Source organism: Ranitomeya imitator, chromosome 6 (genome assembly GCF_032444005.1).
Source record: "Ranitomeya imitator isolate aRanImi1 chromosome 6, aRanImi1.pri, whole genome shotgun sequence".
NCBI lineage: Eukaryota > Metazoa > Chordata > Amphibia > Anura > Dendrobatidae > Ranitomeya > Ranitomeya imitator.
In genome coordinates, this window is record NC_091287.1 from 87284361 (window position 1) to 87428539 (window position 144179).

A 144179-nucleotide genomic window follows, 5' to 3' on the forward strand; every position below is an offset into this window, starting at 1 on the left:
GTGGGATCCCCCATTTTTGACAACCAGCCAAAAAAAAGCAGACAGCTGGGGCTGGTATTCCCAGGTTGGGAAGGGATCATGGATATTGGCCACCCCAGCCTAAAAATAGCAGCCCACAGCCAACCCAGAAAAGGCGCATATATTAGATGTGCCAATTCTGGTGCTTTGCCCGGCTTTTCCCACTTGCCATGTGGTGGTGGCAAGTGGGGTTCATATTTGTGGGGTTGATGTTACTTTTGTATTGTCCAGTGATATCAAGCCCACAGGTTAGTAATGGAGAGGCATCTTTGAGACATCTATCCATTACTATTCCTATAGTTATAGTGTAAATAAACACACAACCAGAATAAAGTCATTTAATTGAAAGAATGACACAGACTCCTTTAATGAATCTAAATTAACGCATACTCACGTCATCTCCCTGTCCCTGTCCAGGTGCTGGAATTGTCTAGCTATAACGTCCTGCTAGTTGGGAGCAACTCTTGTCAGAAGTGGAGAGACAAGTCAGGAGCAATCTGTTTTATAAGAAAAGAAGAGTGAGGGAAACAATGGAGGGCAGACTTACCCTCCCCCACACCTCACTGAAAGTATTGTATACTGCACAGTGTATGGACATTGTGCATGGAGTTATTCTGTGTGATGGAAAGAAGCTCGATTAAAGTCTTCTAATCAACCTCTGCCTGGAACAATGTTATAGGTGTGTGCCTGGAAGATGTTACCTCACAAAACTAAAGGATTCTGGTTAACGGTTGCCCTGAATAGATTTCAAAGACCTCATGTTACCTTGCCCTGCCTCCCTATACTGAGTGGCAGACATACAACGCAGGTCCTACCTAGGGGAACAACACCTTTTAGGGGGCGTCCATTCTCTGATTCCTGGCTGATAAAACAGGGGGAACGGCTACATTCACATACAGTGCCTTGCGAAAGTATTCGGCTCCCTGGAACTTTTCAACCTTTTTCCCTATATCATGCTTCAAACATAAAGATACCAAATGTAAATTTTTGGTGAAGAATCAACAACAAGTGGAACACAATTGTGAAGTTGAACGAAATTTAGCTGAATACTTTCACAAGGCACTGCATGTGAGTTTTACCATCTGGGATGACATTCCAGTTGGATCCTCGTGTCATTCCTATCCCTTTTTCTTCACTGAAGTAGGTAGACTGACTGAACTTTGTCTATCTATTAACAATGTATTAGATAAAAAAAGATGAAACTTGGAAAGAGCATTGAAGTACAATGGATGCCTTACTAGTTTCATTCATGTCTCATGGATCTCCATTTTTTAGACTAATGTATGTATGTGTCAATTAAAATCTATGGGCTCAAGTACTTATCAAGAAAAAAACGGACAGAACTTGATCGCATCACAGAGCTGTGTGAATGTAACCTCAGACAGATTTCAGAGTCTCGAATTCCATTGTGATCTACTTTCAGTTCACAGTGGAACCTTTTGGGGTTCAAGCCATAAAATGTAAGCCAAAATGCAGACGCATTATGTCTGTTTAAAACCCGGATTGTGCTAAAATAATGTAATTTCAGCTAGCTTCAATGAAACGGTATTTATCCTAAATTGAAATGGAACTAATTTCCAAGACAACTCGTATAATAAGTAGAATAATTTGTTCTAGAGTAGTCTGCACTTGACTTATACAAAGCATGCTTAATGAGTTATTATATTAAAATTATGAAAATCAAATTAAGATACAGTCCAAGCATTTAATTATTCAGTTCAATAGATTTCAATTGGCAATAACTTGGCGAGTCGTTTGTTATGTATCAAAATTTTTTACAAATTAATTTAAGTTTTTAGAAGGCAAAGAACAGTAAACTTCAGGCATTGGTCCATTTTCATTTTAAAGGGAATCTGTTACATGGTTTTTGCTACCCCATCTGAGAGCAGCATAATGTAGGGGAGTACAGCAATGCATTGTATCCCTTATTGGGCTGCTTGCCGCAGACATGATAAAATCTCTTCAGATCTACCAACTCTATGAATGTTGAGCCCTGTATCACCCCGCACACACCACTAATTGGCAGCTTTCTTTGTACAATGTGCATAGGGAGAGAGCTGCCAGTCAGCGGTGTGGGAAGGGTTATACAGAGCTCATTATTATGGAAGACTACATGGCAGCAGGTTTTCTAGTCCTCTAGAGCTAATCTCCAACTGCTAATATTGAGATGCTATCAAAACTACAGCAAGCAGCCCAGTAAGTGACATATCACAGGAATCATAGTGTCTCTGTCTCTACTTTATGGTCATTATGCTCTTAGATTATGTGGAAAAATTTGGTGACAGGTAGAGGTGGGCGAATACGAGAAGTAAAGTTTGGCGTCAGTCAGTACCGAACACCTACTTTTCGGGCACAGGCACCGAACATGAACTTCACCAGGAAGTCCGTGTTATTGTTCAGGTTCGGCCCACTGAACATTGGGTATTTGTCACACTGTTATGTGCATGACAGTGCTGCAAAACACAGCTTCTGATCGGCAATAAAAACATCACCACTGGTCAGACATCCGCGGTTCCCACGCTGTCAAGTGACAGCATGAGACCGCAGAAGAGCTCTGGTCACTGTGATCTGGTCACTGGTGTCGGCTGAAGGGACTACTGCTCCCATCAGCTGACGCCTTCTGCCGCTAATAATAGCGAGAGCAGGATGGCTGATAGGAGTATTCATCAGCCAACTCCTGCGTTCTAAATAAATAATTTAAAAAATACAACGTGGGTTCACTTGTATATTTGAAAAACAGCTATCCCTCAGCTGTTAGCTTCAGCAAGTTTGGTTATCGAGAATAGAGGGGTCCCACCTCCTTTTTTAAATTATTTAAATAAATATTTAAATAAAACGGCATTGGACTCCCCCTATTTTTGAAAACTAGCCTTGCTAAAGCAGACAGCTGGGGGCTGGTATTCTCAGCCTAGCAAGGGGCCATGGATATTGGCCCACCAGCCTAAAAATAACAGCCCGTAACCACCAAGAAAAGGCGCATCTATTAGATGCGACAATTCTGGCATTTCCCCTGGCTCTTCCTACTTGCCCTATAGCGGTGGCAAGTGGGGTTAATATTTGTGGGGTTGATGTCACCTTTGTATTTTCCAGTGACATCAAGCCCACGGAGTAGTAATGCAGAACCGTCTATTAGACACCTATCCATTACTAATCCTAAAGTTATATTGTAAATAAACACACAGCCAGCATAAAGTCCTTTATATGAAATAAAACAAAACACACTTTTCCATTTTTATTTAAGAATCACAAACACAGTTATACTCACCAAATGCCCATTTCACAGAAGCCCTCGTCTTCTGTAATAAAACAAAAATAAAAAACAACAGTATCCCTCACCTGTCCTTCGTTCTGTCCAACGCCGTAATCCATGTCTAGGGATAAACACTTTTCACTCTGCAAGTGTGATTTCCCCCACGTCCTTTCTGCGTTGGCCCAGGCTATGCAAGAGGACATACTGCACCAGAGTTCAACACTGCTGTCACAGTCACTGCAACATGTGCAGAGGGGAATTCAACCATGTCACAACATCACAAATCAAATAGTTATTCGATAAGCCGAAAGACCTCAGTAGTGATGCAAGTTGATGACTTGTGGAGCAGCTCCTTCACCGCCTGCTCCCACAACAACCAGAATCACCCACTGCCTAATTAGTGAGATGTAACGTACATGCCCATGATTGCTCATCCAGGTAACAGTGGTGAAATGCACCCTGGCAGACATAGATTTTTTCAGGGAATAGGTGATATTGTCTGTGACTTGCTGGTGTAGCGTAGGCTCAGTTTTCTTAAAGAAGTAATGGTGACTGGGAAACTGGTACTGCAACAGCCATCAACTTTATCAAAACCAAATGTATCCACCAGGCAAAAAAGCAGCATTTTCGTGGCCAATACATTGGAGATGGTGGAGTTCAAGCTCTTAACTTTGGAGTGTGTAGGAGGAAGCAATCTTTTACATGACCACTCCTGCGGGACCGAGGGCTGGCTGTAGTGCTGAGAGAGGGTGGAGTATGGAGAACCTGACAAACTGCTGGATTGTGAGTGAGGTGCAGTCAGAGATGTTACAATGGATTGAGAAAGTGGTGTGCTAGTTCTCTGAGACCAGTCAAAAACAGCTGACATGTCTGCTTCCATTACAGCTGATGGCGGGCTCTCACTCAGCCTGACTGGAGCTGGCAAAGAAACAGAGGCTCTGCGGCTGGAGAGCTGCGTGACATTACTTGGCACAGTAACAGAGGAGGAGGAAGAAGCAGCAGATGTGATTGGTGGGGAAGCTGATGGTTGTTGAGGTCTGCTGGTTTGCATTTTAGTGCAGTGGGATGTTTCCTCTGCCCTGACTGGCTAGCAGCAATGTGCACACATAAAGTTAGAAAAAAAAATTATAAACACCGCTCCTCTGAGCTCTACCCATCCCCTACCCACATCAAGCACGTGTTAGAACTGGCGGAACGCACCAAGACAGATGGTATAGATGCGTTCGCAGTCCGGGGTCCACCGTGCAGGTGAAAACCTGCTGCTAGCAATTAGCAGACTATATGGCGGTACACTAGAGTATACACGCGTGGGTTAACCTCACCCAGCGTGAAAGAAGCAATCCTGTTAAGGCACAGGACCGCGGTACCACACCTAAAGCGCGAGCAAGTAGTCAGCAAACTCAACCCCAACTGGGATTGAAGTCCGATTAGACCCTTGCTGGCGCAACACCGCAACTGGGTGTGAAATGAAACAGAAGAGCATGCAGTGCCGCACTGACGAACGCCACTAACCATCCAGGCTTGGGTAAGGAAAGCACAGAGGAAGTGCACGGCGCCGTACTGGCGGTCACAGCAACTGGACGCTATAATGTGTGACTAGTGCTGTAGGATAAGTCGGGCGCTAGGTAGCAGCCATACACCTTCCGCGAACAGTCATACTATAGGGTAGGGGTATCCAAGGACGACTTGCACTCACAACATACACACATTAACAATTGTTTGACAATACTAGCACATGGCCGTGCGGTCATGCGCAGTTTATATAGCAGCAGCACAGGAAGTGGCCACAGCACTTTTGCCCTTCTAGGACCTGCCAAGAGGACCAATGGAATGTGCTGCAGAGCCTGAGCACATGACCCTCGATCTCCAACGGGAGACCTTACGCTGGGCATGCTCAGTACGTGCAGACAAGGACTTAGTCCCAGAGAAGTCCGCTCGCTGCTGACCAGCACAGACTTTAATAGCAGAGACTGGAGAAGCAGCAGTAACTCTCAGAACAGAGTGAGAATGAGCAAGACGCTGGGACCGACGTCCTTGCTGAGCAGACTCCACTGCGGCTGGACAAGAATGGGAGACCGCAGCGGAGGTGGCTCGAGATTCCCCCTGTGCAGAAGCGGGAACTCGACCCCTAACATTACCCCCCCTCCTTGGGCCTCGCTACGTTCGAAGGCAGCAATGAGCTGTGGAGCCCGAATGTGCTCAACAGGCTCCCAGGACCTGTCCTCGGGGCCATAACCCTTCCAGTCCACCAAATAAAATTTTTTACCACGCACCACCTTGCACCCCAAAATAGCGTTCACCTCATAATCATCCGAAGACGAACCCGATGTCCTAGCAGATGACTCGGAGAACCGGGACATATACACGGGTTTCAAGAGGGACACATGAAAGGTGTCGGTGATACCCAGGCGTGGCGGAAGGGCCAAACGATAGACCACAGGATTAACCTGCTCGAGGACCTTGAAAGGACCCAAGTAGCGAGGAGCAAATTTAGTGGACTCAACTCGCAGCCTGATGTTACGGGCGGAGAGCCACACCAAGTCGCCAGGAGCAAAGGTCGGAGCGGGGCGCCGATGAGCATCGGCGGAGGACCTCATTCTCTCCTTAGAGGCCCGAATGGCATCCTGAGTGCGGTCCCAAATATCCCGTGCCTCCACAGCCCAGTCTGCCACCCTGGAGTCGGCGGAAGACACGGGCATAGGCACAGGTACCCGTGGATGCTGACCATAGTTGAGGAGGAATGGGGTTTGTCCAGTGGAGTCGGCTACGGCGTTGTTCAGTGCAAACTCTGCCCATAATAGCAAGGATGCCCAGTCATCCTGCCTGGCTGAAACAAAATGTCGCAGGTATGTGACCAAGGTCTGGTTGGCCCTCTCTACCAACCCATTCGTCTCGGGATGATAAGCGGAAGAGAGATTCAACTCAATACTGAGAAGACATTTCAAAAACCTGACCTGCACATCCAAACATAGACTGAGTGTGAACAGGTGCTGAACCCAGAGTCGCCAACTCGTATATAGTTAAATAAATAGGGCAGCACACTGCAGCGCCAAAACATGCAAACTTGAAAAAACGAAATTTGAACTGCATTACTGCACTAGAAATATGAAAAATGAGAGCTTTTAGCGCACAAAAATGGCCAATTTTATGTGTACCTCGTAGCCACGTTAAGGCATCTCTCTTATACGAGGTCCTACGTTTGACCTACCTCACTGAGAATAAACGTCTCCATCTGAATGGGTACATGTAGAAACCTCTTCTTGGACTCAAATTCTCTCTCTATGTGGAGGGGTATTGGACCTACTATAATTAAAACACCTGAAGCTAGGAGGCGGGGAGTGCACGATCAGAAGGCTAGAGAATACATTTCAAAAACCTGACCTGCACATCCAAACATAGACTGAGTGTGAACAGGTGCTGAACCCAGAGTCGCCAACTCGTATATAGTTAAATAAATAGGGCAGCACACTGCAGCGCCAAAACATGCAAACTTGAAAAAACGAAATTTGAACTGCATTACTGCACTAGAAATATGAAAAATGAGAGCTTTTAGCGCACAAAAATGGCCAATTTTATGTGTACCTCGTAGCCACGTTAAGGCATCTCTCTTATACGAGGTCCTACGTTTGACCTACCTCACTGAGAATAAACGTCTCCATCTGAATGGGTACATGTAGAAACCTCTTCTTGGACTCAAATTCTCTCTCTATGTGGAGGGGTATTGGACCTACTATAATTAAAACACCTGAAGCTAGGAGGCGGGGAGTGCACGATCAGAAGGCTAGAGAATACATTTCAAAAACCTGACCTGCACATCCAAACATAGACTGAGTGTGAACAGGTGCTGAACCCAGAGTCGCCAACTCGTATATAGTTAAATAAATAGGGCAGCACACTGCAGCGCCAAAACATGCAAACTTGAAAAAACGAAATTTGAACTGCATTACTGCACTAGAAATATGAAAAATGAGAGCTTTTAGCGCACAAAAATGGCCAATTTTATGTGTACCTCGTAGCCACGTTAAGGCATCTCTCTTATACGAGGTCCTACGTTTGACCTACCTCACTGAGAATAAACGTCTCCATCTGAATGGGTACATGTAGAAACCTCTTCTTGGACTCAAATTCTCTCTCTATGTGGAGGGGTATTGGACCTACTATAATTAAAACACCTGAAGCTAGGAGGCGGGGAGTGCACGATCAGAAGGCTAGAGAATACATTTCAAAAACCTGACCTGCACATCCAAACATAGACTGAGTGTGAACAGGTGCTGAACCCAGAGTCGCCAACTCGTATATAGTTAAATAAATAGGGCAGCACACTGCAGCGCCAAAACATGCAAACTTGAAAAAACGAAATTTGAACTGCATTACTGCACTAGAAATATGAAAAATGAGAGCTTTTAGCGCACAAAAATGGCCAATTTTATGTGTACCTCGTAGCCACGTTAAGGCATCTCTCTTATACGAGGTCCTACGTTTGACCTACCTCACTGAGAATAAACGTCTCCATCTGAATGGGTACATGTAGAAACCTCTTCTTGGACTCAAATTCTCTCTCTATGTGGAGGGGTATTGGACCTACTATAATTAAAACACCTGAAGCTAGGAGGCGGGGAGTGCACGATCAGAAGGCTAGAGAATACATTTCAAAAACCTGACCTGCACATCCAAACATAGACTGAGTGTGAACAGGTGCTGAACCCAGAGTCGCCAACTCGTATATAGTTAAATAAATAGGGCAGCACACTGCAGCGCCAAAACATGCAAACTTGAAAAAACGAAATTTGAACTGCATTACTGCACTAGAAATATGAAAAATGAGAGCTTTTAGCGCACAAAAATGGCCAATTTTATGTGTACCTCGTAGCCACGTTAAGGCATCTCTCTTATACGAGGTCCTACGTTTGACCTACCTCACTGAGAATAAACGTCTCCATCTGAATGGGTACATGTAGAAACCTCTTCTTGGACTCAAATTCTCTCTCTATGTGGAGGGGTATTGGACCTACTATAATTAAAACACCTGAAGCTAGGAGGCGGGGAGTGCACGATCAGAAGGCTAGAGAATACATTTCAAAAACCTGACCTGCACATCCAAACATAGACTGAGTGTGAACAGGTGCTGAACCCAGAGTCGCCAACTCGTATATAGTTAAATAAATAGGGCAGCCGTGGATGCTGACCATAGTTGAGGAGGAATGGGGTTTGTCCAGTGGAGTCGGCTACGGCGTTGTTCAGTGCAAACTCTGCCCATAATAGCAAGGATGCCCAGTCATCCTGCCTGGCTGAAACAAAATGTCGCAGGTATGTGACCAAGGTCTGGTTGGCCCTCTCTACCAACCCATTCGTCTCGGGATGATAAGCGGAAGAGAGATTCAACTCAATACTGAGAAGACGACACAGCTCTCTCCAGAACCGAGACGCAAACTGGGGACCCCGGTCACTGACAATTTTGTCAGGCATACCATGTAGGCGGAAGATGTGCTTAATGAACAACGCAGCCAAGGCCCGTGCAGAAGGTAACCGTGGTAGTGGCACCAAATGCACCATTTTCGAGAAATGATCGGTGATGACCCAAATGATGGTACAGCCGCGAGACTTGGGCAAACCCACGACAAAGTCCATCCCGACCATCTCCCAGGGCCTATCTGCCACCGGCAAGGGATAGAGCAACCCAGCTGGCCTTTGACGCGGAGATTTATTTTTGGCGCAGGAGACACACGCCAGAATATAATCCCTGACATTCCGGACCATATGCGCCACCAGTACGTCCTCGCCAGTAGCTCAGATGTCCTCTTTGTCCCAAAGTGTCCACCCACTCTGGACGAATGAGCCCAAGAGAGAACCTCCGGTCGCAAATTAATGGGCACAAAAGTCTTGCCCGGAGGCACAGACTCAAGCGAAACCGGTGCTACGGTTCTCAGGCTCTCAGAGGGAACAATAAGCCGAGGCTCCTCTTCCTCCTCTTCAGTTGACATAAGGGAGCGAGAGAGAGCATCAGCACGAATATTCTTCTCCCCGGCGAGAAAATGAAGAGAAAAGTGGAACCGGGAAAAGAACAAGGACCATCTGGCTTGGCGAGAATTTAGCCGCTGGGCTGTCTGTAAGTAGACCAAATTTTTGTGGTCAGTGTAAACCTGGAAGGGAAACCGCGCACCTTCCAGAAGATGTCTCCACTCTGAAAAGGCCAACTTCATTGCTAGCAGCTCCCTATCCCCGATGGAGTAGTTTCTCTCTGCTGGCGAGAAAGTCTTAGAGAAGAAGAAGCATAGATGCTTCCGACCTTGAGCATCCTTCTGGTAGAGGACTGCTCCAGCACCAATGGACGAGGCATCCACCTCCATTAGGAATGGCTTATCCACATCGGGACGATGTAAGATGGGAGCGCTAGCAAAGTGGGACTTAATAGAAGTGAAGGCCTTGGAGACCTCTTCCGACCACAATTTAGGATTCGCTCCCTTCTTGGTGAGGGCTACCAAGGGAGCTACCAGAGTTGAGAAGTGGGGAATGAACTGGCGGTAATAGTTAATGAACCCCATAAAGCGCTGCACCGCTTTAAGAGAATGGGGCTCTTGCCAGTCCATCACAGCCTGTAGTTTGGCAGGATCCATAGCCAATCCCTGGGCGGAGATGATATAGCCCAGGAACGGCAAAGACTCCTGCTCAAACATACACTTCTCCAACTTAGTGTAAAGAGAGTTTGCCCGTAGGAGGTCGAAGACTCTGCCAACATCTCTCCGGTGGGAGTCAATATCTGGAGAAAAGATGAGAATATCATCCAGATAGACTACAACTGAGGTGGAAAGCATATCCCGGAAGATGTCGTTGACAAAGTCTTGAAAAACGGCTGGGGCATTACAGAGCCCGAAGGGCATCACCAGATACTCATAGTGCCCATCTCTGGTGTTAAACGCCGTTTTCCATTCGTCCCCCTCACGGATGCGAATCAGGTTGTAAGCACCCCGCAGATCTAATTTAGTAAATACCCTTGCTCCCCGAAGCCTATCGAAGAGCTCAGATATCAAGGGCAAAGGATACTTGTTCTTAACGGTGATAGCGTTAAGACCCCTGTAGTCTATGCATGGACGTAGCTCCCCATTCTTCTTCTGCACGAAGAAGAACCCTGCCCCAGCAGGTGACACTGACTTCCTGATAAACCCTCTTGCCAGATTCTCTTGAATGTACTGAGACATGGCCTCCGTCTCCGGGAGAGATAATGGATAAACTCGACCCCGGGGAGGCTCCGCACCAGGCAAGAGATCGATAGGACAGTCATAGGGGCGATGGGGCGGAAGAGTCTCCGCCGCCTTCTTGGAGAACACGTCTGCGTAAGACCAATATTGCTTGGGGAGAGAGGATAGATCTGCGGGTACCTCAGTAATAGCAACCTGAACGCACTCTCGGTGACACCTACCCCCACATGATTCACCCCATCCCAGAATTCTGCCTGAGGACCACTCGATGTGAGGAGAGTGGTACCGTAGCCAAGGTATCCCCAACAGGACCTCATCAATACCCTCAGGAATGACGAGCAGAGAAATAATCTCCTAATGGGATGGCGACAGGGACAGAGTAACAGGGATGGTCTGATGTGTTATCTGTGCGGGGAGTGTCGACCCATTCACCACTCGTACCGTTACTGGTTGAGATAGCATAACCAGGGGTATTGCGTGACGTTGGGCGAAGGCAGAAGACATAAAATTGCCCTCCGCCCCAGAATCCACGCAGAGGTCTACCGAGTGGGAGGATGAGCCAAAGGTAATTGTCCCCTTAAAGGACAATTTGGAGGCAAACGTCGCAGTGTCTAGTGCACCTCCACCTACTACCACTAGACGCTGACGTTTCCTTGACCGCTGATGACATCTGGTGGCAAGATGTCCTGACTGTTGGCAAACATGGCAACCCTGGAGTGCACGAGCGGTCTGGGACTTAGATTCCGCTCGTGACACCACCTTAGGTTCCTGGAACTCAGGAGCCTGGACTGGAGATTCCAAAGGTTTGGCGAAGGTGGGAGCCAGCCGAAACCTCTGCCTACACTGGGCTCGCTCTAACCTCTGCTCGTGAAAACGGAGGTCAATGCGAGTAGATACTGCTATTAACTCCTTCAGTGTGGCGGGAATCTCCCTAGTGGCCAGAGCATCCTTAACGTGGTCAGCCAGCCCCCTCCAAAATATAGGGATAAGGGCTTTATCCGACCACTCCAGCTCAGATGCCAGAGTGCGGAAATGGACGGCAAAAAGGCTGACCAAGGACGAGCCCTGAGTCAGTGCCAACAGTTGGAGCGCCGTGTCATGGGTGACACGAGGTCCTAGAAAGACCTGTTTCAGAGTGCTCAGGAATAACGGAGCACTCTGCACCACATGATCGCCACGCTCCCACAGCGGCGTAGCCCACTGCAACGCCCTGTCCGACAATAAGGAAATTATAAAGCCCACCTTAGCCCGCTCTGTAGGGAAACGAGAGGCCAGAAGCTCGAGATGTATTGAGCACTGACTCACGAAACCCCTACAGGACTTACTGTCACCAGAAAATTTCTCTGGTAGCGGGAGGCAAGATAGCATCGGTACAGGAGCGGCAGTGGACAAGGTAGCTGCAGCCACACTTGCAGCCTGAACAGCGACAGCAGTAACATCCACAGCTGAGGTTGAACGCTCAAGAGCCGCCAACCTTCCCTCCAGCTGATGGATGTACCGCTGTAAACGCTGGTCGTCCGCCATTTTACTAGCCAGACCCTGGCGCTAGTATTCTGTTAGGACTGGCGGAACGCACCAAGACAGATGGTATAGATGCGTTCGCAGTCCGGGGTCCACCGTGCAGGTGAAAACCTGCTGCTAGCAATTAGCAGACTATATGGCGGTACACTAGAGTATACACGCGTGGGTTAACCTCACCCAGCGTGAAAGAAGCAATCCTGTTAAGGCACAGGACCGCGGTACCGCACCTAAAGCGCGAGCAAGTAGTCAGCGAACTCAACCCCAACTGGGATTGAAGTCCGATTAGACCCTTGCTGGCGCAACACCGCAACTGGGTGTGAAATGAAACAGAAGAGCATGCAGTGCCGCACTGACGAACGCCACTAACCACCCAGGCTTGGGTAAGGAAAGCACAGAGGAAGTGCACGGCGCCGTACTGGCGGTCACAGCAACTGGACGCTATAATGTGTGACTAGTGCTGTAGGATAAGTCGGGCGCTAGGTAGCAGCCATACACCTTCCGCGAACAGTCATACTATAGGGTAGGGGTATCCAAGGACGACTTGCACTCACAACATACACACATTAGCAATTGTTTGACAATACTAGCGCATGGCCGTGCGGTCATGCGCAGTTTATATAGCAGCAGCACAGGAAGTGGCCACAGCACTTTTGCCCTTCTAGGACCTGCCAAGAGGACCAATGGAATGTGCTGCAGAGCCTGAGCACATGACCCTCGATCTCCAACGGGAGACCTTACGCTGGGCATGCTCAGTACGTGCAGACAAGGACTTAGTCCCAGAGAAGTCCGCTCGCTGCTGACCAGCACAGACTTTAATAGCAGAGACTGGAGAAGCAGCAGTAACTCTCAGAACAGAGTGAGAATGAGCAAGACGCTGGGACCGACGTCCTTGCTGAGCAGACTCCACTGCGGCTGGACAAGAATGGGAGACCGCAGCGGAGGTGGCTCGAGATTCCCCCTGTGCAGAAGCGGGAACTCGACCCCTAACAGCACGTGACCTACGTTCATCATACACCACTATCCTAGCCAAAGTGCTCAAAATACTTTAGTGGCAACGCAAATATTTTCCCTCACTTTTTACTGAATGTTACCAATTTTTACCGATTTTATGAGAATTTGCTCCTGTTTCCGATCACAAATCCAAATGTGCCATATTTTTTAACATATTCGCTCATCTCTAGTTAACATCGTCATGTACAACCACATTCTCTGGTATCCAGTGCTGTTCTGCTCCTCTTCTGAGCGATGTTTCACTCTTCAAACTATCCAGTACACTGTATGCTCTACAGGTCCTTCTCAAAAAATTAGCATATAGTGTTAAATTTCATTATTTACCATAATGTAATGATTACAATTAAACTTTCATATATTATAGATTCATTATCCACCAACTGAAATTTGTCAGGTCTTTTATTGTTTTAATACTGATGATTTTGGCATACAACTCCTGATAACCCCAAAAACCTGTCTCAATAAATTAGCATATTTCACCCATCCAATCAAATAAAAGTGTTTTTTAATAACAAACAAAAAAACCATCAAATAATAATGTTCAGTTATGCACTCAATACTTGGTCGGGAATCCTTTGGCAGAAATGACTGCTTCAATGCGGCGTGGCATGGAGGCAATCAGCCTGTGACACTGCTGAGATGTTATGGAGGCCCAGGATGCTTCAATAGCAGCCTTAAGCTCATCCAGAGTGTTGGGCCTGTATAGCCTTGTTCTGACACTTCATAGGCTTACTTAGTAAAAGTCACTTCCAGATCACACTGCGCTCTGAGTCAGTCTGCAGAGCAGTGATGTCACTGAGAAGAGAAGCAGAACGGTGCTGGATACTGGTGAAGACGTAGGTTAGTGGATATATCACCACGTGAACTACATACACATGTACACAGATTTAGTGAGAAAAAATCTTTAATAATGAAATTAGAAAAGTTGTGGAATTATGGAAGTTACAAGATCGATAGATATTTTTATGGTATACAAATAATGACAAAATGGAAACAACATTTTCAAAACATTTTGATTTATTCCGCATCTAGTATGAGTGTCACATGCAAAAATCCCTGTACATACGCACGCTGGCTCTTATCAAAGAGATTATTAATGGTGGTTCGAGGAATGTTCTGGCTAATGAATGCACTTGGGCCGCAAATCTTAAAGCTGTTTTTCCACATGAAAACACCAGGTTGCATGTTGCTCATTTTACTGAAAGCAACCTGCGTGACCTAAACGTGTTAGCAGGGCCTACAGCAACTCTGGACGTGTCTCACTTCTAACACATGTGGGACATCATTGGTCAGCAATTGTAATAGGAGCTGCCTACAGTGGATCTTAATGATGTGCCCAAGTGCATTCAGTCTGGCAGAATATTCCTCAGATAAACATTTATAACCTCATGCATTTCAGTATGTGGTGCTAACACTTGATACTGAATAAATCAAAATATTGGAACATTTTATTTTCTGAGCAGCATGGTGGGTCAGTGGTTAACACTATTGCTTCCTGGCGATGAGGTCCTGGGTTCACATCCCACCAAGGACAACATATGCAAGAAAGTTTGCATATTCTCCCCGTGTTTGCATTGGTTTCATGTGGGTTCTCCGGTTTTCTCCCACACTCCAAAGACATATTGATAAGGAATCTAGATTGTGAGCCCCTTTGGGGATATTGATGATAATGCATGTGAAGCGCTGCACTATATAAGCAATGGTTAATAATAATAATCATTTGTGTGTCAGTAACTGTTGCACAAAGCAGGCTCACAAGGTGAGGTGGATCCTCTAAGCCCAAGTTCCGGGTGGGCAAATGGGTAACTGCCGTCAGCGCAGCAGCTAGGTGGAGTATGCAGGACACGGGCAGCTGAGTGACTGGAATCTGCAGGCAGACACATAGAAGAGATCCTAGAAGACCAGGGACAGTTGTGAGATAAAAATCGCAGCATGTATCAAAAGACACTCGCCAATGCAAGTCAATTGGTGCGAGAAAAAAATGGACGGCACACGGACCATCGGTATGGAGTCCGATTTATACACAAAGATCTCAAAGAAACCAGGAAATTCCATTAGCCAAGTACAGTAAATTCACAACCAGAACCCATCTTGCAACTATGAAAAAAAATTATCCAAAGATATAGATAGATGATAAATTTTTTTTTGAATATATAATAGATAGAAATTAAACATATAGATAGTGTTATGGATCTGCAACCCAGGACTAAGGTAGAAGGAGGAAAACTGTCCCTGCACTATGACTAGGCTAAAACCCTACGATGGAGATGGAACCCATCTTGCAACTATGAAAAAAAAATTATCCAAAGATATAGATAGATGATAAAAAATTTTTTGAATATATAATAGAAAATAAACATATAGATAGTGTTATGGATCTGCAACCCAGGACTAAGGTAGAAGGGGGAAAACTGTCCCTGCACTATGACTAGGCTGAAACCCTACGATGGAGTGGGCGACCCATTCCTTGCGAATAGGCCCACCGACGATCCTAGGTTAATCTCAAGTGAAGACCTATAGATAAGTGGAAGGGGGTCCCTAAAAGAACTAAGGACTGGATACGTAAACGGGTCACCTCCTAGTAGCAAACACAGAAAAGGCTGCAGAAACTGAGGCAAGCAGAACCAGAAGTACCAGCACTGCACAAATATCACACACAGAAGACAAAGAAAAGCACCAAGCTAGTGCTCAAGCAGATTAACACTGTTGTCAGCAAGGAATGGGAGGCAGGTGCTGGTTAATAAAGAATGATACAAACACCTGACCCAAGACAAACCCAGCACCAGAGGAAAAAGACCAGCAGTCAGAACTCCACAAGAAAATGGCAGATAGTCACAAACTAAATAGATTCTAAAAGTACTTCCCCTTTAACGAGGACCCCCTGGATTCTCTAGGCCAGGCCTTATTCTGAAATCTCCTGTGAAAAGCCTTAATTAACCTTGAGGCTGAGAAGTCCACAGCTTTCACCCAGGAATTGTCCTCGGGACCGAAACCCTTTCAGGACACAAGATACTGTAACCCCGTTCTATGCCACCTGGGATCAAAAATGCGTGAAATCTCAAACTCGAAGTCCTGATCAATTGGAAGACCAGATGGCATAGCCACTTTATCTTGCATGTCAACTTTCTTCAGCAAAGATACATGAAAAACTGAATTAATTTTCCAGGACGAAGGAATGTCTAATCTCACCGCTGCCGAGTTCACAATGTGAACCATTTTGAAAGGTCCTACAAACTCCGGCCCCAACTTTTTAGAAGGGATCTTCAAACGCAGATTCCTAGCGGACAACCAAACCATATCCCCAACAGCAAACCTCGCCTCCATTCTTCTCTTGTCAAAAAATTTCTTAGACCTCCTATTAGCCTGTTCATAATAATAATAACAATAATAATAATAATAATAATTTTATTTATATAGCACCAACATATTCCGCAGTGCTTTACAAATTATTGAGGGGACTTGTACAGACAATAGACATTACAGCATAACAGAAATCACAGTTCAAAATAGATAAGAAGAGGAATGAGGGCCCTGCTCGCAAGCTTACAAACTATGAGGAAAAGGGGAGACACGAGAGGTGGATGATAACAATTGCTTTAGTTATTCGGACTAGCCATAGTGTAAAGGTACCGTCACACTTTAGCGATGCTGCAGCGATACCGACAACGATCCGGATCGCTGCAGCGTCGCTGTGTGGTCGCTGGGGAGCTGTCATACAGACCGCTCTCCAGCGACCAACGATCAGGGGAAAGACTTCGGCATCGTTGAAACTGTCTTCAACGATGCCGAAGTCCCCGGGTAACCAGGGTAAACATCGGGTTACTAAGCGCAGGGCCGCGCTTAGTAACCCGATGTTTACCCTGGTTACCATCGTTAAAGTAAAAAAAACAAATGCTACATACTTACCTACCGCTGTCTGTCCCCGGCGCTGTGCTTCTCTGCTCTGGCTGTGAGCACAGCGGCCGGAAAGCAGAGCGGTGACGTCACCGCTCTGCTTTCCGGCTGCCCGCCGCTCACAGCCAGAGCAGAGAAGCACAGCGCCGGGGACAGACAGCAGTAGGTAAGTATGTAGCGTTTGTTTTTTTTACTTTAACAATGGTAACCAGGGTAAACATCGGGTTACTAAGCGCGGCCCTGCGCTTAGTAACCCGATGTTTACCCTGGTTACCAGCGAAGACATCGCTGAATCGGTGTCACACACGCCGATTCAGCGATGTCAGCGGGACCTCAACGATCAAAAAATGGCCCAGGCCATTCCGACACGAGCAGCGATCTCACAGTAGGGGCCTGATCGCTGCTACGTGTCACACATAGCGAGATCGCTACTGAGATCGCTGTTGCGTCACAAAACTTGTGACTCAGCAGCGATCTCGCTAGCGATCTCGCTATGTGTGATGGGGCCTTAAGGCTCGGGTGTTCATGTAAAGCTGCATGAACCAGTTCACTGCCTAAGTATGTTGCAGTACAGACACAGAGGCTATTAACTGAATAAAGTGTATGAGAACATGATGCGAGGAACCTGATTATGGTTTAAGCTTTTTTTTATTTTGTTTTTTTGAATGGGCCACACAGGGATAGTTAGGTTAATGCGTCGAGGCGGTAGGCCAATCTGAACAAATAAGTTTTTAGGGCACACTTAAAACTGTGGGGATTGGGGATTAATCATACAAGATTGTTCAAGATTATGGTGCACACTGGTCCAAACCCTTTCCAAATTTCCAGAAAAACTCTCCTCCTCAGGCACCGCTGCCCCAATCCTAGGAAAAGGACCAAAAGATGGATTCTTCCCAGTCCAACAAAAGAAAGGAGAACACCCAGTCGAAGAAGACGTATGATTATTGAGAGCAAACTCAGCTAATGGTAGATATTCCGACCACATCTCCTGATTGTCCGCTACAAAACTTCTCAAAAACCGCTCAACGTCCTGGTTCTTCCTCTCGGTCTGTCCATTGGACTGCGAATGATAGCCCGACGAAAATAACAAATGAACCTTAAGTCTGTCACAAAAGGCACGCCAAAAGCGAGCCACAAACTGTGGTCCCCTATTGGAGACAATGTCCGTGGGAACACCATGGAGTCTGACAATCTCCTTCACAAATGTCCTGGCAAGTGTCTTAGTGCAGGGTAATTTATTGAACGGGACCAGATAACACATCATACTAAACCGGTCCGCAATGACCCACATAACAGAAGAACCCTCAGAGACCAGCAGGTCTGTGATAAAATCCATTGCAAATGAGTCTATGGAGAACTAAGAACCTCTAATGGGCAAAGCAACCCCGCCGCCGGAGCATGAGAAGCCTCGACCTAGCGCACATGGTACACTGACGCATCCACTTGACAATTTCTCTTAGCCACCCCGGCCACCAGAAACTCCGAGTGATCAACTTTCTTGCTGCGGCAATCCCTGTATGACCCGCCAAACAAGACTCATGACATTCCGTAAACAAAGCTCTCCTCAGGGCTTTAGGCACAAATAATTTCCCATATGGAGTGTTAGTTGTGCCGCATCCTGGGCATTAAGAATGCTATTTTCCAACTCAGAACCTAATGCTGCCACCACCACCCCTCTCTGCAGAATAGATTCTTCCTTTTCAGTATTAACCAGCAAAATGGCTGACAATGGCTGAACCCTGAGTAAATGCCAGCAGTTGGAGCGCCATATCATGGGTGACTCGAGGTCCTAAAAAGACCTGTTTCAGAGTGCTCAAAAACCAAGGAGCACTCTGCACCACATGATCATCGCGCTCCCACAGCGGCATAGCCCACTCCAACGCCCTGTCTGACAGAAGAGAAATAATGAATCCCACCTTTGCCCGCTCTGTGGGAAAACGTGCAACCAGGAGCTCGAGATGTATACCACACTGGCTCATGAAACCCCTACATGATTTACTGTCACCAGAGTATTTCTCTGGCAACAGAAGGTGGGATAAGGTTGGAAGAGGGGTGGCAGTGGTTGAAGTTGCTGCAGCCACGCTAGCAGCCTGAACAGCTATTGCGGTAACATCCACAGCTGAGGTTGCACACTCGAGAGCTGCCAACCAGCCCTCCAGCTGCTGGATGTACCCTTGCAATCGCTGTTTGTCCGCCATTACTTATCCAGACTCTGGCGCTAGTATTCTGTTAGGGCTAGCGGAACGCACCGAGTATAGATAGGTAGCTACAAGGTGTGTTCGCAGCCCGGGGTCCACCGTGCAGAGATATCTGCTGCAAAGTAACGGCGGATAACCTCTGAGCTCACACGTGGGTTAAGCTTCACCTCTTGTGAACTGGAAGTGATCTCTGTTGACTCAGAGTCACACTGTACACAAAACTATTACCCTAGCTAAGGGTTGTGCTTGCTCTGGAACTCTTCTGTGCTAACCGCACACATGAAGGAACCAGATGCTAAGCCAAGGCTAATTGCCCTCACGGACGCTAGCTGCCTGCCTGAGTGTACAGTCCCAAAGCTACAGCCTCAAACCAAATATGTAAAGATCCATACATCAAAATAGAGCAACAACAATAAATTTTATTGATAATATAATTAAAATGTAGTACAATATATACTAAAATCCAATAGAGGGGGACAACAGTGCAAAAAGAGCAACCATACAAGAGACTATAGTACCACAATGCAATACCGTATTACCACAATGGGAAAACAAAAAAAGATGTTTTTATGAAAATTAAATAAACAGGCATATTATATGAGGATTATCAATGGGCAGAAACTAGCTTTCATTAGCAATCATATTATGCCTGCAAAGTAATAAGTAACTAATGCAATGCCCAGTTCAAGGGAAAGTGCAAGCGTTCATATGTCCAAGTGGAGGATTAAAATGCTCAATCTGCCTATCCTTAAACGTAAAAGGAGTAAATCAGGAGCCAATTGCAGCAGTAAGGGTTAAGTAAAACAACAAGTCATTGGTAGTCCGTGCGTACTATACCTGAAGATGGTTCTGACACCCCGACGCGCGTTTTGTGTTAGCTTTATCGAGGGGAGTGTGTGTCAATGTGCCCATGGGTTGTAGTTATATAGGCCTGCAAAATTGGTGACAGTGGCTATGTGTGGCGCATTCCAGCGGCGTCCCCGCATGACGTCACCAAAGACCGGCATCACATGACATCCGCACCATGCCCTGCTCGGCGCGTCAGAGCGAGGGGAGGCGTGGATGACAGCGGCGACGCGTCGCCAAGGCAACGAAAAGAGGCGGGGAGCCAGGAGGAAGCGCTCACCGCAGAAAGATGTGAGGATGAGTAAAAGAATACTACGGGGCGGGGGAAGGTGCCAGTCAGGCAAGTAAGGGAGAGGAGTGCCGTTCAAGTGCAGTGATAGTGATGTGAGAAGTGAAGCTGAAAGCTAAAGAGGACACTATGAGGAGGGTTCTAAATATATATTGTAGTGAAAATGTTTAAAGGGTAAGGACAATGGGTGAGTTGTGCAGATAAGCATACATGTTGAAGGTGTAAGGATAAACCATAACACTAAAGTGAAAAACAAACATATAAGCGTATGTATATACAGTGGGGCAAAAAAGTATTTAGTCAGTCAGCAATAGTGCAAGTTCCATCACTTAAAAAGATGAGAGGCGTCTGTAATTTACATCATAGGTAGACCTCAACTATGGGAGACAAACTGAGAAAAAAAAATCCAGAAAATCACATTGTCTGTTTTTTTAACATTTTATTTGCATATTATGGTGGAAAATAAGTATTTGGTCAGAAACAAAATTTCATCTCAATACTTTGTAATATATCCTTTGTTGGCAATGACAGAGGTCAAACGTTTTCTGTAAGTCTTCACAAGGTTGCCACACACTGTTGTTGGTATGTTGGCCCATTCCTCCATGCAGATCTCCTCTAGAGCAGTGATGTTTTTGGCTTTTCGCTTGGCAACACGGACTTTCAACTCCCTCCAAAGGTTTTCTGTAGGGTTGAGATCTGGAGACTGGCTAGGCCACTCCAGGACCTTGAAATGCTTCTTACGAAGCCACTCCTTCGTTGCCCTGGCGGTGTGCTTTGGATCATTGTCATGTTGAAAGACCCAGCCACGTTTCATCTTCAATGCCCTTGCTGATGGAAGGAGGTTTGCACTCAAAATCTCACGATACATGGCCCCATTCATTCTTTCATGTACCCGGATCAGTCGTCCTGGCCCCTTTGCAGAGAAACAGTCCCAAAGCATGATGTTTCCACCACCATGCTTTACAGTAGGTATGGTGTTTGATGGATGAAACTCAGTATTCTTTTTCCTCCAAACACGACAAGTTGTGTTTCTACCAAACAGTTCCAGTTTGGTTTCATCAGACCATAGGACATTCTCCCAAAACTCCTCTGGATCATCCAAATGCTCTCTAGCAAACTTCAGACGGACCCGGACATGTACTGGCTTAAGCAGTGGGACACGTCTGGCACTGCAGGATCTGAGTCCATGGTGGCGTAGTGTGTTACTTATGGTAGGCCTTGTTACATTGGTCCCAGCTCTCTGCAGTTCATTCACTAGGTTCCCCCGCGTGGTTCTGGGATTTTTGCTCACCGTTCTTGTGATCATTCTGACCCCACGGGGTGGGATTTTGCGTGGAGCCCCAGATCGAGGGAGATTATCAGTGGTCTTGTATGTCTTCCATTTTCTAATTATTGCTCCCACTGTTGATTTCTTCACTCCAAGCTGGTTGGCTATTGCAGATTCAGTCTTCCCAGCCTGGTGCAGGGCTACAATTTTGTTTCTGGTGTCCTTTGACAGCTCTTTGGTCTTCACCTTAGTGGAGTTTGGAGTCAGACTGTTTGAGGGTGTGCACAGGTGTCTTTTTATACTGATAACAAGTTTAAACAGGTGCCATTACTACAGGTAATGAATGGAGGAAAGAAGAGACTCTTAAAGAAGAAGTTACAGGTCTGTGAGAGCCAGAAATCTTGATTGTTTGTTTCTGACCAAATACTTATTTTCCACCATAATATGCAAATAAATTGTTAAAAAAACAGACAATGTGATTTTCTGGATTTTTTTTTTCTCAGTTTGTCTCCCATAGTTGAGGTCTACCTGTGATGTAAATTACAGACGCCTCTCATCTTTTTAAGTGGTGGAACTTGCACTATTGCTGACTGACTAAATACTTTTTTGCCCCACTGTATATGCAAAAAATAAACAAAAAATATACAGTATGTTGCATAAAAGGAACAGCACCAATATTTCTTCTAAACAATAATATAGAGTTCCTCGCAGATTGTAAGTGTGCCCTTGAGTTGGCTCATCTTCATTAGAAGACATAGATGAGAAGGAAGATGATCTATGGATGTTCCCCAGCACCGATTGCCATTTGTATACCGTCCCATTTTGAAAATCCTGCAGATCTCTTTGAAATTTTAAATTTTTAATTTCCTCGCACTTACAATCTGCGAGGAAATAATTTCAAAAGGAAATACAAAACCCCAAGAAGGCAAGAAAGGCGCACTGCTAATCCATCTTCCTCAAAATTACAGGTGATTAACCTTTCTGATATCCAGTTCACTACACCTCAATTAGAGGTATTAAGTCTAGATCTGTCTTTTTTACCTACCTTCCATTTTGATTCTTTCACAGCGATAAAGGATCTCCAACTTTTTGCTCGTAAACTAGTTTTTTTTAAAAAAAACTGCATGGAAAAACAAATACTGGGGAAATTTAGACGGAGAATGAATTGCAGGCTATTGCCACCTTCGAGGAATTAAGGGATGAGCAAGAGGAAAATACCGTCGCAGGTAATAAATTCCTTCCACCTATCCCCAAGAAGTTTCCACCGTTGCAACTATACCCCAATATTGACATGTTTGTGAAATTGGTGTCTCAGGATTTTGAATCCATACCTAATAATATAACTAGGGATAATCTGACTGCAGCCCAAAGAACAGCTTTGAGCAGGGGTGTCAAACTGCAATCCTCAAGGGCTGCAAACAGGTCATGTTTTCAGGATTTCCTTGTACTGCACAGGTGATAATTTAATCACCTACACACATAATGATTACAGCACCTTGTGCAAAGCTAAGGAGATTTTGAAAACACGCATGGTTTGTGGCCCTCGAGGAATGCAGTTTGACACCCCTGGCTTTGAGGGTATTAAAACAGTTTAAAGAAATTGTAATAAAACTGGCAGACAAAGGGGGGAATGTAGTTATATGGCCCACCAAAATGTATGAGAAAGAAGCTTTGAGGCAGCTCAGGGATGCAACTTGCTACAAAAAAACTCACATACAATCACACAGCTAAATTTCAGGACCAATTGCAAGGATTTCTGGATGAGGCCTTCGATGAGGGCATCATCAATAAGAATTTAAAAGAATTTAAGAATTTAAAAGACCAAAATGGCCTGCATTTACTTCATCCCTAAGATACACAAAGATGCTACCCAGCCCTCTGGCCGCCCCATTGTATCGGGCAACGGCAATCTGTGTGAGACCGTAGGCAAATACCTAGATTCTCAATTCAAACCATTTGTTCAGGAACTTCCCTCTTATGTGAAAGATACAGGCGATTTATTAAAGAAAATTGACGGTATACCTTTAGAGGATGACATGTGGTTAGTTACCATGGACGTGGAATCGTTATATACATCCATCCAACATCAGCATGCATACAAGCAGTAAAAACTGCTTTACACATGTCGGACTATAGTAGGGAATTTAGTCAATTCTTGGTGGACCTCTTGCAGTTTGCTCTAGAACACAACTTATTTACCTTACATCAATAACATGTTGCAAACCAATGTTTATAGGAAGAAAACTGCGGTAAATTCATTACTTCACGCTAGATCATTCCATCCGAAACCACTCATCAATGGCATACCCACGGGAAAATTCCTAAGGATCAAGAGGATTTGCTCTAATGAGCAGTGTTTTTTGCAACAAGCCAATGCTCTCTCTGAAAGATTTGAAGAATGCGGGTATTTGAAAAGGAGTATTAAGGCTAAAAAAGCTGCTAGGCTAGGACTGATTTATTGAAACCAAGAGACAAGCCTAAGAATGAAAATAAAGTGAGGTTCATCTCTAACTACAGTAACAAATGGCTTGAAATGAAAAATGCCTTAAGTAAATACTGGCCAATACTCCAAAATGGATCATGAGTTACCTCGATACATCCCGAGTCATCCTTCGGCCACCTATAGACGGGCCCCCAATTTGAAGGATCAACTAGTTCACAGCTACTACCCAGGCCTACAACCCAAAAAGGCCTTTGGATCCAAAGGACCCAAGTGGGGATTTTATCCCTGTGAGAATTGCATTGCCTGCCCCAATATGCATCGAGCCACTACCTTCAATTCAAGTGACGGTAAGAGGACTTTCTCTATTACCCAGCATATTAGCTGTGATACTATAGGAGTAGTTTACTATGCTATATGCCTGTGTCCTAAAATATATGTGGGGCTCACATCCAGACCCTTAAAGATAAGGGTAAGGGAACACTTCTGGGATATCCTTAATGCTGAGAGTAACGATGATCTAACATCTTTGAAACCTTTACCTAAGCACTTCAAAGAGTTTCACAACTGCGATGCCAAACTCCTCAAAGTCACTGGTATTGACAAGGTACACATTGACTTTAGAGGAGGTAATTGGAGAAACAGTCTCGCCCAATTGGAGGCCCGCTGGATCTCCAGAATTGGGTCTCTCCAACCAGCGGGACTTAATGATATGTTAAGTTTTGCCCCTTTTTTGTAAATACTGTGTGCTTTTATTGTTTTTTAATATATTTTTTATCCTGATCTCTCTTCTACATAGTGCCCTGTTTGTTCTGTAACCTTTGCTTGGGGTGGTGAATGTCTCCCGCGGCAGGATCCCGGACCTTGCGCAGTCTTCATGTCTACTGTTATCCTGTATTGGAGCATGCAAGATTTAAAGATACAATTTCCTTTTATGTTAAGGACACTTTCTTTCACTTCCATTTTTTTGAACATGTATATAATTGAACTCTATATTAATGTTTAGAAGAAATATTGGTGCTGTTCCTTTTCTGCAACATACTATATATTGTTTGTTTATTTTGTTTATATATATACACTTATATGTTTGTTTTTCACTTTAGTGTTATGGTTTATCTTTACACCTTCAACATGTATGCTTATCTGTACACCTCACTCATTGTCCTTACCCTTTAAACATTTTCACTACAATATATATTTAGAACCCTCCTCATTGTGTCCTCTTTATTTCACATTCGTTCACACTTAGGATACTTTCACACTAGAGTCGGTACGGGGCCATCGCCATGCGTCGGCCCAACGTACCGACGCAAACTGCGGAAAAAAAGAGCAACGTGGGCAGTGGATGCAGTTTTACAACGCATCCGCTGCCCCATTGTAAGGTCCGGGGAGGAGGGGGTGGAGTTCCGGCCACGCATGCGCGGTCGGAAATGGCAGACTCGACGCACCAAAAAGCGTTACATGGAACGTTTTTTGTGCCGACGGTCCGCCAAAACACGATGCATCCGTCGCATGACGTGTGGCGATACATCGCAATGCGTCGCTACTGAAAGTCTATGGAGAAAAAATGCATCCTGTGGGCAACTTTGCAGGATGCGTTTTTACTCCAAAATGACGCATTTCGACGTACGTCAAAAAATGCTAGTGTGAAAGTAGCCTTAGTTACGCTTTTAGCTTCACTTCTCACATCACTATCATTGCACTTGAATGGCACTCCTGTCTCTTACTTGCCTGACTGGCACCTTCCCCTGCCCCGTAGTATTCCTTTACTCATCTTCCCATCTTTCTGCGGTGAGCGCTTCCTCCTGGCTCCCCGTCTCTTTTTGTTGCCTTGACGATGCATCGCCGCTGTTGTCCTGGCCTCCCCTCGCTCTGACGTGCCGAGCAGGGCGTGATGCGGACGTCATGTGACGCCAGTCTTTGGTGACGTCAAGCGGGGGCGCCGCTGGAATGCACCGCACATAGCCGCTGTCACCAATTTTGCAGGCCTACATAAATACAACCCATGGGCATATTGACACACACGCCCCTCGATAAAGCTAACGCGAAATGCGCGTCGGGGTGTCAGCACCATCTTCAGGTATAGTACCCACGGACTATCAATGACTTGTTGTTTTACTTAACCCTTACTGCTGCAATTGGCTCCGGATTTACTCCTTTTACTTTTAAAGGGAACCTGTCACCTGAATTTGGCGGGACTGGTTTTGGGTCATATGGGCGGAGTTTTCGGGTGTTTGATTCACCCTTTCCTTACCCGCTAGCTGCATGCTGGCCGAAATATTGGATTGAAGTTCATTCTCTGTCCTCCGTAGTACAAGACAGCGCAAGGCAAGATTGCCTTGCGCAGGCGTGTACTACGGAGGACAGAGAATGGATAGATATCTTTGTGTGGAAACTTCCTGAAGAAGAAGCCTTTGAGCTTCGAAACGCGTTGAATAAACCACCCGAACACCCTAACAGTATATCTGGATCTATTATTTGTCGCAGCAGCGCGGATGTAATCCACATTTCATTTATTATAACGGTTCTGAGAGGTCGCAACGCCGACCTGTGGATCTGCAGCAGCTGACAACTACACGCTTGTACTGTGTACCACCAGGTGAGCAGTTCTCTCACAATTGATTAAGAACAATCCTGGGGATAAGACCCTATTTGCGCTTTTTTTGTCTCCTATCTTTCAAGACTAGTCAACAAATAAATAAACATTTCTATAAATTTTTCAGATTATACTGACAAAATACGCACTTTATGGAGATCCGGAACAGATGAATTAACCTGCATAGACGCCAGTATATGCGCATATAACTTGATTGTTTTTATTGTCATACGTTGTAAGCTGTTCAATGGAGAGATTTATAGAAAGCATTGTAAACAGGAACATACATTAGCTCATATTTTGCATGGAACTTCACTGAATGAATATTTGAGGATGTCCAATTAAAGTATCATTTACTATTCTATTTGGCAGATGGACTGACAAAAATGTTTCTGATTGCTAGTTACTTTTTCACAGCTGAATATGCAAATGCAAACTAGCCAGAAAGCAGCTGTCACCTATACGTATATATCTCATTTTTGTCCAGAAGAAATACATTGTGATTTTAGTGACAAGCTGTAAAATAATATTTTACATTTTCTTTCAACTGACATGTAATTATATTTGCAGTTATTAAAAGTAAAACATTGACCACATTTTTGTCACGATCCTGCAAACTTCTCACCCTAAATTAAATTCTGATTTTCATTGTCAGTCCTGTCTACTTACATCACTTTGTCTTGTAGTTACAAGACAGCACTGTATCACCAAATACGGTAATTTTATGTAGGAAGAAGCCAGGACTTGTTATACCCACTTTTACATAAACACCCAGTCACAAAATGGCATTTACCCCAATAAATAACTTTTTGCAGCTTATAAGGCTTCACCATGTTCACATATTATAGTTACATTTTAATTAATGTTATATTTCATCAACAGTATATGAACAAGGAGTCCATAAATTATGTTTCATCCTTCATCCATTGCTCACCTCTTTTTGTAGAGAATTCTTTAAAGGGACTCTGTCACCTGAATTTGGAGGGAACAATTTTCAGCCATAGAGGCGGGGTTTTCGGGTGTTTGATTCACCCTTTCCTTACCCGCTGGCTGCATGCTGGCTGCAATATTGGATTGAAGCTCATTCTCTGTCCTCCGTAGTACATACCTGCACAAGGCAATCTTGCCTTGCGAAGGCGTGTACTATGGAGGACAGAGAATGAACTTCAATCCAATATTGCAGCCATCATGCAGCCAGTGGGTAAGGAAAGGGTGAATCAAACACCCGAAAACCCCGCCTCTATGGCTGAAAATTGTTCACTCCAAATTCAGGTGACAGAGTCCCTTTAATACATCACAGGAATTTTAAGATGAAAAATCTCCTTAACTACAGATATATCTTGCAAACTCCATCTGCTTCAAGGGAAAGTCTGGGACTGCCATGGCTGCTAGAACTAAAATCTATGGAGATGCAACACCACCTTTTTTTACACTGGGTAATGGACGTATAGATGCTCAACTTCCATTGACTTCAGATACCAGGCATCAGGTGTCAGTTGATTAATTGTGGAACCAATTGGTTCTTCAATATCTCATTCACGGTCAACTCCTTTAACTCTATATCACCCTGTGCACACTTCTCCATGTGCCCCATCTCACATACACTGTTGACCATGTTCCTTTTCACATAGTCTGTTCTCCTGTAAGGAAGGGGAGATGCTTTCACATCCCCCTGAAAGAATCTGAGGTTATATACATAATGCATTATACTGTTTTGTCTAGTTGGTAATTTGCATTGTTATGTGTTGAAATGCTGATGTAACCACTTTCGGCCTAGCAACAGCCAGTCGCAGACAGGGTTAATAGCTGGGACAAGCTCAGGTGAGAGGAGTTTATAGCCACTAGCTGATACAGATTTCTTGTTATGACTCCGATAGGGACTAGCATTCAGTAGTGAAAGACCTAAGGTCTAATAACTTGTAGACTTTCTTGTCAACGGATGTTATGTTTGAAGAGGGAGGACCACTACACATCAGAAATTATGTCATAAGTACAGATGAAACATAAAGAGACATTTTTCAGTTTGGAGCCCAGGTAAGAGAGGTGTTGTTATAGAGAAAGAACAGAGTTCAGGTGAGCAGAAGGACGAGGTCCTTGGGTAAGGCCATCTAAATGGTAAGGAGGAACTTTGTCCAGGGGAAGCAGAAGGCTCACTAAAATGAGATTGAGAACAGAAGGAATTGAATTAAAGGGAATCTGTCACCGCCTGGGACGTACATGACCTGTTAATATGGGCATACAGATAATAGAAATGGTAAACAAGTCCTACCCGTTTGCCTCATATTACCGGTTTTGTTGTTGAGAAATGTTATATTCAGTTTTATGCTAATGATTTCTTCCAGGCTCCGATGCTCAATAAGGTGCTCTCCTCACTTCCTCCCTGCAAATTCATCACTAGGTACCATGTGTACATAGCAATGACTATGCAGGGAAGAAAAGGGGAGAGCATCTGTAGGTCACTGTAAGGCCAGGTTCACATTGCCTCAATGGCAATGCGCTGACGGCATCTGTTACACAGCAGCACTAACGCTATGTAATGGATGCGTTAGCGCATCCATTGACTGCCACTATGTAGCGCATGTCATAATCGGCATGCGTTAGTGATGTGCCGTCATTCTGTGACAGAACCTCGGACACGGGCTCCAGCGTTTCCGGGTCCGTCATCAATAGCGCAGATGGAGCATCTGCGCTATCGCGATCACATAACACGATCTTTACAGGACACTAGTGTTGGTGCAGTCCATTTAACGCATGCGTTGAACGGACTGCAGCAACGCAATGTGAACCCTGCCTAACGGAAGTCGCCATCGTCTGCACAGGGAGAAAGGAGAAAGATGTACATATTATGGAAGGATTGCAGGGTGCAGGCTCAGGATTCCCGTGCCATAATTGATGTGCATGGGAGGGGATAGTATTACAATGAAGACAGGAGGCAGGGATTTCTTCCAGCCACTGCACACCTCGGAGTCTGGAAGAAATCATTAGCATAAAGACAGAATATAACATTTCTCAACAACAAGACTGTTAATATGAGGCTCAATATGTATGCTCATATTAATAGGTCAAAATATGTCCCAGGGAGTGACAGATTGACAGATTTCCCTTAGCGAGACTTTAGTTTACAGTTGTTTGTATTGGAAGGAAGCTATGGTCACCATACTGGGACATGAAATTTTCTACGGAGAACAGTGGACTGTCAAATTACTGTTGAAGAGTCGTATCAGGATACCTCAGGAAATGGGTTCCTCATTAGTCGGTTGGAGTCGGCTGGAAACTGGCAGTAGCTGTGAGGGGCCGTAGCTTTACACCTCGATCTATGCGGCCTTCACAAGAGAAGATGGTGCGTTCAATTTTAGTGGACTGTGAAGTGCCGATCTGCATACTGCAAATGAAGCTTTCATAAAGTGTTGTGCCTACTGTCTGATGTAGTGTGTCCCACGCCACCTATACGCCATACTATATGTATGTTATTTATATCAAGTTTTTTCCTGTGGTTATTATGTCAGAGTGAGAACAACTATATGGATACCATTGGCAGCTGCTCACTTAGACTCAGTCCACATTATTGATGTTAGCTGCCACAGGATTGTCAGCTCCTCTGGAGGCTGTGAAGTATAGCATCTTTCATTCATTTTTTTTTTAATCATAGGTCAGCTTTGCTATATTATTATTGATGTCATACTATTCATGCAGTGTATTGTAGTGCATTGGTGTCCATGTCCGGAGGTTTGACAGTTTTATGGGGTTGTACAATATATCTGTTTTTTAAATGTTTTTAACTTTTGGGTGTTTTGTGGCTTTTCAATAAATTTGATTATTGTGTGTATATTTTGGTGTTCTCAGGTCATAGTATGTCCCTTTCTTCTTGCTTCTTGCATCATAGTAACATAGTAACATAGTTAGTAAGGCCGAAAAAAGACATTTGTCCATCCAGTTCAGCCTATATTCCGTCATAATAAATCCCCAGATCTACGTCCTTTTACAGAACCTAATAATTGTATGATACAATATTGTTCTGCTCCAGGAAGACATCCAGGCCTCTCTTGAACCCCTCGACTGAGTTCGCCATCACCACCTCCTCAGGCAAGCAATTCCAGATTCTCACTGCCCTAACAGTAAAGAATCCTCTTCTATGTTGGTGGAAAAACCTTCTCTCCTCCAGACGCAAAGAATGCCCCCTTGTGCCCGTCACCTTCCTTGGTATAAACAGATCCTCAGCGAGATATTTGTATTGTCCCCTTATATACTTATACATGGTTATTAGATCGCCCCTCAGTCGTCTTTTTTCTAGACTAAATAATCCTAATTTCGCTAATCTATCTGGGTATTGTAGTTCTCCCATCCCCTTTATTAATTTTGTTGCCCTCCTTTGTACTCTCTCTAGTTCCATTATATCCTTCCTGAGCACCGGTGCCCAAAACTGGACACAGTACTCCATGTGCGGTCTAACTAGGGATTTGTACAGAGGCAGTATAATGCTCTCATCATGTGTATCCAGACCTCTTTTAATGCACCCCATGATCCTGTTTGCCTTGGCAGCTGCTGCCTGGCACTGGCTGCTCCAGGTAAGTTTATCATTAACTAGGATCCCCAAGTCCTTCTCCCTGTCAGATTTACCCAGTGGTTTCCCGTTCAGTGTGTAATGGTGATATTGATTTCTTCTTCCCATGTGTATAACCTTACATTTATCATTGTTAAACCTCATCTGCCACCTTTCAGCCCAAGTTTCCAACTTATCCAGATCCATCTGTAGCAGAATACTATCTTCTCTTGTATTAACTGCTTTACATAGTTTTGTATCATCTGCAAATATCGATATTTTACTGTGTAAACCTTCTACCAGATCATTAATGAATATGTTGAAGAGAACAGGTCCCAATACTGACCCCTGCGGTACCCCACTGGTCACAGCGACCCAGTTAGAGACTATACCATTTATAACATAGTAACATAGTAACATAGTAACATAGTTAGTAAGGCCGAAAAAAGACATTTGTCCATCCAGTTCAGCCTATATTCCATTATAATAAATACCCAGATCTACGTCCTTCTACAGAACCTAATAATTGTATGATACAATATTGTTCTGCTCCAGGAAGACATCCAGGCCTCTCTTGAACCCCTCGACTGAGTTCGCCATCACCACCTCCTCAGGCAAGCAATTCCAGATTCTCACTGCCCTAACAGTAAAGAATCCTCTTCTATGTTGGTGGAAAAACCTTCTCTCCTCCAGACGCAAAGAATGCCCCCTTGTGCCCGTCACCTTCCTTGGTATAAACAGATCCTCAGCGAGATATTTGTATTGTCCCCTTATATACTTATACATGGTTATTAGATCGCCCCTCAGTCGTCTTTTTTCTAGACTAAATAATCCTAATTTCGCTAATCTATCTGGGTATTGTAGTTCTCCCATCCCCTTTATTAATTTTGTTGCCCTCCTTTGTACTCTCTCTAGTTCCATTATATCCTTCCTGAGCACCGGTGCCCAAAACTGGACACAGTACTCCATGTGCGGTCTAACTAGGGATTTGTACAGAGGCAGTATAATGCTCTCATCATGTGTATCCAGACCTCTTTTAATGCACCCCATGATCCTGTTTGCCTTGGCAGCTGCTGCCTGGCACTGGCTGCTCCAGGTAAGTTTATCATTAACTAGAATCCCCAAGTCCTTCTCCCTGTCAGATTTACCCAGTGGTTTCCCGTTCAGTGTGTAATGGTGATATTGATTCCCTCTTCCCATGTGTATAACCTTACATTTATCATTGTTAAACCTCATCTGCCACCTTTCAGCCCAAGTTTCCAACTTATCCAGATCCATCTGTAGCAGAATACTATCTTCTCTTGTATTAACTGCTTTACATAGTTTTGTATCATCTGCAAATATCGATATTTTACTGTGTAAACCTTCTACCAGATCATTAATGAATATGTTGAAGAGAACAGGTCCCAATACTGACCCCTGCGGTACCCCACTGGTCACAGCGACCCAGTTAGAGACTATACCATTTATAACCACTCTCTGCTTTCTATCACTAAGCCAGTTACTAACCCATTTACACACATTTTCCCCCAGACCAAGCATTCTAATTTTGTGTACCAACCTCTTGTGCGGCACGGTATCAAACGCTTTGGAAAAATCGAGATATACCACGTCCAATGACTCACCGTGGTCCAGCCTATAGCTTACCTCTTCATAAAAACTGATTAGATTGGTTTGACAGGAGCGATTTCTCATAAACCCATGCTGATATGGAGTTAAACAGTTATTCTCATTGAGATAATCCAGAATAACATCCCTCAGAACCCCTTCAAATATTTTACCAACAATAGAGGTTAGACTTACTGGCCTATAATTTCCAGGTTCACTTTTAGAGCCCTTTTTGAATATTGGCACCACATTTGCTATGCGCCAGTCCTGCGGAACAGACCCTGTCGCTATAGAGTCACTAAAAATAAGAAATAATGGTTTATCTATTACATTACTTAGTTCTCTTAGTACTCGTGGGTGTATGCCATCCGGACCCGGAGATTTATCTATTTTAATCTTATTTAGCCGGTTTCGCACCTCTTCTTGGGTTAGATTGGTGACCCTTAATATAGGGTTTTCATTGTTTCTTGGGATTTCACCTAGCATTTCATTTTCCACCGTGAATACCGTGAATACCACCCTCTGCTTTCTATCACTAAGCCAGTTACTAACCCATTTACACACATTTTCCCCCAGACCAAGCATTCTCATTTTGTGTACCAACCTCTTGTGCGGCACGGTATCAAACGCTTTGGAAAAATCGAGATATACCACGTCCAATGACTCACCGTGGTCCAGCCTATAGCTTACCTCTTCATAAAAATTGATTAGATTGGTTTGACAGGAGCGATTTCTCATAAACCCATGCTGATATGGAGTTAAACAGTTATTCTCATTGAGATAATCCAGAATAACATCCCTCAGAAACCCTTCAAATATTTTACCAACAATAGAGGTTAGACTTACTGGCCTATAATTTCCAGGTTCACTTTTAGAGCCCTTTTTGAATATTGGCACCACATTTGCTATGCGCCAGTCCTGCGGAACAGACCCTGTCGCTATAGAGTCCCTAAAAATAAGAAATAATGGTTTATCTATTACATTACTTAGTTCCCTTAGTACTCGTGGGTGTATGCCATCCGGACCCGGAGATTTATCTATTTTAATCTTATTTAGCCGGTTTCGCACCTCTTCTTGGGTTAGATTGGTGACCCTTAATATAGGGTTTTCATTGTTTCTTGGGATTTCACCTAGCATTTCATTTTCCACCGTGAATACCGTGGAGAAGAAGGTGTTTAATATGTTAGCTTTTTCCTCGTCATCTACAACCATTCTTTCCTCGCTATTTTTTAAGGGGCCTACATTTTCAGTTTTTATTCTTTTACTATTGATATAGTTGAAGAACAGTTTGGGATTAGTTTTACTCTCCTTAGCAATGTGCTTCTCTGTTTCCTTTTTGGCAGCTTTAATTAGTTTTTTAGATAAAGTATTTTTCTCCCTATAGTTTTTTAGAGCTTCAATGGTGCCATCCTGCTTTAGTAGTGCAAATGCTTTCTTTTTACTGTTAATTGCCTGTCTTACTTCTTTGTTTAGCCACATTGGGTTTTTCCTATTTCTAGTCCTTTTATTCCCACAAGGTATAAACCGCTTACACTGCCTATTTAGGATGTTCTTAAACATTTCCCATTTATTATCTGTATTCTCATTTCTGAGGATATTGTCCCAGTCTACCAGATTAAGGGCATCTCTAAGCTGGTCAAACATTGCCTTCCTAAAGTTCAGTGTTTTTGTGACTCCCTGACAAGTCCCCCTAGTGAAAGACAGGTGAAACTGTACTATATTGTGGTCGCTATTTCCTAGATGCCCAACCACCTGCAGATTTGTTATTCTGTCAGGTCTATTAGATAGTATTAGGTCTAAAAGTGCTGCTCCTCTGGTTGGATTCTGCACCAATTGTGAAAGATAATTTTTCTTGGTTATTAGCAGAAACCTGTTGCCTTTATGGGTTTCACAGGTTTCTGTTTCCCAGTTAATATCCGGGTAGTTAAAGTCCCCCATAACCAGGACCTCATTATGGGTTGCAGCTTCATCTATCTGCTTTAGAAGTAGACTTTCCATGCTTTCTGGTATATTTGGGGGTTTGTAACAGACCCCAATGAGAATTTTGTTACCATTTTTCCCTCCATGAATTTCAACCCATATGGACTCGACATCTTCATTCCCTTCGCTAATATCCTCCCTTAAAGTGGACTTTAGACAAGACTTTACATAGAGACAAACCCCTCCTCCTCTCCGATTTTTACGATCCTTTCTAAACAGACTGTAACCCTGTAAGTTAACTGCCCAGTCATAGCTTTCATCTAACCATGTCTCGGTTATTCCCACTATGTCAAAGTTACCTGTAGATATTTCTGCTTCTAGTTCTTCCATCTTGTTTGTCAGGCTTCTGGCGTTTGCGAGCATGCAGTTTAGAGGATTTTGTTTTGTTCCAATCTCCTCACTGTGGATTGTTTTAGAAATGTTCTTACCTCCCTTCTGAGTATGTTTTCCTGGGTCGTCTTTGTACGAGTCTAATGTTTTTCTTCCCGTCCCCTCTTCTTCTAGTTTAACGCCCTCCTGATGAGTGTAGCGAGTCTTCTGGCGAATGTGTGTTTCCCAGGTTTGTTGAGGTGTAGTCCGTCTCTGGCGAGGAGTCCATCATACCAGTAATTCACACCGTGGTCCAGGAATCCAAATCCTTGTTGTCTGCACCATCGTCTTAGCCAGTTGTTTGCATCAAGGATCCTGTTCCATCTCCTGGTGCCATGCCCATCTACTGGAAGGATAGAAGAAAAAACTACCTGTGCATCCAGTTCCTTTACTTTCTTCCCCAACTCTTCAAAGTCCTTGCAGATTGTCGGTAGGTCCTTCCTTGCCGTGTCATTGGTGCCAACATGTATCAGAAGAAATGGGTGGACGTCCTTGGAGCTGAAGAGCTTTGGTATCCTATCGGTCACATCCTTGATCATCGCACCTGGAAGGCAGCATACTTCTCTTGCAGTTATGTCCGGTCTGCAGATGGCTGCTTCTGTGCCTCTCAGTAGTGAGTCTCCCACCACCACCACTCTTCGTTGCTTCTTGGCTGTACTTTTTGCTGTCACTTGTTGCTGTGTGCCCTTTTCTTTTTTGCTTGCTGGTATTGCTTCATTCTTAGGTGTGCCATCTTCATCCTCTACAAAGATTTGATATCGGTTCTTCAGTTGTGTGGTTGGTGATTTCTCCATGGAATATGCAAATTAGCCTCCTGAAGCTTGAATCCCTGGTTTGGTGATGCTTTCGAAGCAGCTGGTCCCGGCTGTACCCAACGATCTTCTAGCTTAGGGAGACTTCGCTTCTCCCAGAAGGCACCTGGAATATGCAAATTAGCCTCCTGAAGCTTGAATCCCTGGTTTGGTGATGCTTTCGAAGCAGCTGGTCCCGGCTGTACCCAACGATCTTCTAGCTTAGGGAGACTCCGCTTCTCCCAGAAGGCACCTGGAATATGCAAATTAGCCTCCTGAAGCTTGAATCCCTGGTTTGGTGATGCTTTCGAAGCAGCTGGTCCCGGCTGTACCCAACGATCTTCTAGCTTAGGGAGACTCCGCTTCTCCCAGAAGGCACCTGGAATATGCAAATTAGCCTCCTGAAGCTTGAATCCCTGGTTTGGTGATGCTTTCGAAGCAGCTGGTCCCGGCTGTACCCAACGATCTTCTAGCTTAGGGAGACTTCGCTTCTCCCAGAAGGCACCTGGAATATGCAAATTAGCCTCCTGAAGCTTGAATCCCTGGTTTGGTGATGCTTTCGAAGCAGCTGGTCCCGGCTGTACCCAACGATCTTCTAGCTTAGGGAGACTTCGCTTCTCCCAGAAGGCACCTGGAATATGCAAATTAGCCTCCTGAAGCTTGAATCCCTGGTTTGGTGATGCTTTCGAAGCAGCTGGTCCCGGCTGTACCCAACGATCTTCTAGCTTAGGGAGACTTCGCTTCTCCCAGAAGGCACCTGGAATATGCAAATTAGCCTCCTGAAGCTTGAATCCCTGGTTTGGTGATGCTTTCGAAGCAGCTGGTCCCGGCTGTACCCAACGATCTTCTAGCTTAGGGAGACTTCGCTTCTCCCAGAAGGCACCTGGAATATGCAAATTAGCCTCCTGAAGCTAGAATCCCTGGTTTGGTGATGCTTTCGAAGCAGCTGGTCCCGGCTGTACCCAACGATCTTCTAGCTTAGGGAGACTTCGCTTCTCCCAGAAGGCACCTGGAATATGCAAATTAGCCTCCTGAAGCTTGAATCCCTGGTTTGGTGATGCTTTCGAAGCAGCTGGTCCCGGCTGTACCCAACGATCTTCTAGCTTAGGGAGACTTCGCTTCTCCCAGAAGGCACCTGGAATATGCAAATTAGCCTCCTGAAGCTTGAATCCCTGGTTTGGTGATGCTTTCGAAGCAGCTGGTCCCGGCTGTACCCAACGATCTTCTAGCTTAGGGAGACTTCGCTTCTCCCAGAAGGCACCTGGAATATGCAAATTAGCCTCCTGAAGCTTGAATCCCTGGTTTGGTGATGCTTTCGAAGCAGCTGGTCCCGGCTGTACCCAACGATCTTCTAGCTTAGGGAGACTTCGCTTCTCCCAGAAGGCACCTGGAATATGCAAATTAGCCTCCTGAAGCTTGAATCCCTGGTTTGGTGATGCTTTCGAAGCAGCTGGTCCCGGCTGTACCCAACGATCTTCTAGCTTAGGGAGACTTCGCTTCTCCCAGAAGGCACCTGGAATATGCAAATTAGCCTCCTGAAGCTTGAATCCCTGGTTTGGTGATGCTTTCGAAGCAGCTGGTCCCGGCTGTACCCAACGATCTTCTAGCTTAGGGAGACTTCGCTTCTCCCAGAAGGCACCTGGAATATGCAAATTAGCCTCCTGAAGCTTGAATCCCTGGTTTGGTGATGCTTTCGAAGCAGCTGGTCCCGGCTGTACCCAACGATCTTCTAGCTTAGGGAGACTTCGCTTCTCCCAGAAGGCACCTGGAATATGCAAATTAGCCTCCTGAAGCTTGAATCCCTGGTTTGGTGATGCTTTCGAAGCAGCTGGTCCCGGCTGTACCCAACGATCTTCTAGCTTAGGGAGACTTCGCTTCTCCCAGAAGGCACCTGGAATATGCAAATTAGCCTCCTGAAGCTTGAATCCCTGGTTTGGTGATGCTTTCGAAGCAGCTGGTCCCGGCTGTACCCAACGATCTTCTAGCTTAGGGAGACTTCGCTTCTCCCAGAAGGCACCTGGAATATGCAAATTAGCCTCCTGAAGCTTGAATCCCTGGTTTGGTGATGCTTTCGAAGCAGCTGGTCCCGGCTGTACCCAACGATCTTCTAGCTTAGGGAGACTTCGCTTCTCCCAGAAGGCACCTGGAATATGCAAATTAGCCTCCTGAAGCTTGAATCCCTGGTTTGGTGATGCTTTCGAAGCAGCTGGTCCCGGCTGTACCCAACGATCTTCTAGCTTAGGGAGACTTCGCTTCTCCCAGAAGGCACCTGGAATATGCAAATTAGCCTCCTGAAGCTTGAATCCCTGGTTTGGTGATGCTTTCGAAGCAGCTGGTCCCGGCTGTACCCAACGATCTTCTAGCTTAGGGAGACTTCGCTTCTCCCAGAAGGCACCTGGAATATGCAAATTAGCCTCCTGAAGCTTGAATCCCTGGTTTGGTGATGCTTTCGAAGCAGCTGGTCCCGGCTGTACCCAACGATCTTCTAGCTTAGGGAGACTTCGCTTCTCCCAGAAGGCACCTGGAATATGCAAATTAGCCTCCTGAAGCTTGAATCCCTGGTTTGGTGATGCTTTCGAAGCAGCTGGTCCCGGCTGTACCCAACGATCTTCTAGCTTAGGGAGACTTCGCTTCTCCCAGAAGGCACCTGGAATATGCAAATTAGCCTCCTGAAGCTTGAATCCCTGGTTTGGTGATGCTTTCGAAGCAGCTGGTCCCGGCTGTACCCAACGATCTTCTAGCTTAGGGAGACTTCGCTTCTCCCAGAAGGCACCTGGAATATGCAAATTAGCCTCCTGAAGCTTGAATCCCTGGTTTGGTGATGCTTTCGAAGCAGCTGGTCCCGGCTGTACCCAACGATCTTCTAGCTTAGGGAGACTTCGCTTCTCCCAGAAGGCACCTGGAATATGCAAATTAGCCTCCTGAAGCTTGAATCCCTGGTTTGGTGATGCTTTCGAAGCAGCTGGTCCCGGCTGTACCCAACGATCTTCTAGCTTAGGGAGACTTCGCTTCTCCCAGAAGGCACCTGGAATATGCAAATTAGCCTCCTGAAGCTTGAATCCCTGGTTTGGTGATGCTTTCGAAGCAGCTGGTCCCGGCTGTACCCAACGATCTTCTAGCTTAGGGAGACTTCGCTTCTCCCAGAAGGCACCTGGAATATGCAAATTAGCCTCCTGAAGCTTGAATCCCTGGTTTGGTGATGCTTTCGAAGCAGCTGGTCCCGGCTGTACCCAACGATCTTCTAGCTTAGGGAGACTTCGCTTCTCCCAGAAGGCACCTGGAATATGCAAATTAGCCTCCTGAAGCTTGAATCCCTGGTTTGGTGATGCTTTCGAAGCAGCTGGTCCCGGCTGTACCCAACGATCTTCTAGCTTAGGGAGACTTCGCTTCTCCCAGAAGGCACCTGGAATATGCAAATTAGCCTCCTGAAGCTTGAATCCCTGGTTTGGTGATGCTTTCGAAGCAGCTGGTCCCGGCTGTACCCAACGATCTTCTAGCTTAGGGAGACTTCGCTTCTCCCAGAAGGCACCTGGAATATGCAAATTAGCCTCCTGAAGCTTGAATCCCTGGTTTGGTGATGCTTTCGAAGCAGCTGGTCCCGGCTGTACCCAACGATCTTCTAGCTTAGGGAGACTTCGCTTCTCCCAGAAGGCACCTGGAATATGCAAATTAGCCTCCTGAAGCTTGAATCCCTGGTTTGGTGATGCTTTCGAAGCAGCTGGTCCCGGCTGTACCCAACGATCTTCTAGCTTAGGGAGACTTCGCTTCTCCCAGAAGGCACCTGGAATATGCAAATTAGCCTCCTGAAGCTTGAATCCCTGGTTTGGTGATGCTTTCGAAGCAGCTGGTCCCGGCTGTACCCAACGATCTTCTAGCTTAGGGAGACTTCGCTTCTCCCAGAAGGCACCTGGAATATGCAAATTAGCCTCCTGAAGCTTGAATCCCTGGTTTGGTGATGCTTTCGAAGCAGCTGGTCCCGGCTGTACCCAACGATCTTCTAGCTTAGGGAGACTTCGCTTCTCCCAGAAGGCACCTGGAATATGCAAATTAGCCTCCTGAAGCTTGAATCCCTGGTTTGGTGATGCTTTCGAAGCAGCTGGTCCCGGCTGTACCCAACGATCTTCTAGCTTAGGGAGACTTCGCTTCTCCCAGAAGGCACCTGGAATATGCAAATTAGCCTCCTGAAGCTTGAATCCCTGGTTTGGTGATGCTTTCGAAGCAGCTGGTCCCGGCTGTACCCAACGATCTTCTAGCTTAGGGAGACTTCGCTTCTCCCAGAAGGCACCTGGAATATGCAAATTAGCCTCCTGAAGCTTGAATCCCTGGTTTGGTGATGCTTTCGAAGCAGCTGGTCCCGGCTGTACCCAACGATCTTCTAGCTTAGGGAGACTTCGCTTCTCCCAGAAGGCACCTGGAATATGCAAATTAGCCTCCTGAAGCTTGAATCCCTGGTTTGGTGATGCTTTCGAAGCAGCTGGTCCCGGCTGTACCCAACGATCTTCTAGCTTAGGGAGACTTCGCTTCTCCCAGAAGGCACCTGGAATATGCAAATTAGCCTCCTGAAGCTTGAATCCCTGGTTTGGTGATGCTTTCGAAGCAGCTGGTCCCGGCTGTACCCAACGATCTTCTAGCTTAGGGAGACTTCGCTTCTCCCAGAAGGCACCTGGAATATGCAAATTAGCCTCCTGAAGCTTGAATCCCTGGTTTGGTGATGCTTTCGAAGCAGCTGGTCCCGGCTGTACCCAACGATCTTCTAGCTTAGGGAGACTTCGCTTCTCCCAGAAGGCACCTGGAATATGCAAATTAGCCTCCTGAAGCTTGAATCCCTGGTTTGGTGATGCTTTCGAAGCAGCTGGTCCCGGCTGTACCCAACGATCTTCTAGCTTAGGGAGACTTCGCTTCTCCCAGAAGGCACCTGGAATATGCAAATTAGCCTCCTGAAGCTTGAATCCCTGGTTTGGTGATGCTTTCGAAGCAGCTGGTCCCGGCTGTACCCAACGATCTTCTAGCTTAGGGAGACTTCGCTTCTCCCAGAAGGCACCTGGAATATGCAAATTAGCCTCCTGAAGCTTGAATCCCTGGTTTGGTGATGCTTTCGAAGCAGCTGGTCCCGGCTGTACCCAACGATCTTCTAGCTTAGGGAGACTTCGCTTCTCCCAGAAGGCACCTGGAATATGCAAATTAGCCTCCTGAAGCTTGAATCCCTGGTTTGGTGATGCTTTCGAAGCAGCTGGTCCCGGCTGTACCCAACGATCTTCTAGCTTAGGGAGACTTCGCTTCTCCCAGAAGGCACCTGGAATATGCAAATTAGCCTCCTGAAGCTTGAATCCCTGGTTTGGTGATGCTTTCGAAGCAGCTGGTCCCGGCTGTACCCAACGATCTTCTAGCTTAGGGAGACTTCGCTTCTCCCAGAAGGCACCTGGAATATGCAAATTAGCCTCCTGAAGCTTGAATCCCTGGTTTGGTGATGCTTTCGAAGCAGCTGGTCCCGGCTGTACCCAACGATCTTCTAGCTTAGGGAGACTTCGCTTCTCCCAGAAGGCACCTGGAATATGCAAATTAGCCTCCTGAAGCTTGAATCCCTGGTTTGGTGATGCTTTCGAAGCAGCTGGTCCCGGCTGTACCCAACGATCTTCTAGCTTAGGGAGACTTCGCTTCTCCCAGAAGGCACCTGGAATATGCAAATTAGCCTCCTGAAGCTTGAATCCCTGGTTTGGTGATGCTTTCGAAGCAGCTGGTCCCGGCTGTACCCAACGATCTTCTAGCTTAGGGAGACTTCGCTTCTCCCAGAAGGCACCTGGAATATGCAAATTAGCCTCCTGAAGCTTGAATCCCTGGTTTGGTGATGCTTTCGAAGCAGCTGGTCCCGGCTGTACCCAACGATCTTCTAGCTTAGGGAGACTTCGCTTCTCCCAGAAGGCACCTGGAATATGCAAATTAGCCTCCTGAAGCTTGAATCCCTGGTTTGGTGATGCTTTCGAAGCAGCTGGTCCCGGCTGTACCCAACGATCTTCTAGCTTAGGGAGACTTCGCTTCTCCCAGAAGGCACCTGGAATATGCAAATTAGCCTCCTGAAGCTTGAATCCCTGGTTTGGTGATGCTTTCGAAGCAGCTGGTCCCGGCTGTACCCAACGATCTTCTAGCTTAGGGAGACTTCGCTTCTCCCAGAAGGCACCTGGAATATGCAAATTAGCCTCCTGAAGCTTGAATCCCTGGTTTGGTGATGCTTTCGAAGCAGCTGGTCCCGGCTGTACCCAACGATCTTCTAGCTTAGGGAGACTTCGCTTCTCCCAGAAGGCACCTGGAATATGCAAATTAGCCTCCTGAAGCTTGAATCCCTGGTTTGGTGATGCTTTCGAAGCAGCTGGTCCCGGCTGTACCCAACGATCTTCTAGCTTAGGGAGACTTCGCTTCTCCCAGAAGGCACCTGGAATATGCAAATTAGCCTCCTGAAGCTTGAATCCCTGGTTTGGTGATGCTTTCGAAGCAGCTGGTCCCGGCTGTACCCAACGATCTTCTAGCTTAGGGAGACTTCGCTTCTCCCAGAAGGCACCTGGAATATGCAAATTAGCCTCCTGAAGCTTGAATCCCTGGTTTGGTGATGCTTTCGAAGCAGCTGGTCCCGGCTGTACCCAACGATCTTCTAGCTTAGGGAGACTTCGCTTCTCCCAGAAGGCACCTGGAATATGCAAATTAGCCTCCTGAAGCTTGAATCCCTGGTTTGGTGATGCTTTCGAAGCAGCTGGTCCCGGCTGTACCCAACGATCTTCTAGCTTAGGGAGACTTCGCTTCTCCCAGAAGGCACCTGGAATATGCAAATTAGCCTCCTGAAGCTTGAATCCCTGGTTTGGTGATGCTTTCGAAGCAGCTGGTCCCGGCTGTACCCAACGATCTTCTAGCTTAGGGAGACTTCGCTTCTCCCAGAAGGCACCTGGAATATGCAAATTAGCCTCCTGAAGCTTGAATCCCTGGTTTGGTGATGCTTTCGAAGCAGCTGGTCCCGGCTGTACCCAACGATCTTCTAGCTTAGGGAGACTTCGCTTCTCCCAGAAGGCACCTGGAATATGCAAATTAGCCTCCTGAAGCTTGAATCCCTGGTTTGGTGATGCTTTCGAAGCAGCTGGTCCCGGCTGTACCCAACGATCTTCTAGCTTAGGGAGACTTCGCTTCTCCCAGAAGGCACCTGGAATATGCAAATTAGCCTCCTGAAGCTTGAATCCCTGGTTTGGTGATGCTTTCGAAGCAGCTGGTCCCGGCTGTACCCAACGATCTTCTAGCTTAGGGAGACTTCGCTTCTCCCAGAAGGCACCTGGAATATGCAAATTAGCCTCCTGAAGCTTGAATCCCTGGTTTGGTGATGCTTTCGAAGCAGCTGGTCCCGGCTGTACCCAACGATCTTCTAGCTTAGGGAGACTTCGCTTCTCCCAGAAGGCACCTGGAATATGCAAATTAGCCTCCTGAAGCTTGAATCCCTGGTTTGGTGATGCTTTCGAAGCAGCTGGTCCCGGCTGTACCCAACGATCTTCTAGCTTAGGGAGACTTCGCTTCTCCCAGAAGGCACCTGAATATGCAAATTAGCCTCCTGAAGCTTGAATCCCTGGTTTGGTGATGCTTTCGAAGCAGCTGGTCCCGGCTGTACCCAACGATCTTCTAGCTTAGGGAGACTTCGCTTCTCCCAGAAGGCACCTGGAATATGCAAATTAGCCTCCTGAAGCTTGAATCCCTGGTTTTGACTTTTGATCACTTTTTTTTTATCACTTTTTGACATGCTCCAGGTAGACCCCTCTTTGCTCATTCTTGTCGATGGTGCCCTCCGTCATCTCTTTTTCTATACAGGTTGTCAAGGAATAACATTTGTCTTAGTTTCTGAAAATGGCTGTTTGAATTGGAAAACAAAGATTATCAATAAATTCTGACATAAAACTACACAGTTTCATTTAACTACTAGCTAACATACTCCTGGCAGCTAAATATATTGCAGTATATGAGAAAGGATATTGAATTAAGTCCATAACATAATTTGCAAAATCATTTTCGCCTCAACTGCAGACCGATCAAAAGAAAAAGCTTTTGTTCCAAGCATTTGCGCTTCGATTAGATCAAAGACAGATTCAATCTACAAAAAACTGCTAAGTCTTAAAGTACAATTTTGAAAAAGATTTAAAGAGAGAAATTGCACAAGAGACCCCAGTCATCTACCTGAATAGGATTAAAGGCGCTTAATAGGACTCATATAAAACAGTAATATACTCTTAATGGCTTATTGAAACCATGAGGATAAATATTATCCCCTTTACAAATGCTACTAATTTTATATCAATAACTTATCTGAAATATTATTTACCGTAGTTCTAAATTACTTTCAATTAGACGTTTAAATAAAGCTGGTTTTCAACTTCTTTTAACACTTTTGTCCCTAGAAATGTCATTTCTTTATTGTTTAAATATATATACTATATACAGTATATGCCGTTGTCAGATACATCTCCGCACTGTAATTCATATTGTTCCAACATTTTCTGTGAAAGGCTCTTGTATAAGGGTTATGTTGAACTTCCGTCATTTTAACTGTTGCATGAGTTGGTCTTCAGATTCACTTTTTGCAATTTCAGTCTACCCAGGGCCAAATCTATGTCAATATGTGCACCTGTACCAGTTTTTATCAGCACAGCAAGCAATGTATCACAAATTATTACATTTGTACTGTCAGGTTTGGTTTTAGACAAAGTGTGGCCCTAAGCAAAATAAAAAGTAGGGCCCCAAATGCAAGATATTTCACCATCACACAAAAACATTTAAGTTGCATTTATATTGACTATATTCATGTAGTTCAGCATTCGTTTCCTGATTTCTTTATACAGGCTTACAAAAAGTTATGGGGAAAGAATGCTACCGATCATAGTGTACCCACAAATATCATGTTATCAACAGTTTACACAAGGTGTTGTGCAGCCAATAACAGCACAAATCCAATCTCCTCACTTGTCAATGTTTTGTTCGTTCGTTAGGGTGATTGCCCGGATGTTTATGCCAGGTAAGTTAAAATGTCTGGCAGGAGAGTGATAGCTCATCAAATAAAAAGGAGATTGTAGCTAATTGGAGTAGTACTTTTTTCCACAGACAGACACAGCTCCTGTGTCTTTGATCCTATACACACATAAACTACATACACACACACACACACACCATATGTTAAGGTACCTTCACACATAATGATATCGTTAACGATATCGTTGCTTTTTGTGACGTAGCAACGATATCGTTAAGGAAATCGTTATGTGTGACAGCGACCAATGATCAGGCCCCTGCTGGGAGATCGTTGGTCGCTGAACAAAGTCCAGAACTTTATTTTGTCGCTGGATCTCCCGTGGACATCGCTGGATCGGCGTGTGTGACACCGATCCAGCGATGTCTTCACTGGTAACCAGGGTAAACATCGGGTAACTAAGCGCAGGGCCGCGCTTAGTAACCCGATGTTTACCCTGGTTACCAGCGTAAAAGTAAAAAAAAACAACCACTACATACTTACCTACCGCTGTCTGTCCCCGGCGCTCTGCTTCTCTGCACTCCTCCTGCACTGGCTGTGAGCGTCGGTCAGCCGGAAAGCAGAGCGGTGACGTCACCGCTCTGCTTTCCGGCCGCTGTGCTCACAGCCAGTACAGGAGGAGTGCAGAGAAGCAGAGCGCTGGGGACAGACAGCGGTAGGTAAGTATGTAGTGGTTGTTTTTTTTTACTTTTACGCTGGTAACCAGGGTAAACATCGGGTTACTAAGCGCGGCCCTGCGCTTAGTTACCCGATGTTTACCCTGGTTACCCGGGGACTTCGGGATCGTTGGTCGCTGGAGAGCGGTCTGTCTGACAGCTCTCCAGTGACCAAACAGCGACGCTGCAGCGATCCGGATCGTTGTCGGTATCGCTGCAGCGTCGCTTAATGTGAAGGGGCCTTTACACACTCAAACACACACCGCACACTCCAAGTAACATACACACTGTATGTTACATACACACACTCAATGTATATTTCACACAATCCATTATACACACATGACTTATTTGACACACACTCCATGTAACACACATTGCATGTTACACACACTTCATGCTACACACTTTATGTACCGCAGACACTCCATACTACACACACTTTATGTTATATACACACACAAACACTCTGTTGCTATTTAGTTATTCCAGACTCCTGCAAGATGAAAGACCTTTGGTGATCTCACCATGATAACACCAGAGGTCCTTATAACATTTTAGCCTTGGAGACTGCCCTGATAATACAGGGTTGGTATTATTATTGCAGTTTCTAGTTTCTAAAGACAGGTATCCCAAGGACTGAACAGTCCACCAAACCTGCAACTGTGTAGGACCCCTTTAGGGATTCAGTAGGTCCCTTTGGTGATAGTGGATATGTTTTCCTGACATAATGTTGGCTCTGCATACTGCATCTTAATTTGCCCAAATACATTAATCTAAGCTTGATCAAAACTGACAAATTTTACCAAAACTATAATTTTTCAGGTGAAAATTAATAATCAACAATCGTTTAATCCAACTAATGTCAGTCCATTACTGTCTGTAAAGAAGTCACAATGTTTTTTTTTTCCAAGATAGCCATTAGTCAGTGAAAGATTTCACTATAAGCATCATTCCAAAAACTTTCCAAGAATGTTCCCTGAAAAGTTGTTTCTTAATTGCCCCATTTATTTGATTATGTATAGCTAGTTTGAACATGTCATGATATATGACACTTTAAACCCTTCACCCCCCAGCCTGTTTTTACCTTCCTGATCAGGCCAAATTTTACACTTCTGACTAGTGCCACTTTATGAAATAATAACTCACATCTGACCCCATTTTGGAAAGTACATCTCTTGAAGAATTTGCCTACGGGTGTAGTGAGCATTTGAAACCCACAGATGATTTTTAATAGTGCTATTAGGAGAAAATGGGCCACATATCCTTTATCTGGTCAGAAACTACTTTTCAGGCACAGTGCAAAGCTCAGAAAGGAAGTGTATCCATATTAAAATATAGATTTTGCTGAAATGGTTTGCTGGTGTTAAGTCACAAACGCAAAGCCCCTAAAGTGCCAGAACAACAGAACCCTCTATAACAGTGTTTCTCAACTCCAGGACTCAAGACCCCACAACAGGTCATGTTTTCAGGATTTCCTTAGTATTGCATAGGCGATGGAATTAAAGCTTGAGCAGGTGATGAAATTATCACCTGTGCAATACTAAGGAAATCCTGAAAACATGACCTGTTGTGGAGTCTTGAGGACTGGAGTTGAGAAACACTGCTCTATAAGTAAATGAAGACATCTAGTGATGAATACATCTAGTGATGAAGTGAGGATATTGACATCACAGATGTGTCACAGGATTTTATACCATTCTATGGTGAAGAATTAATTACATTTTTATCACTAAAATACAGTTTTAGCCCTAGATTTTTTTTTCACAAGGGAAAATGAGTAAAAAGGCCCCATAATTAGTTGCACAATTTATCCTGAATATAGCAATACCTCATATAAGGCTGCACATTATTGTTTGGCTGCACGGCAGGGCTTGGGAGAGAAGGAGCACTATATGACTTTTGTGGCGAACATTTTTCTAGAATTATTTGCGGACTCAATTTGCAGAGCCCCTGATGTGCCTAAACAGTGGAAAGCCCCCTCAAATGACCCCTTATTGGAGACTATGCTAATGTCAAACGTGTGGATGCTAGCTTCAGTTTAGGCACATTGTGGGGTTCAGAAGGTAGTGGAGTATTTGGATTTAGGAGCACAGATTTTGCTAGATTTCTTTTGGTGGGAGCCATGCCACTTTTCCAGAGTTTTTTTGCTATCAGTAACTTGGATACGCCTATATTTCTGTTGCCAGGTGACAGACCCAAGTGGGGACTTGTTTTTTGTTGGCTAAGTTGAAGCTTTCCTTGGTGATATTTTTGAGTAGAGAACATTTTGGATCAGTTCACATTTATCCTGTGCCCTAAGCTGAGCTCTTATATTGCGGTTTCCATCTAAATATCTAATTATGCAAATTTAGAACTAGAAGAAGAGAACTAGAACTCTAGTGCCACCTATTGGAAGTAGCAATACTACAAGTCAATGTTGACCTTTAGTGAGCCTTGTCACATGACTTAGGATAATAGCCAAACCAGAATCTCAATTTGCGGACACTGTGTTTTGGGGTACTGCCCTTTGTCAGTGCAAAGTGGAGATCTGGTTTGGCTGTGTGAGAGGCATCCAACCAATATCCACGAAGTATCGTTTCTCCTTGCGTAGATTGACATGCTAAGCATGCCGAGATGAGAAGACTTAAAGCAGCAATGCTCCTCTTGGAAATATGCTAATTATGCAAATTGTCTCCTCAGAGAGGAAGAAAACTAGAACTCTAGTTCCACCTATTGGAAGTAGCAATCCTACAAGTCAATGTTAACCCTTTATCGAGCCTTGTCACATGACTTAAGATAATAGCCAAACCAGCATCTCAATTTGCAGACACTGTGTTTCGGGAACTGCTGTCCTCATCTCGGCATTCTTAGCATGTCAATCTCCGCAAGGAGAAACGACACTTCTTGGATATTGGTCGGACGCCTCTCACACAGCCAAACCAGATCTCCACTTTGCACTGATGAGGGGCAGTACCCTGAAACACAGTGTCTGCAAATACAGGAAAGTTTCCAGTTTCCAAGGAAACTGTTCATGTAGGAATTCTCAGACCTGACACCCAAGATGGGGCACCACCACATTATGGGTGTCAGGTCCGAGCATTCCTACATGAACAGCTTCCTGGAAAGTGGATTGGTCATTGTGAGCCAGCTCAATGGCCACCAAGGTCTCCCGATCTGACCCCCTTAGACTTTTATCTTTGGGGTCATCTGAAGGCAATTGTCTATGCTGTGAAGATACGAGATGTGCAGCATCTGAAGCAACGGATAGTGGAAGCCTGTGCTAGCATTTCTTCTGCCGTGTTGCTATCAGTGTGTCAAGAGTGGGAGAAGAGGGTTGCATTGACAATCCAACACAATGGGCAGCACTTGAACACATTTTATAAGTGGTCATAAATTTGTAAATAACTCATGAAAGAATAAAGTTACATTAAAACCAGGCACACCATTGTTTTTCTTGAGAAATTCTCAATAAGATTCATGTGTCACATGACCCCCTTCCAATTAAAAAAAATAATGTTGGATCCAAAATGGCAGACTTCAAAAAGGCCACCATGGTCACCACCCATCTTGAAAAGTTTTCCCCCTCCCATATACTAATGTGCCACAAACAGGAAGTTGATATCACCAACCATTCCCATTTTATTTAGGTGTATCCATATAAATGGCCCACCCTGTAGTATACGATACTCATAACTGGAGAACAGGTGCACAAGTAGGGTTCACCATTTTGAGTGCCAAGTTCTTCTTATAGTGCTTCATTTGGTCATGTCAGTAGTTAAAACAGAAATAGTAATTAGATGTTCTCTCACACTTTTGAATATTGAAATCATTAGGTGCAATTTCTAGTTCAGTCAAGTTGCATTTGTGTAGAGGATCCCTTAACATACTACATTAAATAACATTAACACCAAACACTGGAGGCCAACTTCAAGGTTTTTTTTCTTGAATGTCATAAGATATGTATCAAATTGATTTACAGGTTTTAGAAAATCTACCAAATGTCCAGCCTAGGCAGGAAGCCAAGTTGTTGGATATGACTTTGTCCAACAGGCATACTCAAAAATGTTTTCCACTTCTGGAAACATGAATGAGTTTCTTGAATCTCATGCTGTCCTCGGGGGCAGGATATGGTGATGCTGATGAGTCTCTTTATGCATGCAAAAAGTAAAGTGCCATAATGTTAAATCAAGCTCGAAGCCAATATCTCATCCTTCAATGTCTGAGCTTTTTTGAGAACAACCTTTTAGTAATATTGTGTTTTAGAGGCATATACATAGGAAATAGGAACTCGGACTTTCCTGAAATTCAGTTAATTCATGCTAAAATGTAAAATATTTGGATATTTATATTTTAATCCGTTTCACCCCATAAAATATATATTTTTTAAAGTTCTTTTTCAATACATTATTTGATGCATTAATTTCTGCCATTAAAAAACAAAGTATGCACATAAAAGCAAACAAACAATTATAGTTCTATCTATTATCTATCTATATCTATCTATTATGGTAAACGGCATCACGCTCTCTTCCGCACCTGAAATCCACTGCTTTGGGGTAACTCTCGACTCTGCCCTGTCATTCAAACCTCAAGTCCAAACTCTTGCCACATCCTGTCGCCTCCAACTCAAAAATATTGGCAGAATCCGTCCATTCCTCCGCCCACAATCTACTAAAACTCTTGTGCATGCCGTCATCATCTCCCGCCTCGATTACTGCAATACCCTCCTCTGTAGCCTCCCCGCTAACTCTCCAGTCTGTCCTCAACTCTGCTGACCGGCTAATCATCCTCTCTCCTCGCTAGTCCCCTGTTTCTCCCCTCTGCAAATCCCTCCATTGGCTCCCAATTCCCCAATGAATCCAGTTCAAACTACTAACACTGATCTACAAAGCCATCCATAACCTGTCCCCTCCCTATATCTCTGAACTAATCTCCCAATATCTTCCCTCACGTAATCTTCGATCCTCCCAAGACTTCCTACTCTCCTCCACACTTATTCGTTCCTCACACAACCGCCTCCAAGATTTCTCCGGAATATCCCCCATCCTCTGGAATTCTGTGCCTCAACAAGTCCGATTATCCTCCCCCCTCGAATCCATCAGAGGGAACCTGAAAACCCCTCTCTTCCTGAAAGCCTACAGCCTGCAATAACCATTCTGTCGCCTCACCAACCACCCGAGCTGGCCCCTCAGCATCCACCCGAGCTGCCGCCTCACCACCACCCGAGTTGCCGCCTCACCACCACCAGAGCTACCACCTCACCACCACCAGAGCTGCCGCCTCACCACCACCAGAGTTGCCGCACCCCCAACCTTCTGTCTCTTCCCCATTATCCCGCAGAATGTATGTCCGCAAGGACAGGGTCCTCTCCCCTCTGTACCAGTCTGTCATTGTAAATTTGTTTACTATAATTGATATCTATAACTCTGTACGTAACCCCTTTTCTCATGTACAGCACCATGAAATTAATGGTGCTATATAAATAAATAATAATAATAGTTCTAAGGCTGAAGTCACACTTATCCTTTACATCAGACTCAGAGTTTTTTAATCTCATACAACTCCTGTACCAGTTGTGACTTGTATTGTTCAAGATTATTGTACTTGTTTTTATTATGTATACCCCTCCTCACATGTAAAGCGCCATGGAATAAATGGCGATATAATAATAAATAATAATAATAATAAAACTGATCCTAAAATGCATCAGTTCTGGTCAGGCTTTTCAACCATTTACTTTCAGGTGATGGTCCGAGTCTATATCCCAATGTTACAAGGAACTGTGGTGGATAGCAACAACAGTAGTGTGCCAGCCGCCAGCCATAAATGAACAAAGCAGAAATGAAAGAAATAAATTGCCACCAAAAATACAGTAGCTGTTTATCAATAGCGGTTTCTAGCTTTTCTGCTGTCTGAGGCCTTTCCTGCCACCAAAGAAAAACATTAAAAATTCACACACATAAAAAGTTAATTTAAAATTGACCTTCTACAGCTGAAAGGGGTTCTCTAAGAATATATTAAACATGGCGCCTTTGGTATAATTCAAACTGCAGCCGTCATAGTAAAGTTTCAGGACGGCTGGACACTGAAGAAACAGATCTGAGTGCAGTCCGATTTATGTGGACTCACTGAATGGAGATGATGGAGATTCTCTGAAAGGAGAATACCCTTTTAATAGAATGTGGCCTACATTTTCATCACAAATCGCTTTCAGAGTTAATAGATCTGTACTAGGCAGACGTCAGCTGTGTTACACAACTAGAATCTACCTGGGTAAGGAGGAAGAACAGACTGTAAGTACCTGTTCCAGACCGGGTCCGGAACTGCTGAGGCTGTGTCTCATGTTGTCCGGGGGAAGGCAAAAAGGCCTGGACAGGTTCCTTGACCAGGAAGCTGGGGCGCGGTTATAAGTAAAAGCGTGTGCAGCATGGGGCACTTCCCTGCCGGCGTTGACAGAAGCAAGGTGCATGTGCAGCAGGCTCTGAGGGGTGCGCAACCGGGCCACAACGATACGCGGCCGATCCGATGCCAGGATGCTGCCGGAGCCCACTGCAGTAATAAGGAAAGAGTCGGGATCCCTGTTCAGCTAAGCACCACACGCCAGCCTAAGAGCCAGAGCAGAGTTCAGAACTGTTCGCTGCTGCCTTGTCATCAGACTGTTGTCTACAGGACCTTTTTAGAGAAATGCCACACCAGCTGTTGTCGGCGCTGCAGACTTGGCGGGAACAGGCAAGGCGCAGCACAGAGAGAGAAGTGCAGTGCGCCCAATAGCTGGCAGACAGTGAGGTGCCATGTGCTTCGTGACCGTAAGTATAGCTCATGTGCCACAAAGAGAGAAGCGGGTACTGGACAGACGTTTTCAGCCCACCTTACCAGCATATACCTTCCCGCCCACGGGAGACCGTGATTGTGCTGCGGCCTTGTTTGCTCCAGCCGCATATGATCATGAACTAGGGGCTCAGCGGAAGTACCGGACATCGACCGTTGCCGCCAGAAGATGGACCACCGTTACCAGCTGAACCTTCTTGTACAAGCACCGCACCAGCCATTGTTGGCGCTATTGACTCCCCGCAGCATTCACAAGAACTGCCGTTACCTGATTCATTGCTCCTTAACTCTGCATATCCTTTACAATTGGACTGTTATTCTCTCCATTTAACCCTGTACCTCCCTCAGAGGAGTTAACCCCCCTGTTAAATTAAAACTGTTATATTTGTTAACCCTTGCTCTGCCTTCTGTCTGCCACTGCATCCCGCAACCTGCTTACACCTCTAACATCAGCTATTTGAGGTAGCTCTGATTTGTGCTGTTTAACCATTTAAATGTCACTATTATCAGTGACAGTGGCATGTAAATGGCTTCCTTGCAATCACGAGAAGATGATGGGTTACCATGACACCTGGGGAATAACACATAAACTGCTGTAGGATGCCATAGCAGTACAAAATGACTGAGAGAATGAGAATAAATTAAAAATAAAATCTTTATTTGATGCCAAAGAGTACAATTCAAATTAAAAAGACTGGGGAAAAGGGAATAGACCTCCAAAAAATTCAGGGAAAGGGCACAGCAAAAAAGGAGGAATACTCCAGCACTATAAACCAAAAAGTGATTGGCTATATGTAGCCTGCTAATGGAAGGATTGAATTTAAAGAGTTAATGCCACATAAAAGGCATAAAGAGGACCAATGTATAAAGAAAGGAAGTCCACGTGACTGAGTGTCAAAATAAATCCTATTGCGGCCAAATCCAAAATACAATGTACAGCAAACACAACAAAAGAAAGGAAAGGAAACAACTCCTATTTATAAATATTACCTGAGGTAGGTGTTGTTGGATGCTGTGTTATAGTGCGGCAGGGAAAGGGTGCTGTGACCGACACCTGGGGGCCTGATGAAGAAACCCATTGCTGCCTTCTTAGTCCTTCTAAGAACTGTGGGCTCCAATGGGCTTCATAGGAGAACATAATTTACATTATACACTGCAATATCATTGTGACCACATATCCCACATCAATGCATGTATGGGACAAAGAAGAGAAAACAATCACATATGGAAAAAATAATCAATTTTTATTAATCAAGCCATAAAGACAATAAACAACCGTTTTGCCGCCTGCTTCTATATGAGTTAGCGCTCATATAAAGACACGGCCACCCCTCACCTTGACACGCCCCCAGAAGAAGCAGGTGGCGAAACGCACATCAGGGTGAGAGGACGCCAGGACCATCCACACCTTAGGTAATTATTGACCTTCCATATTCTGCCACATCCTTTTATATTATTACTGTGTACGAGGTAAAGTAATGGGCATGTGATTATCCATAGAGACAGGTCTCCCTCGTCTCTGATTGATACTTAAACACAGGGTTGTTAATGGAACTTTTTCTTGGCACCCTGAGCCTGATCACGTATTAGGAGTAGGCAGAAGAAGTTTTGGTTTTCGAAGGATTATAACTTTCATAAAGGTCTGATATATGCATAATTATGTGTTAAATTTTAAAAAACACTATATACCATCAATCTGTGGATATAAGGAATTGTTTGTATTCATTGCTGATTCATTTTGAAGGATTATAATTTTTATAAAGGTCTGCTATATGCATAATTATGTGTTAAATCCTAAATAACACTACATACCACCAATTTGTGGATATAAGAAATTGTTTGTATTTATTGCTGATTCCTTTTGAGTGTGGGGAATACTCTGGCGTCCCCTAGACGGCATTTTGCTTTTTTATTGCTGTTTTTTTATGGTTGTTTATTGTCTTTATTGCTTGATTACCGTAATAAAAATTGATGATTTTTTCTATATGTGATTGGGATCTCTTGTTTGTCCCATACATGCATTGATGTGGGATTTGTGGTGGTCACAGTTTGATGAAGTGCCCTAGGTATATTATTGGACATATGTTGATTTGAACTGCAATATCATTGCAGTATATGGTGTTAGTAGTTATGAAAATAATTAAAATTGTTAAACAGTAAGAAAGAAAGAAAATGAAATGCCAGAATTGCTGTATTTTAGATTCCACACTTCATTAAAAAAATGTATAAAAACGATCAAAATGGTGTACATAAAAATGACAGCTTAGCACACAAAAACATTACCTTACATAGGCCCATCAATGTAGAAATAAAAATGTATACACCTCAGAAAATAGCGAGACAAACAACACCTTTTTTTATACAGAGGTCAGAATTTCATTTTTTACTTCACAATGAATGCCACAAAACCAATTCTAAAATCAATAGTGGAATTTCAACTGTTCACTGTTTCACCACACTAGGAATAATTTTCCCATTATTCAGTACAATGTTAGGTATAATGAATTGTGTCATTCAAAACTACAACTTGTTCAACAAAAAGCCCTTATAATTATGTGGAGGGAAAAATAAAAATGTAATGGCTCTTGAAAATAGGGGAGGAAGAAAGGAAAGCACAGAAACTAAAAATTGCCGGGTCATGAAGGGAATATATCTGCAGGTTGTATAGGGAATATGTCTGCATACATCTTCAGTGAAAAAATATTTATACATATGTACCAGCAGTGAAAAAATATATTCCTAAATATATGCCAGCAGAGAATAAACTACAAAAATACATTTTGCCAACAGTCACGACTCACTAGCCCTGTGCTACAAAAGTACAACTGGATGCTGAGACTGTCTAATGATAGAGCATCCCGGCATTATGCATTAGGTTGGGGCAGCATCGGGGTGGGGTGAATTGCCAACTCTTCCAGAAGTCCAAGAGGTCTCCCTGATTTCAACAAACCATCTTAACTTTTCATTAATAGGATATTTGGAAAGTATGAATCTATAGAGAGGTTTTTACTTTTATGCTGGCACTATTATGTGGCTACTATTAGACAAATCCATGGCACTATCATTGCTATCAGCAGTCATGTGGTAGTGCAGCCACATAGCAGCACACACCAAATAAAAGGAATTTGCCAGCCAGATCTACCTATGTAAGACAGGGATACAGTATGTCAAGGTCTGGATGACCAAGAAAAGTTTCAGCAAGAGCTGCTCGTAGCATTGCTAGAAAATCAAATCAAAACCTCAGCTTGACTTCAAAAGACCATCAGAAAGATTTAGGCAGACTCTGCATTTGTGGTACATTGGTCTACTGTTCAGAGACACCTACAAAAATATGTTCTTCATGAAAGAGTCATCAGAAAAAACCTTTCCTGCATCCTCACCATAAAATTCAGATGCATGCAAAAGGACATCTAAACAAGCCGGACATTTTGGGAACAGGTCCTCTTTAATGATGAGGTTAAAATAGAACTCCTTGGCCACAATGATCAAAGGTACAGTGGGGGAAAAAGTATTTGATCCCTTGCTGATTTTGTAAGTTTGCCCACTGACAAAGACATGAACAGTCTATAATTTTAAGGGTAGGTTAATTTTAACATTGAGAGATAGAATATCAAAAATAAAATCCAGAAAATAACTTTGTATAAATTATATCAATTTATTTGCATTTTGCAATGAGAAATAAATATTTTATCCCCTACCAACCATTAAGAGTTCTGGCTCCTACAGACCAGTTAGACACTGCTAATCAACTCGTTACCTGCATTAAAGACAGCTGTCTGACATAGTCACCTTTATAAGGGTATGTGCACACGATGCGGATTTTGCTGCGGATCTGCAGCGGATCCGCCGCTGCGGAAGTTTCCCATGAGTTTACAGTACAATGTACACCTATGGGAAACCAAAAACGCTGTGCCCATGCTGCGGAAAAAAATGCGTGGAAACGCAGCGTTTTATTTTCCGCAGCATGTTAATTCTTTGTGCGGAATCCGCAGCGTTTTTACATCTGCTCCAATAGAAAACTGCAGATGTAAATCCGCAGCGGAATCCACAATTGAAAACACAATAAATCCGCAGGAAAAACCGCAGCGGACCATTCTACGTGTGCACATACCCTAAAAGACTCCTGTCCACAGACTCAATTAATCAGTCAGACTCTAACCTCTACATCATAGGCAAGACCAAAGAGCTTTATAAGGATATCAGGGACAAAATCATAGACCTGCACAAAGCTGGAATGGATTACAAATCCATAAGTACGAAGCTGGGTAAGAAGGAGACAACTGTTGGCGAAATAGTAAGAAAATGGAAGAAATACAAAACAACTGTCAATCAACATCGATCTGGGGCACCATGCAAGATCTCACCTTGTGGGGTATCCTTGATCATGAGGAAGGTGAGAGATCAGCCTAAAACTACACAGGAGGAACTTGTTAATGATCTCAAGGCAGCTGGGACCACAGTCACCAAGAAAACCATTGGTAACACATTATGCTGTAAAGGTTTAAAATCCTGCAGTGCCCTCAAGGTCCCCCTGCTCAAGAAGGCACATGTGCAGGCCCACATAAGGTTTGTCAATGAACACTTCTGATTCTGTGAGTGATTGGGAGAAGGTGCTATGGTCAGATGAGACAAAAATTGAGGTATTTGGCATTAACGCAACTCACCGTGTTTGGAGGAAGAGAAATGCTGCCTATGATCCAAAGAACACCCTTCCCACTGTCAAGCATGGAGGTGGAACGGGTGAGAGAAGCAGCCGCATTCAAAAAAAAGGGGAGTTTATGCTTCAGTTTGCAAGTAAAAAACAATTTTAAGTTTATTGAACTTTATCAAACCTCACTTGGGAAGACAGAATTCCCTGCTGGGGCTTAAGGTATCTGGGGTAATGGCGCCATCTGTGGTGGTCAGTGTTATGGCACCATTATTCCAGATACCATAAGCCCCAGCTGGGACTTCTGTCTTTAATATACCTGGTTCAATCCTGGGTATATTTTCTATTTCCCAAGTGAGGTTTGATAAAGACCCGGGAACAGGGTCGAAACGTTACCTTACCTTGGCACTTCATTGTAGTGATATTTTCCTGTGGTGAATGTTCAATAAACTTAAAATCTTTTTTTACTTACAAACTCAAGCATAAAATCCTTTTTTTGAGTATGGCTGCTTTTCTCACCAGTTTGATCTTTGACCTCTGGACTTAGTCCAGGTTCAGCCTGCACCTTATGATTACAACAGAGTGCGCGTCATTAATTTTTTGGATTTAAGCATGGAGGTGGAAACATTATGTTTTGGGGCTGTTTCTCTGCTAAGGGCACAGGACTACTTCACCGCATCAGTGGGAGAATGGATGGAGCCATATACCGTAATATCCTGAGTGACAACCTCCTTTCCTCCGCCAGGACATTAAAAATGAGTCGTGGCTGGGTCTTCCAGCAAGACAATGACCCAAAACATACAGCCAAGGCAACAAAGGAGTGGCTAAAAAAAAAAGCTCATTAAGGTCATGGAGTGGCCTAGCCAGTCTCCAGACCTGAATCCCATAGAAAACTTATGAAAGGAGTTAAAGCTATGAGTTGCCAAGCAACAGCCTCAAAATCTTAATGATTTAGAGATTATCTGAAAAGAGGAATGGCATGTGTGCAAACCTCATCATCAACTGCAAAAAACGTCTGACTGCTGTGCTTGCCAACAAGGGTTTTGCCACCAAGTATTAAGTCTTGTTTGCCAATGTGATTTTCTGGATTTTATTTTTAATAGTCTATATCTCAATGTTAAAATTAACCTACCATTAAAATGATAGACTGTTCATGTCTTTGTCAGTGGGCAAACTTACAAAATCAGCAAGTGATCAAATACTTATTTCCCCCACTGTATGTGTGGAGAAAAAAAGGTAGCAGAATTTCAGGAAAAGAACATCTTATCAACCATTAAGTATGGAGGTGAATTAATCATACTTTGGGGTTGTGTTGCTGCCAATAGCACTGGGAACATTTCACAAGTAGAGGGACCAAAAGATTCAATTACATTTCAAAAATTTCTTGATGCAAACATTACACTATTTGTAAAAAAAAAAAGTTGAAAAGAAGTGTTCTATAAGTGGATAATGATCCTAAAAACAGTCAAAATCCAGAATAGACTACCTCAAAAGGTGTAACCTAAAGGTTTTATAATGGCCCTCACAGTCCCTTAATCAGAATATTATTGAAAATCTGTTGCTAGACCTCAAAATAGCAGTGCATGCCAGACGACCCAAGAATCTCACAGAACTGGAAGAATTTTGCAAGGAATTATGGACGAAAATCTCTCAAACATGAACTGAAAGACTCTTGGCTGGCTACCAAAAATGCTTACAAGTTGTGGCACTTTCAAAATGGGGTACTACTACATACTAACCATGCATGGTGACCAAACTATCTATCTATCAATTTTCCGTTTTGTAATTTTTTAAATGTAAAAGATTAAAAAAAATTTTTTTTTGCCTAAAATACAAGGGAAATATCAGTTTACAATTTTATTACTTTTGTTAGTTCTTCCAGGCATATGTTACGACCTTTTTAACAGAAATTTTACATATATATATATTTTAATTTCATGCATTAAAATATTTGAAAAAACATAATTTGAAATATTTGTACACTTATGAAAAAGTGTCACCAAATACTTGTTTGCTGTTTATCAGGATTACCTTGTGCAGAATAATCCTCTTAGTCAAAACTATTTGAATGCTTGAATTTATACAGCAAAAGGGAAAAGTTTCACGATAAGACTTTGTGAACTACCACTTTAAATAAACTGAGAGCCAACGCAAATAAGCACTAGCTTCCAATATGCCTACAAATTTGTCACCCTCACTGAAATTAGTCTTCCAGAGAGCTGATGTTCTTGTTCTTTCCTCTTCAATTTGTACACTGATGAGTATTGCCCAGAGTTGTTATTTACTAGCACCTGCCACCAAGGCTATTGCCATAGAGAGTTATCTGCAAACCAAAGGTGATTTACACAGACAGTAATGATGTACTATTCACAGTACAGACTATATATAGCTGTATATTGCCTAGTCTACAATACTCTCAAGTTTAATTTGATTATAGAAATTCCTCTATCTACTAAAAAAATGATCCTTATTATAATTATTATTATGATGTAATAGTATGGACGTCACTAATAGGTTGTAAGCTGGCAAGATGTACTGCATGATGGTGACTGACACCGTATACTGTCTTGTAGTGTCAGAGATATGACGATCATGTTTTGAGATATAACGATCCTTGAAAACTAGTGAAAGTTTATATTTTGATTGTGAATTGTTTAATTATTACTGATATGCAGCATTTTTTTGGTTTGGGCATGCACACATGCTCCATGGTTTTGAGCCAGAATTTTGACTTAAAGAGGACTTGTCACTTGCCCCCCAAAATTGTGTTAGTCACCTTGTAAATATCCCTAAACTCTCCTGATTCTGCCATTCTTTTCCGTTTTACACTGTCACGTCCATTACAGAGATATTCACATTTGTCACTTCTGCAGCTCACTATGAGAAATTTCTGCTTGGAATGCAACTGGGTGTTTCTTCAGCCTTTTCTGGTGCATGTCTGTCACCCCTCCCTCCTATACACTGTAAATGACAGCTGAGCAGTTGATCTAGCAGTTTAGCAGTCTCAGGCACTACCGAGCTGTGATTGGTAGCAAATAGGAGGTAGACAGGGATGCAACAATCACTGTCACAGAGGGAGCAAATGTGACCATGCCCATGGGGAGGAGGGTCCTTCAACACCAGCGCAAATTTTAGCTGGATATACCGTGTCCCACCATATATTTGTACATATTAATAAAATCACCTGTAAGCTTTTGTTTTTTCAAACTGAATAACCATAAGTTTGATAACCTGTCTTGGAACTGCAGTTTACCATTTCCCTTAAGGCTGGAGTCGCACGACCATATAAAATAATTGCACCTGATCCAGAAAAGTAGGACGAGTGTCATGCGAGTACAATGCGATGTTTTCTTACCTAGGATACGTATGACATACGTATTCAATCCGTATGCAATGCGTTTTAATGTTTTACATACTGTAATTATCTATGTAATTTAAAGCTAGTTTACAAAAGGCATAAAGTAATCTTATAGATAGATAGATAGATAGATAGATAGATAAAGATAAAAAATAGGACGCAGCACTCCAAGGTTTTGCAAGGTGGACATTATTAAGCCCACATGGTGTGGCAACGTTTTGGCTTCCAAAAGTCTTTCTCAAGCAGACTGAAAAAGTCCAAATAAACAACATTCACGTCCTTACCCTGGTCCACTCTGGAACTTACTTCCTCATAGAAGCTGATCAGATTAGTTTGACAGAATAGATTCCTCATAAACATATGATGATGCTGGGTTATGAGGTTATTTAATACAGTAACTCCAGGATAACATCTCTTAGAAAACCCTAAAAGGGTTGTTTCTTTCAATTAAAGTTCAAGCTTAATTAAATTTCTCCACTGGCTTCAGTTTTTCTATAAACCCCCTCCCACACAGTATACTCACCTTACCCAGGTCCACCAGTGAGATTCTATTAGTGATGAGCGTATATTTCAATGTTCGGTTCGGATTACGATCACCAAATTTGCAATATTCACCTATTAATTTGTTGAATTTTTGCTGAACGTAACCGAATGCCATTCGTGTCAATGGGAGGCAAAGACAAATGCATGCACAACACCTTATAACGACCCTGAATGCTGCCAATACACATGTAATGAGGGACTGACACCAGGAAAGTGGCCTCAATTCACCAATAGTACAAATTGCAGCATGGCACTGCAGGAATCAGCCAGGCATGAGGTATCTGGGTCTAGGACAGCATTTACAGCTTTCAATTGAACATCACAGTAAGACGAGGTGGGTGAGGGATCGGTGTAGGCCTCCTTTGTTGGGAGCCCTGATACCACATGCAACACCTCTACCTGCTTTCATGCTGAGTGACACTCAGCACAAATATCAGTTTTGCAGACTACCATTGTCAGAAAAATTTAAGCATAGTAACATGAGTAGTTGAGTCCAAGAAAGTGGAGGTCTGACGGTCTCGGAGACCTACAGCTACAGGCAACACGCAGGAAGGAGACACAACCAGTGTTGTTCACATTTCCAAAAATTATTGGCAGACACCACCAAACTGGCATCAATTTCACCACAGTAGAAATAATATAATAGGGACCGACAGGTCTTCCACTACACCCAATCCAGCAGATGCGTACCCAACCAGATGTGTTCACATTTCCAAACATTATTGGCACACAATACCAAAGTGGCATCAATTTCACCACAGTATAGTATAATAGGGACCAACAGGTCTTCAACTACATGCAATCCAGCAGATGGAAAGCCAACCAGTAGTGTTCACATTTAAACAAAGGGCCTTACACCACAGAAGTGGCATGAATTTCACCACAGTAGAAATAGTATAATAGGGACCGACAGGTCTTCCACAACACCCAGTCAAGCAGATGGGCACACAAGCTGGAGTTTTCACATTTTAAAAAATGAGGGCCTGACACTACCGAAGTGGAATAACTGTCACGAGAATAGAAATAGTATAATTGGGACCAACACGTCTTCCACTACCGCTAACCTAGCAGATGTAGACCAACCATGACTGTTCACATTTCCACAAATTTGTGTTAACATCAGCAGCATCAGCCACAGCAGGCACAGAAGCCACACTAAAGATATCACAGAGTGCAGTTACGTGACATTAATGAATCACAATAAAAAATGCAATATCACATAGTTTGTACAGTCTGTGATTGGGGTGGAAAAGTCCTTGAATATCTATGACTTGTTCATCTTGATGAAAGTTAGGTGGTCTACACTTTAAGGGGACAGCCGGCTGTGCTTATCTGTCAGGACACCACCAGCAGCGCTGAAGACACGTTCTGAGAGAATGCTGGCTGCCGGGTATGATAAATCCTTCAAGGCGTGTGAGGCGAGCTCATGCCACTCATTCATTTTGGAAGACTAAAATGTAAAAGGGTCCAAACCCTCCCTGATGGTATTAATATTCAGTTCTAGATACTCCTGCACCATGCTCTACATTCGTTCACCACGTGTAAGACTTGGACTCTGTTGTGCTGGTGCACGAGCTGGTCTAAAAAAAGTGTCAAAGGACTCACAGAAATTGCTTCTTCCACTTACACCACTGCTGCTGCTAATGTTTTGGCATTGACTAATTGATGTGCCAGAGGTTTAAAGTCTAGAGCTGCAATTTGAACTGTCTGCTTCACTGCTGTCTTGGGGAAAAGCTCTCTTAAGGTTGTGCAACAGCGTGTTTCAATACTCCAACATTCTCGGTTCCCTTTCCAGGGTGGGAACCATCTGGCAAAATGTGGTTTCATAACATGGATCTAACAGAGTGGCAACCTCGTGGTCAGCAGTAATCCTAATCATAACTATATGGGGATCATGTTGCAGAAAGTGCGGCAAGAAGGCACTCATATGTCGGGCTCCACCATGAGGTCCAAGCCCATGCTGTGTTGATGGCTGGGTAACAATGAGGCTTGTTTCCTCTGTCCCCTCTCGCCAACCATGAACAACAGTGAAGGGAGGATTATCCTCTTCATCTGACAGTTGCCCGCCCATCACCTCTTCCTCCTCCATTTTTTCCTCGGATCTTGCACCTTTGATAACAGCTTGTATGTTATCACCAGCCCCCATTGATCACAGTAATCCACCCTTCCTTGGCACCCGCCTGTGTGACGACTGTCTGGAACTTAGAGACACTGTTATCCCTTCCACATCCTTCTCTGCTTCCTCCTTTTCTTCTGGGACCACCATCTCCTCTCGCAGGTTATTCAAAGTCTGCTCCAGCATACAGATTACCGTAATAGTGATGCTGATGATGGCGGCATCAGCGCTAACCATCTTAGTAGCCATTTTGAAACTGTGCAGAAAAGTGCAGAGGTCCTTAATCTGTGCCCACTCTGTAAATGTGATATGTGCCACATCCATACTGCGTTGGCCCAAGCTATACAACATGACATACTGCGTCAGGGCTCGTTGCTGCCACAGTCACTGCAACATGTGCAGAGTGGAATTCCACCGTGCCGGCACATTGCATATCAACCTGTTAACTGGCATGGACAAAGACCTCTGTATCGATGCAAGTCGATGACCTGAGGGGTGCAAATGGCGGAAATGAGCACACAGCTTATGTGTTTTCTGGAGCAGCTTACCCAGGTCAGGTGGAGAAAATGCGGTACCACCAGGTTGAGGACGTGTGCCATGCAAGGCACATGTGTGAGCTTGTCTCGCCATAGGGCCACCACCAGGTTTGCACCGTTATCGGACACTGCCTTCTCTGGATGCAGGTTCAGCAGAAACAGCCACTGATCAAGCTCAGCCTGGAGAGCTGTCCACAACTATTTAGCTGTATGACTGATCTCCAAGGCATATCAATTTTAATACTGCCTGATTGCGGTGAGCCCTGGCTGTGCAGTATGGAGGTGGTGGGGATTGGCTCTGCACTGTTGAAATGCGTGTCTTATTAATACAGAGGTTGAGGGTGTAGATGGAGGCCCAGGAGGAGATAGAGGAGGAGGCAGAAGCAGTGGAGGAAGTGTCAAATGTAAAGGTTTATTCTACAAGCCTTGGGGACTCCAAGACTTGTGGATCAGCACCTGCCCCCACAGCCACCAGAATCACCCAGTGCCAAGTCAGTGAGATATAACGCCCTAGGCCATGCTTACTCGTCCAAGTGTCTGTGGTGAAACGCACGATGGCTGAGATTAGGTTAGAGAATGGGTAATGTTGTCTGTGACATGCTGGTGTAGCACAGGCACAGCTTTCTTAGAAAAGTAATGGTGACTAAGCAATTGGTACTGGGGGACTGCGACGATCATAAGCTTTCGGAAACCATCTGTGTCTACCAGGCAGAAAGGCAGCATTTCTGTGGCCATCAGATTGGAGATGGTGGAGTTCAACCACTTAGCTTTGTCATGCGTAGGAGGAAACAATCTTTTATGTGACTACCACTGAGGAACCCTGGGCTGGCTGCAGTGCTGAGAGAGGGCAGTGTATGGTGAACCAGACAAACTGCTGGACCCTGAGAGATGTGCAGGCAGAGATGTTACAGGGATTGAGAAAGTTGTGGTGTGCTCGATCTCTGAGATCGGTCAAAAACAGCAGGCATATTCGCTTCTGTTACAGCAGAAGGCGAGCTCTCATTCAGCGTGACTGGAGCTGGTAAAGAACCCCAGGTTCTGCGGTCAAAGACCTGCATCTCAATAGTTGGCACAGTAACAGAGGAGGAGGAATAAGGAGCAGATGCAATTGATGGGGCTGCTGATGGTTGTTGAGGTCCGCTTGTCTGCATTTATAGACACAAAAGAGCACAGTGAGGTCAAAAATACTCTGTTGTAAAAAAAATCACAGTAATAAGCAAGTGCTAGTCAAAAGATGGAAAAAACAGGGTATTTAGTTGATACTTTTTTTGCAAAAAAGTATACTAAGCGGCTCCACCAATCGTCAAGGGATACCCATATAGAGCAGTCCTACCTAATGTATATAATCCCTATCTGATGTATTTAAAAACCTGATCATCTGTATAGTACCTGTATAAGCAGGGTTCAGAGAGGGAATTTTCATGTGGACATGCTGGATGGAACAGCTTTGATGCAAATGACCCATAAGGAGTGGTGGACTCCCTAGTCTTGTAGAAACAAGAGAACAATTACAGAACCAGAAACACATGGGCTAAGTCTGTAGGAACCTGTTCACACACCACCAAGAAACTTGAAGACACAAAAGAGCACAGTGAGGTCAAAAATACTCTGCTGTAACAAAATCACAGTAATAAGCAAGTGCTAGTCAAAAGATGAAAAAAACCAGGGTATTTAGTTCATACTTTTTTTGCAAAAAAAGTATACTAAGCTGCTCCACCAATCGTCAAGGTATACCCATATAGAGCAGATGGTGAGCTCTCATTCAGCGTGACTGGAGCGGGTAAAGAACCCCAGGTTCTGCGGTCGAAGACCTGCGTCTCAATAGTTGGCACAGTAACAGAGGAGGAGGAAGAAGGAGCAGATGCGATTGATGGGGCTGCTGATGGTTGTTGAGGTCCACTGGTCTGCATTTATGCACAGTGGGATTCCCACAGTAATGAATGTTGATTGCACATATGAAGGTTCATACATGTAGTAGTCAAAAGATTGCACTTTTTTACCTCAATTCAGTTTTTTTTTGCAAAGTTGGCAGATTATGTGAGCAGGCTAGGCAACCCTTGCCACCCCTGCGAGGTGTAGACCCGCAGACTCTGCTGGTCACAGGCACAGTAGTGGCTGAGAATGCATGCCTTGTGGCTGCATCACTACATGTCTGCGACATACGGCACAATGTAACCTCCTCGTCTTCCTCCTCAGATGACCTACTCGACTGTGTGCCTCTATGTTCATGCCAACTGGGATCTAACACCACATTATCATCATCCTCTGTGTTATCACATTCCACCCCCTTGGAGTCACCATCTTCCTCTACCTGCCCTGACAGCACAGTACAGTCTGCGTGAGCCTCAGATATCTGAGTCTCATCAGGATCACCTCCTCCCACAGGTTAACATCTGATGACGAGGGTCAGGATGCTGTTCAGACCCTACTTTATCCTGCCCCGGATCAAAGCTTTAAGAATTTTGGGCATTGGTGCAGATTTCGGATCATTCGGATCTTGGTTAAAAAAATTGCCACACTACACTCTTCCTACTATGGAATACCTTTTCAGGCATTGCACGCTGTGCTACTTTCACTGGATGGCCACGCTGTCCTAAAACTGTTTTTGTTTTTGACAAATGTTTTTGGCCTGATACGGGCCTGCCAGATGACAGCTGTTGCGATGTAGATGGCTGCTGCGGATCATCCTCCTCCGCTTCTGAGCTACTGGCAGCGGCACCATCTTCCCCCAATGGCTGCCAATCTGGGTCAACAACTGGGTCATCTATCACCTCCTTTTCAATGTCAATTGCACCTTCCTCTGTGTCACCGCGTAAGGTGCTATAGCGTTCGGGACGGGGCACCATAGTCTCATCAGTGTCAGATTCTGGCTCAGTACACTGCGAGGGCAATGTAGTGATCTGAGTCAATGGAACAGCATAATAATCTAGCTGTGGCATCAGTGCACTCCATGTCCGATTAATCTTGTAATGGGCAGTTAATAATTTCCCTTTCTAACCCAGGCACGGTATGTGTAAAGAGCTCCGTGGCAACCACCGCCCACGGGCTCTTCCACCAGACTTCCTCATTTTTTGGAAAATCTGACCAAAATAACAACCGTTATATGGTACTGTAAAACAAGGTAGAAGGGGTATATAAACTTGCTGAGACTTTAAATCTCCCTTTTTTAGGGGGAGACTGAACCAAAACTCAGGCCCAGTGTATATAACAACGCAATCTAAGTGGCAGAAAGTGGCTGGCTGACATACGACAAACTAACAGGACTGAAGTATATCCACTTTGTGAGAATTTGAATCTCACTTTATTTTAGGGGAGACTGAACCAAAACTCAGGCCCTGTGCATAAAACAACACAATGTAAGTGGCAGAAAGTGGATGGCTGATATACAACAAACTAACAGGACTGAAGTATATCCACTTTGTGAGAATTTGAATCTCTCTTTTTTTGGGAGAGACTGAACCAAAACTCAGGCCCAGTGTATATAACAACGCAATCTAAGTGGCAGAAAGTGGCTGGCTGATATATGACAAACTAACAGGACTGAAGTACAGTATATCCACTTTGTGAGAATTTGAATCTCACTTTTTTGGGGGAGACTGAACCATAACTCAGGCCCTGTGCATAAAACAACACAATGTAAGTGGCAGAAAGTGGATGGCTGATATACGACAAACTAACAGGACTGAAGTAAATCCACTTTGTGAGAATTTAAATCTCCCTTTTTTTTGGGAGACTGAACCAAAACTCAGGCCCAGTGTATATAACAACGCAATCTAAGTGGCAGAAAGTGGCTGGAAGATATATGAAAAAATACAAGGACTGAAGTACAATTTCAATCTCCCTACAATGATCTCAGGACAAGTATGGCAGCAATAAAAAGGACTGCTGCACATAAAAATGTGGACAATTAAACAAGATAACTGTGCAGAAAGGAGCAACAGGATTTTTGCTTTTAAAAAAGCAGTTGGTTTGCACAGCAGCATGCAAACAGCAATGCAGCTATCAGGGAGCCTTATAAGGCAGCCTAATAAGCTACAGAGCTGATGCACAAAAATATAGCCTCCACTGTCCCTGCAAAAAAAAATGGTGGCGTTGGACAGTGAAAATCGCTGCAGCACAAGCAGTTTGGGGGTTAATCTTCCCTCCCTAACTATATCCCTTCTTCTGATGAAGCTCCAGCAACCTCTCCCTATGCTAAGATCGGCAGAAGTAAGATGGCGGTCGGCGTGCATGCCCCTTTATAGCCCCTGTGACGCTGCAGAAAGCAAGCCAATCACTGTCATGCCCTTCTCTAAGATGGTGGGGACCGAGACCTATGTCATCACGCTGCCCACACTATGTGTCCTCCTTCATTGGCTGAAAAATGGTGCTGAAAGTGTCATATGAAACGGGACTTTTGTGCGCAAATCGGCGACCTCATGGCCGATCCCACACTAGGATCGGGTCGGGTTTCATGAAACCCGACTTTGCCGAAAGTCGGCGATTTTTGAATTTGTCCGATCCGTTTCGCTCAACCCTACTCACTAGTGCTTTGACAAACATTACCGCCTACCCCATGTACACCTTGAACAACAACCCTAATTGCCCTTCCACCAGTCTAACTTTTTCTCAGTCATGTTGCTCAGATACTGTGGTAGGAGCACAGTCTTAGCAACAAAAAATTAGATTTTAAACTCTGCACCACCTCGGCAAACAGTTGAATTTCAGCGACAGTAAATTCCAAGGTGAAATATGGTGTGTTGTATCGTGTTAGTCACAGAAAAAGGAATTGCTTGAGTGTGGATGTATGACACTAGGAAGAGAAGGATTTTTTGGTGGCCTCTGGATCAGGCCTCAATAACACACTAGATGCTACAAACTTTTTTAAGGTCAGGTCCCATACTGTTTGACACTAAGAATTGAAGAATTTTTTGTGGCCTCTGGATCAGGCCTCTATAACACACTAGATGATACAAATTATTTTATAGTCAGGTCCCCTACTGTATGACACTTGGGACAGAAGATGTTTTTGTGGCCTCTGGATTAGGCCTCTATAACACAGTAGATGCTACAAACTATTTTAAAGTCGGGACCCCTCCTGGCTTTGTCTGTGGACCTCAGTAATGGCAAAAAAACAAAATAAATGCTGGACGGTAAATTTAACAGCCACTCTGGACACTAGCTAGCTACACTGTCTAACTGATATACAACTGCCTAGCTAACTAGCTAAAATCTTGCTGCTATCAGTGCCAGTGTCAGGAGCAGCCACTCTGTGCTTTTACAGTGTCAAAATGGCACTAAAACAAGATGCCCACTCTTTATATGTATAAGGACATGTGATTTCAGCAGCCAATGACAAAAGCCATTGTGTCAGGACATTGTGGGTGTTTCCTGTGCACTGATTGGCTAGCCGCAATATGCACATGTAAAGTTAGGAGAAAAAAAGTTACTGTTTACAAGAACGCTATGCCTTTGAGCTCTGCAAACCCCCTTCCCTCATCAAACACATGCCAAACGTTCATGATATACAACCATTATTGTTGCTAAAGTTCTGAAAATACTTTTGTGGCAATGCAAATATTTTACCACACTTTTTACCGAATCTTACCAATTTTTTCAGATTTTATAAAATTTTGCTCATGTTTACGATCACGAATCTGAATGTGCCATATTCGTGCCGAGTTTATATTTCGTGATTGTTTTCCGAATTAATTCGCTCATCACTTGTTTCTGCCTCTGTTTTTGGAGTCTGACATTGGTTGGGGTGCTGATGTCTCATTGATAGCATGGTAGCCAATCAGTGAGCTCAGCGTTTCTGAATGGGGTATTCAGTCTACACGGCAACGCATAAATAGCGTTTTATGAGGTGATAGGTTTCACTTTAGTTATAACTTTACTACAGAAGTAGAGTTAAATATATTTAACACAAGGAGAATGAAAGAAATGTAGTAGAGGAGATGTACCATACATCATAGTAATGGCTGGTACATATGTACAAACTATGCAACTAGGATTTTTCGGAAAAAGAGATGATAAGCTGCATTCCTAATTTTGCACTACCATGCCGACAGGCTTGATATTACATAAATGTGTTTTGAACATTGTGCGTGAATTTAATTAACTATGGTCTCATATCAGCATGCACATTTCTTCTATAAATAAATTGAAAAAGAAAGTGAATTTCTTTCCTTTCTCTTGACATATTCATAAAATGACTGTGTGCTTTATTTGTAATGGGATTTGGATAAAAGTCAGAGATCTAATCAACAGGTGTTACTAGATTGTGTTTACTTTAGTGTTCATCAATATAATTTTAAATAGATATAACACACGGTATTTCTCATGACTATTTGTCATGTGCTAGATTAGCAGCTTTATGGACGGAGTGGTAGGTTGGTTTGGGGTTCTGGTCTGCAATAAACAATTCCTGAATAAATTTTTCTTTAAAAATCGGTATTAAATACACTGCTCAAAAAAATAAAGGAAACACTTAAACAACAGAATATAACTCCAAATAAATCAAACTTCTGTGAAATCAAACTGTCCACTTAGGAAGCAGCACAGTTTGACAATCTGTTGTGTAAATGGAATAGACAACAGATGGAAATTATTGACATTTATCAAGACACACTCAATGAAGGAGTGGTTCTGCAGGTGGGGATCACAGACCACATCTCAGTACCAATGCTTTCTGTCTGATGTTTTGGTCAGTTTTGAATGTTGGTTGTGCTTTCACACTTGTGGTAGCATGAGATGGACTCTACAACCCATACAAGTGACTCAGGTAGTGCAGCTCATCCAGGATGGCACATCAATGCAAGCTGTGGCAAGAAGGTTTGCTGTGTCTGTCAGCGTAGTGTCCAGAGGCTGGAGGCGCTACCAGGAAACAGGCCAGTACCCAGCAGCAGGACCGCTACCTCAGCCTTTGTGCAAGGAGGAACAGGATTAGCACTGCCAGAGCCCTGAAAAATGACCTCCAGCAGGCCACAAATGTGCATGTATCTGCACAAATGGTTAGAAACCGACTCCATGAGGATGGTCTGAGTGCCCGACATCCACAGAAGGGGGTTGTGCTCACAGCCCAACACCGTGCAGGATGCTTGGCATTTTCCACAGAACACCAGGATTGGCAAATTCGCCATTGGCGCCCTGTGCTCTTCACAGATGAAAGCAGATTCACACTGAGTGCATGGGACAGATGTGACAGAGTCTGGAGACACCGTGGAGAGCAATCTGCTGCCTGCAATATCCTTCAGCATGACCGGTTTGGCAGTGGGTCAGTAATGGTGTGGGGTGGCATTTCTTTGGAGGACCGCACAGCTATCCATGAGCTTGCCAGATGTAGCCTGATTGCCATTAGGTGCCGAGATGAGATCCTCAGACCCCTTGTGAGACCATGTGCTGGTGTGGTTGGCCCTGGGTTCCTCCTAATGCAGGATAATGCAGACCTCATGTGGCTGGAGTGTGTCAGCAGTTCCTGCATGATGAAGGCATTGAAGCTATGGACTGGCCAGCCCATTCCCCAGACTTGAATCCGATTAAACACATCTGGGACATCATGTCTCGCACCATCCACCAACTTCACGTTGCACCACAGGCTGTTCAGGAGTTGGCGGATGCTTTAGTCCAGGTCTGGGAGGAAATCCCTCAGGAGACCATCTGCCGCATCATCAGGAACATGCCCAGGTGTTGTAGGGAGGTCATACTGGCACGTGGAGGCCACAAACACTACTAAGCATAATTTCATTGTCTTGAGGCATTTCCACTGACATTGGATCAGCCTGGATCTTCATTTTCCCCTTTGATTTTGAACATCTTACAATCTACAGACCACCGTGGGATATTAGTTGTGATTTACGTTGATCATTTTTAGGTTTTATTGTTCTCAACACATTCCACTATGTAGTGAATAAAGATTTACAACTGGAATATTTCTTTCAGTGATATCTAGGATGTGGGATTTTAGTGTTCCCTTTATTTTTTTGAGCAGTGTTCATTTGTAACATATACTCATTTACATATTAATTGAATGCATTCCAATAGTATATCGCATGTAATAGTATAATGCACATAAGGCTCATGCACATTACTGTATTAAGGCTTTGTACATAGCATTGATAGAACTGCCATACAGGTTCATGATTTCTCTACTGTACTTCTGTATGCTTCCAATCTATTCCGGGGACTACAGAGTTATTTTCATAGGAATAAAAAAGTGACACAATTCAATGAACTCTGTGCACTAAGGGGCTTCTCTGGGTAAATAAGAGTGATGATGTATCCATCAAATAGGGATGCTGTAACAGCTTTCACATACTAGTCAGGGCTGACATTGACAATAAGCTATATTAGGATGGGCTTTGTGACAATAAAATATCTATGAGCCTTTTGATCACTACTGAGGTAGATTAGAATTTTTTTTAAGCCATTCTTATCATGGCTACATTTCCTCTTGGGAATTTTTTATGTTGAACATACAACCCCTGGCAAAAATTATGGAATCACAGGCCTTGGAGGATGTTAATTCAGTTGTTTAATTTTGTAGAAAAAAAGCAGATCACAGACATGGCGCAAAACTAAAGTCATTTCAAATGGCAACTTTCTGGCTTTAAGAAACACTAAAAGAAATCAAGAACAAAAAATGTGGTAGTCAGTAATGCTTTTTTTTAATCAAGCATGGGGGAAAAATTATGGAATCTCTCAATTCTGTGGAAAAAATTATGGAATCACCGTTTAAATTTTCATACCCAAAAATAACACCTGCATCAAATTAGATCTGCTTGTTAGTCTGCATCTAAAAAGGAGAGATCATACCTTAGAGAGCTGTTGCATGAAGTCGACATGAATCATGGTTCCAACAGGAGAGATGTCAGTTGAAACAAAGGAGAGGATTATCAAACTCTTAAAAGAGGGTAAATCATCATGCAATGTTTCAAAAGATGTTGGTTGTTCACAGTCAGCTTTGTCTAAAATCTGGACCAAATACAAACAACATGGGAAGGTTGTTAAAGGCAAACATACTGGTAGACCAAGGAAGACATCAAAGCGCCAAGACCGGAAACTTCAAGCAATATGTCTCCAAAACAGGAAAAAGCAAGTAATGATAAACTGACTGAACAAAGAACTAGTCTGAAGTGGTGCCAACCAAAAAAGACTTACATAGCAAATAGATAAATGGTTGAACTCAATTGTACTAAAGCAAATGAATGTGTGATACATGAATTGTGAATAGCATAATGGCTTGTGAAATATATGAAAAACACATGAGAGGCTTAGCACAAAATTTGGCCAAAAAATGTGAGCCCATCCACCAACGTCAAGGTAATCTCATGGATCGGATGGGTCCCTGACCTGACTACCTAGTGTGAGCACTTACCTCTGGCTAATGTCGTGGTAAGGTCTGTATTTATAGGAAGGTCGGAATCAGATCCCTGACCTTACTGCCTAGTGTGAACACTTACCTCAGGCTAATGTCATGGTAAAGCCTGTATTTATAGGAAGGTCGAAATCAAATGTGTTTGGATGTAATTAAAATCAGCATGGTGAAGGGTGGGGTGTTCATGTCAGAAAAATTAGTACATAGCAAGTAATGATAAACTGAATGAACAAAGAACTAGTCTGAACTGGTGCTAATCAAAAAAGACTCAGGCTAGTTTCACATTTACGTTTAAAAATGCAGCGTTTAAAACGCAAACGCAGGTGGTGAAAAAATGCATGTAAACGCGTGCAAACGCTGCGTTTTTTAGACGCATGCGTTTTTGCATGTGGAAAAAAACGCAGCGTTTTGACGCGTTTACATGCGTTTTTTCCTGCGTTTGCGTTTTTGAAATGCATGCTGAGAAGTGTGTGACAGCTGCCAATCATCAAAATCAACTAGAAAACCCACTATAAACAGAAATAGCTAGGGTTAGGATCCCTAGGGTTAGGGTTAGGATCCCTAGGGTTAGGGTTAGGGTTAGGATCCCTAGGGTTAGGGGTAGGGGTAGGGTTAGGGTTAGGGGTAGGGTTAGGGTTAGGGGTAGCGGTAGGGTTAGGATCCCTAGGGTTAGGGTTAGGGGTAGGGTTAGGGTTAGGGTAAGGGGTAGGGTTAGGGTTAGGGGTAGGGTTAGGGTTAGGATCCCTAGGGTTAGGGTTAGGGTTAGGATCCTTAGGGTTAGGGTTAGCATTAGGGTTAGGGTTAGGGGTAGGGTTAGGATCCCTAGGGTTAGGGTTAGGGGTAGGGTTAGGGTTAGGATACCTTTATCACCTTTATGGTGGGGGGGTGGCATATCAGTGTTTTCTTTTTTTTTCTCTGAAATCGCATGCGTTTTTAACGCAACCAAACGCATGTGCTTAAAAACGCATGCGTTTACATAGACAGCAATACGTTTTTTTGCCGCAAAAAAACGCATGCGTTTTTTTTTTGTGGCAAAAAAAGCCTCTAGAAATTATTACATGTTGTATTTCCGCAACAAAACGCAAGCATAGAAAAGACGCATGCGTCATCAAACGCGGCAAAACGCATGCAAAAAAAAGCATGCGTTTTTAATGTTAAGTATAGGGAAAAAAACCATGCGTTTTTTTGCGCTAAAACGCAGCGGAAAAAAAACGCAAATGTGAAACCAGCCTTATATAGCAAATAGATAAATGGTTGCACTCAATTGTACTAAAGCAAATGAATGTGTGACACATGAATTGTGAATAGCATAATGGCTTGTGAAATATATGAAAAAACACATGAAATGCTTAGCACAAAATTTGGTTAAAAAAGCATCTCATGTGTTTTTTCATATATTTCACAAGCCAATATGCTATTCACAATTCATGTATCACACATTCATTTGCTTTAGTACAATTGAGTGCAAAACAGGAAATGCACAACAAAACAAATGAGGAGCGAATGGGTGGAAACTGGAGTCAACGTCTGTGACCGAACTGTAAGAAACCGTCTAAAGGAAATGGGTTTTACATACAGAAAAGCTAAACGAGAGCCATCATTAACACCTAAACAGAAAAAAAAACAAGGTTACAATGGGCTATGAAAAGCAATCGTGGACTGTGGATGACAGGATGAAAGTCATATTCAGTGATGAATCGCGAATCTGCATTGGGCAAGGTGATGATGCTGGAACTTTTGTTTGGTGCCGTTCCAATGAGATTTATAACGATCACTGCCTGAAGAGAACATGCAAATTACCACAGTCATTGATGATATGGGGCTGCATGTCAGGTAAAGGCACTGGGGAGATGGCTGTCATTACATCTTCAATAAATGCACAAGTTTATTTTGATATTTTGGACACTTTTCTTATCCCATCAATTGAAAGGATGTTTGGGGATGATGAAATAATTTTTCAGGATGATAATGCATCCTGCCATAGAGCAAAAACTGTGCAAACATTCCTTGAAAAAAAGACACATAAGGTCAATGTCATGGCCTGCAAATAGTCCGGATCTCAATCCAATTGAAAATCTTTGGTGGAAGTTGAAGACAATGGCCCATGACAAGGCTGCAACCTGCAAAGCTGATCTAGCAACAGCAGTCAGAGAAAGTTGGAGCCAGATTGATGAAGAGTAATGTTTGACACTCATTAAGTCCATGCCTCAGAGACTGCAAGCTATGAAAGCCAGAGGTGGTGCAACAAAATACTAGTGAGGTTTTGTTTTGTTTTTTTGTTTTTCATAATTCCATAATTTTTTCCTCAGAATTCAGTGACTCCATAATTTATTCCCTATGCTTTGTTAAAAAAAGTAACCAATACTGACTACCACATTTTTTGATCGTGATTTCATTTAGTGTTTCTTAAAGCCAGAAAGTTGCCATTTGAAATGACTTTAGTTTTGTGCCATGTCTGTGATCTTTTTTCTACAAAATTAAACAACTGAATGAACATCCTCCAAAGCCGGTGATTCCATAATTTTTGCCAGGGTTTGTATACTACATGTATTTGCAATGCTGGTGTAATTTAGTATTCTTGTTTTTGAGCCATGAGGGTAAGGATTCCATAATCTTACCCTCACTGCAATACTACAATAGTAAAAGTTACTGCAATAACTTTTTGATTTTTTGACATAAACTGTAAAATTCTTAAGAGTATAATCATGAAAAGGGTCGGACTGACCCACTGGAGAACCGGAGAATCCTCCAGTGGGCCCTGGCCTCTTCTTCCGGGGTGTCCATAGCAGCAAACATCACAGCTGCTATGGGTTCCATGCCACTTCCACCTCTGCCTAACATCGTGAGGATTCAGATACCATTGAATACAATGGTGGAGGGGAGAGCCAAAGGCTTGTGGGTCTTCAGCCTGTGCATTAGAGATTTAATGTGGCAGGCACAATGACATCACTAGATCTCGCTTGCAGAGCCAAGATAAAAGATCACATGCTGCAGACTGAAACAACATATCAGCAGAATGCAGCTAAGGGTATGTTCACATGTCCAGTAATGATCCAATAGAATTGATCCAGCATCAATCCGTTGGCAAAAAAAGTTGTTTTAGTCCGTTTAAAAAAAAAAAAAATGTTCTTACTGGATCCATAACGTAAGTTAGTATTTTTATCGTTTTTTCAGCTTTTATTTGTGGAGGCCCCATACCGTATATTGGGTGCGGTGGGGGTCATCATACTGTACATATGGGAACTGTGGGTGCCCCAATACAGCATATTGAGGAGCTGAGGGGGACAACATACTTTATGTAGATAGTTGTGTTGCTCCCACATTGTATGTAGGACCATTTTGGAAGCTATCAAACTGTATATAGGGAGCTATATTGTCAGCATGCTACACATTGTGGGCTCTGGGTGCCATCATACTGTATAAAGGAGGTTGTGGGGCATCATACCGTATATGGGCAGATATATGGTGTCCCCATTCTATATATAAGGAACTGTGGAGAACACCATACCGAATAGAGGGGAACTGTGGGAGCCCCAGTACAGTATATAGGGGTTTGTGGTGCCCCCATACTGCTTGTAGGGGACCTGTTGGGAACATCATAATATATAGGGGTGTGACAACAACATGCATCTCTGGAAAAGAATAAGAGACCACTGCAAAATGTTCAGTTTGTCTAATTTTTCTCTTTATACAGTTAGGTCCATATATATTAGGACAGAGACAATATTTTTCTAATTTTGGTTATAGACATTACCACAATGAATTTTAAACAAAACTATTCAGATGCAGTTGAAGTTCAGACTTTCAGCTTTCATTTGAGGGTATCCACATTAAAATTGGATGAAGGGTTTAGGAGTTTCAGCTCCTTAACATGTGCCACCCTGTTTTTAATAGAGATTTGTTGCTATACTCTGATGCCCCATCCAGGGACAATGTAAAAAAGTAAAGAAAAGATATTACAAAGTGTAAAAATATACATTAAAAAATTCCTCAAATAAAGAACAAAAAAAGAAAAATATTCCAATACATACCCTTATTTATGTAAAAAAATAATTAAACAAAAAAAGTACGCATATTTGGTATTAACACATCAGGAACGATGTGACCTATGAAACTGTCCTACTAGTTAACCCCTTCGGCGAATACCATAAAAAATCAAATAAAAACATGGCAAAAAACAATGCTTTATCATCATACTACCGAACAAAAAGTGCAGCAAAATGAGATCACAAAGACGAATGTAAATAAAAATGGTACCACTGAAAATGTCATCTTGTTCAGCAAAAAACAAGCCACAATAAAGCTCTAACAACAGAAAAATAAAAAAGTTATTTTTTGATATAAAATAGTTTTTGTAAACATAAAAAATGATATAAATTAGGCACCACTGAAATCGTACTGACCTGAAGAATAAACCTAAGTTATCAATTTTACCACACTTGCAATGGTAGAAGAAAAACAAAACAAAAAACAATTCCTGAATTGCTGGTTTTTGTTCATTCATGTTGTTCATGTCATGTGCCCAAAAAGGGTACCAATGAAAATATTAACTCGCCCCACGAAAAAGACGCTGTCACATGACTCTGCCGGACGAAATATGGAAAAATGATAGCTGTCTAAATATGGTGATGCAAAAACTAGTTTGCAGTGTTTGCAATAAAAAGCGTATTTTATTGTTTGACAGCAGTCAAACATAAAAACCCGATATAAATTATATAAATCTGGTATTGCCGTAATCGCACCAACCCAAAGAATAAAGTCGTCTAATCAATTATACCGCATGAGGAATGGGTTAAAAAATTAATAAAACTACCGTATTTTGCAGACTATAAGACGCACTTTTCCCCCCTCAAATTCGGGGGGGAAATGAGGGTGCGTCTTATAGATGGAATGTACCTGTAGATGGGGTTCGCAGGAGCTGGGAGCCAACATCGGTCGAGCTGAAATGCAGGAGCTGGGAACCACGGAGGTCCGTCAGCGCTGCCAAAGATGTCGACGATGGAGCGGCCACTACGGGAGCCGCCGGCAGTGTTACAGCCGCTGCCTGAGCCACCGACTGTGGACCGGCCCTGCCGGAGCCGCCAGCGCTGGAGCCATGGAGGTCTGTCCCGGAGCAGCCCTGCTGGAGCGGCCACTACGGAAGCCGCCTGCAGTGCAGCGGCCCAGTCGGAGCCGCCAGCAGTGGAGCGGCAGTGTGTGAGCTGCCGGCGGAGTCGCTGTCTGTCGGCGGTGCAGCGGCCACTGTGGGAGCCGCCAGCAGTGCAGTGGCCCTGCCGTAGCCGCCGTCGGTGGAGCGGCAGTGTGGGAGCCGCCGGTGGAGTCGCTGAGGTCTGTCGGTGGAGCAGCTGCTGTGGAGGTGTCTTGGCCCAGTCGCTGTAGTTCAGTATACTGCGGCCACAGTAAACAGGAAGTAGGAGGTCTCACATCCGGTCACATGCTGCAGTGAAGTACTGGCCCTGTCTCATCAGCTACTGTTTTCACTGCGGCTCGTGATCTGGATGGGAGAACATCTACTGTACTTCCCTTCACAGTAATTTGGAGTAAAAGTTACAAAAAAGTTACAGTAAAACACTCACTACTGTCGCGAACTCTAACTCCCAGGATGTTACAGGAGCTGCATGTTGGGAGTTAGGGCCTGTTTCCATGTGGCATAATACATCCGAATTTGCTGCGGATTGGATGCTGCGTACATCCGTAGTGTCCAATCCACAGCGTCCAGATGTTACAGCATAGTGGGGGGATTTTATGAAATCCCATCTCCACTATGCGTGCAGGGCCGCATCCGGTGGCCCTGTGTATCCGAACACGCGGCACATCTTTATAGACTGCAGCATGTCTATGATATCGTAAATACCAGTCAATGAATATGATGCGGTGCTTCCGCATGTGCTCAATGAACACATTCGGAATCACCGCGCACACAACAGGGGGTGGTGCTTTGGGCGGAGCAGGGCATCCGCTGCGTCCAAAGCGCTGAGTTTCCTGAATGAACGTGGAAACATAGCCATAGTTCTCCAAAGCACTTGACATACGGTACGATAAATAGCACCTATGACATACGGTATTAAAGGTGATATGTTTTCTAAATACAGGCTGTCCAATGCATTGGCAGCGTGCATTAGTGTAGCAACAAGCTGTATGACTTTAGCCACTTTTTGCTCTGAAATGCCACAGTATTTCAGAGGAAAAAAAAGTGGCTAAAGTCATACAGCCCACAGTTACGCTATTACCGTACATGCTGGCTATGCATTGAACAGCTCGTACTTTAAAAGCCACCTAAAGACTAGTCAGACAGGTCTCCAGCCGCTTCTCCCCATCCGCTCCCAATGAGTGACAATTTTCTTACTGCGTGCGCATACAGGAAGAGACCTGTCAGTGATTGGCAGCAGGAGGGGAAAAGCCAAACGTACGGTACAGTGTGTTTTTCTCTGAAACACCGTAGCATTTCAGAGTGAAGAATACCATACCTGGCTTACGGTAGATCATACAGCCAGTGCCTGATACATGCTGTCTGTGGATTACGGTAGCATGTGTCAGCTGTCAGGTTCCCTTTATACCGTAGTGTTTACGGTACTTTTGCATTGGGAGGTGAGCTGCATTCACATGTGGACAGATGCATGATTGGCAACTACAGTGTCATGCAGGTGCCTTGGTTCACTTTGATGGTAGGATGTCAACACTACCCAGTTCCCAATCCAGAAGCAAACGGTGCCAGAAAAACCCTTCTAACCCATCAAAAAATACAAGATGTCACTGATCTGTACACACGCTTTTTTTTTTCATCCCACCGCATAAAAAAGTGATTGAAAATCATAAGTACGGCACCATACCACAAATTATTACCAATAAAAACTCCAGCTTGCTAAAAAATTACCACAGAGTAAGTGGTCATTTACGGTATCGGTATTACCGTATTTTTTATTATGCATTGCCTACGGTACCGTATATTGGACTATCCTATTCCACAGCATTTTACAGACTTTATCATCACTGTCCCCATTGGGGCTCACAATATCTCTATCTGTATGTGTTGGAGGTGTGAGAGGAAAGCGGAGAATGCGGAGGAAACCCACACAAACCTGGGGACAACAAACTCCTTGCAGATGTTCTCCTTGGTGGGGTGTTGTTCCGTACAAGAGTGTAACACTACCTGTGGCCCTCCAGCAGCAGATCCCCCACCATAACAGTGTCAGCAGCAGGACAAAGTACCGTACTGATACCATAATTTTGTATTTTGTTGCAGAAAGATACCATACGTACCGTACTCTCCTGGAAAGATGTCAAAGCAGAGAAGGATTTCATATAAAATCCCTATTAAACTGGAGGTAGTGAAGTACGCCAAGGAACATGGGAACAGGGCAGCGGAGAGACACTTCGGGCCACCTCCATCTGAAAAAAATGATACAGGAATGGAGGAAACAGGAGGATCAGCTGCAAAAAATGGACAAAGATAAAAAATATTTTCGTGAGCATGCTGCAAAGTGGCCACATTTAGAAGTGGATGTGAAAGAGTGGATTATATGTCACAGGAACAATGGATATTCTGTATTGACAAAAATGATCATTTATGAAGCTAAACGTCTTGCTGCAAAGAAAGGCATTCAGGACTTCACAGGATCACCATCATGGTGCTATAGATTTATGAAGCGATGTGGCCTTGCTATGCCCTCAAAAACTAGGATTGCACAAAAAATGCCTAAAGAATATGAAGCCAAGATTGTGTCTTTTCACAAATTTGTACTGGAAGCAAGAAAGAAAAATGGATATGAAATGACTCAGATTGGGAACATGGATGAAGTCCCATTCACCTTCGATGTTCCATCAAACAAAACGGTTCATGTGAAATGGGCCAAAACTATAGCCGTGAAGACATGAGGGCATGAGAAAACCCATTATACAGTTGTTATCCTGCTGTGCAGATGACACTAAATTGCCTCCACTGCTGATTTTAAAGAGAAAAACCTTGCCAAAAGAGGCAATCCCAAAAGGAGTCAATGCTCATGTTCACGACAAGGGATGGATGGGTGAAAATGGCATGAAGATATGGATAGAAAAAGTGTGGTCCAAACATCCTGGAGGGCTTCTGAAAAAAACTCCCCTATTAGTGCTGGACCAGTTTAGGGCACATATCACTGAAGCCACAAAAAGGAGATTTAAAGAAGAGAAAACCAATATTGCCGTAATTCCTGGGGGGCTTACCAGTCAGTTTCGAGAGGTAGAAGCGTGTGCACTACTATATGCGGTGCCAAGGTAGGTTCCCACACCATGTGTAACTCAAAAGAAAGAACCCGGCACTCAACTTAATGCTCGTGTGAGGTTTAATTGTAGTACTCAAAACATTTCGTTCCTAGTTCAGGACCTTCATCAGTTACGTACTAATAGGTGGATGTATCAGGTAATTGTGTCAGAGGATACACCGTAATCTGCGTCTGCTAATGAGTAGCTTATATATTGCCGTGTAGCAATTACAATGGGCTCTTGCAGCAAGTGTGCCTCAGTGTCCAGACGCGGTGTCCCCCGCTCGTCTCAGACACCGCATCTGGACACGGAGGCACACTTGCTGCAAGAGCTCATTCTAATCGCTGCACGGCAATATATAAGCTACTCATTAGCAGACGCAGATTACAGTGTAACCTCTGACACAATTACCACCTATTAGTGCGTAACTGATGAAGGTCCTGAACTAGGACCAAAACGTTTTGGGTACTACAATTAAACCTCACACAAGCACTAAGTTGAGTGCCGGGTTCTTTCTTTTGAGTTACCAGTCAGTTGGAACCTTTGGACGTTTCCATCAACAAGCCATTTAAAGTTTTCATGAGAGAAGAGTGGAATAAATGGATGGCTGCTGGGAACCATGATCTGACACCAACTGGATGAATGAAGAGGCCCACAATCACCCAAGTTTGTGAGTGGGTGAAAACCTCATGGCACCTCAGTCCTTCAAAAAATGTGGCATCAGCAATGCCTTAGATGGCTCTGAAGATGACATCCCCTATGAACAGAGTGAAGACAGTGATACTAGTGATTCTGAGGAACCGAGCTTCATAAATATGGACAGTAGTGATAAGGAGTTCTTGGGGTTCCCTGATGACTGAGGAGTTTTTGCACTTAAATCAGTAATGGTTGTTAATGTTGCTGCTGAGTTCTGTTTACATTTGCATTGGTGAAATATTATGTTATTTATGTTATTAAATATTTGACCCCGTTATTTGCTTCAAAACATTTTTTTTCCTATTTTCAACCTCTCAAACTTAGGTGAGTCTTATGGTCCGTTTTATAGTCTTAAAAATACGGTAATTCTTCACCTGCTATTAATTTTTTCTTCACTTCCCAATGGTATAAAATTCAGTGACACACCAGTGGTGTCAATATGATCACTGCACGCCTAGATGACTTCATTGAGAGGTGTAGTTTGTAAAATGGGGACTTATCTAGTTGATGAATATCAGAAATTGTATGAAAATTTGCTGACTTGATCCAGGGTGGAAAGGCTGCTGCGGATACACAGGTGATTTCATTGGAAGAATAAATAAAACATGGAAGGTTTGTGGTCCATATCTGTGGCTAGCTTATGAAGAAATGACAGATGCCATTAGTGTCATAAAATAATGGTTTATTTTATTTTTCTACGGGTTTCACATTGTAATCCACTGCTTCAGGAAATAAGAAACCTGCTTTTTGCAGTAAAATATCTTCAAATGTCACAATGTTTTTGTGCAACTCAAGGTTACGCAAAATGTTTCTGGAGCGCCCGCTAGGACCATGGGGAACTCGGTACCAGGTTCAGTGGTACTTAAAGGGGTGGTCATGGAAGCGGTGACCTGGTCCGTGGCCCTGGGCGTCCAATTAAAAGGGATGAAGTGTAGTGGACAATACTGTCATTCCGCACAAATGGAGGATTCGTGATAACGGTGACTTTCTCAGGGTCTGGTGCCACGCCTTCCGTGCTTACTACGTGGCCTAGGTACTGCACCTTGGGCTTCAATAGGTGGCACTTGGACAGCTTAACTTTCAGGCCAAAGTTGGACAGGGCTTCAAACACCGCGACGAGATGCTTGAAGTGGTCTTTATAGGTTTGAAAAAGACAATGACGTCATCCAGGTACAATAGAACGGTTTTAAAGTTCTTGTGCCCGAGGCAACACTCCATCATCCTCTGGAACTTCTGGTTCGTTGGTGTGTTGCAAAGTCCGTACAGCATGTAGTTGAACTCGGAGAGGCCCATTGGTGTCGTGAAGGCGATCTTCTCCTTATCTGCCTCTGCCATGGGAACCTGCCAATACCCACTGGTGAGATCTAAGGTAGATAAATAGTGAGCAGATTTCAGTGCAGCTAATGATTACTCTATCCTGGGTAACGGGTAGGCATCCTTATGTGTAATGCATTAATCTGCCTGTAGTCAACTCAACACACATCCTCATTATACCATCTTTCCTTCTGATGAGGACTAACGGAGCTGCACAGTGGCTACAACTGTCTCTGATCACCCCAGCCTCCTTCATCTCCTGTAAAATACCCTTGGCACATTGATAGTGAGATGGAGATACAGGCCAGTACCTCTCTGTAATGGGCAGATGATCTCCAGTGGGGATATGGTGTTGGACCCCTTTTACCTGACCAAAGTCTAGTGAGTAGTGTTGAGCAATACCGTCCGATATTTGAAAGTATCGGTATCGGATGGTATCAGCCGATATCCGAAAAATATCGGATATCGCCGATACCGATATCCGATACCAATACAAGTCGATGGGACACAAATATCGGAAGGTATCCTGTAATGGATCCCAGGGTCTGAAGGAGAGGAAACTCTCCTTCAGGCCCTGGGATCCATATTCATGTGTAAAATAAAGAATAAAAATAAAAAATATTGATATACTCACCCCTCCGGCGGACCCAGGTCGTCACCGCTGCAACCGCCTTGCTTTCGTTCCGAAGAATGAGCGTGTTAAGGGCCTTCGATGACGTCGCGGCTTGTGATTGGTCGCTGAGCGGTCATGTGACCGCTCACGCGACCAATCACAAGCCGCGACGTCATCGAAGGTCCTTAACGCGCTTGTTCTTAGGAATGAGCGCATTAATGACATTCGATGACGTCGCGGCTTGTGATTGGTCGCGTGAGCGGTCACATGACCGCTCAGCGACCAATCACAAGCCGCGGCATCATCGAAGGCCCTTTACATAGTAACATAGTAACATAGTAACATAGTTAGTAAGGCCGAAAAAAGACATTTGTCCATCCAGTTCAGCCTATATTCCATCATAATAAATCCCCAGATCTACGTCCTTCTACAGAACCTAATTGTATGATACAATATTGTTCTGCTCCAGGAAGACATCCAGGCCTCTCTTGAACCCCTCGACTGAGTTCGCCATCACCACCTCCTCAGGCAAGCAATTCCAGATTCTCACTGCCCTAACAGTAAAGAATCCTCTTCTATGTTGGTGGAAAAACCTTCTCTCCTCCAGACGCAAAGAATGCCCCCTTGTGCCCGTCACCTTCCTTGGTATAAACAGATCCTCAGCGAGATATTTGTATTGTCCCCTTATATACTTATACATGGTTATTAGATCACCCCTCAGTCGTCTTTTTTCTAGACTAAATAATCCTAATTTCGCTAATCTATCTGGGTATTGTAGTTCTCCCATCCCCTTTATTAATTTTGTTGCCCTCCTTTGTACTCTCTCTAGTTCCATTATATCCTTCCTGAGCACCGGTGCCCAAAACTGGACACAGTACTCCATGTGCGGTCTAACTAGGGATTTGTACAGAGGCAGTATAATGCTCTCATCATGTGTATCCAGACCTCTTTTAATGCACCCCATGATCCTGTTTGCCTTGGCAGCTGCTGCCTGGCACTGGCTGCTCCAGGTAAGTTTATCATTAACTAGGATCCCCAAGTCCTTCTCCCTGTCAGATTTACCCAGTGGTTTCCCATTCAGTGTGTAATGGTGACATTGATTCCTTCTTCCCATGTGTATAACCTTACATTTATCATTGTTAAACCTCATCTGCCACCTTTCAGCCCAAGTTTCCAACTTATCCAGATCCATCTGTAGCAGAATACTATCTGCTTTACATAGTTTTGTATCATCTGCAAATATCGATATTTTACTGTGTAAACCTTCTACCAGATCATTAATGAATATGTTGAAGAGAACAGGTCCCAATACTGACCCCTGCGGTACCCCACTGGTCACAGCGACCCAGTTAGAGACTATACCATTTATAACCACCCTCTGCTTTCTATCACTAAGCCAGTTACTAACCCATTTACACACATTTTCCCCCAGACCAAGCATTCTCATTTTGTGTACCAACCTCTTGTGCTGCACGGTATCAAACGCTTTGGAAAAATCGAGATATACCACGTCCAATGACTCACCGTGGTCCAGCCTATAGCTTACCTCTTCATAAAAACTGATTAGATTGGTTTGACAGGAGCGATTTCTCATAAACCCATGCTGATATGGAGTTAAACAGTTATTCTCATTGAGATAATCCAGAATAACATCCCTCAGAAACCCTTCAAATATTTTACCAACAATAGAGGTTAGACTTACTGGCCTATAATTTCCAGGTTCACTTTTAGAGCCCTTTTTGAATATTGGCACCACATTTGCTATGCGCCAATCCTGCGGAACAGACCCTGTCGCTATAGAGTCCCTAAAAATAAGAAATAATGGTTTATCTATTACATTACTTAGTTCTCTTAGTACTCGTGGGTGTATGCCATCCGGACCCGGAGATTTATCTATTTTAATCTTATTTAGCCGGTTTCGCACCTCTTCTTGGGTTAGATTGGTGACCCTTAATATAGGGTTTTCATTGTTTCTTGGGATTTCACCTAGCATTTCATTTTCCACCGTGAATACCGTGGAGAAGAAGGTGTTTAATATGTTAGCTTTTTCCTCGTCATCTACAACCATTCTTTCCTCACTATTTTTTAAGGTGCCTACATTTTCAGTTTTTATTCTTTTACTATTGATATAGTTGAAGAACAGTTTGGGATTAGTTTTACTCTCCTTAGCAATGTGCTTCTCTGTTTCCTTTTTGGCAGCTTTAATTAGTTTTTTAGATAAAGTATTTTTCTCCCTATAGTTTTTTAGAGCTTCAATGGTGCCATCCTGCTTTAGTAGTGCAAATGCTTTCTTTTTACTGTTAATTGCCTGTCTTACTTCTTTGTTTAGCCACATTTACGCGCTCATTCTTCGGAACGAAAGCAAGGTGGTTGGAGCGGTGATGACCAGGGCGCGTCAGAGGGTAAGTATATCAATATTTTTTATTTTTATTCTTTATTTTACACATTAATCTTAATCCCGATACCAATTCCCGATATCACAAAAATATCGGAACTCGGTATCGGAATTCCGATACCGCAAATATCGTCCGATACCCGATACTTGCGGTATCGGAATGCTCAACACTACTAGTGAGTGTTTGCTGAATACCTGCTTATATTCTTGGACCACCCGGTAAGCCCCATCTTTTGGTGCAAGGGAGTGGAGTCAGTGCCTACATGTAGCTGTTGACACCACTCCTCCAGCTGTTCTGCAGAGCCATTGTCCTCCGCCTGGTCGAATGGGACCAAGGGTTCTGTTGCTTGTATTGCATTGTTACTGACAGTGAACAGTTTAGCAAGAGTGGCATATCTGGGTAAACGGACCTCTTTCTCCCCACTATTCAGGATGCATATTGGTACACTCCCCTTGTGGACATCAACTACCCCTCTGGCTGTCAGGATGGTGGGCCTACTATCAGAATACACAGGTTCTACCAGGACCTAGTAATCTTGACCCCTGAGGCCTATTGCCTCTCGACACCAGATTATCATTTCACTCCTGGGGGGGTATTGCAATAGGGATTGGATCACTCACTCTGACACTGCCGACTTCTCCACCAGACAGTTCTACCTGTTGTCTCTGCATCAGGGCTTTGATCTCTTTTTGCAGGACATGCTGCTCACTGGAACCAGCAGTTTTGGCTACCTGTTGCATAAAAACAATAACCTCACCAAGACAGTATTCTATCACACAAGTACCTAAGGTCATCAATGGGTTACATTCTCGCCGATCAATATCTACAATTACCAGGCCTTGGGCTTTCAACTCAACCCATCCCACCTTAATGGTCACCTCCTTGTACCCCACTTGTGGCAAAGGCTGACCATTGCTAGCAACTATTGTCAAATCACTATCTGGGCCACGAGTAATATCAGAGTTGGCCCAGTACAATTTGTAAAGAATATATGGCATAGTTGTCACCTGGGAGCCGGTGTCCAGTAAAGCGTTCATTGGGATGCCGTCAATCACAATTGGCAGGACCGGTCGTCCTCTGATGTACTTGGCTCTCCTGCTCTCCTAGTCTGGAGATAGGAAGGTGTTGCATGTTTGTGTTACCTGCCAAGTGGATCCCTTCTTACCTCCAGGCGTGACATCACCATGAGGGAGGCAATGCCATTGTGGCAACCAGACTGCTGGGTTGCCACATTGCAACCTTTGGAGGTTTTATGCCCAAATGGGTTGACCATGGCTAAATCCGACCATCTTATTCACCAAAATTCACTTCACATAGGTGGCTCAATAAATGAGGTGTACTTTACTCCAGTTGCCTCTTTCACTAACTTTGCACAACACGTGCAAAATGCCAATTTTTATGAATAGGGCCATAGGGTATATTAACACTCCACTCTTCGCATGTTCAATGGTCATATCGGGGCTTACGGCTGAACCCCCTATAATTTCTATATGCCTACTGGTGGTGGACACCCAGACAGTCTACTACACCTTGGTGTCCACCTCCAGTAGGCATATATGTCTGCAAATGATTCACAGGGAGAATATATAGTCAATGGCCCTGCTGGCGCATGTGCTTAAATCCCGTTTTACGGTGGTTCGATTATAAGCCCAAGGCGAAAACTGAATGTTGCCAAGAGCAAAGTGTGAAAGCACCCTTAGTGTTTTCCTACAACAGTTTTCTTTTACCTTCTGCATTTGGTTGTTTTAATGATTATCTTTGTTACGGATCTGCAACACAGGACTAAGGTAGAAGGGGGAAAACTGACCCTGAACTATGACTAGGCTGAAACCCTAGAATGGAGTAGGCAAACCATTCCTTGCGAATAGACCCACCGACGATCCTAGGTTAATTTCAAGCGAAGACCCATAGATAAGGGGAAGGGGTTCCCTAAAAGAACTAAGGACTGGGTACAAAAACGGGTCATCTCCTAATAGAAAACACAGAGAAGGCTGCAGAAACCAATAGAAAACAGAAACTAAGGCTAGCAGAACCAGAGGTACCAGCACTGCACAAATAACACACACGGAACACAAAGCAAAGCACCAAGCTTTAGCTCAAGCAGATTAACACTGTTGCCCAGCAAAGACTGGGAGGCAGGTGCTGGTTAATAAAGAGTGAAACAAACACCTGACCCAAGACAAACCCTGCACCAGAGGCAAAAGACCGGCAGCCAGAACTCCACAAGAAAATGGCGGATAGTCACAAACTAAACAGATTCTAACAATCTTTATGCCTTCCATGGTGTTGTTAATTTGAGATGATACATTTAATTGATATTTTCTGGTTTCTGAAAGCATGAAATTTGTTAAGAAACACACTGTAGCAGAATGATGTGCAGTAATAACATCATCTTACTTTCATTTTTTTTGTTCAGAGTCAATTATCTAACAAATGATTTCAATTTATAAATAATGTGTGCATGAGTTATTCTATCAGACAAAAAAATCTTGCAGAAAGGGAAAGCTGAGAAGCACAATTTCTTTTTAAGTCAACTGCGCTTATCAGTTCTTTGATAGAACATCTGCACCTGTCATTATCTGACGGATCATGGATACATCACTCTCATCGTAAAGCTCAAGTGATAAAACGCTGCATTAATTGTTCAGGGTACATGTGAAACACTTGAGTCGTAGATCTATGTGTAAAGTACTGAAATGCAGACCTTTAGGGGGAGGGTGAAGCAATGCTGACGCATGAAAACAGCTGGGAGTGACATTCTGAAATAAAGACAACCATATCAAGACTGTACTGCCAACGTCATTGGAATGTAAACCTGCCGTACACCATGCCAATTATGCTTACAATAGTGCAATCTACGTCCTATATATGTGCCATAAACAAAAGCTAGTGGTGATGGAAAAGCAAATTTAGACAATATTTTACATTAAGAAGCTGCTGAATAACTAAAATTTTTCTCCAGTTTGTAAGCATATATAAAGCAGTGTTTCTTAGCAAACCGAGACACTGATGGCTTCAGTGCATTATGTCAATTTTCATCACAAATACAATTCTAGGAATAAAAATAAATTAAATTATGCAGTACAATACCACGCACATCGCAAATTTGTAGGAGGCTTATTACAAATGCTTCTATGGTTTAAGAACTTTCCCATCTGGAACTTAAATATTAATCTTACTGCATTAATGACTCTGAGGCATGTTATTTCAAAATTGTAAAAGACTCATCTTGGCTTTATTTTGGCTACTGCTCCGTTCTCCGTCAGTTGGGATGCCAAGTCATGCACAGTAGTTGGTGCAGTTATTTAACCCCTTAACCTCTTCATGCCCGAGGTATTTTCGTTTTTTCATTTTCATTTTTCGCTTCCCTCCATCCCAGAGCCATAACTTTTTATTTTTCCGTCAATATGGCCATGTGAGGGGTTATTTTTTGCAGGACAACTTGTACTTTTGAACGACATCATTGGTGCTAGCATGTCATGTACTAGCAAACGGGAAAAAAATTGGGGTGAAATTGCAAAAAAAGTGCAATTCCACACTGTTTTTTTGATTGGCTTTTTTGCTAGGTTCGCTAAAACTGACCTGCCATTTTGGTTCTCCAGGTCATTATGAGTTCATAGACATCAAACATGCCTAAGTTATTTTCTATCTAAGTGGTAAAACAAAATTCCAAACTTTGCTACAAAAAAAGCGCAATTTTGCGATACCTGTAGCGTCTCAATTTTTCGTGATCTCGGGTTGGTGAGGGCTTATTTTTTGCATGGCGAGTTGATGTTTTTCATGGCGAGCTGATGTTTTTCATGATACCATTTTGGTGCAGATACGTTCTTTTGATCGCCTTTTATTGCATTTTAATGCAATGTCGCGGCAACAAAAAAAACGTAATTCTGGCATTTTGAATTGTTTTCTCGCTACGCCGTTTAGCAATCAGGCTAATCCTTTTTTATTGATAGATCAGGCTATTCTGAACGCGGCGATACCAAATATGTGTGTGTTTTTTTTATTTGTTTTATTTTGAATGGGGCGAAAGGGGGGTGATTTAAACTTTTATATTTTTTTACTTTTCCATATTTTTTAAAACCTTTTTTTTTCTTCTTTTGCCGTGCTTCAATAGCCTCCATGAGAGGCTAGAAGCTGGCACAACTCGATTGCCTCTGCTACATAGAGGCGATGCACAGATCGCCTCTACGTAGGAGAATTACAGCATTGCAATGAGTGCCGACCACAGGGTGGCACTCACAGCAATCTGGCATTAACAACCATAGAGGTCTCAAGGTCAGCAGATGTCAGACGATGGCAAGAGGTCATCACGGGTTGATGCAGTCCAAGGTCATCTGGCACAGTTATATCAGGAGAACCTCTCTCTCAGGCCCCAGGCGTAGCGCAGGCACAGCAGAAGAACAGCAGACACCGCCCTCAGACAGACTTCATCAGAGGTTGGACCCCAGGGAACAGGCAGGACGTCGGGACACAGGCAAGACACGGACAGCACAGGTCCAGGAACATCGACATGGCAGCACAGGACATCGGCTGGTCAGATCCAGGATACACAGACAGAGCCAACACCAGTAAACAAGACTGGAGACTCCCCAGAAACACGGAGGAGGAGCCCGTCCAGGAACACGAGTGGAACCGACTCTAAAACACCGGCTGGAACACCAGGACCATGGACTGGATAACTGGACAAAAGCTGAACATCTAGGACAAAGGCAGGACATCTGGACTCCGGACATCGGACTCAGCTCCAGGCAGGGAATGGCAGTACATCAGGGACCCCGACCGAACATCAGGGAAGACTCCAGGCACCAGACAACGGTCATCAGGCACAAGGCACCAGGCATCCATCGTTCGGCTCTGGGCACCAGGCAGCGGTCGTCAAACTCCTGGCACCAGGCAGCGGTCATCAGACTCCGGGCACCAGGCAGCGGTCGTCAGGCTCCGGAGAAAAAACACGACCTAGAAAGGAACTAAAGCGGTATGGTGCAAGCACCGCAGCATCGGACCGGAGCTGGACGGAGCTAGAACCGCATGGTAGGCTGAGCACAGCGTAGTAGATGCAGGAACACAAGACTCCATCTTCAGAAGACAAACACAGGTTTATTTTCAAGACTCAGGTAACAGGATACTCAGTCACTGGGTACATGGTTCAAGACACCGAAGACAAGAATATCACACAGAAGGAATCCACATTCAAGACAAGGACTTTGGTACCAACACATAGACAGACAGACGGGTCCAAGGACAAAGACATCAGCTTTCCTAGAACTGATAGCAGGCAAAACAAGAGCTGAAGACCAGGCAGACCAAGAGCAACATGGAGGATCAGACACACATGGCTAGGTTAAGAAGCCTAATGAGAAGCCCTGTAATGCCCAACAGGGAAAAGGAACTTTAAATAGGATCTGCCCTTCAGCAATAGGATGGGGACAGCAATTCAAGTGCACACACTGCCCCTAATAAAAGCAGGGAAGGTGTGGCTGCATGCATCCTAAGCACAGACAGAAACCAGAACAGCATAGCCAGCACAGGAACTGAGGCCTAGGGTACCTGGCAGCGGCTGCAAGCCTGGACACACATGGAAAGTCATGCACCTGCTGCAGAGGACCTCACAACCCGTGGATAGCTTCCACAGAGGCAGCCAGGGACCACACATGCAGCAGAGCAGGGAACTGAGCAGCATCCATACAGGTAACAGACTACAGTATCCAGCTGATTAGGGGAAAGGATCAAAGGGTAAGAGCACAGACATGCAGAGTAACGCCGGGGAAACAAGGCACAAACACATCGGCGTTACAGATATCCTTAAATCTTTCACAGCGGAGGACTGAAAAGATTAATTGAATTAATTGATGCATGTGCCTTGTATCAATCATATAAAAATAACTAAAGAATTTAAGTGGCCTTATTTTCTGATTATATTGGCACCGCTTTCTTCTCAATAGCATCATGGCAAAACTTAAAGGGACACTGTCACCTGAATTTGGAGGGAACAATCTTCAGCCATGGAGGCGGGGTTTTTGGGTTTTTGATTCACCCTTTCCTTACCCGCTGGCTGCATGCTGGTTGCAATATTGGATTGAAGTTCATTCTCTGTCCTCCGTAGTACATGCCTGCACAAGTTGACAAGTTGGACGCAAGACATATGTGGTGGAACTATAAGAAGGCTAAAGAAAAACTAAACACAGAAAATGTTCAAAACTTTTAAAACTATCCTAACACTTTCGCTGTAAATGTCTTTCTTTCCTTTGATACTATTTTGTCTCCCCTCCTCCTTCTCACTATTCTTTGAGTTTGAAAAAATTGGCTACAGCAGCAGAACAAAAAGATTGTTAAAGAAGTCTTTTCAAATTTGGAAGTTATCCCTTGCCTATTGAATGGGGAATAACTTCATGTTTGCTGTGGTTCTGGCCACTGTGACTCCCACCAGTCCCACAAATTGGGGGTCCAAAGAGCCCCATATGAATTAAGTGATGATTGATCTTGCGCACATCATTGAAGGTCCCGCATGTTTACATTTATTATTTTACTAGCTGTACTACCCGGCTTCTTCCGGGTTAATAACTGCTGTAAGCAAAATAGAATGTGTTAACAAACATAGTAACATAGTAACATAGTAACATAGTTAGTAAGGCCGAAAAAAGACATTTGTCCATCCAGTTCAGCCTATATTCCATCATAATAAATACCCAGATCTACGTCCTTCTACAGAACCTAATAATTGTATGATACAATATTGTTCTGCTCCAGGAAGACATCCAGGCCTCTCTTGAACCCCTCGACTGAGTTCGCCATCACCACCTCCTCAGGCAAGCAATTCCAGATTCTCACTGCCCTAACAGTAAAGAATCCTCTTCTATGTTGGTGGAAAAACCTTCTCTCCTCCAGACGCAAAGAATGCCCCCTTGTGCCCGTCACCTTCCTTGGTATAAACAGATCCTCAGCGAGATATTTGTATTGTCCCCTTATATACTTATACATGGTTATTAGATCGCCCCTCAGTCGTCTTTTTTCTAGACTAAATAATCCTAATTTCGCTAATCTATCTGGGTATTGTAGTTCTCCCATCCCCTTTATTAATTTTGTTGCCCTCCTTTGTACTCTCTCTAGTTCCATTATATCCTTCCTGAGCACCGGTGCCCAAAACTGGACACAGTACTCCATGTGCGGTCTAACTAGGGATTTGTACAGAGGCAGTATAATGCTCTCATCATGTGTATCCAGACCTCTTTTAATGCACCCCATGATCCTGTTTGCCTTGGCAGCTGCTGCCTGGCACTGGCTGCTCCAGGTAAGTTTATCATTAACTAGGATCCCCAAGTCCTTCTCCCTGTCAGATTTACCCAGTGGTTTCCCGTTCAGTGTGTAATGGTGATATTGATTCCCTCTTCCCATGTGTATAACCTTACATTTATCATTGTTAAACCTCATCTGCCACCTTTCAGCCCAAGTTTCCAACTTATCCAGATCCATCTGTAGCAGAATACTATCTTCTCTTGTATTAACTGCTTTACATAGTTTTGTATCATCTGCAAATATCGATATTTTACTGTGTAAACCTTCTACCAGATCATTAATGAATATGTTGAAGAGAACAGGTCCCAATACCGACCCCTGAGCCTTGTTGATGGACATAGCAAATGCCAGTCAAACAGGAAACTGGAGGCGTTTAAAATCAAACGGCAAATCAGATGGAATGAGAGGAATTGTTGGAATTAAAACATCTTCTCCTGTGGCACATCCTGTCAAAATGGTTGCCTCAATTACATGTGGAAACAGGTTCTTAATCAAGAGTCTTGTTCCATTACACAGCTTTGGTGGATCCAAATTTCTCAATAACAGAATAGGTGCTCCAGGTTTTAGAAAGAGGTTGTGAGGAGGAAGTCCTTGTGGCTCCAAGGAATTGAGGAACTCAGTTGGATAAAATAATGCTTGAGCAGGGTCTATTACTGTATCTACTGACTTGTAGGTTGTGCACACACCTGGAAGGAGATTTAGAATTTGAAGATTGATCTTGTTGACGCTGTCATTTTTGGGAGCTAGAATAGCCCTTTCACACAGCCAGCCAGAATTTTTGAAGTGGAGTTGAATGTTTGGAAAAACCTTTGCTTTCAACTCCTCAATGGAAGTCACAATGCAACAAAAGTTGCTTGGGAAGGTGATCTGTCCAGTGGTTGAGTTTACTGGTGCCTTGCCATCTCCAATAGTCAACAGCTGGCTCGAAAACAGTCCAGCAGAAACATCGCCTGTCATGTAGACCCTCATGTTTGTGTTCAGTGACATTTTCTTTACATTTTTCCAAAGGTACGATGCTTTCCGACAGGCATTGAGTTCGTCTGCAGGGGTTGATCTTGGAATAACAGGTAGTGTTTGGCGGAAGTCACCTGCCAAAACAACAACTACTCCTCCCATGATATATTTGTTGCTACGCAGGTCTTGCAGAAGTCTGTCCACTGCTTCCAGAGCCCTTTTGTGTGACATGGTGCATTCATCCCAAATGATAGCACTGCATTTTTGAAGCAATTTGGCCAGTCCTGATCCCTTGGCAATATTACACACGGGGCTGTCACTATGAGACAGGTTAAGTGGTAGTTTGAATGTCGAATGTGCTGTCCTGCCACCGTTTAAAAGCGTAGCTGCAATTCCAGAAGATGCCACTGCAAGTGCAATCTTTTTTTGTTGTTGAAATTTTGCCAGGAGCAAGTTGATTACAAATGTCTTTCCTGTTCCACCTGGAGCATCGAGGAAGACAATCCCACCTTTGTTGGTTTCACTGAAACTTAAAATATAGTTATAGGCGTCCCTTTGATCTGGTACCAATATTGGCTCGTTCTGAGACACACATGCTGTCAGTTCATCAATATTATAGCCAAACTTTAAATATTTAAATGAGAATATCTTTATTCAATACATCGATAAAACCATATCAAAGTGGAGATACATATGCATACAAGATAGTGCTGCCATACACAGGTAACTAGTAACAGGACCATATAAACAATTTCCAAGTAAACGTAGTTGTTAATTCATACTGACATAGAGGCACATATAAAGAGCCCTTACAGAGACAATATAAAGATTCAAGTGAGGTCTATTATGCTATAGAGAGGGTATATAAATAAAGTTTTGCACCATATTCATAGCTGCATGCCTAATCTAAATTCCCTTCAAGTTAGCACAATCCAATAAGTAAAGCCAATAGTAGAACCATAGCTATCTCAAGTAAATACTAATATGTATACTAGCCTCACACAAACCTCAATGCCAGCTCAGATAGATAAATAAAGTTTAATACATAACCTGTATATGCGGCACCTTCCCCGACGCGCGTTTCGCGTTCCGCTTCTTCTAAGGGGGTCTGTATAGTGTGTATCATTCGCTCGTTCTATTTATAGCCCACCTAATGCATTGGTGACAGCGGTATAGTAATGGCGCTCGCGTTCATGTTCCGGGACGCCGCGCCTGCGCAGATCGGCGTCCAACGTCATCCATCCACACCCCCATCCGACGCGTCAGAATTGAGGGGCGGAGAAGATGACGCGCAAAGACGCGTAACCACGGAGACGCCGGCATCCGGACACAGACGGAGCGCACTCACCACTGGAGGAAACAAACAGACAATCTAGACAAATAGGTCTGACGGGCGCTAAACTAGTAAGTCATACCGCGGCTACACTTGATTCATTGCCCACAGGTACTAAACCAAAGGAAAACTATGGTGACTACATCTAATTATAAGGGACAGACTATATAAATATAAATCTATCCTAGAGACGTTGGAAATACCAGCTAAGAATATGCAGATCTTACAGTATTACACTGCATCTATATATGAACATTGTACTAAAGTGACTAACAGTGCATAAGACATATAATAAAGTGCCTGACAATGCATCAGATCACTCTATTTTTACTCATTTAAAAGCCATAACATATACAGCATAACTATATAATACTACAAGTGCAGATATGAATAAATACACAAATATGTGCAAACATATAAACATCTATCTATATACAATTATCTAAAGTGATAGACAATACATTAGATATACTGTAAAGTGCTAAACAGTGCATAAAATACCTATATGATCACTATTAAAAACCAAAAGTGGAACAGGGTATATGAACACACATTTTTAAGAAAATATAAAGAGTGCAAATATACAAAAACTGCAAAAAACGAATATATGTACTGACATCTAAAAAGCCATATAACAATGGCACACACATGGTTAGAAAAAATTAATGCGTATATATACATAGTAGTCAAATTGCACAACACCAAATGAGTATTCCCAAGGTCTTTAACATGTATACTCTTCTCCTTAGTTTTGAATGGTATCCAAGCATCATAGACTAGTCCTTCCAGAACCCTCCAGAAATATTTCCTCCCGGTCATCATAGGGGCAGAATAGTTCATAATATAAATAGATGGCATATAAAACTAAAAAATAAAGAGAATATATTAAAACCATAAAATAAAAACATGAGCTAAAAAACAACAAACAACAGACTACAGGAAAGGGGCAAAACTAAGGACTTCATTTAAACCATGCGGTTGGATGGAGTTGATTTTCATAATCCATCTCACCTCTAACTGGGCCAGAGTTTTTCTCCAGTTGCCACCTCTTGTCCCTATAAACACTTTATCAATGCCAGAAATTTTCAAAAGCTTTGCATTACAGTCGTGGACAAGTTTAAAATGTCTCGGTACTGGTTTTAACTCTGAAACATCCTCTACCTCACGTGCATTAACTATATCCCTATAATGTTCTCTCGCTCGGATTTTGAGTTGCCTAGATGTCAGGCCCACATAGATTTTCCGGCAAGGACAGGTGGCATAGTATATTACGCCTATAGTATCACACGTGATATGTTGGGTGATCGTGAATGTTTTCAGATCATCGCTAGATTTAAATGTTAGCGCTTTTTGCATATTTGGACAGGCAATGCAGTTGTTACATGGATAAAACCCCCATTTGGGTCCTTTTGATCCAAAGGCTCTGTTCATATCATCCCCAGCATGGTAACTATGTACCAACATGTCTTTGAGGTTACGAGACCTTCTGTAAGTGATAGATGGACTATCACTCACATGTTTAGAGATGGTGGAGTCGGTTTTCAATATGGCCCAATATTTACCAAGGGCTTGTCTCATATCAGCCCATTTTCCACTATAAGTGGATATAAATCTTACCTGTGGTTCTTCTTGGGCTTTTTTCAGTTTAGGTTGTATTAGATCTACTCGTCTTTTCGCTGCTGCTTTCTTATAGCCTTTCTTGATGCTCCTATTCGAATATCCTCTGTTTCGAAATCTTTCTGTTAGGTCTTCAGCTTGTTTGTCAAATATGGCATCACTTGAGCAGATTCTTCTGATTCGTAGAAATTGACCAGTAGGTATTCCATTTACCAAAGGGCGTGGGTGGGAGGAGGAGGCGTGCAGTAATGAATTTGTAGCAGTGCTTTTACGAAAGACATCCGTCTCCAGTAAATTTTGCGATCCCTTAAAAATCAAAATATCCAGGAATTCTACACTGCATTGATTGTACTTACAGGTTAGTTTAATATTCATGGGATTGCTATTGAGTATCCCCACAAACGAGAGAAGGTCCTGCTCTGAGCCCTGCCAGATAAGAAGAATGTCATCAATAAAGCGTGCCCAGAACAGGACCTTCTCAATGAATGCAATTGGATTTGTGAAGAAAATCTTTCTCTCCCATGCTCCCAGAAATAAATTTGCATATGAGGGGGCAAATGCCGCCCCCATAGCAGTACCTTGCTTTTGTAGGTATATGGTGCTTTTAAAAATAAAATAATTATGTTCCAGCACAAATCTTAAAAGGGAAATGAGGAACTGGTTGAATTCAGTGTCATAGTCAGTCATTGCTAGAAATGTCTGCACCGCTCTAATCCCATCATCATGTTGTATAGATGTATATAAGGATTCAACATCTAGAGTGACTAACCACATGTCTTCTTCCATGGGGATACCCTCAATTTTGCCCAACACATCCCCCGTGTCTCTGATATACGAGGGTAAGGTCTGAACAATTGGTTTTAAATGGAAGTCAAGATATTTACATACCGTTTCACATAGACTCTCGTTTCCAGAGACTATTGGTCTTCCTGGTGGGGTAGATAGATCTTTATGAATTTTGGGGGTGAAGTATATACATGCTCTTTATATGTGCCTCTATGTCAGTATGAATTAACAACTACGTTTACTTGGAAATTGTTTATATGGTCCTGTTACTAGTTACCTGTATATGGCAGCACTATCTTGTATGCATATGTATCTCCACTTTGATATGGTTTTATCGATGTATTGAATAAAGATATTCTCATTTAAATATTTAAAGTTTGGCATCAGCTTCCGTTTATTTATAAGGTGTATTTGAATTTGGGAAGTGCCATATGTGTAGCCAATCCCTTTATAGGAGATTTACGTTTTCTGTACTTTGTTTACAGTGTAGTGCAGGGCCGCGCTTAGTAACCCGATGTTTACCCTGGTTACCATGCTAAAAGTAAAAAAAAAACAAACACTAGATACTTACCTACCGCTGTCTGTCCTCCAGCGCTGCGCTCTGCACTCCTCCTGTACTGGCTGTGAGCCGGAAAGCAGAGCGGTGACGTCACCGCTCTGCTTTCCGGCTCCCAGACAGTACAAGAGGAGAGCAGAGAAGCAGAGCGCAGCACTGGAGGACAGACAGCGGTAGGTAAGTATCTAGTGTTTTTTTTTTTTTACTTTTAGCATGGTAACCAGGGTAAACATCGGGTTACTAAACGCGGCCCTGCGCTTAGTTACCCGATGTTTACCCTGGCTACCGGCATAGTTGGTCGCTGGAGAGCGGTCTGTGTGACAGCTCTCCAGCGACCAAACAGCGACGCTGCAGCGATTCGGATCGTTATCGGTATCGCTGCAGCGTCGCTAAATGTGAAGGGGCCTTTAGTCGCTTTGGGGTTTGTGTGGCTGCAGCTTCACTGAGGGTCATGTCCCAGTGTCCATCATTTTCCAGAAGTCCTTTTCTTTGGCAAGCTTCCCTGAATGTTTCACACACATGGCCTCCGACGGTCTTCAAGTCAGAAAATGATGTAGGGCCTTTGACAACATGAAGTAACATGCGCATTTAGAAGCACTCTGCATTTGACGGATGAACAGTGTAGACGCGACCAAGTGTATCAGTTGCTTTCACCCCTGGATAGCCTTCAATATCAAGGCCCCGTTTCCTCCGTTCCAGTGTTTTTCTGGAGGCATTCCAAGTGTAGTACTTTGGTAAATCACAGTAGAGAATTGTTTTTGCAAAAGGGTCTTGTTGACACAGCTCAAAAATGCCAAGAGGGTGGTCTTAGGTGGTGTTAGGAGCTGCTGCTGCAAGTTTGCTGGGTTAAAATAAATTCTCTGTCCATTTTCCAAGTGCACACTCAGATGCACAACTGGTGGGTAGCGCTCATGAATGGAGAAGCTTAGTATTCTCCAAACAGCTTCATTGCTGCTTATGTACCTGCCCATCTGGAATGCCTCCACTTCATCAATAATAGGTCCATTTTTCTGGAGTTCAAAAACTGCTTGATCACCTCCTTTGTGGACATATTTGCAGATATACTTGATAGATTTCACAGAGTGGCAAGATTCGACATTTATGTGGGCCTGGAAGATTTTTGAGAGCAAAGGGTTGTAAGGCACTACCCACCTGTTGTCAATTTCTATCTCTTGGAGTGATGATCCAACACGCATTTTGACCTTTGCTGTGAAACCACCATCCCCTGGCTTTCTTCTTTGGTAGACTGGATATCCATCTTGTCCTGTTTGGGTTTCTTGAACCAGGGATCGTGGGTAATGCTTTGAACACCTGCCATCAATCATACAGGGAGAATTTTTGTTGAGACTCCCACACGGACCATGGATCATGTTTTTTGTGATGGTGTCAAACAGCAATGGGTCAATCCGAAGGTCTGGCAATTCGGCACTGATGATATTGTCAATTTCGGTAGGCTGTATTTTTTGCTTCAGCCAGATCAAGATGTGGGCGTGAGGAAGGCCTCTTTTTTGCCATTCAACTGAATACATCCAGCATTGCGTCTCACCATAAATATGTGATTTTGTGATGAGATTAGTCATTTTTGAAAGTTTCTGTTTGAAAACCCGAGCAATAAGGTCATGGCGATTCACTGATTTTTGGCCCGGCAACAGGCGCCCTCCAATTTCCTCCCAGGCAGGATTGCAAGTAAAGGTGATGAAAAGATCTGGACGGCCATACTTTCTCACATAAGTCATTGCATCCTGTGTGTATTCATGCATGTGTCGTGGGCTTCCAGTGACAGTTGATGGAAGAATAACCATTTTCCCCAACTCTTTTGGATCAGCATCATTTGCAACAGCATCTCTAAGGTGAATATATTCCTCTGCCCTGAGCTTCTTTTGATTTAGTCGGATATATAAAAGACGTTCACTCTCAATTTTTGCATACATGTCAACAATAAATTGGTGGAAGAGGTGTTTGCATTTCAAGATGTGATTTTCCTCTGCAAATCTTGTCATGATCCTATATGCATAGAAGTCCATGGCAGACACTTTTTTTCCTGAAGGGTTGCCTGTTGTAGGATCTGTCTGAGGTATTCCAAAGTGATAGCCATCCTGTCCCTGCCAAAAGATGATTAGATATTGCAGTGCATCATAGGACCTGTGAGTTTCTGCTACTCGTTGCAAACTATTGTTCCTTTTCTGAAGCACAATGTCACGGCTTTGAAAATCATTGCCTACTATCAAGATTGCTACATCATCAAATGTGGGAGCATTGAAACGTCGCTGATGTTCACCTTGCGGTGTTTTGTCAGCTCGAATTACAACTTTGTAATCGTCATTTGGCATGCATTCAAGTGCAGTCTAGAAAAGTTGAACATATGGATTGTTGGTGTGAAGGAACTGCTGTAAAATAGTGACAATATCAAGGCGAGTGTTAGGAATTAAAGAGCATCTCCGCTGAGCCTCTGCTTCTGCATTTCCCATGAAGAAGAGTTGAAGAAATTGAGGTTCTTCTCTTTGTAATGGAAGCAGTGAGCCAATTGAGTGGTAAACCTGTCCTTGAACTTTGAATGTTGGCAGAAATCCTGTTGTAAACATTTTTGTTGCACCAAATGATGTCATTTGGAAGCAGGAGTTGTACTTCCTGATGTTGTCCAAGAAATGCTTTGATATTGTACTGGTACCCGTCATCAGAGACTTTAGGGGATCTGGTGGTGACAGGAGAGGTGGAAGTTTTATCTTGCCATTTGCACAGCATAAACCTGGCGGTTCATCTTTCCATTTCAGGGCACTGCAGTACATGCAGACCACATCCATTTTTCCTATCTGAACTTTAGGATTATCCTGATAGTTTATGTCTGACAGGTAACAAAAGGCAGCATGTTTCAAATCTCCAACCATTTCCTGTGCCCTGGTGGAAGAAATAGCAATTCTCTTAGCGGCAAGTCGGCCTTCTCTCTGCTGAGATGACTCATTGGCTCTTGAGGAAGCCGCTCTTGTTTTCATGTCCGCAAGCCTCGCTTCCCTCTCCTCAGAAAATTCATTGGCTCTTGAGGAAGCAGTTCTTGTTCTCTTGTCTGCAAGCCTCGCTTCCCTCTCGTCAGAAAGTTCATTGGCCCTTGAGGAAGCAGTTCTTGTTCTCTTGTCTGCAAGCCTCGCTTCCCTCTCGTCAGAAAGTTCATTGGCCCTTGTGGAAGCAGTTCTTGTTCTCTTGTCTGCAAGCCTCGCTTCCCTCTCCTCAGAAAGTTCATTGGCCCTTGAGGAAGCAGTTCTTGTTCTCTTGTCTGCAAGCCTCGCTTCCCTCTCCTCAGAAAGTTCATTGGCCCTTGTGGAAGCAGTTCTTGTTCTCTTGTCTGCAAGCCTCGCTTCCCTCTCCTCAGAAAGTTCATTGGCTCTTGAGGAAGCAGTTCTTGTTCTCTTGTCTGCAAGCCTCGCTTCCCTCTCCTCAGAAAGTTCATTGGCTCTTGAGGAAGCAGCTCTTGTTTTCATGTCTGCAAGCCTCGCTTCCCTTTCCTCAGAAAATTCATTGGCTCTTGAGGAAGCAGTTCTTGTTCTCTTGTCTGCAAGCCTCTCTTCCCTCTCCTCAGAAAGTTCATTGGCCCTAGAGAAAGCAGCTGCTGTTCTCATGTGTGTCAGCCTTGTTTCTCGGTCTTCACATTTTTCATTGGCTCGTAATGCAGCTTTTCTTTTTGCATCAGCTGACATTTGTGCCATGGAATTCCTTTTCTTATGAGGCATTTTTGTGGTAAAAATAGTCTGTAACTGGCAGTTTCTATATCCTCTCACATAGAGGTAATGTGACTGACATCAGCCTTTCCACCAACACACCCTAACAACATGCTATTACCTCACACAAGCTTTGTTATACTGAGAATGTCCTGCCTATATTAACCAATCAGAGCTCAGATTAATTAACTGTAGCAAAGTAGAAGCTGAGCTGTGATTGGTTGCTATTAGCAGCCTGATAAATCCCCAGCCAACAGGAAGCCCTCCCCCTGGCAGTATATATTAGCTCACACATACACATAATTGTGGTAAAAATAGTCTGTAACTGGCAGTTTCTATATCCTCTCACATAGAGGTAATGTGACTGACATCAGCCTTTCCACCAACACACTCTAACATGCTATTACCTCACACAAGCTTTGTTATACTGAGAATGTCCTGCTTATATTAACCAATCAGAGCTCAGATTAATTAACTGTAGCAAAGTAGAAGCTGAGCTGTGTTTGGTGGCTATTAGCAGCCTGATAAATCCCCAACCAACAGGAAGCCCTCCCCCCGACAGTATATACAGTGGGGCAAAAAAGTATTTAGTCAGTCAGCAATAGTGCAAGTTCCACCACTTAAAAAGATGAGAGGCGTCTGTCATTTACATCATAGATAGACCTCAACTATGGGAGACAAACTGAGAAAAAAAAATCCAGAAAATCACATTGTCTGTTTTTTTAACAATTTATTTGCATATTATGGTGGAAAATAAGTATTTGGTCAGAAACAAACAATCAAGATTTCTGGCTCTGACAGACCTGTAACTTCTTCTTTAAGAGTCTCCTCTTTCCTCAACTCATTACCTGTAGTAATGGCACCTGTTTAAACTTGTTATCAGTATAAAAAGACACCTGTGCACACCCTCAAACAGTCTGACTCCAAACTCCACTATGGTGAAGACCAAAGAGCTGTCAAAGGACACCAGAAACAAAATTGTAGCCCTGCACCAGGCTGGGAAGACTGAATCTGCAATAGCCAACCAGTTTGGAGTGAAGAAATCAACAGTGGGAGCAATAATTAGAAAATGGAAGACATACAAGACCACTGATAATCTCCCTCGATCTGGGGCTCCACTCAAAATCCCACCCCGTGGGGTCAGAATGATCACAAGAACGGTGAGCAAAAATCCCAGAACCACGCAGGGGGACCTAGTGAATGAACTGCAGAGAGCTGGGACCAATGTAACAAGGCCTACCATAAGTAACACACTACGCCACCATGGACTCAGATCCTGCAGTGCCAGACGTGTCCCACTGCTTAAGCCAGTACATGTCCGGACCCGTCTGAAGTTTGCTAGAGAGCATTTGGATGATCCAGAGGAGTTTTGGGAGAATGTCCTATGGTCTGATCAAACCAAACTGGAACTGTTTGGTAGAAACACAACTTGTTGTGTTTGGAGGAAAATGAATACTGAGTTGCATCCATCAAACACCATACCTACTGTAAAGCATGGTGGTGGAAACATCATGCTTTGGGGCTGTTTCTCTGCAAAGGGGCCAGGACGACTGATTCGGGTACATGAAAGAATGAATGGGGCCATGTATCGTGAGATTTTGAGTGCAAACCTCCTTCCATCAGCAAGGGCATTGAAGATGAAACGTGGCTGGGTCTTTCAACATGACAATGATCCAAAGCACACCGCCAGGGCAACGAAGGAGTGGCTTTGTAAGAAGCATTTCAAGGTCCTGGAGTGGCCTAGCCAGTCTCCAGATCTCAACCCTATAGAAAACCTTTGGAGGGAGTTGAAAGTCCGTGTTGCCAAGCGAAAACCCAAAAACATCACTGCTCTAGAGGAGATCTGCATGGAGGAATGGGCCAACATACCAACAACAGTGTGTGGCAACCTTGTGAAGACTTACAGAAAACGTTTGACCTCTGTCATTGCCAACAAGGGATATATTACAAAGTATTGAGATGAAATTTTGTTTCTGACCAAATACTTATTTTCCACCATAATATGCAAATAAATTGTTAAAAAAACAGACAATATGATTTTCTGGATTTTTTTTTCTCAGTTTGTCTCCCATAGTTGAGGTCTACCTATGATGTAAATTACAGACGCCTCTCATCTTTTTAAGTGGTGGAACTTGCACTATTGGTGACTGACTAAATACTTTTTTGCCCCACTGTATATTAGCTCACACATACACATAATAGACAGGTCATGTGACTAACAGCTGCCATATTTCCTATATGGTACATTTGTTGCTCTTGTAGTTTGTCTGCTTATTAATCAGATTATTATTTTTGAAGGATAATACCAGACTTGTGTGTGTTTTAGGGCGAGTTTCGTTTGTCAAGTTGTGTGTGTTTAGTTGCGTGTGGCGACATGCATGTAGCGACTTTTGTGAGATGAGTTTTGTGTGGCAACATGTGTGTAGCAACTTTTTGTGTGTCGAGTTGCATGTGACAGGTTAGTGTGTTTTGCGCGTCGAGTTTTATGTGTGGTGCGTTTTGAGTATGTGCAAGTTTTGTGTGAGGCAACTTTTGCATGTGTTGCAACTTTTGTGCATGTGGCAATTTTTCCGCGTGTGCAAGTTTTGCGTGTGGCGAGTTTTCCTTAAGGTGAGTTTTGCACGTGTAGCGAGTTTTGCGTGAGCCTAGTTTTTGCATGTGGCGAGTTTTGCGCGTGGCGAGTTTTGAGCGGCGACTTTTGTGTTTCGACTTTTATGTGGCGAGGTTGGTGTATGTGTGGTGAAATGTGTGCTGAGGGTGGTATATGTGTTCATGCACGTGGTAGTGTGTGGCGCATTTTGTGTGTGTGTTCATATCCCCGTGTGTGGTGAGTATCCCATGTCGGGGCCCCATCTTAGCAAAGGTACGGTATATACTCTTTGGCGCCATCGCGCTCATTCTTTAAGTCCCCCTTGTTCACATCTGGCAGCTGTCAATTTGCCTCCTACACTTTTCCTTTCACTTTTCCCCATTAGGTAGATAGGGGCAAAATTGTTTGGTGAATTGGAACGCGCGGGGTTAAAATTTCACCTCACAACATAGCCTATGATGCTCTCAGGGTCCAGACGTGTGACTGTGCAAAATTTTGTGGCTGTAGCTGCGACGCCTCCAACACTTTTCATTTCACTTTTTCCCCATTATGTAGATAGGGGAAAAATTGTTTGGTGAATTGGAAAGCGCGGGGTTAAAATTTCACCTCACAACATAGCCCATGATGCTCTCAAGGTCCAGACGTGTGACTGTGCAAAATTTTGTTGCTGTAGCTGCGACGCCTCCAACACTTTTCCTTTCACTTTTTTCCCCATTATGTAGATAGGGGCAAAATTGTTTGGTGAATTGGAACGCGCGGGGTTAAAATTTCGCCTCACAATATAGCCTATGACGCTCTCGGGGTCCAGACGTGTGACTGTGCAAAATTTTGTGGCTGTAGCTGCGACGGTGCAGATGCCAATCCCGGACATACACACACACACACACACACACACACACACACACATACACACATTCAGCTTTATATAGTAGATTTCAAAAGCTGTTAAACAAATAATTTGGGAACTCATTTAAATATTTCTTTTTTGTAAAGGCCTCTTACACTATTTATGGTAAGAAATGGAAATTTGAATTTCCAAAGATTGGCAAAACTAGAGAAGGAAATTAATATTAAGACCCTAATTCATCATTGCTTTTGAGCTTGTTTTTTATCTAGTTTGGGGTGATTTCCATTTTTTTTTGTCTGCACCAAATTCATTATTTTATATGTGCTTTTTTTCTAATTCTATTTTATATGTGCTTGCCTTATTTTTTACTGTTCTCCACTTTGTGGACGGAGTCTTGCAATTCCAGAAGCTTTAGCCTGATTCTTCAACTTCAACTGTCATGATACTGTAGCAGAATTTCCTGGGGCAATGGGCTCTTTCCCTGTCTATTAAACTAGGCGGACCCTGGGTTATCCCTGTTCCCCAGTGTACCTCTGATGGTGAAGATGCTGGGGTCTCATACCTTGCTATGCTCCTATATGCACGCTGATCTGTTTCTTCCCCCACCCAAGGAGGTATGGGACACAGGTTTATAGGATAATACAAACATGACAGACAGGGGAAACAGACAGGGATTAAAGAAAACTACAATTATACTAACACACTCAAAAAACAACCAAGTGAAAATCAATGGAATAACAGGAGGGATAAACCAAATGGGAAGAGCAACTGACTGCTACTAATTCAGAACTCTCTTTCACCACCATACTAGGATGTTATAAACTATCACCAGCAATCCCCTAGTGCAAGAGGTGAGCATATATACCTGAGAGGAGTGGCAACAAAGAACAGCTTAGACAATTCATGACAGGGAGAGCTAAGGACGATAAAGCAGTTCTAATAACGTACAGGGGTTTGTGTAACCAGACACCATGATCTTCCGTCCCCTTTCTGTCGCGGCATTCCAATAACAGCAACTCCTCCAGAGTCACCACATGGTGCACTTTTGAGTATGCCAATATTTGTGACAAAAGTCACAAACTGTTAAAGCCGAAAAGAAAATGCATGTTCTTACTTTACGCTAAATTCATGAATTGCATGCTCCATTTTGATGAATTTGACCCAATAAATGAAAACTAATACAAGATAAAAAATGGAAAGTGACTTAAAAAGAAACGCAAATTATGCTTGTGTGTTAGAATTTGTATTTATTTTGTAAAAATACCAGCACAAGTTAGAATCACCATGGAAAAGAAAAAGCTCATCAAGACTGTAATTGAAGCCAAAATGATTTAACTACCTACAGCATCATCATTCTCATTGCTTTGGAACCCATTTTCATAAGCTTTGTGTTGGTGATTACACAGGAAGCATAGTTAAAGAACATTTTGATATTTGCTAGATTCTGACCAGGTGCAAACATTTCAAGCCACTCAATGTACAGAGAAAGAAACTTGTCACAAAGCTTCAAGTCATTATATGACACATTGTCTTTCTGAAGCATGATTCCAGAACAAATGTAAGGAAAAAATAGATGCAAAACTAAATTAGGACCTTCACTTCCTTCTTTATCAGCAGCTTTAGTGTATATATATATATATATATATATATATATATATATATATATATATACTGTATATATATATATATATATATATATATACTAGATGGTGGCCCGATTCTAACGCATCGGGTATTCTAGAATATGCATGTCCACGTAGTATATTGTCCAGCCACGTAGTATATTGCCCATCGACGTAGTATATTGCCCAGCGACGTAGTATATTGCCCAGTCACATAGTATATTGCCCAGCCACGTAGTATATAGCCCGGTTACGTAGTATATTGCCCATTTACGTAGTATATTGCCCAGCCACGTAGTATACAGCACAGAGCCACGTAGTATATTGCACAGCGATGTAGTAGATTGGCCAGCCACGTAGTATATTGCCCTGCCACGTAGTATACAGCACAGAGCCATGTAGTATATTGCCCAGTGACGTAGTATATTGCCCAGCCACGTAGTATACAGCACAGAGCCACGTAGCATATTGTCCAGCCACATAGTATACAGCACAGAGCCACGTATTATATTGCACTGCGAGGTAGTATATTGTCCAGCCACGTAGTATATTGCCCAGCCACGTAGTATACAGCACAGAGCCACGTAGTATATTGTCCAGCCACATAGTATACAGCACAGAGCCACGTAGTATATTGCACAGCCTTGTAGTATACAGCACAGAGCCACGTAGGATATTGCCCAGTGACGTACTATATTACCGAGCCACGTATGTCACAGGTTAAAAAAATAAAAAATAAACATACTTACCTAACGATCCGAGGGCCCCTTGTAGTTGAACATACTCACCATTCTGGTCGCTGCTCCTCAGCGTCCCGTCTCTCCGCTCCCTGGGATCCAACGGCGCTGTGCAGATGGGCACGCGGCTGCCGCCATCTTGCGTTCCCAGGATGCTTTGCGAAATTACCTTTATGACTTAGCCCTTAAATCACAACTAATATCCCACGGAGGTCTGGAGTTGGAATGATGCTCAGAATTGAAGTGGAAAATGAAGTTACAGGCTGATCCAACTTCAGTGGAAATGCCTCAAGACAAGGAAATGACGCTCAGTAGTGTGTGTTGCCTCCACGTGCCTGTATGACCTCCCTACAATGCCTGGGCAGGCACCTGATGAAGTGGCAGATGGTCTCAATAGGAATCTCCTCCCAGACCTGGACTAGAGCATCTGCCAACTGCTGGACAGTCTGTGGTGCAATGTGACATTGGTGGATGGTGCGAACATGATGTCCCAAATGTCTTCAATCGGATTCAGGTCTGGAGAATGGGCGAGCCAGTCCATAGCTTCAATGCCTTCATCTTGCAGGAACTGCTGACACACTCCAGCCACACGAGGTCTGGCATTGTCCTGCATTAGGAGGAACCCAGGGTCAATCGCACCAGCATATGGTCTCACAAGGGGTCTGAGGATCTCATCTCGGTACCTAATAGCAGTCAGGCTACCTCTGGCGAGCCCATGGAGGGCTGTGCGGCCTTCCAAAGAAATGCCACCCCACACCATTACTGACCCACTGCCAAACCGGTCATGCTGAAGAATGTTACAGGCAGCAGATCACTCTCCACAGCGTCTCCAGACTCTGTCGCGTCTGTCACATGTGCTCAGTGTGAACTTGCTTTCATCTGTGAAGAGCACAGGGCGCCAGTTGCGAATTTGCCAATCCTGATGTTCTGTGGCAAATGTCAAGTGTCCTGCATGGTGTTGGGCTGTGAGCACAACCTCCATCTGTGGACATTGGGCACTCAGACCATCCTCATGGAGTCAGTTTCTAACCATTTGTGCAGACACATATACAATTGTGGCCTGCTGGAGGTCATTTTGCAGGGTTCTGGCAGTGCTCCATAGTCCATAGGTGTGCATGAGAGTCACGGATTTACGGTCCGGATTTTCTAAGTGGCAGAAAGCAATAGATTTGTTTGTTAAAAGCCCTGCAGTAAGGGGTATGAGTGTGTCAGGTGTGAGGTGCAACGTCAGTGTCAGTCTGGTGTTTGCTGGTGTGCAGAGCAGAGGTGTGCAGAGCGCTGGCTGAGTGCATGCATGCACAGCCGAGCCAAGCCAGCACCCAGAGCAGCTGAATAGCCTGGCACCCGCAGCGTATACAGCGATGCATGTCATCCATGGTACTGGTCTCGGATGTGGACAGTCCTGTGACCGAAGGTGGATGTCCTGAGCCTGAAAGAGTACTGGCCTGGGTAACGATTGCAAATAGATTGGATATAGTGCCCGGCTGCTATCTGGAGGATATCCTGGGCTTTGTACGACTGTGTGAGTAAAGAGACTGTGATACAGTGATGCAGGACATCCACGGGAACTAGTCAGAGGAGGGCTGGCGTGTGTAGTGTCTGCAACATGTAAAGCTGTGTGTTTGTAGACTTTAATATGGCGTGCGGTCACCCTGGGAAACTGGACAAAGGGAAGTCTGGCCTGTTTATGGACTGCAATCTAAAAGCCATATGATATGTAGTGCTATGAACCGGTGTGAACTGAACACTGATAATATACACTGAAGTTATATGCACTGAGATGATATGCACTTGTGTGTGAATTGGACTTTAATGTTAATTGGACTTTAAGGCTGTGAGAAAACACATTCAAGAGACTTTGTATTGGAACTTTGTGGGTCACTACCTCTTCACTGTGTACGGTTGCTACCGTGGCATTAATATATATATCTATATATATAATTGTCTAAGGGTTTTTCCGTCTGTCTGTCTGTCTGTCTGTCTGTCTTTCTGTCTGTCTGTCTGTCCTGGAAATCCCGCGTCTCTGATTGGTCGAGGCCGCCAGGCCTCGACCAATCAGTGACCGGCACAGCGACGATGATGTCATAAAGGACGTAGACATCCCGCGTCTCTGATTGGTCGAGGCCACCAGACCTCGACCAATCAGCAACGGGCACAGCGACGATGATGTCATAAAGGACGTAGAAATCCCATGTCTCTGATTGGTCGAGGCCGCTAGGACTCGACCAATCAGCAACGGGCACAGCGACGATGATGTCATAAAGGACGTAGACATCCCACGTTTCTGATTCAGCGATGGGCACAGTATCGACGTAGATGTCATAATGGTTGCCATGGCGACGATGATGTCATAAAGGTTGCCTCGTCCAATCAGCGACGGGCACAGTCTGCCGCGAATTCTGGAATCCTCATTGTCCATATACTACGGGGACATGCATATTCTAGAATACCCGATGCGTTAGGTTGGGCCGCCAGGCCTCGACCAATCAGCAACGGGCACAGCGACGATGATGTCATAAAGGACGTAGAAATCCCGCGTCTCTGATTCAGCGACGGGCACAGTATCGACGTAGATGTCATAATGGTTGCCATGGCGACGATGATGTCATAAAGGTTGCCTCGACCAATCAGCGACGGACACAGTCTGCCACGAATTCTGGAATCATCATTGTCCATATACTACGGGGACATGCATATTCTAGAATACCCGATGCGTTAGAATCGGGCCACAATCTAGTCTACTATATAATTGTCTAAGGGTCACTTCTGTCTTTCTGTCTGTCTTTCTGTCTGTCTTTCTGTCTGTCTATCACGGAAATCTGAAGTCACTGATTGGTCGTGGCCACGACCAATCAGCGACGTGCACAGTGCGGCTGTGAAATGGCTGCTCCCTACTCCCCTGCTGTCAGTGCCCACTCCATACTCCCCTCCAGTCAGCGCTCACACAGGGTTAATGGCAGCGTTAACGGACCGCATTATGCCGCGGTGTAACGCTCTCCGTTAACGCTGCTAATAACCCTGTGTGACCAACTTTTTACTATTGATGCTGCCTATGCAGCATCAATAGTAAGAAGATCTAATGTCAAAATTAATTAAAATCATTATATACTCACCTTCTGTCGGACCCCGTATACAGCCCAGGCCTTTCCGGCTTCTCACGACGCTCGGGTCCATGCATTGTGGTCTCGCGAGATGATGACGTAGCGGTCTCGCGAGACCGCTACGTCATCATCTCGCGAGACCGCAATGCACTCTTGGGACCGGAGCATCACGAGGAGCATCGGTAAACGCCTGTGCTGGATCCAGGGGCCGACGGAAGGTGAGTATCTAACTAATTTTTATTTTAACTCTTTTTTAACAGGGATATGGTGTCCACATTGCTATATACTACGTGGGCTGTGTTAGATACTGCATGGACTGTGTTATATACTGCATTTCTGTACTATATACTATGTGGGCTGTGCTATATACTACGTGGCTATGGTATATATTACGTGGCTGGGCAATATACTACATCACTGTGCTCTATACTACGTGGCCTGGGTTATATACTGCATGGGCATTGTTATATACTATGTCTCTGTGCTATATACTACATGGCTGTTCAATATACTATGTGACTGTGCAATATATTACGTAGCTGGGCAATATTCTATGTGGCTGTGCAACATATTATGTGGCTGGGCAATATACTACGTGTCTGTGCTATATACTACGTGTCTGTGCTATATACTATGTGGCTGTGCTATATACTATGTGGCTGTGCTATATACTACGTGGCTGGGCAATATACTACGTAGCTGGGCAATATACTACATGGCTGAGCAATATACTACGTGGCTGGGCAATATACTACGTGGCTGTGTTATATACTGCATGGGCAGTGTTATATACTACGTCTCTGTGCTATATACTACGTGGCTGTGCAATATACTACATGGCTGTGCAATATATTTTACGTGGCTGGGCAATATACTATGTGGCTGTGCAATATATTATGTGGCTGGGCAATATACTACAAGTTTGTGCTATGTACTACGTGTCTGTGCTATATACTATGTGGCAGTGCTATATACTATGTGGCTGTGCTATATACTATGTGGCTGGGCAATATACTACGAGGGTGGGCACTATACTACGTGGCTGTGCTATATACTATATGTCTGTGCTATATACTACATGGCTGGGCAATATACTACGTGGCTGAGCAATATACTACGTGACTGGGCAATATACTACATGGGCTGTGTTATATACTACGTGTCTGTGCTATTTACTACGTGGCTGTGTTATATACTATGTGGGTTGTGTTATATACTACGTGGGCTGTGTTATACGCTACTTGGCTGTGCTATATTTCTCTGCTGTATCTGTGCATCATGAATCGTGGTATGTGTTAAAGAAGGGGGCCCACTGAGACTCTTTCTACCAGGGCCCTCAAAAACCTGGAGCCGGCCCTGGCTTCACTGATTGGTCACACCCGGCCACGAACAATCAGTGACAGTCGCAGTCCGCCCGCGAATTGGCGTGGAATTTGAACCTTGCTTCGCTAATTTGTCGTGGCCGGCCGAATCCTTTGTATAAATTGCATTATTCTGAAAACTTCATAAATAAACTACATACATATTCTAGAATACCCGATGCGTTAGAATCGGGCCTCCATCTAGTATATATATATCTATCTATTCAAATAAACACAAAAAATATTTTTCAAACTCAATACTTTATTATATGAACTTATTATACTGTACATAAAACTTTATAAGGTCTGTTTCAGATGGCTGCAAAACCTAGAGTGACCTCTGGCTCAACTAAAGCTAACATAAAGGGTTTGTCCAAAGTGACATTTTTCTTTTACAGAAACCTTTAAGTACACAAAAAATACAGCATGAACATATGAAACATGAAAACTTGGCTCATATTCCTCTATTTTCTTTTCCCAGGTACCAGCCAGTTTCTGTACTTGTTCTTTTGATCAGGACAGTTACATGACCGCTGCATCCAATCACTGACTGGAACAATGATCAATCTATAACATGTCTGAAATGGCAGGAATCGATGAACATTCTGTTCTGCAGCCAGCTGTATCATGCCAGATCAAAAAAGTTCCAATCAAGCATAAGTAATAAAACAACTATGTATTGATTTTAAAGGGAATCTGTCAGCAGATTGTTGTTATGTAATCGGAAAGCAGCATGAGGTACGGGTTAAAACACAGAATTCAACAATGTGCCACATGTCAGGCTGTGTGCTGTTGTTTACTAAGGGTACCGTCACACAGTGGCATTTTGATCGCTATGACAGCATGATTCGTGACGTTCCAGCGATATAGTTACGATCTCTCAGTGTCTGACACGCTCCTGCGATCAGGGACCCCGCTGAGAATCGTACGTCGTAGCAGATCGTTTGAAACTTCCTTTCGTCGTCTAGTGTCCCGCTGTGGCGGCATGATCGCATGGTGTAACAAAGGTGTGCACGATATTGTATACGATGTGCGCATAGTAACCAACGGCTTCTACATCGCACATACGTCATGAAATTATTGCTCCAGCGTTGTACATTACAAAGTGTGACAGCAGTCTACGACGCTGGAGCGATATTGTTACGATGCTGGAGCGTCACGGATCGTGCCGTCGTAGTGATCAAAATGCCACTGTGTGACGGTACCCTTAGACTGAAGGTTTTATCACCTGGTGATTATCATTGCTGTGACTAGCTGCTGTGTGTGCAATTGTCCAACTCCACCCCTTTTTGTGATGAGCAGCTCACTATCTATAGACAATGTACATATAGAGCCTGGAGGCCACGGGGTTAGCTTTATAAGTGTTACTGCATTCTCAATATAAAAACTCTGTGTCAGAAGTTCCACTGCACCAATAAACTAGGTGATCCATCACTGTTATCAGGCTCTCTTTGCTGACATTATGCTGCTCTCAGATGAGGTAGCAAAATCCTGCTGACAGATTCCCTTTAAAGGGGTTGTGCACTGTTGTTATGGTTCAAATGAGCCCATTGGATTCTTACATAAAAAAAACCCACCTACCAGCTCCCTGCTATTTCTTAAAGGGGTTATTATTGGTTATTTATGCTCATCAGCTATGGCTCTGATGAGCATTATCATCACTCCCCACTACCCTGTGAATAGATGGAAGTTTACTACAATTCAGTCGCTGGAGTCAGATTCAGGGAACATGGACTACATAGGAGCTTTGTGGGAACAATTTTTCGAATAAATTGGCAAATGAGGAACAGTCTTTTATTTTTTACGAGCTCTCGTATTTCTGTCTCTTTATGCTTTCCAGGTATTTATTTCTGGAGCACATCAGATTTGGTGAATTACGACAGACCTGCTTGGGATTTTCCAGTAAATTATATTTGGTGTATTTTTCATGTATGTTAAATTTTGTTACTGTTTAGTAATAGAGGTGTCTGATAGACACTCCTCCATTACTAACCCCTGCTCTTGATGGCAGCTGTGATTTTTGACAAATTATTATTATTATTATTATACATTTTTATAGCGCCATTTATTCCATGGCGCTTTACATGTGAATACGAGGCAAATATAGACAAATACATTAAACATGAGCAGATAACAGGCACACGGGTACATAAGGAGGGAGGACCCTGCCCGCGAGGGCTCACAGTCTGCAGGGGATGGGTGATGAAACACTAGGAGAGGGTAGGGCAGGTTGCGCGGCGGTTCAGTAACTTCAGGATCACTGCAGGCTGTAGGCTTGTCAGAAGAGGTGGGTCTTCAGGTTCTTTTTGAAGGTTTCTATGGTAGGCGAGAGTCTGATGTGTTGGGGTAGAGAGTTCCAGAGTATGGGGCAAGCACGGGAGAAGTCTTGGATGCGGTTGTGGGAAGAAGAGATGAGAGGGGAGTAGAGAAGGAGGTCTTGAGAGGATCGGAGGTTGCGTGTAGGTAGGTACCAGGAGACCATGTCACAGATGTATGGAGGAGAAAGGTTGTGGATGGCTTTGTATGTCATTGTGAGGGTTTTGAACTGGAGTTTCTGGGCGATAGGAAGCCAGTGAAGGGCTTGACATAGGGGAGAGGCTGGGGAATAGCGGGGAGACAGGTAGATTAGTCGGGCAGCAGAGTGTAGGATGGATTGGAGCGGTGCCAGAGAACTAGAGGGGAGTCCAGAGAGTAGGAGGTTGCAGTAGTCGAGGCGGGAGATGATAAGGGCATGCACTAGCGTTTTTGCGATGTCGCGGTCAAGGAAAGCACGGATCCGGGAAATATCTTTGAGTTTGAGACGGCAGGAGGAGGCAAGGGCTTGGATATGTGGCTTGAAAGAGAGGGCAGAGTCGAGGATCACCCCAAGGCACCGGGCGTGTGGGACTGGGGAAAGTGAGCAGCCATTGACATTGATGGATAGGTCTGGTGGAAGGGTAGAGTGAGATGGGGGAAAGATGATGAATTCTGTTTTGTCCATGTTCAGTTGTAGAAAGTGAGCAGAAAAGAAGGCTGAAATAGCAGACAGACAGTGTGGGATTTTGGTAAGTAAGGAGGTGAGGTCAGGTCCGGATAGGTAGATCTGCGTATCATCAGCGTAGAGATGGTACTGCATACCGTGGGATTCTATGAGCTGTCCCAAGCCGAAAGTGTAGATGGAGAAGAGTAGGGGTCCTAGAACAGAGCCTTGAGGAACACCGACTGACAAGGGGCGAAGTGAGGAGGTGGTGTGGGGGAGGGAGACACTGAATGTTCGGTCTGTCAGATATGACGAGATCCAGGAAAGGGCCAAGTCTGTGATGCCAAGAGATGAGAGAATTTGTAGCAAAAGGGAGTGGTCCACAGTGTCAAAGGCAGAAGACAGGTCCAGGAGAAGGAGGACAGAGTAGTGTCGCTTGCTCCTGGCAGTTAGTAGGTCATTGGTGACTTTAGTTAGGGCAGTTTCAGTTGAGTGATGGGGACGGAAGCCTGATTGTAACCAGTCACAGCTGTTGTCAACCCCAACTACCATTACTCTGATTGTCATGGGGAAGAGTCGGGCAAAGCACCAAAATTGACACATCTAATGCGATACAACAATTCTGGGGTGGTTGCGGGCTTGTGTTTTTAGGCTGGGAAGGAAACTCGCAGCTAAGCACTGACTCATTTAATAACACTGGTGCAAGGGCTATGTGATGTTCTCTCGCATTGCACTCGACTTTTTTTAAGCAAGTGGTTGCGAGGCTCTATGATGTGTGTAATCGCAAGCCTCGATATTTGGCCATGTGAAATTATGAACGTTAAAAAAAAATATCTAGAAATTCAATATTATTCTAAAGGGTTTGGATGTCAAGAGGCTGACTGCTGGGACCACCATTGATTCTGGGGAGTGAGCTGTACATTATTCCATTAGAATGGAGCAATGGTCGTCCATTACATTTTTGTCTATTAGACATGTAACCCTTTAATTATCTTAAAGTCTTTGTATTTTCTGCTGTTAAGGCACAGTGCTGATATATTGTCGGTTTCTGTGTTTTTAATTTTTTTTTAGTACTGCTGATGTACTAAATATTTTTGCCGAGCAAAGTAGGATGGGTGGCACGCAATTTAAGTCTAAATATAGCTAATTTCAATGCCGTTTTTTATCTCTCTCAAAACTCTACAAGTAGAAAGCTTTAAACTAGCTTCAAAGGTGCTGAATTACATTAAGGCCGGGGTCACACTTGCGACTGCAATGCGAGAAACTCGCATCAATACCCGGCACTGCCGCCGGCATTCGGGACTGCGTGCGGCTGTATGTATTTTTATGCAGCTGAACGCTCTGGTCCGAGTGCCGGGTATTGGTGCAAGAGTTTCTCGCATTGCACTCGCAAATGTGACCCCGGCCTAATACTGAAATTCTGAGTCAGTTTGAGTATATTTTAACACAATAAAAACCATGATCATTGTACTGCTATAAAAGCAACTTTGCAAAATTTGTTGTACTCATAACATACAAAATTCTAAGTATGAATTACAACATAATAAAAATCTGATTAAAATACTGCTTGCATAAATTAATTACTTTATAAACCTCAGTGTGGAAAGGTGCCCAACTTAAATATCCAATATGTTTCTTTTTTACCCAGGACCTCCAATCTCCTAGGTGTATTAACAGGCACATGATCAATGGGAGTAACAGATAATTTAACATTCCCATGATGAACTATGGTACAATGTCGCGACAATCCATGTACCATAGTAGGAGATTGGAGGTCCTGGGTAAAAAAGAAACATATTGGATATTTAAGTTGGGCACCTTAAGCCCTGGTGGATTGAATGAGGTTAGCGACCTCTTCTAGGTACCTATAAGTAATTAATATCATGAGTTTCATCTCACGGAGATTCTTCTGTGATGGATTTTCTTGATTGTAGGAGTTCCTCCGTGTGTCGTCGTGGGGAGAGACTATGGACCTCAGTGCTCCCCACTGTTCATGAACTCCGGTGGTTAACTGGTTTGAGGTGCTGCTTATTCCTTTGTAGTGTTTGTAGACCTCTAGATCATATGGGTTCATATCCGAAAAGAGTTGTGGAAATTGAGCATATGGGAACCCATTCTTTCCCTTACTTTTTTACTTTTTTACTTCATATTATGTGATGTTGTTACCTTATATGAGCCCTTTGTTTGTTTTTCCTTTATTATGGGTCAACATATGATAGCGTCTTGAATGGGTTTAACTGGTGGATCCAGGATAAATAGTTGCCCTCACCTAAGACCACCAGGTGGTGTAGTGGTATAAGACGGAGGTTTATTCTCTGGAGGATAGTTTTTAGGTTTCTTCATATGTGAGTTCTGATCCTGGTTGATCTAGATACCAGAAATGTTTATATATATTTGTTTTTATTATTTATTGATTAATATTTGTAGTTCTAAAGATTGATTATTGTGCTTTATGTATTTTAATGTTTTGTAATTAATGTTATGGGTGTATTTATAAATTTTTGATTTAAAGTGGGCGTTCTCACCAGAAGTGATGTCGTAAGAAGGTGGGGTTTAGACATGTTTGTATATATTTTTTTGATTGTATTTGTAGATATATATACCTGTTTTTACTGATGAATCTTGATGCCCTGATGAAGTGGCCTGTTGGCCACGAAACGCGTAGGCTAATAAACAGAGTGTGTGTGTAACTCTGATACCTTTATTGTGGTCTGCGCGGCTTCTATTCTCCGGTTCTACTTCTCTCCATGTGGATTTGTTCTGCTTGCCGGGAGCTTGCTGCGACCATACGTGCTGATCCAAGGGAGTTGTGACCTGTCACAACCAGACCAGGTGAGTCTGTTTTGTGGGGGTCCACGTGATTGCGACACCTGAAGGTATTACTCTATGTGCGCTTCTTTTTCTTGTTTTTAGAGATCATTGGGCAGAAAAATATTCACATCGATTTTTCTGGCTAACACAGTGCCACAATACAATTTGTTATTGTACATCACTCTTCTTACCTGCATCTCAAAAACATTTCTGGAATTCGTCCTTTTCTTACTTTCGACTCTGCAAAAACTCTGACTGTTTCACTTATTCATTCTCGTCTGGACTATTGTAACTCTCTACTAATCGGCCTCCCTCTTGCAAAACTCTCCCCGCTCCAATCTGTCCTGAATGCTGCAGCCAGGATCATATTCCTCACCAACCGTTACACCGATGCCTCTACCTGTGCCAGTCATTACACTGGTTACCCATCCACTCCAGAATCCAGTACAAAACTACTACCCTCATCCACAAAGCACTCCATGGCTCAGCACCACCCTACATCTCCTCCCTGGTATCAGTCTACCACCCTACCCGTGCCCTCCGCTCCGCTAATGACCTCAGGTTAGCATCCTCAATAATCAGAACCTCCCACTCCCGTCTCCAAGACTTTACACGTGCTGCGCCGATTCTTTGGAATGCACTACCTAGGTTAATACGATTAATCCCCAATCCCCACAGTTTTAAGCGTGCCCTAAAAACTCATTTGTTCAGACTGGCCTCAATGCATTAACCTAACGATCCCTGTGTGGCCTATTTATAATAAAAAAAAAATAAATAAAAAAAAGGTTCCTCGCATCATGTTCTCATACACTTTATGCAGTATTAGCCCTCTGTGTCTGTACTGCTACATACTTAGGCAGTTAACTGGTTCATGCAGCTTTACATGAACACCTGAGCCTTACACTATAGCTGGTCCGAATAACTAAAGCAATTGTTACCATCCACCTCTCGTGTCTCCCCTTTTCCCCATAGTTTGTAAGCTTGCGAGCAGGGCCCTCACTCCTCCTGGTATCTGTTTTGAACTGTATTTCTGTTATGCTGTAATGTCTATTGTCTGTACAAGTCCCCTCTATAATTTGTAAAGCGCTGCGGAATATGTTGGCGCTATATAAATAAAAATTATTATTATTATATCATTACATCAACTAAGGAATTTGCTCTTCAGACCGTGTGGGGTCATCAATCAAAGGACAATAAATCATTCACACTCCTTATCTATGTACTGTTCCAATATTTATGGACATAACTGTTTATTACTCACATAATGGTAATTCTGCTTCACATCACCTGTCTTATCTATGGCATTTTTCTGTGCTGTGTTGTGCATAAATATGTGATTCTTCAGAATTTCTTTTAGTCTATGCCTGATGAAGAGACTGGAGTACTTGCAATTTGTTACCATCTTTTCAGTTAGCCATTAAAAGGTATCAACCACTGAGGACTCTCAATTCTACATATTTTTCTGAGGGATAAATAATTTCCAACCTGGACAGTGCCAAGATGTGACCGTCGAGGCTGAGAACCACTGGTGAATGAGCTGCTACGAGCGCAGAATCGGCGACTAGCGGTGATGTCATCGAGGTTACCTTCGGTCACTGAGGCTGCTTTCACAGCTGTGCTAAACTGAACTGGGAACACAGCCTCAGTGATGTGCCTTTTCTGGGCAGCTGCTGGCTGCTATTTTCATGCTGGGGGGTCAATATCCATGGCCTCTTACCAGCCTGAGAATACCAGCCCCCAGCTGTTTTAACAAGGCTGGTTATCAAAAATGGAGGGATCCCACACCATTTTTTAAAATTATTTATTTATTTAAATATTTAATAAACAGGGTGTAGAGCCCTCTCTATTCTTGATGACCAGCCTCCTAACGCTGACAGCTGAGGGTTGCAGCCCCCAGCTGTCAGTTTTGCCTGGCTGGTTATAGAAAATACAGGGGAACCCATGCCAGTTTTTCTTTCATTTATTTATTTTTAGCATAGGAGCTGGCTGATAAATACTCCCATCAGCCACTCCTGCTCTCACTGTTATTAGAGGCAGCAGGTGTAGGCTGATGGAAGTGATAGTCCCATCAGCCACCACCTGCTGGCATTGTTCTCACTTGAATACAACTCTCATTCTCCCCTGCATGCGCTGATCACCATCAGAGCAGGAGAGAATGATGAGAGTTGTTTTCAGCACCCGCGCTGGGGAACAGCGCTTACTGTACCACTGCTTCCCCGGTGCCCACCATGTGATACTGATGCGGCACATGGTTGCCACATGTGTGCCACATGTACTACACACACGGACACTGGCATCTCCGGTACTGATCTGACATTACTGTGAGCGCCGTGGGAAAATTTCTAACGATAACGATGCTCACGCTACCATCAGAAAGGTGAAGTGAGTTCACTGGATGTGAACTCCCAGGACCTTTCTGAAGGCATCGGGAGCACAAAAACTTTCTCATGCTCACGGTGACGTCAGACAGGTCCTACCAGTTCAGCGCGAGACACCGGTGCAGCGGTAGCAGATGCTGCTCACTGTCTCTGCTGGATGGCAGGCTGTATGGTCGCATCATGCAACCATGCCACCTGCCATCTAGATGTAGCAGAGCTGGACCTGTCATGGGAGAAATGGATTATCATCTTCTCTGCAGAAAGGTGAGGAATATTGTTGCCTTTTATTTTATCTCTTTTGCATAAGACAATGGCGTCGGTGGAATTTGTCATTTCATAAGTATGGTTGATTAAGATTTATTAAAGGAGTCTGTGTCATTCTTTCAAGTAAAGGACTTTTTTCTGGGTGTGTGTGTTTGTTTTTGTACAATATGACTATGAGGTTAGTAATGGGGGCGTGTTATTGACACCTCTCCATTACTGACCTCTGGACTTGATGTCACCTGACAATACAAAGGTGACAACAATCCCCCAACTATCACCCCACTTGCCACCCCTACAGAGCAAGTGGGAATAGCGAGTCTAAGTGCCAGAATTGGCACATCTTAGAGATGCACCTTTTCTGGGGTGACTGAAAGCTGATGTTTTTAGCCTGGGGGGCAGTATCCATGGCCCCTTCCTAGACTATTAATATCAGCACAATACAACTGTCTGCATAACCTTAGCTTGTTATTAATTATAGGGGGACCCTACGTCATTTTTTTGGGGGGTCCCCATTTTAAAAGCCAGTAAAGGCTGTGTAGCTGATATTAATAGTCTGGGAAGTTCCATGGGTATTACCCCCTTCCCAGGCTATAAACATCTGTCCCCAGCCATCGGTTTTCCATCTGCTGGTTAAGAAAATTATGTGGGAGCCCACATCATTTTTTATGAAAAATAATCTTTTACTAATTACATGCCAGGTATATACTAACAGGTATATACTCACCCTCGGACGCGCCCTGGTTCTAACCCGCAGCCTTCCTTCCTAGAATCAGCGCTTGAAGGACCTTTTGATGACGTCGCGGCTTGTGATTGGTCGCGTGACGCCCATGTGACCGCTCACGCGACCAATCACAAGCCGCGACGTCATCGAAAAGTCCTTCAGGCGCTCATTCTTAGGAAGGAAGGCTCCCGGTTACAACCAGGGCGCATCCGAGGGTGAGTATAGCAATATTTTTTTTTATTATTCCTTATTTTACACATTAATATGGATCGCAGGGCCTGAAGGAGAGTTTCCTCTCCTTCAGACACTGGGAACCATTAGAAACCCAATGCACTGCATTGGGTTTCGTGTTTCGGCCGACCCCGACCCCGACTTTTCTATAGGATCGGCCGATTTCACTCGACCCGACTTTTGAAAAAGTCGGGTTTCGTGAAATCCAACCCGATCCTATAAAAACAAAAGTCGCTCAACCCTACTCATCACTAAGTCAGACATGTCGTACTTTGGTGTGATTTGATTTTATTTGAATTTGAGTTCTGCTTTTCACCAATTGTTTTGTATATGCATGTAAATGTAGCCTAACAGAGACATTTAATGGTATATCCACAGTAATCACTGTTATTTTCTGCCATATTTTTTTTCTGGTGCTTTTTTAAAAATATCTAAAAAAAATTGCTATAAATCCTAAATGGGTGAATATATCCTTTAGCTTAGGCCTAGATTCATAATTTGTTTTTTTAATTGACTTTTCTTTTTTGTCATTGTCCATTTTTACTCCAAATACTCCAAACTGATGCCCATAAATTGAAGACTTTTGCTCAAAATCCAAGATGGAGTTTATTTTTGCCTTTTAGGAGAAAAAATTGAATGATACTTTAAAGTTTTGCAAATTAGTCTTCACCTGTGAATAAATACAATTTGACAAATTTTGCCCTCCTGTAGGTACTGGAGTACTATTTCACAAACATTTTTGTGCTATTACGTAAAGTCGCAAATTATGAATTAGCCTAATGTATCTGAAGAACCAAAACAGAAAAAAGTATAGTTAAAGAGGAGTTCCCATCTCCAACATCTCAACCCTATTTATAGTAGGTGTAATAACAATAATATTACCAAATACATTCAATTAGAAATGAAGTATAGTTGTTCTAATCAGCTATATTGCTTACTCGCAGGGCATTAAAGTAGCTTACATATCCATGTTAATGGTCATGTATAGGGTGTCTCAAAGTGACAATCACCATGGATACCTGAGCTATTGCAATGCCCTGCACATGGGGTTCAGAAGAACTATACTACGTTTCTAATTGGAGGTATTTGATAATATTATTATTACACCCACTACATATTGGTATAGGATCTTGAAGTTGGGAATACCCCTTTAAGTTAAAAAGGAGCAAATTAACTAAAGCACAAACATAAAGGTTTTACTATTAGAACAATTTTTACTTTTTTTTACACCAGAAAAAGTGCAAGGACAATAACACAGATATGCAAAATTTGGGTTTATGAAAATTATTTCAAATCCTATTACTGAACCTTATGCTTTTTTATGCCCTGATTTTTATAAAGACGCTTCTACTTTTAGCAATCACTTACGGAAATCTTTATTGCAGTCCACAATGTGCACAATATTATATATAAAAATATATTGAACATTCCTTTTCTTTTCCTTTTCTCTCCAAAGCTTTCCTTGATACCTTTTCTTTTATAGAAAGTCTGCTGGTCTTCTCTGTGAAGCATCCAGCAGCAGTAGTCCCCCATCATGTTCAAGTTCCATCTACCTTGGTATCGTCTTTCCATCTTCTTAATATCACGATGAAATCTTTCTCCTTGCTCTTCACTAACAGCGCTAAGCCTTTCAGGAAAGCTGTACAAATAGGAATGTAAAAAACGTAACTTCAAATTCATTAGACAACCCAAGGCTTTCAAAATTTTCAACATGTCCAAGAAGGATGAAGTCCAAGAAGGACTTAAAATATATATCTTTGATACTACCTAGAAATTTCTTCTTGACTTCTTTAAAAGAATTCCAAGCCCTTTTCTCAACAGCTTTAATTTTTTTTTAACATGTTGCCCTTCATGAGTTTCCAAATATCCAGACCCAAAAAAAAGGCATTCCTTCAGATTTGCTTCAGACAGTCCCTAAAACTTGGTACACAGGTACTTAAAAGTCTTTCCTTCTTTCGGTAGAGCTTCCACAAACTGCTTCACCAGTCCAAGCATAATGTGTAGTGGTGACAGGAGAACTTTAGTGGGATCAACTAAATTTTCCGCAACTACACTCTTGAGTCTAGGTTGCAAAGATGTTCTCGTTGGCCAATTATTTTGACTCCAATGATGAATCCTATCCTGGCTGTCCCTTTCACACAAGAAGCATAAATACTTTGTGTATCCTCTTTGCTGCCTAAGGAGCAAAGAGAGAACTTCCAGATAACCACATCCTTGATCCTCATAGTTAAGTTTCTTGAAAATAAAGTCTAAATTCTCATGGCTTTTCTTCAAGTTCACAGAATGCCCTACAGGCACTGAATCATAGTTGCTGCCACTGTGCAGTAGCACAGCTTTCAGACATTTTTATGAATCAGTATATAAATATATTTGTGCTGAAGGTACCATCAGTTATCAAAGAACTATTAATAAAAAGACTTCCTGCAGAAAATAATATCTATCACACTATGTCTGTACAGTTACCTTATTCAGAGCAAAAAATGGCGATCGTCATACAGCGCTGTTGTCCAATTTAGGTCCTTGTGGCTAATAGATTGTCACATCCAGGTATCCATAACACATGTCTCCCGACAATATGCGCAAAGATGATACTTGCTGTTCCCAAAAGTTATGGGGAAAGGGTGTTAACCTGTCCCGGCCGGTGACAGGCACCCCTTACCTCGTGGGCAACGCACCCAGATCCTCAGCGGTAACCCGCGCTTCCAAAGACAGATTGCCGGCAAGGTGCAGTGGAGCTGCTTGACCTTGCGTGACGTCACATACACGTGATGCTTCACGTGATCGGCTTACGGAGTGCACCTAGGACCAAAACTTCTATCCAGTAATGAGTCTCTACTCTCTCACATATTACTCAATGTAAAATTTTCCCATCAGCAAAGGAATTTCACTGACATATACTAGAGCAACATCTTAAGAAGAGTATGGAAAGATTTACTTTTCTCTGCTTCTGTACAAAGAAAAAACGGTACCAGGAGTTAAAAGGTTCTTTTCCTTTAGTCTAGAACCTAAAAGTGATGCAGATTGTTTAGGAAGGTCCAAGTCCCTGACTAAATCATTTAAATCAAGCTGTGAAAAAAGCTGTGGCTCATCAGGACTAGCGTGAAAGTCTTCATCAGAATCCTGCTCTTCATGTTCTGAATCTACTGACTCAGGTGTTTCTTCAAGTTTCTTCAGAGATGAAGGGACATGTATTCCTGGACCATGAAGCACGGGGCAAATCAGGAGGTCTGAATAAAAAATGTCATTAATTTTAAGGTTGAATCCCTCCATGTTGCATGTACAAAAGTAGCAGTCATATGATTTTGCAGTTCCCTCCAGATCATAGGCACTACAAAACTAAAGCTCTCTAGTCCTTCTACACAAACAGAACACACTACATGCAAAGCCCAATACTTGTCCTGATCACCTAGTTTTACACCAAAGTATGCATAATACACTTTTCTGACAAAGTCCGTAATGTTACTTTATTGTTTCTTTAATACAAAACACCCGCAACTGTAGTAAATGTTATGACACCCCCTTTTAGCCATTTCAATCACATTGTTAGAAACAGAAGCTTAATCCACCACAACCGCTAAAAACTAAAAGGAATCATTGTAATCATACCACCACACTGTTATGAACTCTGTCTAAAAGATAATCTGCCTTTGCTTCCAATAGCAACCAATCACAGTGCAGCTTTCAGGTTTTTTTTTACTGCTGAGGTAAAATGAAATCTGTGCTCTGTTTGGTTGCTATTGACATCACCACACTTCCATAAACTGTGACTAAAAGAAAATCTGTCTTTACTGCCCATAACAACCAATCACAGCCCAGCTTTCTTTTCTTAGACTGCTGAGGTAAAATGAAAGATATGCTATGATTGGATGCTATTGACACCACCACACGCTTTGGAAGCTAGGTTAAGAAAATCTCTGCCCACAGTGGCCAATCACAGCACAGAATCCATTAATTTTTAACCAATCTAATGACACCAAATTCATCCACCAAAGGTCACACAAAGGAGTCAAAGTATGGTGCAAGAAAAAGCCTATGGAGTCAGTGATTGTGAAAAAAAAATGTACATGATGGAATTTTTTCATTGAGTTCAGGGATCGAAAGTATATAAAAATCACCTATTTTAAACCTTATCTATTACTTTATATCCCCATATGTAAAAAAAACAACAAAACATTATATGGGGTGTTCCATAATTGTATAGTGAATAGAAAGCCTCCTGTAGAATAAGTAACAGACGATAACAGAAGCTCTACATCAACGACTAATTACATCAACATAATTATGCTTTAAAGATAATTAAGCCTGCTTAATTTTTCATAGACACAGATAATTTTGAATATCTGATAATAATACGCTTCTAGAGTGCATATTAAAAATACAGCTTACATATATTCATATATTCTTATCTTACAGAAGTGTTACTGGATGACGGGGCAAAGAACTGATAATAAAGCCATCTTCTCAGTCACCATTAGAGGGAACCTGTCAGCAGGATTGTATAAGTTGCCCACCAGGGCAATGGGGATACTCGGTACCGGGTCCGGTTGCACTTAAAGGGATGTCACTTTGCCGATTCGTGGCCTTGGGACTCAATTAAAGGGGAAAGGTCTTTTTAAGGGAATTGTAAAAGTCTATTTTCGTGATGCCAGCTGTGGTTCTCGGTCAGTAGGGACCAGCGCTGCTTAAAGGGGTCCTCTGGGCTCATGTTGTGGCAGTAAGATGGTGACGCTTCCCACAGGGCTCCCAATGTGTATGGCAGGGATTATGTGTTGCCTGTAAATAACGAGAGACATAGGGTTGCAGTCCTTGCCTGGCTTACTGGTGGTAGCAGGCCACAGTCCAGGGTACCGGCAACAGGTACAGAAGGAGTCCAGGCAGCCCGGAAACAAGCAGAAATCCCGTGGCAGTTCAGGTTGGGAGCCTTCCACTATGTGCTGCTTTCCTGGTCCCTTGCTCCCTGTAGTTTGCTGGCAAGGTACCCCTTTTCTCTCCTGTCCTGGGACAGTACCTGCACATAGGCAGCTTGAGTCATTTTCTTGGGGTCTCTGACAGGGTGGCTCCAGGCTCTAACTGCTGCTGTACCTCAGGAGTTGTACAGGCAGTTTATGTATAGTGCTATGCTCTCCGGTTCTGCTTTGGACCTTGCAGTTATCCACAACCTCGGGCTTCCGGTGCCCGGTTTCTGCACTCTGGCTCCTAGGAGGCCCAATAATTGCCTTCTTGAGCTCTCAATCTCTCCTTTGCTCCTTTCTTGTCTCTCTTCACTCTCAGACTCTCTCAGTTTGACTTGACTCCTCATCCAGACCAGGATCTATATATCTCAGGGAAGCACCCTAAAACAGAGTTTTGAGTTCCCCCTCCTGGCCTGGAGAATGTGTTGTGTGTGGGATAACCTGCCAAAGGTATCCCTCTTGTCTCCAGGCATATCACTACTCTCCCTGAGAGGAAGGCAGCACTACTGTGGTACCCGAACTCCTAGGGTGCCACATGTACACAGTAACATACAGACACTTTCGGGCCGGCGCCGTTACACTTATTAAAATGTTACCTTGGTTGATGAAATGCGTCTTGTGGTTGTTGTTTAATCTTTATTTTCATTTTTGAGTTAATGATATGCTGGTGCTCCGGGACAACCTGATAGTAAAAAATAATCTATTAGAAAATGGTACCCGCCGCGCCTGCGCAGTAGCAGCTATCGGTGTATATATACTGTGTTCCAAATTATTATGCAAATTTGATTTAAGTGTCATAAAGATTCAAATTAACTTATGACCGTGACGTCATCGAAGGTCCTCCACTCACTGCATTCTCAGTAACGGAGTCGGACGATTGCAGCGGTGACAGCCAGGGTTCGTCGAAGGGGTGAGTATATCCATATTTTTTATTTTTATTCGTTATTTTTTACATGAATATGGATCCCAAGGCCTGAAGGAGAGTTTCCTCTCCTCCAGACCATGGGAACCATGCGCACCGCACATGCCGATTCCGATTTCCGATATCACAAAAATATCGGAACTCGGTATTGGAATTCCGATACAGCAAATATCGGCCGATACCCGATACTTGCAGTATCGGAATGCTCAACACTAGTGATGACTTTTATTAGACTGACTGTCATTTGCACCGACCATTTAGGAAAATCCGAGAAAAATGTAATCTGCGTAATAAATTGGAACATAGTGTAGAGGTGTTCTGATTGCTGCTATTGCATAGGCGCCAGCGGCGCCATCATGCTAGAGAAGAAAAAAAATTCCACCTCAGAGAGCTGTGCATTAGCAGCTATCGGATCACCTCTATATACACTGTAGCGTGGCTAAAGGTTGTATAGTCGACGGGAGATATGTGTCACATAGGTGGCTTGTCGCTGTAACATAACCTTGCCTATCTATGTGTGTTTCAGGACCTGTGGTGATGTCACACTCACCTGACTGGCCATGTGATAGGTACCTGGGTGTGGTTACACCTATATAAATGAGGTGTGTTTGGCACATGGTAGTAAGTGTTTGGGAGTCTGTCAGTGTGGACAGATTTCCATGTGTCCAGGCTGGACACTACAGACAGGAGTCTGTGTTTTGAGAGGAAGAAGCCCTTCTGTGTCTGTGGCTTCAGATAGAGCCTGAGTGCTGGACATTGCACCGCCTGTGTGCCCACAGGCCTGAGAAGAGCAGAGGTCTTCTATGGACTTTTATGCTATGTCGGCCTGATGTACGGACTGTTTTCCTTTCTGTTGCTGCCTTGCTGGTTTATGGAGTAAATAAACCCACATGGACACTAAACAGAATGTGCCTCCTGTTTCCTCCTACGCATCTGAGCGGGTACAAACCTTACAATACCGACAGTTGCTACTGTGCAGGCGCGGAGGGCTCCATTTTCAAACTGATTTTTTTTTTTTTACTATAAGGATAACCTGAACCACATTTATTTTTAACACACTACACATGTGATTATGCCACAGCGCAGGAGCTACGGCTGGCACCTGCCTGCAGAAGAGTTTTTTTAAGTACCATATTTTTCGGCATATAAAACGACTGGGCATATAAGACGACATCACAAAGGTACTTCACGGCACGCAATGCATCCCTGGGAATGGAAGCCACCGCACGCATTGCGACAGAACTCCAGGGGCCTTCGGAAGGTAAGTATATCCATACTTTTTATTTCTATTCTTTTTTTTAAGACCCCCGACTTTGAAGAAGATTTTCAGGGGTTAAAAAGTCGTCTTATAAGCCGGAAAATACGTTATGTATATTTATTATGTAAACTAGGGGGTGGGTCACTAAGGGATCAGTGACCTGTCAGCAGTCTGCATTTTGAATACCTTGAGCACCACACGAAGCCACTCCACCGCACTGGCCACCCCGGGGCACGAGCATATCATTAACTCAAAACTGAAAATATAGATTAAACAACAACCACAAGATGGATTTCATCAACCAAGGTATCATTTTAATCAGTATAATGCTGCCGACCTCACACTGTCTGTAGGTTACTGTACACAATCCTGCTTACAGATTCCCTTTAACCCCTTTGCCCCCAAGGGTGGTTTGCCTGTTAATGACCGTGAAATTTTTACAATTTTGACCACTGTGTCTTAAACTCTGGAACACTTCCATGGATCCTGATATTGTTTTCTCAAGACATATTGTACTTCATGATAGTGGTAAAATTTCTTTGATATAACTTGCGTTTATTTGTGAAAAAAATGGAAATTTGGCAAAATTTTTGAAAATTTTCAAACTTTAAATTTTCATGCCCTTAAATCACAGAGATAGGTCACCAAAATGTTTAATAAGTAACATTTCCCACATGTCTACTTTACATCAGCACAATTTTGGAATCAACATTTTTTTGTTAGGAAGTTATAAGGGTTAAAAGTTAAACAGCGATTTCTCATTTTTACAACACCATTTTTTTTTTAGGGACCACATTACATTTGAAGTCACTTTGAGGGGTCTCTATGATAGAAAATAACCAAAAGTGACACCATTCTAAAAACATCACCTCTGAAGGTGCTCAAAAGCACATTCAAGAAGTTTATTAACGCTTCAGGTGCTTCAGAAGAATTTTTGGAATGTTTTACTTTTTTCACAAAAAATGTACTTCAGATTCAATTTTATTTATTTTACCAAGGGTAACATAAGAAACTGGACACCAGAAGTTTTTGTACAATTTGTCCTGAGTAAACTGATACCCTATAAATGCAGGTAATCCACTGTTTGGGCGCATGGCAGAGCTCAGAAGGGAAGGAGTGCCGTTTAACTTTTCAATGCAAAATTGGCTGGAATTGAGATTGGACGCCATGTTGTGTTTATAGAGAGCCCCTGATGTGTATAAACAGTAGAAACCGCCAACAAGTGACACCATTTTGGAAAGTAAACCCCCTAAGGAACTTATCTAGATGTGTGGTGTGCAGTTTGAACCCCCAAGTGCTTCGCAGAAGTTTATAACGTACAGCAGAAAAAAAAAAATCATATTTAAAAAAAAATTATCGCCTCCAATTTTTTATTTTCACAAAGGTAATAGGAGAAATTGGACTCCAAAAGTTGTTGTCCAATTCATCCTGAAAACACTGATACCCTAAATATGGGGGTAAATCACTGTTTGGGCACTCAGCAGAGCTTGGAAGGGAAGGAGCACCGTTTGACTTTTTCAACTCAGAATTGGTTGGAATTGAGATCGGACACCATGCGGCCTTTGGAGAGCCACTGATGTGCCTAAACAGTGGAACCCCCCTAATTCTAACTCCAACCCTAACCCTAACACACCCCTAACCCCCATCTCAGCCCTAACCATAACCCTAAACACAAACCTAACCCTAACACAACCCTATCCCTTAACCCTAACCCTAAATTTAGCCCCAGCCCTAACCCTAACTTTAGCCCTAACCCTAATGGGAAAATGGAAATAAATTCACTTTTTTATTTTATTATTTTTCCCTAACTAAAGGGGTGATAAAGGGGATTTGATTTACTCTTTATAGTGGGTTTTATGTTTGGCAGCTGTCACATGCTAAGAGACACTTTTTATTGAAAAAAATAGTTTTTGCATCACCACATTTTGAGAGCTATAATTTTTCCATATTTTGGCCCACAGAGTCATGTGAGGACTGGTTTTTTAAGGAAAGAGTTGACATTTTTATTGGTACCATTTTCGGGCACATGACATTTTATGATCTTATGTTTTATGATTTTTAGGAGGCAGAATGAACAAAAACCAGCAATGAATTTCATTTGGGGGGGCGTTTACACCGTTTACCGTAGTAAAATTGATAAAGCAGTTTTATTCTTCGGGTTAGTACGATTACAGCGATACCTCATTTATATCTTTTTTGTGTGTTTTGGCGCTTTTATACAATAAAAACTATTTGATATAACAAATACCGTATATACTCGAGTATAAGCCGAGATTTTCAGCCCATTTTTTTGGGCTGAAAGTCCCCCTCTCGGCTTATACTCGAGTCATATACCCGGGTGTCAGCAGGGGAGGGGGAGCGGGGGCTGTGTAGTCATACTTACCTGCTGCGGCGTGGTCCCTGCAGTCCCTGGCTTCTCCGGCGCTGCAGATTCTTCCTGTAATTGAGCGGTCACATGGCACCGCTCATTACAGAAATGAATAGGCGGCTCCACCCCAATAGGGGAGGAGCCGCATATTCATTGCTGTAAATGATCGGTGCCATGTGACCGCTCAATTACAGGAAGAAGCTGCAGCGCCGGAGAAGCCAGGGACTGCAGGGACCGCGCCGCAGCAGGTAAGGGGAGCGCAGCGCTATAATTACCTGCTCCTCGCTCCGGTGCGACTCCGTCTGCAGCGTCCTCTAGCAGTGATGCTCAGGTCGGAGGGCGCGGTGACGTAGTCAGTGCGCGCCCTCTGCTGAGCGTCACTGCTGGAGACGGAGCCGCACGAGGAGCAGGTAAATATTGAAAGCGCTGGCGTCCTGAGAAGAGAGGTGAGTATGTGATTTTTTTTTTTTATTGCAGCCGCATTCTATATGGCACAGCATTATAAGGAGCACCTATGGGGCCATAATCAAAGGTGCAGAGCATATATGGCACAGCATTATAAGGGGCATCTATGGGGCCATAATCAAAGGTGCAGAGCATATATGGGGCACAGCATTATAAGGAGCATCTATGGGGCCATAATCAAAGGTGCAGAGCATATATGGCACAGCATTATAAGGAGCACCTATGGGGCCATAATCAAAGGTGCAGAGCATATATGGCACAGCTTTATAAGGGGCACCTATGGGGCCATAATCAAAGGTGCAGAGCATATATGGCACAGCTTTATAAGGGGCACCTATGGGGCCATAATCAAAGGTGCAGAGCATATATGGCACAGCATTATAAGGAGCATCTATGGGGCCATAATCAAAGGTGCAGAGCATATATGGCACAGCATTATAAGGGGCACCTATGGGGCCATAATCAAAGGTGCAGAGCATATATGGCACAGCATTATAAGGGGCATCTATGGGGCCATAATCAAAGGTGCAGAGCATATATGGCACAGCATTATAAGGAGCACCTATGGGGCCATAATCAAAGGTGCAGAGCATATATGGCACAGCATTATAAGGGGCATCTATGGGGCCATAATCAAAGGTGCAGAGCATATATGGCACAGCATTATAAGGAGCATCTATGGGGCCATAATCAAAGGTGCAGAGCATATATGGCACAGCATTATAAGGGGCATCTATGGGGCCATAATCAAAGGTGCAGAGCATATATGGCACAGCATTATAAGGGGCATCTATGGGGCCATAATCAAAGGTGCAGAGCATATATGGCACAGCATTATAAGGAGCACCTATGGGGCCATAATCAAAGGTGCAGAGCATATATGGCACAGCATTATAAGTTGCATCTATGGGGCCATAATCAAAGGTGCAGAGCATATATGGCACAGCATTATAAGGAGCATTTATGGGGCCATAATCAAAGGTGCAGAGCATATATGGCACAGCATTATAAGGGGCATCTATGGGGCCATAATCAAAGGTACAGAGCATATATGGCACAGCTTTATAAGGGGCATCTATGGGGCCATAATCAAAGGTGCAGAGCATACATGGCACAGCTTTATAAGGGGCATCTATGGGGCCATAATCAAAGGTGCAGAGCATATATGGCACAGAATTATAAGGAGCATTTATGGGGCCATAATCAAAGGTGCAGAGCATTATATATGGCACAGCATTATAAGGAGCATTTATGGGGCCATAATCAACGGTGCAGAGCATTATATATGGCACAGCATTATAAGGAGCATCTATGGGGCCATAATCAACGGTGCAGAGCATTCTATATGGCACAGCTTTATAAGGAGCATCTATGGGGCAATAATGAACGGTGCAGAGCATTCTATATAGCACAGTTGTATATGGAGCATCTATGGGGCAATAATGAACGGTATGGAGCATCTATTTTTATTTTTGAAATTCACCGGTAGCTGCTGCATTTTCTACCCTAGGCTTATACTCGAGTCAATAAGTTTTCCCAGTTTTTTTGTGGCAAAATTAGGGGGGTCGGCTTATACTCGGGTCGGCTTATACTCGAGTATATACGGTAATTATTTTTTGCATCGCTTTATTCTGAGAGCTATAACTTTTTTTATTTTTTCACTGCTGATGCTGTATGATGGATAATTTTTTGCAGGACAAGATGGCGTTTTCAGCGGTACCATGGTTATTTATATCTGACTTTTTGATCGCGTGTGATTCCACTTTTTGTTCGGCGGTATGATGATAAAGCATTGTTTTTTTGCCTTTTTTTATGGGGTTCAGTAAAGGGGTTAACTAATGGGACAGTTTTATAGGTCGGTCATTACGGATGCAGTGATACTAAAAGTGTATTTTTATTGTTTTTTTATTATTTACATAAAGAAATGTATTTATTGGAAAAATACATTTTTTTCTTTATTTAGGAATTTAACCCCTTTACCCCCAAGGGTGGTTTGCACGTTAATGACCAGGCCAATTTTTACAATTCTGACCACTGTCCCTTTATGAGGTTATAACTCCGAAACGCTTCAACGGATCCTGGTGATTCTGACACTGTTTTCTCGTGACATATTGTACTTCATGATAGTGGTAAAATTTCTTTGATAGTACCTGCGTTTATTTGTGAAAAAAACGGAAATTTGGCGAACATTTTGAAAATTTCGCAATTTTCAAACTTTGAATTTTTATGCAATTAAATCACAGAGATATGTCACACAAAATACTTAATAAGTAACATTTCCCACATGTCTCCTTTACATCAGCATAATTTTGGAACCAATTTTTTTTTTTGTTAGGGAGTTATAAGGGTTAAAAGTTGACCAGCAATTTCTCATTTTTACAACACCATTTTGTTTTAGGGACCACGTCTCATTTGAAGTCATTTTGAGGGGTCTATATGATAGAAAATGCCCAAGTGTGACACCATTCTAAAAACTGCACCCCTCAAGGTGCTCAAAACCACATTCAAGAAGTTTATTAACCCTTCAGGTGTTTAATAGGAATTTTTGGAATGTTTAAATAAAAATGAACATTTAACTTTTTTACACAAAAAATTTACTTCAGCTCCAATTTGTTTTATTTTACCAAGGGTAACAGGAGAAATTGGACCCAAAAAGTTGTTGTCCAATTTGTCCTGAGTACGCTGATACCCCATATGTGGCAGTAAACCACTGTTTGGGCGCATGGGAGAGCTCGGAAGGAAAGGAGCGCAGTTTGACTTTTCAATGCAAAATTGACAGAAATTGAGATGGGACGCCATGTTGCGTTTGGAGAGCCACTGATGTGCCTAAACATTGAAACCCCCCACAAGTGACACCATTTTGGAAAGTAGACCCCCTAAGGAACTTATCTAGAGGTGTGGTGAGCACTTTGACCCACCAAGTGCTTCACAGAAGTTTATAATGCAGAACCGTAAAAATAAAAAATCATATTTTTTCACAAAAATTATATTTTTGCCCCCAATTTTTTATTTTTCCAAGGGTAAGAGAAGAAATTGGACCTCAAAAGTTGTTGTCCAATTTGTCCCGAGTACGCTGATACCCCATATGTGGCAGTAAACCACTGTTTGGGCGCATGGGAGAGCTCGGAAGGGAAGGAGCGCCGTTTGACTTTTCAATGCAAAATTGACAGGAATTGAGATGGGACGCCATGTTGCGTTTGGAGAGCCACTGATGTGCCTAAACATTGAAACCCCCCACAAGTGACACCATTTTGGAAAGTAGACCCCCTAAGGAACTTATCTGGATGTGTGGTGAGCACTTTGACCCACCAAGGGCTTCACAGAAGTTTATAATGCAGAGCCATAAAAATAAAACAAAATTTTTTTCCCACAAAAATTATTTTTTAGCCCCCAGTTTTGTATTTTCCCTAGGGTAACAGGAGAAATTGGACCCCAAAAGTTGTTGTCCAATTTGTCCTGAGTACGCTGATACCCCATATGTGGGGGGGAACCACCGTTTGGGCGCATGGGAGGGTTCGGAAGGGAAGGAGCGCCATTTGGAATGCAGACTTAGATGGAATGGTCTGCAGGCGTCACATTGCGTTTGCAGAGCCCCTAATGTACCTAAACAGTAGAAACCCCCCACAAGTGACACCATTTTGGAAAGTAGACCCCCTAAGGAACTCATCTTGATGTGTTGTGAGAGCTTTGAACCCCCAAGTATTTCACTACAGTTTATAACGCAGAGCCATGCAAATAAAAAATATTTTTTTTTCCACAAAAATTATATTTTAGCCCCCAGTTTTGTATTTTTCCAAGGTTAGCAGGAGAAATTGGACCCTAAATGTTGTTGTCCAATTTGTCCTGAGTACGCTGATACCCGATATGTGGGGGGGAACCACCGTTTGGGCGCATGGGAGGGCTCGGAAGGGAAGGAGCATCATTTGGAATGCAGACTTAGATGGATTGGTCTGCAGGCGTCACATTGCGTTTGCAGAGCCCCTAATGTACCTAAACAGTAGAAACCCCCCACAAGTGACCCCATATTGGAAACTAGACCCCTCAATGAACTTATCTAGATGTGTTGTGAGAACTTTGAACCCCCAAGTGTTTCACTACAGTTTATAACGCAGAGCCGTGAAAATAAAAAATCTTTTTGTTTTCCCACAAAAATTATTTTTTAGCCCCCAGTTTTGTATTTTCCCAAGGGTAACAGGAGAAATTGGTCCACAAAAGTTGTTGTCCAATTTGTCCTGAGTACGCTGATACCCCATATGTGAGGGTAAACCCCTGTTTGGGCACACAGGAGAGCTCGGAAGGGAAGGAGCACTGTTTTACTTTTTCAACGCAGAATTGGCTGGAATTGAGATCGGACGCCATGTCATGTTTGGAGAGCCCCTGATGTGCCGAAACAGTGGAAACCCCCCAATTATAACTGAAACCCTAATCTAAACACACCCCTAACCCTAATTCCAACAGTAACCCTAACCACACCTCTAACCCTGACACACCCCTAACCCTAATCCCAACCCTATTCCCAACTGTAAATGTAATCTAAACCCTAACCCTAACTTTAGCCCCAACCCTAACTGTAGCCCCAACCCTAACCCTAACCCTAGCCCTAACCCTAGCCCTAACCCTAGCCCTAACCCTAACCCTAGCCCTAACCCTAACCCTAGCCCTAACCCTAGCCCTAACCCTAACCCTAGCCCTAACCCTAGCCCTAACCCTAACCCTAACCCTAGCCCTAACCCTAGCCCTAGCCCTAACCCTAGCCCTAACCCTAGCCCTAACCCTAGCCCTAACCCTAGCCCTAATGGGAAAATGGAAATAAATACATTTTTTTTTATTTTTCCCTAACTAAGGGGGTGATGAAGGGGGGTTTGATTTACTTTTATAGCAAGTTTTTTAGCGGATTTTTATGATTGGCAGCCGTCACACACTGAAAGACCCTTTTTATTGCAAAAAATATTTTTTGCAATACCACATTTTGAGAGCTATAATTTTTCCATATTTTGGTCCACAGAGTCATGTGAGGTCTTGTTTTTTACGGGACGAGTTGACGTTTTTATTGAAAACATTTTTGGGCACGTGACATTTTTTGATCGCTTTTTATTCCGATTTTTGTGAGGAAGAATGACCAAAAGCCAGCTATTCATGAATTTCTATTGGGGGAGGCGTTTATACCGTTCCGCGTTTGGTAAAATTGATAAATCAGTTTTATTCTTCGGGTCAGTACGATTACAGCGACACCTCATTTATATCATTTTTTTATGGTTTGGCGCTTTTATACGATAAAAACTATTTTACAGACAAAATAATTATTTTTGCATCGCTTTATTCTCAGGACTATAACTTTTTTATTTTTTTGCTGATGATGCTGTATGGCGGCTCTTTTTTTGCGGGACAATATGACGCTTTCAGTGGTACCATGGTTATTTATATCTGTCCTTTTGATCGCGTGTTATTCCACTTTTTGTTCGGCGGTATGATAATAAAGCGTTGTTTTTTGCCTCGTTTTTTTTTTTTTTTCTTACGGTGTTTACTGAAGGGGTTAACTAGTGGGACAGTTTTATAGGTCGGGTCGTTACGGACGCGGCGATACTAAATATGTGTACTTTTATTGGTTTTTTTTTTTTATTTAGATGAAGAAATGTATTTATGGGAATAATATATTTTTTTTTTTTTCATTATTTTGGAATATTTTTTTTAATTTTTTTTACACATTTGGAAAATTTTTTTTTTACTCTTTTACTTTGTCCCAGGGGGGGACATCACAGATCAGTGATCTGACAGTTTGCACAGCACTCTGTCAGATCACTGATCTGACATGCAGCGCTGCAGCCTTCACAGTGCCTGCTCTGAGCAGGCTCTGTGAAGCCACCTCCCTCCCTGCAGGACCCGGATCCGCGGCCATCTTGGATCCGGGGCTCGAGCAGGGAGGGAGGTGAGGAGACCCTCGCAGCAACGCGATCACATCGCGTTGCTGCGGGGGGCTCAGGGAAGCCCGCAGGGAGCCCCCTCCCTGCGCGGTGCTTCCCTGCACCGCAGGCACATCGCGATCATCTTTGATCGCGGTGTGCCAGGGGTTAATGTGCCGGGGGCGGTCCGTGACCGCTCCTGGCACATAGTGCCGGATGTCAGCTGCGATAAGCAGCTGACACCCGGCCGCGATCGGCCGCGCTCCCCCCGTGAGCGCGGCCGATCGGCTATGACGTACTATCCCGTCCAGGGTCAGATAAGCCCAGTGCACCTCGACGGGATAGTACGTCTAAGGTCACAGAGGGGTTAAAAAAATATTTTTACACGTTAATATTTTATTTTTTACTTTTTTACATTATATAGTGATGTCCTATCCTGGGACAAAGTCAGATCACTGATCTGACACTTTACACTGCACTGTATCAGATCAGCAATCTGGCAGGCAAGTTCCGGAAGGACTCACATTGCGTTGTTCTGATGGAAGAACATAGGGAGCCCCCTCCCTGCGCAATGCTTCTCTATGCCTCTGCCGGCACCGGAATGCTGTGATCTGTGTCTCGGGGGTTAAAGTGCCTGGAGAGGTATGTGTGAGAATCAGCTGACACCTGGCCGCGATCAGCCGCACACCACCCGTGTGTGCAGCCGATCGCCGATGACGTACTATCCCGTGAAATAGTCAGACGGGCTCTGGGCACATGGATGGGATAGTATGTCAGATGTCAGAAAGGGGTTAAATTACTATTGCTTGTTACCAAATTAAATTAATCAAGAAAATAGATCCTTTCATCTCTCACAAAACAGCTCCTTTAAATGAAAACTAAAAAGCAAAGAACATTCTTCTAGTTCTCAAGCCACAGTTCTAGCTAAATAAAACACCAAGACACAAGAACACCATTAAATACTCATTTAATGAGAAGGTTTCTCTTTTGTGTAAAATCCATGATGACATCCTGTGACAGATGACTCATAGTGGCATTAATCATGTATTGGATTCCAAGGTAAAAAAAAAAAATGTACAACAAGTGGAATGCATTTTTCTACTGGACTCAGGCAAAAAATAAAAATCCTGATGAAAAATAAAATCCTGATGAAGCTGCTGGAAAGCAGCGATACACATGGGGATCTGCCATCTCAGGCATGCCTTACTTACTCTGGTAATTATTATATCTACACTGCTCAAAAAAATAAAGGGAACACTTAAACAACAGAATATAACTCCAAGTAAATCAAACTTCTGTGAAATCAAACTTTCCACTTAGGAAGCAACACTGATTGACAATCAATTTCACATGCTGTTGTGCAAATGGAATAAACAACAGATGGAAATTATTGACAATTATCAAGACACCCTCAATAAAGGAGTGGTTCTGCAGGTGGGGACCACAACACTTTTGAATGTTGATTGTGCTTTCACACTCGTGGTAGCATGAGACGGACTCTACAACCCACACAAGTGGCTCAGGTAGTGCAGCTCATCCAGGATCACATATCAATGCGAGCTGTGGCAAAAAGGTTTGCTGTGTCTGTCAGCGTAGTGTCCAGAGGCTGGAGGCGCTACCAGGAAACATGCCAGTACAACAGGAGATGTGGAGGGAGCCATAGGAGGGCAACAACCCAGCAGCAGAACCACTACCTCCGCCTTTGTGCAAGGAGGAACAGGAGGAGCACCACCAGAGCCCTGCAAAATGACCTCCAGCAGGCCACAAATGTGCATGTGTCTGCACAAATGGTTTGCAACCGACTCCATGAGGATGGTCTGAGTGCCCGACGTCCACAGATGGGGGTTGTGCTCACAGCCCAACACCATGCAGGACGACTGGCAAATTTGCCACTGGCACCCTGTGCTCTTCACAGATGAAAGCAGGTTCACACAGAGCACATGTGACAGACGTGACAGAGTCTGGAGATGCAGTGGAGAGCGATCTGCTGCCTGCAAACATCCTTCAGCATGACCGGTTTGGTAATGGGTCAGTAATGGTGTGGGGTGGCATTTCTTTTGAGGGACGCACAGCCCTCCATGTGCTTGCCAGATGTAGCCTGACTGCCATTAGGTTCCAAGACGAGATCCTCAGACCCCTTGTGAGACCATATGCTGGTGCGGTTGGCCCTGGGTTCTTCCTAATGCAGGTCAATGCCAGACCTCATGTGGCTGGAGTATGTCAGCTGTTCCTCCAAGATGAAGGCATTGAAGCTATGGACTGGCCCGCCTGTTCCCCAGACCGGAATCCGATTGAGAACATCTGGGACAGCATGTCTTGCTCCATCCACCAACGTCACGTTGCACCACAGACTGTTCAGGAGTTAGCGGATACTTTTGTCCAGTTCTGGGAGGAGCTCCCCCAAGAGACCATCTACCGCCTCCTCAGGAGCATGCCCAGGCGTTGGGAGGTCATACTGGCACGTGGAGGCCACATACAATACTGAGCATCTTTACCTTGTCATGAGGCATTTCCACTGAAGTTGAATCAGCTGTAATTTGATTTTTCACTTTGATTTTGAGTATTATTCCAAATCCAGACCTCCATGGGATATTCATTTTGATTTACATTGATAATTGTTATGTCTTATTGTTCTGAACAAATTCCACTATGCAATGAATAAAAATTTGCAACTGGAATATTTCATTCAGTGATATCTAGGATGTGGTATTTTAGAGTTCCCTTTATTTTTTTTGAGCAGTGTATATTACTCCATTGCTGGTATCTTTGTGGGACTTGCCTTATAGGCTGGTAGTCTTTGGCTTAGTATTGCTATTATTGCTTAATGCCCACTGTCTTTTTCACTTATATGTATTTATATTTTATTTACTGTGTCTGCTAGTTACTGTATTGCTGTAGCCATCTTGCTAGTGTCATTACTGTATGACCTCATCAGAGGAACCTGCACCGTCATGGTTGCCACACTGCATTCTGCATTTATCCTAGGGACAGTTGCATGAGCAGGGAGAGTGGCAGCCTCTAGGCAGGGCTTAGGGTTTTGCATTCCGTTGCTAAATATATAGCTGCTGCATGTAATAATAATCTTTTATTTATATAGCGCCAACATATTCCACAGCACTTTACAGTTTGCACACATTATCATCGCTGTCCCCAGTGGGGCTCACAGTCTGAATTCCCTATCAGTATGTCTTTGGAATGTGGAAGGAAACTGGAGTGAATAGAGGAAACCCATGCTAACATGGGGAGAACACACAAATTCCTTGCAGATGTTGTCCTTGGTGGAATTTGAACCCAGGACTTCAGTGATGCAAGGCTGCAGTGCTAACCACTGAGCCACCGTGCTGCCCTGCATGTGACCACATTCTTTTCTGGGGGTGAAAAAATGTACTATATTGTCATCCATACAGTTTAATGTGCTTATTGTTACATTACGCTGGTATATAAAACTCCAAAAAAAGTTTACATTTTTTCTGGATTGAATTAGTCATCCTTAGACTTTAATGCACTGCTTAGTGTTACATTATGGTAAAATATAAACTTGAAAAAAACATTCAAAATTATTTTAGGGATTGATTTAGTCATTCATGGAGATTAATGCAGTTAGTGTTACCTTATGGTGGAATATAAAACTCCAAAAAAGCGTACAAACATCTCTCTAGATTGAATTAGTCATCAATACATTTTAATGTGCTTTATGTAAAATTATGGTGATTTAAATTTTTTAACCCCTTTACCCCCAAGGGTGGTTTGCACGTTAATGACCGGGCCAATTTTTACAATTCTGACCACTGTCCCTTTATGAGGTTATAATTCTGGAACGCTTCAATGGATCCTGGTGATTCTGACATTGTTTTCTCGTGACATATTGTACTTCATGACAATGGTAAAAATTCTTTGATAGTACCTGCGTTTATTTGTGAAAAAAACGGAAATTTGGCGAAAATTATGAAAATTTCGAAATTTCCCAACTTTGAATTTTTATGCAATTAAATCACAGAGATATGTCACACAAAATACTTAATAAGTAACATTTCCCACATGTCTACTTTACATCAGCACAATTTTGGAACCAAAATTTTTTTTTGTTAGGGAGTTATAAGGGTTAAAACTTGACCAGCAATTTCTCATTTCTACAACACCATTTTATTTTAGGGACCACATCTCATTTGAAGTCATTTTGAGGGGTCTATATGATAGAAAATACCCAAGTGTGACACCATTCTAAAAACTACACCCCTCAAGGTGCTCAAAACCATATTCAAGAAGTTTATTAACCCTTCTGGTGCTTCACAGGAATTTTTTGAATGTTTAAATAAAAATGAACATTTAACTTTTTTTCACAAAAAATTTAATTCAGCTCCAATTTGTTTTATTTTACCAAGGGTAACAGGAGAAAATGGACCCCAAACATTGTTGTACAATTTGTCCTGAGTATGCCAATACCCCACATGTAGGGGTAAACCACTGTTTGGGCGCATGGCAGAGCTCGGAAGCGAAGGAGTGCCATTTGACTTTTCAATGCAAAATTGACTGGAATTGAGATGGGACGCCATGTTTCGTTTGGAGAGCCCCTGATGTGGCTAAACATTGAAACCCCCCACAAGTGACACCATTTTGGAAAGTAGACCCCCTAAGGAACTTATCTAGAGGTGTGGTGAGCACTTTGACCCACCAAGTGCTTCACAGAAGTTTATAATGTAGAACCGTAAAAATAAAAAATCATATTTTTTCACAAAAATTATCTTTTCGCCCCCAATTTTTTATTTTCCCAAGGGTAAGAGAAGAAATTGGACCCCAAAAGTTGTTGTACAATTTGTCCTGAGTACGCTGATAGCCCATATGTGGGGGTAAACCACTGTTTGGGCGGATGGGAGAGCTCGGAAGGGAAGGAGCGCCGTTTGACTTTTCAATGCAAAATTGACAGGAATTGAGATGGGACGCCATGTTGCGTTTGAAGAGCCACTGATGTGCCTAAACATTGAAACCCCCCACAAATGACACCATTTTGGAAAGTAGACCCCCTAAGGAACTTATCTAGAGGTGTGGTGAGCACTTTGACCCACCAAGTGCTTCACAGAAGTTTATAATGCAGAGCCGTAAAAATAAAACAAAATTTTTTTCCCACAAAAATTATTTTTTTAGCCCCCAGTTTTGTATTTTCCTGAGGGTAACAGGAGAAATTGGACCCCAAAATTTGTTGCCCAATTTGTCCTGAGTGCGATGATACACCATATGTGGGGGGAACCACTGTTTGGGCACATGGGAGGGCTCAGAAGGGAAGGAGTGCCATTTGAATGCAGACTTAGATGGAATGGTCTGCAGGTGTCACATTGCGTTTGCAGAGCCCCAATGTACCTAAACAGTAGAAACCCCCCACAAGTGACACCATTTTGGAAAGTAGACCCCCTTAGGACTTTATCTAGATGTGTGCTGAGCGCTTTGACCCACCAAGGGCTTCACAGAAGTTTATAATGGAGAGCCGTAAAAATAAAACAAAACTTTTTTCCCACAAAAAATTATTTTTTAGCCCCCAGTTTTGTATTTTCCCGAGGGTAACAGGAGAAATTCGACCCCACAATTTGTTTATCAATTTGTCCTGAGTGCGCTGATACCCCATATGTGGGGGGGAACCACTGTTTGGGCACATGGGAGGGCTCGGAAGGGAAGGAGCTCCATTTGGAATGAGGACTTAGATGGAATGGTCTGCAGGTGTCACATTGCATTTGCAGAGCCCCTAATGTACCTAAACAGTAGAAACCTCCCACAAGTGACACCATTTTGGAAACTAGACCCCGTAAGGAACTCATCTAGATGTGTTGTGATAGCTTTGAACCCCCAAGTGTTTCACTACAGTTTGTAACGCAGAGCCGTGAAAATGAAAAAAAAAAATCTTTCCCCCCAAAATTATTTTTTAGCCCCCAGTTTAGTATTTTCCCGAGGGTAAGAGGAGAAATTCGACCCCAAAAGTTGTTGTCCAATTTGTCCTGAGTACGCTGATACCCCGTATGTTGGGGGAAACCACCGTTTGAGCGCATGGCAGAGCTCGGAAGGGAAGGAGCGCCATTTGGAATGCAGACTTAGATGGAATGGTCTGCAGACGTCACATTGCGTTTGCAGAACCCCTAATGTACCTAAACAGTAGAAACCCCCCACAAGTGACCCCATATTGGAAACTAGACCCCCCAGGGAACTAATCTAGATGTGTTGTGAGAACTTTGAACCCCCAAGTGTTTCACTACAGTTTATAACGCAGAGCCGTGAAAATAAAAAATCTTTTTTTTTCCCCACAAAAAATGTTTTAGCC